Source organism: Balaenoptera musculus, chromosome 6, assembly GCF_009873245.2.
Source record: "Balaenoptera musculus isolate JJ_BM4_2016_0621 chromosome 6, mBalMus1.pri.v3, whole genome shotgun sequence".
Classification (NCBI taxonomy): Eukaryota; Metazoa; Chordata; class Mammalia; order Artiodactyla; family Balaenopteridae; genus Balaenoptera; species Balaenoptera musculus.
In genome coordinates this window covers 114,824,959-114,963,766 of record NC_045790.1, presented here as the reverse complement: position 1 = coordinate 114,963,766, position 138,808 = coordinate 114,824,959, and the positions used below count along the sequence as shown (strand labels likewise).

At 58.2% G+C, this 138,808-nt stretch overlaps 2 protein-coding genes across 8 annotated transcripts; both read left to right on the top strand.

The window, feature by feature from the left end:
* Nucleotides 1-26,089: 26,089 nt before the first annotated feature.
* TMEM250 (transmembrane protein 250) lies at nucleotides 26,090-29,997 on the top strand. 5 transcript variants are annotated; one of them, XR_005020313.1, is made up of 4 exons: nucleotides 26,406-27,432; nucleotides 27,754-28,335; nucleotides 28,988-29,045; nucleotides 29,646-29,997. XR_005020313.1 is itself a non-coding variant. In XM_036855402.1 (2 exons), the coding sequence occupies exon 2, from the start codon at nucleotides 27,836-27,838 to the stop codon at nucleotides 28,253-28,255; it is 420 nt and encodes a 139-aa protein (XP_036711297.1). In that variant the 5' UTR covers nucleotides 26,090-26,393; nucleotides 27,754-27,835; the 3' UTR covers nucleotides 28,256-29,997. The 5 variants fall into 5 exon arrangements, 2 of the variants coding, with proteins under 2 accessions (XP_036711297.1, XP_036711296.1); XR_005020311.1 differs by having other exon boundaries at nucleotides 28,988-29,997; XR_005020312.1 differs by having other exon boundaries at nucleotides 27,754-29,045.
* NACC2 (NACC family member 2) lies at nucleotides 28,275-122,205 on the top strand. Of its 3 annotated transcripts, none has more exons than XM_036855399.1 (6): nucleotides 28,275-28,335; nucleotides 87,693-88,641; nucleotides 113,705-113,869; nucleotides 116,047-116,152; nucleotides 116,449-116,546; nucleotides 118,016-122,205. In XM_036855399.1, the coding sequence occupies exons 2-6, from the start codon at nucleotides 87,756-87,758 to the stop codon at nucleotides 118,519-118,521; spliced, it is 1,761 nt and encodes a 586-aa protein (XP_036711294.1). In that variant the 5' UTR covers nucleotides 28,275-28,335; nucleotides 87,693-87,755; the 3' UTR covers nucleotides 118,522-122,205. The 3 variants fall into 3 exon arrangements, with proteins under 3 accessions (XP_036711294.1, XP_036711295.1, XP_036711293.1); XM_036855400.1 differs by lacking the exon at nucleotides 28,275-28,335 and adding an exon at nucleotides 47,218-47,312; XM_036855398.1 differs by lacking the exon at nucleotides 28,275-28,335 and adding an exon at nucleotides 86,221-86,307.
* The last annotated feature ends 16,603 nt before the right edge of the window (nucleotides 122,206-138,808 follow it).

Genomic DNA, 138,808 nt, shown 5'->3' with positions numbered 1-138,808 from the left:
GGGGGGACCCTTGCACCCCAGGGTCTTGGGGAGATGGGGAAGCCAGGGGTCGATCCATCTGTCACCTTCCTGGGGACTAAATTTCCCTTTCTCCAGAAGGCTGGGAAACCTCTAGTGTTTAGAAAATCAATAATAACTCGAGCTAAACCCCAGGGCCGGACAGGGACGCTGAAGGGAAGTGACACGGGCAAACGCTCATCACCTCCCTAACGACACTGTCTCCGCGGCTCCTCCTGGCACACGGGCGTCCTGTGTGTGGCTCGGCCCCAATCCGTTCGGAGTGCGCACTTGGAAATTAAATTCCCTTTAGCAAAGCGAGCCTGGCTTCAATCAGCCCGAAGCACGTTTTCCCATCCCCAGCCCGCCCCTCCCCACCAGCAGCATCTTTTAAGTATGCAAATGGGGACACCTTGCTAACCGGCCAGCAGATTGATCCTGCTGTTTCATCAGGGAAATGAAATTAAAGTGGAACCAGGAGGCTGCTGGGCCGCCCCACGTGCTCTGCCCTTCAGCTGCTTGGGTATTCGCCTGGACACGGCTCTCTGAGGCCCGCCTGGCCCCTGACCCCTGCCTCCCGCTGTAGAGGGCGAGGGTGGCCCTGACCTTGAGAGCTTCCGGAGAGCGCAGGGGTGCTGGACGCCTGCTGCAGGACTCCCAGCTGGGTCGATCCCACCAGCACCTCTGCCCTGGCATGGGAGGGCAGGTCCCTGAAGTGTCCCCTCCCGTGGCCTGTGCCCCCCCAATCAGATTGACTGGTGAACGTGATAGGAATTCAGGCCCTGGACCCCAGGAAGACCCCACAATGCAGTAGGGGGGCTTCTGGGAGCCTGCAGTTCCCCTCTCTTGGGGTTCAATGCCCACCCCTGAACTTCCTCATTTGCACCCATGCGCCCACGTCATTCCGTGGACGCCCAGGGCTCCTGCCCAAGCCAGGCCTGGAGCTGGATCCTGAAGACACAGAAGAGATGCCGCCCCTCATCCCCACCCCGACCCCCAGCCAGTCAGACTGTGGCTTCCCAAGGAGGACCTCCAGGAGAGGGAGGGGGGTCTTCAGGACCCTCCAGGATGGCTCTGGGGTGGTGGGATTTCAGGCTGGGGAACAGGGGGTGGGGGACTTGTGGCCAAAGCCTCTGCCCAGGGGCACCGCCCCCCAGGGCCCATGGTAGAGACAGGTCGGGACCCAGCGGCCGCTGGTCCCAAGCCAGAGCAGGCCCCGGGGGGCTCACCTGGGTCATGACCTCGTGCCTCCCTGCATGGCCCTCAAGCCAGGATGCAGCTGCGTCCAGAGGCAGGAGGGATATGGGACATGCCTGGGACGAGGGTGGCTTCTAAGTACTTGGTCAACCTTTCCCGAGCCACTCTTGGCGCCCTGTCTCCACTCAGGCCGCCCGGGAACTGGACAGTTCAGGCCCAGACCTACCCCGGGGGCCCACAGCAACAAGTGCTGTCCTGCCAACGTGCACAGGAAATGTGGGTAATTAAATATATCATGATGACGAGGGGCAGAGGGTAGAGGCGGGGTGAGCCTGTGCTAGCTGTGGGGGGTCTGAGCAGGATGACAGGCGACCCACAGCACAGGGCCCAGCGCGGCCAGGCTCTCAGCCCAGCCTCCCTGGGTGCCTCCTGTCCCCACCTCAGGGCCTTTGCACCTGCCACTTCCCTCCCCCGGGGCCTCGTGTGGCCTGTTCCTTCCTGCCACTCAGGAATCAGCTCACAGGCCACTTCCCAGGCGGCTGAAGGGATCAGCTCCCTGGCCGGCTGCCCCTGTCACGACATCCTGGACTTTCCCAGTTACGTGTTTTGCTTGATCTGGCTCTATGAGGCCAGGACTTTGTGGAGAGCCGAGCTGGGCTCCCTGGACTCAGCCCCTAGTAGACGCTGTCCTGGAACCTGCCCGTGTGTCTCCCTGACCCTCCCACCAGCCCCGGGGGCTTGTTTCCCCATTTTACAGGCCACCCCCGTCTAATAAGGGCAGAACTGGACCCAGAGCCCTGCTCGCCAGCCCAGAGGGTGGGCTAAGGCATCTGGCTGCCTGAGGCCCCGTCTCCCCAAAAGGGAACATGCGGGTAGACCAGGAGGGGGGTGCCGGGCGTCCTGGGTCTCATGGGAGCCCCTCTATGTCTCCCACGCCAGGGTGGGGAGCAGGAAAGCGCCCCATCTCTGATTTAGAGCTATAACGTTAATTATGATGCGTGATTCCAACCGTAATTAAACTGATTCATTCCCAACAATCAAAGCTACACTGCATAATATATTTAATTAGCCAGATTTCCTACGCACATTGGCGGGACGGAACTGGCAAGTTCTCGGTGTAATACACTTAATTCTGAAATAAATCATTGTTTGGAGAGACACTCGCACAGCCCACCCCACCCAGGGGACCAGGGGCACTCGGGGAAGGGCTCGGGCATCGCCGGCCCTGGGGCTGGAATGATGGGCAATTCCGAGGGCATATTCGGTCTGGAAGTCCTTCCTGGTGCTGGGGAGGTGAGTGAGAGGGCCAGTCCTGGGGCCGGGGGCAGGGGCTGAGGGGGAGGCTGAGGGATACCCCATGACTCCTCGAGAAATCTCAGGGCTGCCATTTCAGCAGACGTGAGAACCAGAAGGGCCACCTTGGGATGGGGAGGAATAGGTCTCGTGGGGAAGGTCTGAGCCCCATGACCCGGGAGGCCCCGTCCTCGGCAAGAGTCTCCCCACATCTCTGCCCCGCGCCCCCACGGTGGGCTCTGGCCCCAGACCCTGGGGACAAGGGTGCCCCTGCTGCCCTCGGGTACCACCCCTCCGGCACGCCCACCTCCTCTCTGGGTCCCCTGGGCAACGCCTCCACTCCTGTAATCAGACGAACTTCCATGACCTTGGTGTTTCAATGAAAGACGGGCCTTGCCAGGCTCCAGGCACAGCCGGCTGTGAGCCCCCTGCCCCAGGCTCCTCTGGGCCCTGCGTCCCCCGCTGCAGCCCAACCCTGGCTGCCCAGCTCTTGCTAGCACCTCTCCCGAGACCCCCGACCTCGGCCCGCGCACTCTGCCTCCCAAACGTTTCCCCAGGCTGGACCAGGAGCCTGTCCTTTTGGTGCCCACGTCCCCTTTGGAGCTCCGGGAGGACCAGGCCCCCGGCTACCAGAATCCACACAGCAAGAGCCAGGGGCTCAAAGGCGACGTGCCCGGGACCAGACCACCGGCTCCCTCCCTCACGGCGAGTCCCGGGGGCAGGAGCGGCCTGCCTGCTTCCCCCTGGACAGCCCGCCCGCCCCCCCCAGCTCTGGTTACCGTGTGCGTCTCCATCTGCCACCCGCGTGGCCGGGCCTTGTGCATAATTCAGGCGCCTTGGAGAGGCCCCAGCGAACAAGTATTCACGAGGCCCGACGGGCCTGATCGGATGTCGTGACATCGGACACGCGATGAGCAGGACGAATGTCCTTTTGCCCCGTCTGGGCTTTCGTGACAGTGGGCAGGGAGCAGTGTGGGTGGTCTCCCGGGTGTGGGGGGCTCTGTTGGCTGCAGGTGCCCCAGACACAGCCAGGGGCTGGGCTGCTCCAGTGGCCTGTGGGCAGCGGTTCCTCTCCTGCTGGTGGCTTGACTGGGTGACCACACCCCAGCCCTCAGACCTCAATCTCCTCGTCTGTGAAATGGACCCAGGGCAGGCCCTGCCACTCAGGGTTGGAAAGGCATGAGGATGACCACCGGTGAGGGCTGCCCCAAGGCATGGCCAGCCGTGGCCTCTGGAGGCCCAGCAGCCTGGTCAGCTCGAGGCTGGAGTCCTGGAGACCCGGGCTTGAGCCTGGGCGGCTGCTCTGGCCCTGAGGGCACCACTTCCCCTCCCCAGGCCATGCCCTCTCGCTTGATGAAACTGGAGAGGTGGTTCTGGCCTCTCCCGTCTGACTCTAAAATGAGATCTCAGACCTCGGTCTGCAGCACCCAGAATGCGCAGCCATCCCCAAGTGGGCCACAGAGCAGCTCCAAGGGGCCCACTGCTGCAGCCAGCGCATCTCTGTCCTGAGGCTTGTGGGTTTCCCTGGAGGTCCGGGCTTCGGGGCTCTTCATCCCGGCCTTGCCACGGGCCACTGGGTGATGGGATAGCTCACTGCCCCCCTCTCCAGGGAGGAGACCAGGCAGGGGCTGACCCTTAGCAGGCCTTCCTGGCCTGAATCTCAGGTACGGTCACCACAAGTTCTCAGCCTGGACAGAGAGTGGGGGGTGGGGCATGCCTGCTCTGCTGCTGGCTGATTCCAGCAGGACCTCGGCCTGGCCACACACTCTCAGGACACCCAGGCACAGAGGACCCAACCTCCAGGACCACAAAGCTGCCCTAACCTCATCCCCCCCAGACACCTGGCCCCAGGGGAGCGTGGCCAAGCTGAGCAGAGAGAAGGGATCCTCTGTAGTGTGGCCACCGCCAGGGCCTCTGCCCCCTCCTTCTCGGTCCAGGGGTCCCGCTTGGAAAGGTGTTGTGAGGATCAAGACAGGCGAGAGCCCAGGCGGGGAAGGGCTCACCCAGGACCCCAGGAAGCCCTCCCCGGCCTGCCAGTTCCTGGGGCGCTGCCCCTGCCCATCGTGGCCCCCCCACCTCTCTTCTCGCGTGGGCACCTGCAGACCAGGTAACCTGACCCCGCTCTTCTGCTGCTGCTGCTGCTTTTTTAAGAAAAGAGGGCTCCCTGTCCTTAAATAATTGATGAAAGGCATTAACAATTGACCCTGCAGAACATCTGGCAGGTGGAGGGCTTTTCACCCAGGCGGCAGCATCAGGTTCAACTGACTTTGCAGAAGGAGGGGTGCTGGCTGGGTGGGGGGCAGGGCGCTGAGCTGTGCCTACTCCCTGCCCCCGCCTGGCCCCCACGACCAGGGCACCCCCTCTGCAACATGGGGTTTGTGGGGGGCAGGGGTGTCCCTCTGCCAAAGGGGCTGCCGGGTGCCTGGGCTGGGGCAGGCGCTCACGAGTACACACTCTCACACCCCCCAAGCACGTACAGACACACCAGTCACACACACCACACATGTACACAATCCTGCACACACACGTGCAAACATGTCACATGTACACTCATGCACCGTGCACGACACACACATGCGCGCTTGCACGCCTGGCACGCACACTTCCCGTGAGTACGTGGCAGGTTGTGCGTGCACGTGCCTGCTTGCACACATGCGTGCACTTACACTGATGCACACACCACATACATGTGCACAGTCCCTTCTGTGAGGGCGACCTGCCATCTCGGCTGGCTCTGGGGACGGCAGGGACCTCTTCCAGCCCAGGTTGGGAAGTTCCTTCCTTGCCCCACCCTGGAGGTGGGAATGAAGAACGGGCAGTCCTGTCCGGGGCCTGCACCCTGGTTGTAGAAGCAGCAAATGGCAGACCTACTGGGCAGCGTCTTTCCTGCTGAGGCCCGACCACACCGGAGTGGGCGGGAGTCTTAGGACGCAAGCCTGGGTGCGAGGGGCCGGGGGGTGGGGGGTGGGCCGGCGACTGCAGGCTGCTTGCGACGTGATGTGGCGATTGGTGGCAAGGGGCCAGAGAGGCAGCCAGACCCCTGGGGCCTGGCGGGGGGTGGTTTGCTGGCCACTGGTCCCCAGGGAGGGCTTTGCTCTCTCAGACCCATCAGAGTCCAACAGAGGGATGCACAGGGAATCCCTTCACCCTGAATCGGCTGCTCTCGGAACAGAAGGAGCTGGCCCCCCGGGCCCCTTCGCTCATTACACTCAGTTTAATCCTCACAACTCAACAGCATCATCCCATTTTGCAGCTGAGGAAACTGAGGCCTGGGGTGGAGAAGGACTTGCCCAGTGCTGCCCAGCTCCAAACCCAGTGCCCTGATGCCTGAGTCCTCACTCTTACCTCCCGCTGCACCGCCCCCCCCCAGGTCACGTGGGCTCCTGGCAGCCCGGATGGCTGGCTTGGCGGGCAGGGGGCTCCTTGTCCGTGCCCACCTGGACGATGGCACCATCCTCCTCCTGAGCTGGTGTAAAGCCCGCTTGCACTCTGCCTAAAGGCCCAAAGGGCAGGGGGCACCTGTGGGCTGCGGGGCTTGGTGAAGGGGCAGCCAGCTCTGGAACTTTCTGGACTCAGGTACTAGGTCTCGGAGTGATGTCTGTGGAGAGGAAATGGAAGAGCTCCCAAAGCCAGCCATACCCCTTGTTTGGGGATGAGGAGGAGCTGGAGGGCCGGGGGGAGTAGGCTTGCATCCCCAGCCCAGGGGCCCTGGATGGGTGGCCGGGATAAGCAAGCCAACGCCAAGTGAGGGCCTCAGACGGCACCCCTGCCTTCCCTGCCGCCCCTGAGCCCGGCCCCAGCCAGGGGGCACCTGACACTCTGGGCCCTTCAGGACCCGCCCAGCAGCAGCAGCCCCGCCCACCGGCCCCCAGCACCTGGGAAGTGCGCCCCTCCCCGTGTGCTCCGCCTCCCCAGCCCCACCCAAGTCAATGATTTCCTCGTTGCAGAAGCGTCCCCATTCTGTGTCCACGTGGCCCTGCCCCCCACCTCCCTCAAAGCAGAGGCCCCTAGACTGTGGAGCTGGGCGTGGTGTGGGTCCAGAAACTCCCTCCGTGAGCCTGCCCCAGGCGGGACCTGTGACCCGGGGCACCTGGGAACCGCCCGCCATGGAGAAGGGGGATGGGTGGGCTGCAGCAACGCCAAGACCTCGGTGGGGCAGGGCACCCGCCAAAGGCTGGGAAAGAGCCTCCGCTCAGAAATACTCTGCGTCCCCAATGGAAACTGACTTTTTTGTCTGAACTCACCCTCCCCCGCCAGGGCAATCAGCGGATGGGCTGGGGTCGGTGGGCAAAGAGTAGATGAGCCCCTGGCCCTGCACCTGGGAAGGGGTCAGGGGGCTGCCCTGGGGGACGGGGGACAGGGGAGGGGGGAGGGGAGGGGGGGTCCCACCCGGCTCTGCACATCCCCGCCAGCCTCACCAGGCTCAGGGACTCCGATTTCCCAGTAACTGGTCCCAGCTGGTCCAAAACCTTCCCAAGTGATGCTCGTGGGTGGTTGGTATGGGAGCCTGTCCCAAAAAACCCCCCGAGACCTTGACCCAGACCCCTGGTAGGGAGGGACAAGGAGGTGCCTTCCTGGGCCCCAGACTTGGGACAGGCCAGGCTGGGTGACCTCGGTGCAGAGGGGGAGTTCTGCCACTCCCCTTCCCGCAGGGTTGGGGCAGATCCGGGAAGCAGAGGGGAGGCGGAGCCTTCTCCTCTCCTGCCCCTCGTAGGTCCCTGTGGCTGGGCCGCCCACACGTCAACACAGAGGAGGAAGTGAGCGCCCACAAGCCTGGGGCCCTGGGTGGGGGGCCTTGCTCCAGGCCTCCTGGGAGGGGGTGGAGCCGGGACTCCCTGTCCAGGGTCCCCCCCTCAGCTTCCCCTTCCCAAGATGGGCTGGAGACCCTGGGGTCAGAAAGGCAGCCGGGCCACGGGGCGGCCTACAGTCCAGGTAAGGGGAGCAGTGGGAGGGGCCCCATCCCTGGGCCGCAGGACCGTCACTCCCCTCGCCCCCAGCCCATCAGTAAGGGAGGGTGGAACCCTCATGGTGCCTCTGGCTGGGCGTTTCCAGGAGGCCTCCCACCTCTGCACCCACACACAGGGCCAGGGGTGCGGGGCACTGGGGACCAGCCGAGGCAAACACAGGTTCCCACCCTGCTTGCCCCCAAGGGAAACATCACCAGGGCCCCTCTTCCTGGGCCGCCAGCAGCCCCTTCCCCGGACCTGGCCCAGCAGCCTGCCCAAGCAAACCAAACTCAGAAGGAGCCCTCTCCTCCCCGGGGGTTCTGCGACCTGGCCTGGCCTGGCCTGGGCCATCTCTATCCTTGGCCGGCCTCCAAGGTCACCGAGGGTGGATGCCACCTGGGACTCATGGAAACATGAATAACAAGTTTAGATTTTTCCAGTTTTACAACATGGAGACAGGATTTCAAACAGCCGCACCGTGCAGAGAGGTGGGGGTCTGGCTTTATGAGGGAAGCGGGGAGGCCCCAGGCACGCACGCCCCGTCGTCACCCCAGGACTCCCTCCCTGGGGAACCTCTGGCCATGAGCGATGATGCCAGGAGGCCTGGGGGACCGTCCCTTCGACTCATAGAATAGTGATTCCAGCCTTCACTCATTGATCTCCCTGAGTTTTTAAAGCAAATTTTATTTGTTTGGGGTTTCTAGTCATTAAGTTAAAACCAGTAAAACAGAGCAAAATCAATACCTGTAGGACACAGCACAGCCAGTCCGTATTACGATGTAAAACAGGCAGAATAAATTGCAGCCCGGGTTCAGGCTGGGGGAAGGGCCCTGGGCACACGGGTGGATGGTGGGTGTCCTGGAGGACCCTCCCTGACCTAAAGGGGAACTGTGGGCCAGGCGCCCGGGCGGAACCGCAGGCCGCGTGTCCTAGGGCCTCCTGCTGCCCGTCGAACCCTCTGCTCGTTGAAAGTTCTGTAATCCGAACAGCAGATGTGCGTCTGGGGAAGGTGAGTGCGTGACTCAGCCCAGGAAGTGCGCCAAGCTTTGCAGATGGTGCCAACCGCACAAGCCCCCCACGGCCTCGGTACCAGCCAAAGGCCTGGCGGGTACGTGGCCAGCGGAGACCCCGCTGCACGCTGGTCTGACCCACCTTTCACTGGGCACCACACGCCAGGGCGTTATCCACTCGGGCGTCTACCCTCACACCCCTGGGAGGAGGGCACCCGCTGGGCTGAGTGTCTGGGGGCGGGTGCCGGGCACAGCTGCGCCAGGCATTCGACTGGGACCAGGTGAGGGCAGGATTAAGCTGCAGAGAGCGGCAGTGAGAACGCTGACAACACAGTTGCTGCCCTGGAACGTTCCCCGTGCTGCTGGGGTGGCCAGAGCCCAGCAGGGGCTGAGGTCCTCAGGCCCCAGGTGCGGTGGATGGAGGGGCTGCGTCAGGGCGGGACAGGTCCCAGCAGGGAAGAAAGCTGGCTGAGTCCCTCAGTCCAAGAGTTTCCAGAAGCCTCTCATCACCAGGGAGCCACATACGTGCCCCTGCCAATAGGAAGTGGCTGCAAAGCCCACCACCTCTGGCTTCTAAAGCTCAGCCCCTTGCAGGACAGGAGAAGGGAAGGCGGGCAGGCAGCCTGGACCCAACCTCTGTTTATAATCCACACACCATACAGTTCACCAAGCTGGAGCGTACAGTTCAGTGGTTTTTAATATATTCACAGATGTGCGCAGCCATCACCAAGGTCAATTTTCGAACATTTTCATCATCTCGGAAAGAAACCCTGGGAAATCCCGACGGGGGCTCCAACAAGGATGAACCTGGAGGACGCTGTGCTGAGTGAAAAAGCCAGATGTAAAAGGACCAGTCCTACGGTGTCCACTCATGGGAGGGCCTAGAAGAGTCAAACCCACAGAGACAGGAAGTAGATGGGGGCCGGCAGGGGTGGGGGTGGGGGCGGGTCAGGGGCCGGGGGAGTGCGGAAGTGAGTGTCTAGTGGGGACAGAGTTTCAGTTTGGGAAGATGAGAAATATCTGGAAACGGATGTGGTGATGGTGGCACAACAACGTGAATGTGCTTGATGCCCTTGAACTGTGCACTTAAAAGTGGTTAAGATGGTGGATTTTGTGTCATGCGTATTTTGCAACTTAAAAAGTAAAGGAAGGAAAGAAGTCTTGTACCCATTAGTTCTCACCCCAAACCCCCCGTCCCAGCCCCTGGCAATCACTGGTCCACAGTCTGTCTGTTGCACATTTCACATAAATGGGACCCCACACAAGTGGACTTTTGTGTCTGGCTCCTCTCACGCAGCATCGTGTTTCTGAGGTCCATCCGTGTTGTAGGTGTCGGTGCTTCATCCCTTTTTATCACCGAATAATATTCCATCCAGTGGATGGACCGCATTTTGTTTATCCATTCATCAAGTGATGGACATCTGGGTTGTCTCCCCTTTGACCTTTAGGCATAAAGCTGCTTTGGTCACACGTGCACAATCTTCCGCATGGACATGTGTTTGCAGTCCTCTTGGTGTGGACCCAGGAGTGGAATCGCTGGGGCAAACGCTCACTCCAGGTTCAAGTGTTGGAGGGACCACCAGACTATTCCCAACCTCTATTTTTTAAAGGTGGTTTTGGGATTCACCATGATTAGGGAGGAGAAATTTCCCTTTACAGAAGATGTTCTCAGCCCAGGCAGGACCCAGGGGTCAAAGATCGCCATTGCATATCAGGCAGGAGGGTGTCCAGTCCTCCCGAGGCGTTTGGTGATGAAAGATCGTTGTCCCGTGCCCTGCCCTAGACGGTCCAGGCGTTTAATCTCACAGGTGACCTCAGGGTCCACAGCTCCCGTCTTCTCTCTCGGAGGATGAGTAGAGGCTTTTCTGCTACAGGCATCGCCGGTTTTCTTGCCTCCCCTGCTCGCCTAGCCCATCAGGCCCCAGTGCAGCCACCGCCTGGCACTCCGCTCTCTGGCGGGATCGCCGCAGTAGGGGTCTCCGGAGGGCAGGCCCACTCGCCCCTCATACACTGGGAGGAAGCGCGGGGCAGCCCCCTCCCCCCAATCCAGAGCGCCTCCGAATCAGAGCACATGTCATTGTCTGCTGGGACCTCTCGAGGAAACCCCTGTCCATATCCCAGGCTGGGGGCACCAGCAGAGGCCTGAGCCACTGTAGGCACTTGTGCTGCAGGGTTTCCAGAAACCCCGCCGGGCAGCAAGGTCATGGCCCTGCCCACCTTTCCTGTTAGGGAAACTGCCTGGTGGAGGGGGGCCCCCAGCTCCAGGTGGGAATCTTCAACTGACAAAACCTAAGGTATGTGTGGGGGGGTGGGGAAGGGGGTGGGAGGCGAGGCAGTGGGGGGAGGAGCAGTGGGGGGGAGGGGCGGCCACAGGGACCCTGCGGACCGGAGGGTAGGAGCAAACCTCCCACTTCAGGAAGCTTTTCCTTTTGGTCCGTCCAACTCCACCCCCCAGAATTTGGGAGTTCACGGAACAGAGGATTTGGGCACTTGGATTCCACAGAAAATTAAATCAATTACCAAGTCTAATAACGAACCCCAGGTTTTTAATTAAACTGAGCTTAATTAAATGGTGAGCGCAGCTCTGTCGACGCCCTGATCAGGCCCTGGGGGCTCGGAGCATCCGAGGACACCACACGGTGCTGGTGGGAGGGGGATTGATGGGCCACATCCGCAGGGCTCGGGGGTGGGGGTGCGTGTTTCAGGACGGCAGGTGTGACAACGTGACGGCGTCACCCTGCAGAGGGTCAACACCTCCTGGCTCAGCTGGGAAGAACTTGGAGACGCCCAGACATTCGACAGAGGGGACCGAGGCCCCCGAGAGCCAGCAACAGCTTGAGGTCACACAGCAAGCTGGCGCCGGGCCTCCCCACTACTTGGCCTAGGGCACCTGGCAGCCGAGCTCCAGCCCCCTCTTCTTGCGGTGGCCCGGCTCCAGGGGTGTCAGTGTCCTAGGGCAGAGGCAGCAGTGGCGGCCGAGGCAGCTCCCAGCCCGGACTCCATGACCAGGCTGGTCCTCTCTGCCTGCAGAGCCCCGGGCTGGGCCCCCCTCCACCCGCTTACCTCCTCCTGCCCGTACGGGCTCCTCATGCCCTCTTGGCCCTGAGCCCAGGGTCTTAGTGGTCAGTGGAAGCAAAGGCCAGGCCTGGCCAGAGCTGCTGTGCTTCCATAGAAGCCATCTGTGCCGGGGCCTGGGCATTGGGCACCAGCCCCACTGGCCCTCAGACCACCAGCTGCCCAGCCCCACGCAGTGAGCGCCACGGGGGTGACCCTGGGGCCAAGCAGGATGGGGCGGCTGCCCGGGCTGCAGTGGGCCAGGGGAACAGGCCTGGGGGCTTCTCAGGGTTCATGGGGAGGCCTTGCTTCAGAGGCTGCGGAGGGGCCCTCGAGGGCCCCGTGTGGGCAGTAAACGGACCTGCATCCAGTCCCGGCCATCACAAAATTGTGTGCTTGTGACCTCTTGCCTCTTCTGTAAATCAGAGGTGAAACAGTGTGGTGTTTCCTGACGCCGCCAGGCAGATTCAAGGCCATCCGGGGCAGGTAATGAGAAGAAACTAACATCAAATGCAGCCAGTTTGACCAAAAGAGATCCCAGCAGGGCCCCTCCTGGACCCTTCAGCCAGGCTTCCCAAGCCAGCCTGAACTCACCCCATTGGGAACTCATGCTGCTTCTGATGAATTTCTGCCAGCTGTCCCAGGCAGCCCCAGGGCAGGGAGCGGCCCCTCACCCTGGCACCCCCGGCACCCAGCAGTCCGGGGAGATTCCAACTCACTTACGCCTTGCAATCCCAGCTGAAACACCCCAGAGAGAACCCAGCCTCCCTCCCTGATGGCACTGTCCATCCAGCTGTGCAATCCCTTCAGGAGCTGCTGAGGCCACTTGGGTCCTTCTGGCCTCACCCTTCCCCCCTGCAGCTCCCTGCCCCCCTCCCCATCCTCCCCGCACCCCGCCCAGGTGCCCAGAATCTGATGGATGTGTGTCGACGTGACTCTCTGTGCTGGAAACTTCCTACCCCGGGTGTCAAGAACTAAACAGCATAATAATAAAAAAAGAACCTTCACGGCGATTGTCTGATCTAAATTTATTTCATAACATGCAGAATTAATAAGACACCGGCTTTAAGGCAACCATGGCAACCGAATGCAGAAAAGCTTGTCCCGGCAAATAGATGAATTCATAAATAACCCTGAAGTGCTGATATCAACAGTGGCGGGACACTGCTTCAATGCTAATGCAGTACGGCGCCCCTATGACGGTGTCCGGCCAGAGCGGCAAGGCATGGCCCCACCAGGGGTGACTGTCCCCCAACTGTTACCTGGAGCTGGCGTGAGGTGGGTGAGTGTTCTGTGGCTGATCAGATGGGGGGCCTTGCTGAGCTCTGGCTCCTGTGGGGATCCGGTCTGCAGATAAATGAGCCTGGGGGCAGGCGGGGTAGACACAGGTGAGCCAAGCTGTCTCCCTGCAACTCTGACAGCCAGGTGGTGCGGCCTCTGGTCCTTCCCCCCAGGGCAGCAAGCCAATTCATGGAAGAAGGCACTTGTTCATCCATGGAATCATTCACACATTCGACAAAAGAATGTGGGGTACAGCGGTGAGCGAGGTGGGCCGGACAGGCGCGTCTGGGGGAGCCGCTAGACACACGGGCAGACTGCCGACCTCCGAGCTGCCCGCTCAGCCCTGAGTGACACCCCCCTGTAGGCTCTCCCTGTGCCCTTGACTGAGAGCTGGTCAGGTGCCTTGCCTCCCCGTGGCCTACAATTTCGGCTGCCCTGGCTCTTCCATTTAGCGTGTGACAACGAAACAGCTCAGTGTGGCCGTGACTCTGCCCAGGAGCATGAGCGGCCCACGGAGCGGGGGCCACTGCACTGCCCGACTGGCCACGGGAAGGATGCGCTTCCCAGGTGTTTGTCCTCCACGTGGAGTCTGGCGCTGCCATTGGGAGCTGCGTGCTGAGGCCGGCGGTCCGTCCTCCTCCTGGCAGGCCGGTGCTGAGGGTGTGCGTTCCTTCACCCCCAAACCTGAGTCTCCTCATCTGAAGTGCGTGAATACGAAACTGTGGACTTTGGGTGATTACGAGTGTCAACATAGGTTCATCAGTTGTAATAAATGGACTGCTCTGGTGGGGGATGGTAATGGGGGAGCCTGTGCTTGTCGGGGGGGGGGGGCGGGAGAGAGTGGTAAACGGGGAAATCTTTGTACCTTCCTCTCAATTTTGCTGCGAACCTAAAACTGCTCTAAAAAAGTGGTCTATACATACATATTTAAAGTGACACCGTCAGAGGTCATTGCCATTTTTACTTCAGCGTTTTTTCAGCACAACTCCTTATAAGAAGGCTTTCTCACCTTGCCGGGTGGTGTCCCCAGACCTAAAGGAACTGTCCTCCTCAGGCTCGCAGGTCCGAGAGTCCCCCTTGTGCCTGGAAGACTCCTTTGCCCAAGAGATGTTTCTGTCTCAAACCCGAGGAGCTGTCTGGACACGGTGGGCAGGGGCACCGCTGCCTGGGGTGGGGCAGACCCAGGCTGTGCCCTAAACCCCCGGGGAGAAGAGAGCAGGAGCCACTCGACGGGGCTGCGAGACTCCTGTCCGCACCTGCCCAGCAGCCCTGACCACCCACCAGACACTTGGGCCGGGAAATCGGCGGCGGGCTCCTTCGGGGCCCTTGGCATTCTCCGCAGCACTACAGTGGCCCCCCGAGGGCCCAACCAGTGCCCAGCAGCCCCACTCACCTCCTTTAATGGGAGGTCATAATGTCCATCTCCTAGGGGTGCCCCCACCCGGGCAGCAGGAGCCCGGGTGATCGATCATCCCGCTGGACCCATGAGCCCGCCGGGTTTCTTGGGTAGGTGTCTGGTGCCGGCCTTACCCACCCTAGACCTCTGTCCAGAGTCAGGCTTCTTAACCTCTGCACCTTCATTTTCTTACCCATCTCCTCCCCCTGTACGTGCATCTCTCTCTGTCTCTCTCTGTCTCTTCTCTCTACACACAAGCCCAGGCCTGTGTTGCGGGTCATCCCCCATCCGGTGCGTCCCTGCAAGAAAACCTGCAGCCCCTCCACGCCCCACCTGATCAGGACTCATCCTGTTTCAGGAGGCAGGCTGCTGGCGGTGGGGGGCGGGCTTCGGGGGGGTTGCTGCAGAGCGAGTCCCGCCACTGCCTGCCCCACCCACCCCCGCGGAGCAGGAGGACCAGGGTTCCCAGGAGCCGGTGGAAAGGGAGCGGGCGCCCCCTAGCGCCGTTGGAGGAGCCCGGCTCCAGGCCCCTCGCTGAGCCACCCCGCCCGCGGCGGGAGGGAGACGCGCCCCTCGAGGGGGTGGGGTGTGCCGGGTGAGGTCGCTCAGCCGGTCAAGTGGGCGGGTGCGGACCCCGGAATGGGCGGGTCAGGACACAAAGCCCTCCTCTTGGCGCTGTGCACTCTCTCCATACCCCGGTGCTCCCCACCTGCTCTGCTGCGGGGGTCCCATGTACAGGGGGTACAAGTTCCTCCTGGGATCAGCGCTCAGCTCACCCAAAAAAGCCTGGGCTCCCGGCGCGGCTGCACCCTGACCCGCAGCAGCGCACCCCTCATCTTGAGGACTCCCCACAGCCAGGGCCAGGCGGCAACGTGGCCCGTTTCACGCCCAGCTACCCGGGGAAGACACTGGCACGGAGAGCGCGGGCGACCAGCCCGGCCCCGGGATGCGCCAGGGCGCCCCGGGTGCGCGGGGGTGAGCAGGGAGGGGTGCCCCAAGATGAGCCAGGGTGTGCGGAGGTGAGCGGGGGTGCCCCGGGGTGAGCAGGGATGAGCCAGGGTGCCCCGGGCGCGTGGGGGTGAGCAAGGGTGCCCCTGGGTCCCCGCAGTGAGCAGGGGTGCCCGGCGTGCTCCAGTCGCCCAGCGCCTGCGCGGTCTCCGGGAGACCTACGGCCCCGCCCTGGAGAGACCGAGGCCGCGGCCCGAGTGCACGGCTCGGCCCGGGGGTGCCCCCTGCCGGCCGCTGCGCGCACCAGCCGGACCGAGCCCGGGCCGCGGAGCTGGGGCGCCTCTGTACTGGGCGAGTCTTCTGGTGCTGCGGCTCCATCACCCACAGCCTTGCGTGCTGAGATGACTCACTGCGCAGGCGCGGAGGTGCGCACCTGCTCCTTTAAGATGCTCACCTGTCTGTCTGTGCGGACGCCTCGGAAGCGCAGCTTCCTCCTGTCCTTGAGGGCGGGAGGGTGTTTGGCAATATTTTTTCTTCCTCCCGGGGGTTTAAAACAACGGTGGACCTGCGGTTCACGCAGTCTTAGGTGTATGACAGTGGGTCGCTGCCCCGAAGCGAGTTCTGGATACTGTGATTGTTCCCATTCAATGAAGAGAACCTACCCCGGGACCACCAGCCCATAAGGGAAAGGGCCCTCACCACCTGCCCTTACCACTCCTGGGAGCAGACAGGGAGGGCTGCAGGAGGCTGTTCCCTCCAGACCCAGGCCACAGGGCCAGGACCTGCAGGCGGGAAAGGGGAGCCCCGCGGAACAGCCCCTGCAGCAGCAACACACAAGGTGGGTGCAGAAGAGCCGGCTTGGGGTCACCTTCAAGGCAGGCTCCATCCAGCAGCTGAGTCCTGGGCCTGAGACCCGTAGCACTCCCAGAAGCCAGCAGCACAGCTCTCAGGACCCTGGGACACGGGTCAGAGGTGATGGAGGGAGGGGCCTCGGTCTGCCCTAATGTCAGCCCAGCACTGTTGAGAGCTAATGCACACCTGTCCCTGCCCCCAACACACACACACACACAGTGGAGGAAGCTGGGCCGCAGGGGTGGTGAGACCGCAGAGATGCAGCCAGGATGTGGGGGCCCCGAGGACAGTGTGGCCCCAGCGCCCTTGCCTGAGAGGGTCAGTGCTTGGTGAGTGGGGTAGCACTCGTTCTTTCATGGGGGACACTGTCCCTGGGACACAGGAGCCTAGCTGAGGCCTGGGTTATTGCTGGACAGGAGCAGTTTCTGTGTCGGGGGCATACAGATTCCGCTGTCCTTCTCGGAGGGTCAACACACCAGCCCCCAGAATCCCTTTACTGCTCAGGACACCTGCATGCTGGAATGTCGGAGTCCAGGGGCCTTGCGTCTCCACGGAGCGGGGACGCCACGAGGACGCTGGCCAGGTGACTGCCCCCCGGGCTGGGGCTGCTGCCTCTGCCAGCCAGGAAACTGGATGGGGCCGGAGTCCCCCACCCCCGGCCTCCCTCCAGGGGCACGTGCTGACCGGCGCTCTGCCCCTCCCCGGGTTCAGTTTAGTTTATTTCCCTCCACTAAACCCTCAAAGCCCAGAGGGGCCGGAAGGCCCAGGACCCTTGGCCAGGCTGGAGAGCTTCTAGGGGTGCAGAAAGGAGCTCAGAGTCCCAGTGGAGGCAGCTGCAGGAGGACCATTGGAAGCATCTGGAAGGATACAGCGTGTGGCAGGGAGGGGACAGGTCAGTTGAAAAGGCGTGAACACAGCAGGGACGCATGCACGCCTTAGTGGACATCCACACAAGGCCACCAACTCGGCTTGTGTGAGGGCTGAGGCCTGGGTCCCATCAGCTGGCACATCAGGCCCACACCCCCCCCGTCCACACAGGGAGAGCCCCTCTCACCTGCTCCCCCACCCCGAGCCTTCTTGCTCTTCCAGCGCTTTTTATGCAAATTCAAGTATTTAGATTTATTTATTTTATTTATTTTTGGCTGCGTTGGGTCTTCGTTGCTGTGCATGGGCTTTCTCTAGTTGTGGCGAGAGGGGGCTACTCTTTGTAGCAGTGCACGGGCTTCTCATTGCAGTGGCTTCTCTTGTTGCGGAGCACGGGATCTAGGCGCGTGGGCTTCAGTAGTTGTGGCACACGGGCTCAGTAGTTGTGGCTTGCAGGCTCTAGAGCCCAGGCTCAGTAGTTGTGGCACATGGGCTTAGTTTCTCCGCGGCATGTGGGATCTTCCCGGACCAGGGCTCGAACCCGTGTCCCCTGCATTGGCAGGCGGATTCTTAACCACTGAGCCACCAGGGAAGCCCAAGTATTTAGGAATGTATGTTTTTATTGCCCCTGTTTCTTTTTCTTTTTATTGTGGTAAAATATACATAACGCAAAATTTACCATCTTAACCTTTTTTTTTTTTTTTAACCATCTTAACCATTTTTAAGTGCACGGTTCAGTGGCATTAAGTACATTCTCATTGTTGTGCAACCATCCCTACCAGAACTTTCAGTCTCCAGAACTTTCTCATCTTCCCAAACTGAAACTCTGTCCCCATTAAACACTCACTCCCCTCCCCGCCCCCCAGCCCTGGCCCCGCCATCTACTTCCTGTCTGTGGGTTTGACTACTCTAGGGCCTCACATGGTCGGGATCGCACAGTACTCGTCTGTCGTGTTGGCTTATGTCACTGAGCACGATGCTTTCCAGGTTCACTGCCTTTTACTGAAGGAGCTTGGTGCCCCTATGGGCTGACAGTCCAGCAGACAGGCTGTTCTTTGGCCCCGGTGACCCTCAGTGCATTTGCTGGCTAAGACCATCTTGAGCCTGGACACTGTGTTCCAAATAAGTGTCCCCCTTTGCCGTGTTCTGGACCACCAGCCTCTGTGCTTCCATGGAAGCCTGCGGCTCCAGAGCCCCCAGGATGATCAGGTCGCAGCTCTCCTCCTCAGAGGCATGGACACCCTTTGCGGCTTGTTTTGCAAATTACAGGAGGAACAATTCCCGTTGGCAGGAGAGGCTGCCGGTTCTCAGGAGGTTATGTCTGTACCAGCGAGAGCAGGCAAGGGGTGGTGAAGGCAGGACCGTAGGCGGGGAGTTCCCCGCCCCCCAGCCCGGAACCTCGCGCCTCAGTCGTTGTCTGCAGCAGAGAGAGCAGGGGCCCAGCCACGGCAATTGTCAGGGGCCTTAAAAAGTTAGCCAGGGGCTTCCCTGGTGGCGCAGTGGTTGGGAGTCTGCCTGCCAATGCAGGGGACGCGGGTTCGAGCCCTGGTCTGGGGAGATCCCACATGCCGCGGAGCGGCTGGGCCCGTGAGCCACAATTACTGAGCCTGCGCGTCTGGAGCCTGTGCTCCGCAGCAGGAGAGGCCACGATAGTGAGAGGCCTGCGCACCGCGATGAAGAGCGGCCCCCACTTGCCACAACTGGAGAGGGCCCTCACACAGAAACGAAGACCCAACACAGCCATAAATAAATAAATAAATAAAAATTAAAAAAAAAAAAAAAAAAAAAAAAAGTTAGCCAGTGTCAGCGATCCATCCCAAGGGAAGGTGAAAGGTGTGCGCACCCAGGTTTACGTACCAGGGTGCTCATCACAGAATTGTATATGCTCACAAAACACTGACACCAAGGCTCGTGTCCAGCTGGAGAGGAATGTTGAGGTGACAGGACATTGTGCACCGGAACACAGGTGGCCCCAAAGGCCAGATTTATGAAGAGTGTCCACTGACATGGAAAACGTTCCTTATGAAAGGCCAAGTGGGAGAGAGCAGAATGCAAACCCAGGTACCCAACAGAGTCCCGCTTTGACAATTAAATACAATACTAGAGCACTTCGCCGGAGGACTGCAGGCACCAAGGAACACAGCTTGTCCCCCCGCGTCCCAGGGCAGAGCCGGGCTTGTCCCCAAGGGGCCCCACAGGGCGGCTGGGGAAGCAGCGGAGGCAGGGTGTGTGCTGATGGCTTAACAGAGACCAAATCCACCAAAACGTAGGGAGAGGGGTAAAGAGGGTCCCTGGGTGAGATGGGGGTCCCGAGGTGGGGTCCCGAGATCTGGGCAGCAGTCAGGGGCTCAGACTGAAGCACAGAGACCCAGCCGTCCCTGATCAGCTCGACCAGGTGTACATGAGCCTCCCCTCTCCCTCCCTCTGTCTCTCCCTCTCTGTGTGTGTTTTCCTTTTCTCACCTGCTAGAATTACATGAGAAGCAGATTTGGTTCTGGTTGAAATAGACTCGCCAGATTTTACAAAAAGAAACGCGCTCCACAAAGCTTCGGCTCCCTTGTTAAAGCACAAAGCCTCGTGCAGTTCTCCTTGGTGATTTGCTCTGGTCTGGGTGCTCCTGTTGGACAGGGAGGTCTTTGGCAGGTACCAAGGGAAACGGGCACACAGCCTTGGTCAGAAGGGAAGCAAAGTGATGGGGCAACGGGACTGCCTGGGTCCCCACCACAGGGTGCACTCGGCGAGCTCGGCTCCGTGCCCACCTCGGGCCAGGCCTTGAGTGGAGACCACCTCTTCCCCATGCAGGCCCAGGCCCAGGTTCACCCTGGCCTGACTGCCTGTCACACCCCCCCACCCCTGCCCCGCAATATGGACAAAACACAGTTTAAGTCAAAACCCTCATTTAATCAAGAATCAGAGGGAGGAACGGACAGACGCCGAGGGAACCGTTCCCAGTCCATTTCGGTTCCGTTGTTCTGGAAAAGACCAGGAGGGAGCTGGCATCCACACCGATGTGAATGCCAGGGCTTCTAGAGCCAAGCAAAACCAGAGTGGGACTGGTTCCAGATGGTGACTTCCAGGCCCGGCCATCCAGGTGACACGTGTGAAGGCTGCTGCATTCCCAGGGCAGCAGCTGACGGGGATTGAAGCCAAGTGCCCGGTGATGGGCTAGACCTCCACGAGCGGGAGAGGGAAGGGGCTGCCCTGTAGAAACAGGTGGGCCCTGACCTCCCCGTCCTGCTACGGCCCAGCTCTGCCCCTGCTCCCGGGGGCGTGCACACACAGCCATCCATCATTTCCGGGCCTCCAGATTATTCTGGGGCTGATTAAATTAGTGAATGTAATCACAATCTGAAGCAAGTTAATTGAGAGAATTTATTTGGGCCTGACAGTTTTATGCATGTTTGATTAAGTATTATAAGGTTTGTTTTTGATTTTGCATAATTTACCTTTAAATCCTGTACTGGGGGGCCCATCAACCATTAACGACCAAAATAAACCTCTTTTAAGATGCGTCTATTTATGATTTATTTCTGAATGCAATATCTTCCAGATCTTTTTGGTGCTGTTGCCAAACTGACAAATATGTTAAAAGTAACATTTTGAGCCATTGCGTTCACCTTATAAATCTTCGGGAATGTATACAATTCATTAAAAGTTTTGAAAGAAGTACAGGTTAACATTTATATTGCAACAAGTGACATATAAATGCCTATGTTTTTCTTCCGAGCGTGCCATAAAATATATCCGCCCCGCCAGTCTCCTCCGAGGCAGACAAATCGCACACGCTCGGGGGTAATGATAACTCCGCCACAAATCTTCACTCCTGTCAGCACAAAACTGTTCAATCAACAGGATGTGAGTTGTGTCTTTTGTGAAATTAGCACAGGAGAAAATACAACCCGGGCCGGGGAGCGGGGCGGTGGGTGCTGGGAAGGGGCCGAGCCGGTGTGAGCGCTGACCTTGAACACGAGCCGCCCCTGCCCGCTTCGCGGCCTGGGTCTGGGTTTTAGGAGGGCACATCCGTGAGACGGTGGGCCTGCCACCCGGAAGGAGGCCAGGGCCACCAAGGAGACGGGCTGTGTGGTCTCCTCCTTCCCACGGTGAGAGGCTGGGTCCCAGTCCGGGAGCTCGCTCGCTGGCAGCATTTAATGAGCACGCATCCTGCCCCGGCCCCGGCTGAGGGCTCCACTCTCTGAAACCCTCACCAACAGCCACTGGGGATGCGACATCCAGCTCACGGATGGAGGCTGGACACTTAGGGAGGTTACGTAGCTTAGCCCACCCACTGCAGAGCCCGGGGGGAGTGGGGAGGGAGGGTGGACCCACCTCTGAAATCAGTGCAAGTCCAGCTGCCTGGGCCAGCCTCCGGTGTCACCCCCCAGGCCTGTAGCCGGGGATCTATGTGCTGCCCCAGCAACCAGCTCAACCTGCTTTCCCTCCAACGCCCTTTACCCCTGCACTGTGCGCCCAGGGGGCCCGGACTGGAGCCGGGCGAGCTAATGCCCGTGGATGTCACTGGGTGATGCCAGGCTGAGGCTTGTTTCCCTCCAAAGCCTAGGCCCCCAGTTCTAAATGCCTGGCACAGGGCAGGCACTTAATCAACCAACCAACCAACCAACTCAATTAGTACTGGGCCGGCTGTGTGCCAGGCACCAGGGCTACAGCTGGAGCTTCAGCTCCAGAGGGGTGGGATGGGGTGGGGGGCGGGCAGCAGGAGGCCTCCCTGCCAGGCACCACCATGCTGAGAGTGGGGTGCCCACAGCTAGCAAGTGGTGGAGCCAGAGCCCAACCAGGCAGGCTGGGTCTGGAGCTCACGCTCCGGCCACTCTACTGCACTGCCTTCCGTAAACGCTGTCCACTGCTTCTGTGGTGACCTCTGGGGGTCCGACTGGCCCTTGTGACACACTGGCCCAGAATCCACCTTGAGGAGAGGGCATCCTCTCTGGATTCACAGGGCTAAAGGAGGAATCACATCAGGGGTGGGAGATGCTGTGATCTGTTAGCCAGGCACGATGCCCCCCAAAGACAGGCTGGGATTCTGTAACCGAGGACCAGCAAGGAAATAGCCGTTGGTGAGATGACTAGGGATTTTGCCAGAGTGCCAAATCAACTGGTGACGTCTGCAGCGAGTCTGGAGGAGATGGCCCAGTATGCATGCCACATATTAGCCATCCATGAGTGGTGAGGAGTTTGGGAGTCAGGCCTGGCTTGAGCAAAAATCTCTTTCCTCGTCTGTAAAGTGGAGGCAAGACTATTTCCCTTGAAGGTGGTTATAAGGATGTGAAATATGTTAGCTCAGACCATTTGGGCATGTGACAAGACCACCCCAGACCAGGTACCGTAAAGCAGTAACCTCAGGGTCCATGAGGCGGGGATTTGGACAGGGCCCAGACAGGGCTTCCCTGCGCTGTGCCATCTGGGGGCTCAGCTGGGAAGACTCAAAAGTCGGTGGGTGACCCAAAGGGCTGGAGCCAAAATCACCTGGAGGGCCATTCACTCACAGGTCTGACACCTGCCCAGGGACACCCGAAGGCTGGGCTCAGCTGGGCTGCCCATGAAGGGCTGCCCACATACCCCCACGTGGGCCTGCATCTCACAGCGCAGCAGCTGGTGCTTCCCGGCGGCTGAGGATGAAGCTGCACAGCCCCAGAATCACGGGTGTCACTTGGGCCTCAGGATCTGGTCACTAAGGCAGCCCAGAGCCAAGGGGAAGGAATTTGAGTCCGTCTTTTTTTTTTTTTTTTTTTTTTTGGTGGTTTTCAATTTCACTCCCTTGAGCACATAATCATTTTCACACATTTTACATTTTTTTTTACATCCTTTTTAAAATATTTTTTCATTACAGTTTATCATATGATAGTGAACATAGTTCTCAGTGCTATACGGTAGGGCCTTGTTGATTATCCATCCTATATTTAATAGTTTGTATCTGCTAACCCCGAACTCCCACTCCATCCTTCCCCAAGCCCCCTCCCCCTTGGCAACCACCAGTCTGTTCTCTACGTCCCTGAGTCTGTTTCTGTTTCACAGACAGCTTCATTTGTGTCGTATTTCAGATTCCACATATAGGTGATATCATATGGTGTTTGTCTTTTTCTGACTTACTTCACTTAGTATGATAATCTCCAACTGCATCCATGTTGCTGCGAATGGCATTATTTCATTCTTTTTATGGCTGAGTAGTATTCCATTCTATATATGTACCACATCTTCTTTATCCATTCATCTGTCGACGGACATTTAGGTTGTTTCCATGTCTTGGCCATTGTGAATAGTGCTACTATGAACATAGGGGTGTGTGTATCTTTTTGAATCAGAGTTTTGTCTGGGTATATGCCCAGGAGTGGGGTTGCTGGATGACGTGGTAGTCCGTCTCTTGATGGCGAGGTGACTGCAGGGCCGTTTACAAGGACTATGCGGTCACTGAACGCTAATGTGCCTGACTCCGTTGTCGGGACATTTGCGAGGATTAAACCCACTGTCACGGGGCTGGAAGTCACACTGGCCCTGCCCGAGGACTGGACAGTTAAAACATGACTGCGGGGACTTCCCTGGTGGCACAGTGGTTAAGACTCCGCGCTCCCAACGCAGGGGGCCCAAGTTCCATCGCTGGTCAGGGAACTAGATCCCACACGCATGCCGCAACTAAGAGTTCACATGCCACAACTAAGGAGCCAGCAAGCCTCAACTAAGGAGTCCACCTGCCACAACTAACACCCAGCGCAACCAAATAAATAAATGTTTAAAAAAAAAAAATGACCGCAGAGAGGTCAGCCCCTCCCCACACCCAAACCTGCAGGGCGGCCTGATGTCTGGGGTCACTCAGCCTCTACTGTCCGGGCAGCAAGAGCCACTCCTTGTCTGGCCCCTGAAGTGACTGGATCCTCACTCCCTAGCAAGCGCAGGGACAGTGGAGGCTGTGGCTGGCTAAAGCCGTCCCAAACCTGACAGTCTGCACCTTTAGCATTCCCTGTGCGCCCTGTGATAAATGCTTGTTTAAACCGGGGTGAGGGAATTCCCTGGCGGTCCAGTGGTTAAGACTCTGAGCTTCTAATGCAGGGGGTGTGGGTTTGATCCCTGGTCGTGGAACTAAGATCCCAAATGCCATGCGGTGAAGCCAAAAAAAAAAATATATATATATATATTAAACCAGGTTTAAACTAGGTTTCTGCAAAGGCAGAGGGTAGAGCGTTTGTGGGCCATCAGGCCTGCTGTAGGAGGCTACTCAGCTCCACGGTAACTCCAAAGCAGCCACAGACAACCAGGGAGCGGGTGGGATTTGGCCCAGGGTGCCCTGGTTTATGGCCGGGCCTCGAAGCCGCTGACGCTCAGGCGCTTCTCAGGCCCTTCATGAGGTATCACAGCGGCCGGCTCTGCGACACCACACGCACCGTCCCAGCAGGTGGCGCCAGGCCACTGCCCACAGCCTGGACACCCACGGGAAGGCCGGGGACAGGAGGGGAGGGAGGAATGCCTGGGAGGATGGAGGGCACAAAGGAAACCCCCACTGAACCCCAACACCAGGCCGAGGCTGCGAACAAACGGCACACTTTGGCGGGGCTCCCCCGGCCCTGCCACTGAGCTGGCTTTGAGGACAAAGCCTTGTCCTCGTCCTCGGGGCTCCTGACCCGGCGGTGGTCGGGCTGCCGGTGAGGTGGCACCTAGCACTTCTACTGAATGAAGCAACAGAACACAGCAGAGTGCATGGTCAGGAGAAGTACTGTTTGTGAAGCTTCTGGAGTTGTTTAAACATGTGCGTGTGTGGACTAGATCACAATGAAAAGATACATCTGACTGTGTGGGCCATGGTAAGAAAACTGAGCTAGTGGGAGAGGCTGGTCCATAAAGGTAGCTTTCGAGATGTAAGAAAGGCAGGATTGAGAATCCCCCCTGCCAAAGGGGGGCCAGGGAAGGGGTGGCACATAGTTGGAGGTGGCTTCCCAGAGGTGGGGATATTGATCGGGGTCTTAAAGGGTGAGTAGGAGCTCGTTGGGTGGAGGACGGGTAGAGGGACAGAAAAGGCAAGTGTGAAGGGACAAGTCACGGACAGGAGCAATGGGGCCTCCTCACAGAGCCGGGGAGGGGGCCTGTATAGGGCATCTCAAGGGGACAGGGCTGGACCACGGTCTGGGGAAAAAAACAGCATCCTGGGGTAGGGTGCAAAGCAGGGGGGGGGCACTGTGGAAACCCAGCAGCAGAGAAGATGCATTTTAAGAATCACTTCTTAAAATATCCCTCTTCTTTCCCATCCTCTCCTGCTGCCACTTTGCCTGATCTAGAAACTTCTCAAAACTCTCTGGGCCCCTTCCTCCCCTCTCCAGCATGACCCTGCCAGACTCTCCTCACCAGCAAAGCTGCAGCTGAAGGGGTAGGACCACACGCGCCCGCAAGCATCGGACCCCTTCCCACACGACAGGGAGGGGTCGTGGGCGGGTCGGGGTCAGGACCTGCAAGGGGAGGTGACGTGCTTGCAGGTAGGGGCTCCTGCAGGTGGCTCGCCGCCCTGGCGGGTCAGCCGTCTTCTGTAAAGGATGCCCGAGGAGCTGGCCTCTATCAGAGCATCCAGTATCCAAAACAGCGACCCAGACCAGGACCCGCAGGCACTGGGAGACAGAACTAGCCGCTCCCCCGCGTGTGCAACTAGCAGCTTCTCCACAACTGATAGAATTCAGGCAAATGGAACTTGCCGACTAAATCCAAGGAGGGTGAAGAGTTTCCCCTACCCTGACCTCGATCGGATTAAAATGTTTAAACACGTCTACACCGAAATCCTCACTCTCCTGGCAAAGGGCAACCCCAGGGCTCCGTGGGTGTCAGCCAGCCCGCCCTGACTCCCTACATTTGGGGACCTTGGTGTCCGTGGGTGGTCAGCCGGCCAGTCTTCCCTACATTTGGGGACGTGCGTCCGTGGGTGGTGTCACGCAGTCCGCTTCAGACTCGCCGGGCGGCAGACACGCAGGACAGGGACCGATCTCGGTGCCATTGGCAAGCGCTCTCCCGGGGCCGGAAGAACAGCTGCGCCCTTAGGACCCGCGCCTGCGCACTGCCAACCGCCTCGGGCGCAGCGGCGCATGAGCAGAGGAGCTGCCCGGGGACTCCGTGGCTCAGGTTCGCTATCTGCGCCTGTGCAGGACGGGCCGAGACGCCGGCGGCGTAGGCGGGGCGGTGTTGTCGGGTGGCAAAGTCAGGGGCCGCGCGCCGCGCCGCGCGCGCACGCACGCACGCACGCACGCACGCCTAGGGGAAGCGCCGAGTTCCGGGCGCTCGGGGTCGGAACGGAGCTAGGGGGAGGGAGGCGCTCTCCGTGTCGGCTCGGGCGGAGGGGCGTGAGGAGAGTCCTACGGTGGCCGCAGAGGGACGGCGCTACGGCTCCCACGCTAGGCCAAACGCCGCCGGCCACCGGGCGCAGGAGCCCCTGGCCCTTCGGGGCGGCCCCGGGCGGGGACGCGTGAGGGTCCGGGCCGCGCCGTCGGCACCATGCGGCCGCCCTGCTCCCGGAGCCCCGAGGGACAGGGGGCCGCGCGGCTCGGGACGCCGGCGCGGAGAGGGCACCCGGTGAGCGGGCGGGGGTGCCCGGGCGGGGCGGGGGCGGCTCCCGGGGGCGCCACGGGTCAGTCCTGCCTCCGGGATCTGGGGCCCGGCACCCCCGAGAAGCGAGCGCGTGGGTGCCGCGCGGACGCCCCGGCCCCGACCTGGAAGCCCGTGGCGCAGATGCGTTGCCCGCGGCCAGGTGGCGATGGGAGGATGGCGAGCGGCCCGCCGGGGGCCGCGACTCCGCCGCGTGAAGGGAGCACCGACGTCTGAGTGCCATTAGCTGCTGTCAGACCGCGTTCTGACCGAAGCCTGCGGGAAGGGCTGGGCCTGTGGGCAGAGGAGGGTGGACGCGCCCGGCCTCCCCCTCCTCCGCCTCAGGCCAGAGCAGCAAGTGGGCGGCCAGAGAGGGAGCTAGCAGAAATCCCCCTGCAGGCCCTCAGGCTACAAGCCATGTGATGGGACGCAGACGCCCTCGGCAGTGCTTCCCCAGAGCCTGTAACCAACTTTGCTGCTCCGATTTTACACGTCCTGAACTTCCAGTTCTGTGTTTCCAGCCACAATTCAGGCAACCTATAAATGACAATTGACAGGCAAAACTAGAGAACCATTTGCTGTTCCTCCTCTCCTGTGGTGGCCCAAGCCACAGGGCCTGTACCCTGCGATAACACCACTGGCCCTGGGCCGTCATCCTCTCTGCCAGGCACGGGCAGCACTTGCCCGGTAACGCCTGCTAACCACAGCACCCCTGCGAGCCCAGCGCTCGACATCCCCGTTGTGCAGAGTAGGGACGGTCTCGGGGTGAGGACCTGGCCAAGGTCACTCCTGGTGAACGACAGCACGAGGGTTCAGGCCCCGCAGGGGAGCCCAGAGCCGGTGCCGGCTGCCTGGTCCCCAGCACGTGGCCTGTCAAGTTGCTGAAGAGAACGGCTCCCGTCTGCCCTGTGGACACCCTCTCCCTCGTCCTGTCCTGTTGTGGTTGCCACTCGGGGACTTATTCACCCTGGATAAAGCAGCCACAGAAGTGCAGGCAGGCATGGGCATCCCAGATAAAAGCCGGACGGTGAGTCCAGTGCAGGGGACTCGCCGAGCCTGGGGGAGGGGGAGGTTAGCCAGGGTTTCTGTTGGCCCTTCCTCATGGGTTTTGGCATTGACTGCCAGGGGGCCTGCGGCCACTGTCCTGACCCTTCTTCCTGGTGTTCCTGGTGGAATTTTGGTTCCCAGTGATTGGGGGTCCCTTTGGAGTGTCCTCAGTAGCGTTTATGGGAAGAGTAACCCCGGAGGATGTGAGCGGATCCCAAGTCCCAGGCTCGGTCTCCCTGCGGCCCCGGGCTGGCTGGTGTCCCGGCTGACCTGGCTCCTCTCCGTGTCGCTCTCCCTGCAGGCCCTCGCCTCCCCCGGGACTCAGCCTCGGCCTCCCAGGCCTAGGCACCCGCGACGCCTACGCTGACTGCCGCCCGGGCCCGATGCCGGTCCTGCCCATCCCCCGGCGGGTGCGCTCCTTCCAGGGCCCGCACACCACCTGCCTGCACGCCGCCTGCGGCCCGGCGCGCGCCTCCCGCCCGGCCCGCACCAAGTACAACAACTTCGACGTGTACGTCCGGGCGCGCTGGCTGTACGGCTTCATCCGCTTCCTGCTCTACTTCAGCTGCAGCCTCTTCACGGCCGCGCTGTGGGGCGCGCTGGCCGCCCTCTTCTGCCTGCAGTACCTGGGCGTGCGCGTGCTGCTGCGCTTCCAGCTCAAGCTGTCGGCGCTGCTGCTGCTGCTGGGCCGCCGGCGCGCGGACTTCCGCCTCCTCAACGAGCTGCTGGTCTACGGCGTCCACGTGACCACGCTGCTGGTCGGGGGCCTGGGCTGGTGCTTCATGGTCTTCGTGGACATGTGAGGGCGCCGCGGGCTCTTCCGGGGACGGTTTCTGGCGACCCGGCCGTAGATGCACCTACGGCGGGCGCTTTTCTCGACGCGGTAGGTCAGGGCCCTTTCGGCGCCGTGTCAGAGGCATAACCCACCCCCGACCCCTGCGTCTCTGGCTCAGGAAAGGGCTGAGACTTCTGTGAAGGGGACACTGGCGCCCTCTTTCCTGCTGGCCTTTGCTCGGATCCTTTCTGTGTGTGGTTTCGGTGCCGCGTCCCCTGCACCACCTGCTTGCGGTTCCAGCCTGCACTTTCTAAGCTATTCCCGGGGCGGGGCCGGGGGGGGTATGGGTCCAGTCTGTACTTGGAGAGCCTGTGTCCCTGTCCCCTCTCCAGGGCAGTGGTGTCACCAGTGGTGTGGGAGGTCCCCGGGAGGGGTGTGCTACCCAGGTGCACATCTGGAGGGGAGATCCTGGCCGCACAGCCCCCTCCTGTGCGCCCCCGGCCCCTGCCCCAGCCTTAGGGAAGCGTCAGGCTCCACCAGCTGATGCACCACACTGCCATCAAGCTCTTCACTCCGCCCTGGGCCACCGAGTCCTCGCTCAGCCCACGGACTCTCCTCCATTTGTTACCCTGCGAGGCGTGGGTGTCCTGAGTCCCAGGCCGGGCTTCAGTGGCACCTCGGTTTGCTTGGCAGTTCCTAGGTCAGGGGCCAGCCCCGGGGAGTGCCGGGTCCAGGGCACAAGTCTCTTCCTCCCGGGCAGGTCTGTTGAGAATGTCAGCTGGATGTTGTCATCTCTTCAAGTGTGGATTTCTGGGGAGGTAACTCAGTTTTCTTTCTAGCCTTGGGGGACTTTCATTCTCTTCCCCTCAGGGAACGTCCAGGTTCAAGACGTGTCTGTTGGAAGAAACACCTCTTGGAATCAGGGTTGCCCCAGGGCTGGACCTCCGAGTGAGGGGCTCGGCGGCCCCTTTGTCCCTGCCTCGGCGGTTGTTAGAGCAGCTGGGAGTACAAAGCAAAAATGAATGTGGGCCTGGAAAGAACCAGTGGTCCAGGGGGGCTTTCGGTTGCAGAGAGAACATACCAGAGGGCCAGCATTTTGCCCAGACCCCTCACCCTGGCCTCCATCAGTTGGGGACAGGGTAGCCGCAGGCCTTGTGGGCAGGCGAGGGGCACTCTGTCAGCTGGGACAACAGCCAGAGGCGGGACATAGGGCCCCATACTGAGGGTGACAGGGAGGCCGATGCTACTTCACCCCACACCCGCGGGCACGGGCGGTAGTCCCTTCAACCCTGCCTGGCCGGGTCCCCCAGTGGCCAGGGGGAGCTGTGGGGGCAGTTGTGTGCCACTGGAAAAAAAAGCCAAATCAGGTAAAGAAGGCAAAAAACACTTGGCTGTAAACTGTGGTCTTTAATTTGTAGCCAGTTTTTGTCGGACGACTGTCCACTCGAGGTCAGTGGACGGCTCCTTCGAGGGAAGTGGGAGTGAGTCTGTCCCCGTCACCCGGACGGCAGGCGCGGAGCCGACCCACGTGGACCCCCCTCCTCGGCGCTGCAGAGCACGTTTTGCACCAAATCATGCTGTTTCCTAAAAGCTTTGTTTTGTGTTAGTTGACTCACGTTACTCTGAGGTGGGCATGTGTCCACGGGGCTGGGGCAGCAGGGGGGTCACGGTGGTGCGGACAAAACGCTGCTTGGTGTCTTGAGTGCCTGTGAAATTCTTTATGAAATGAGCCACCTGCATTAAACTTATTTTTTTAACACGTTGACAGCATGACCGTTTAAAGCTCAAAAAGTTTATACCTTTTTTAAAGGATATAATCAGCCTAAAATACCACAGATGCCGTTTTTCACGAGTCAAATCCGAACCTTGAAAAGCAGTCATCTGCCATGCTGGAGAAGGAGTGTGGTGGGCTGTAGGGCCGCCCTGCCATGAGTCCAGGGGCCCCACCGCTGGAGCCTGTCCTGGGGATCTGGCTGGGTGGCAGCGGGAATTTGTCAGCGCTGGCTAAGCGGGGGGCCTGGTGAGGTCCAGGAGGGCTGAATTCAACCAATAGGCGAGTGTGTATCGTCCTTATAAGACAGGTGATGCCCTCCCGTGCCAGAATGGCAGTAGGATGGGAAGACACTTATCCACAGGAGAAAAACTGGAAGGAAACCAAAGTTAGGAATTCTTGTTTAACCAAAAAGCAATTGGAAAAACGAGTGACAGGTTATTAGTTAGTATCTCTGTTGTGTAAAGGCTTCCCTGGCTTCTGTGCAGGGGACGCTCACGTTTCTCCCTTGCAAAGACTTCTTCCCACGTGATGATGAGGGTGACGCCCTTCCACGCAGCCAGTGTGGCCAGAAAATGTGGCCCTGGAAGAGGAGCTTCCAGGGGGTCCGTGGCAGAGCGGCCTAGCTTCCATCTCTGGAATTTTGTGGAACTTGACGTTTCAGAAAAAAACAATCCGAGTCCTTTTGGGGTTTAGTTTGTGGTGGAAGGGTTGGTAAAATCCTCACAAAAGCCTTGGCCCCCGAGCAGCAGCAGAGGACCCTTGGGAGGTGCGGTTTGTTGCACGAAGCCTGGCCGAGGCTTGGGTGGGGATGGTGCTTCCGGCCGGGAGGCCACTCTCGGGTGCGCTGGCTTCACTGGGAGCAGGTGGCAGCGGGCAGCACTGTCCCAGATTTGTCCTCTCACCACGCTGGAGCCTCGGGTTTGCCCACCTTCTGCGGCGTCCACAGGCCTCCTGGCCTGGCCTCGCCTTGTTTTGGGCAAGTTGGAGGGTTTTCTCCAGTGGGTCTCCAGACCAGCGCTGTCCAGCAGGACTTGTGTGTGGTGGGGACGCTGTCTGCTGCGGGAGCCACCAGCCCGTCCTCTGGGCTGAACGAACCCGATGTCCCCCTGGGGGGAGAGTCACCATTTTCAAAGAGCACACGCTGAGCCGGCCGCCGCAGGAAGGCAGGGGCCGTGCGGGGTTTGCCGGCAAAGCCTCATTCTGCCCAGACTGTGCCCTAGTTACCAGTTCGGGCACCGTCCAGAGAGGGGTCTCCTGGGACCTCGGGGCACCGCAGCCCGGGGACCCTGGCAGCAGCGCCGCTGCTGGTGGGGAGACGGCACCTGGACCGTGGTGGTGACACTGGGCCTTGATTTTGGGAGTCGGGGAGGGTGGGAGAGGGCGGGCAGGCAGTGTGACCACAGAGAAGGGAGCTGGCCAGGGGAGGGGAGGAACAGTGCCCCAGGGAGAGCTGGGGGTGGGGCGAGGCCTGGGAGAGTTGGAGGGGGCACTGGGAGCCTGGCGGCCTGGGGGGAGGACGGTCAGATCTGGGGGCGGCCATCCCCAGGCAGGAGAGCAGGAGAGCATCTGGAGAGCAGCAGGTGTTCAAGACAGGAGGTCAAGGCCGGGGCAGAAGCCGCCAGCGGTGGGGTGGGGGCGGGGAGGAGGGGAGAGGGGCTTCCCTTGAACAAAGAACAGGGCCGCGTGGTGGCCTCCTTCGCACTGGGTGTTGGGGGCCTCTTGGTGGCCCGCCCATGAGGCCGGCCCTCCCTCTGCTGAGGGACCCCAGCCCGGAGGGTGGGAGGGGCTGCCGGTGGGAGGTGAGCCAACAGTGGGAGGGAGGCAATGGCAAGAAGGGGAATTTCTAGAAACCACATGGTTATCTGAGAAAGTCCAGGTGCTGTCCAGGCCCCGGGCAGGGGTGGACGAGGTACCCTCGAAGATGCCCTCTTTGTCCCTGCGGCTGCTGCTGGCAGCCCCGGGAGGGGATGGTAGTCGGACCCCCGGGTGGCCCCACCTCCCCGACTGCCTGGGAGGACGGCCCAGCGGGAGGGACGCAGCACCCTGCACCGAGGGTGGCCAGGGCAGGCGCAGCCCACCTCTGGACCAGAGCTTGACCCCCAGGGCCGCTGCGGAGGAAGGGCCGTCCACTGGGACTCGCCTGCGGATATTGATGTCCCTGACCTTGAGAGGTCCCTGTCCGCTCTAGCGCCTGATTGGACGAGGGAGGATGGCAGGGCTTGGTGCTGACTCAGCACTTCCTTCCCTCCGCACAGGCCGGTCCTCTCCCTTCTCCCTTTTTGGTGTTGTTTGGAAAAGGCCCTCTTCCGGGAAGGCCCTTCCTCTCATCCCCCGGGAGGCCTGGCTCCTGCAGGGGCCGCTTTCCAGAAAATCCCCGGCAGCCTGACAGCTCCCCAAAGACGGAGGGCGCCCCCCCCCCTCCCCGCACCTCACCAGCATCCTTGCCCTGGAGGGGACAGGGCCACGCGGGAGCAGCTGATTCAGTGCTCGTGGGCCCGCCCCTCCCCCAGCCGCCGCCGGGCAACGTGCCCAGGCAGGCTGGCAGCTGTGTCACACGGGGCCTCAGGCAGGGTTGCTGTGGCTCTCGCTGTGTGGCCTGCACTGTGCCCGGGGGGGGGGGGTGGCAGACTGATGCTGGGAGGGCCTGCACGGGCGGGCGGGCGGTGTGCCAGGCGCCCCCGGAACAGGCACATCCACGGTCCGATGCAGAAGAGGCCCACGGGAGGGTGCTCGGGCACGGCCACCACAGCCAGGAAGTCAGCTCGTCCTCCTAAGAGACGGCGGGTACGCCAACCTGGCCGCGTGCAGGCTCCCAGGAGCCCAGGTCGGGCAGAGTTCCCCACCTCTGGCTGGTCCAACAGTGGTCACCTGCCACCCTGACCCAGGTGACCCGGAGCCCCGGGGCAGACACAGGCTGAAAAGGGCGGGTACTGCCACCCGTGCGGACTGGCCAGCTGACGGCAGCAGCCTGGGCCAGAGGGGGCAGGGCATAAGCCAGGACCCCCAAGGGCCCAGAATGACAGGCGGCCCAGGTGGACACTGGGGCAGGCCCTGAGCCCAAGGCAGGCAGGTGCCAGCTCCGTGGGTCCCGTAAGCAGGTGTGACAGGAGATGGGGGACCTTCCTCAGTATCCCCACTACAGGGAGGGCCATGGAAGTGGGGCGAGCATCCTGGGAAGGGGGGGATGTGCGGGCTGGAGGGCCGTGTGGTCAGAGTGGGTGGGGCCTGGGGCAGCCCCCCCCGCCCCGCCCCCCGCCAGCTTGTCCCTCTGGACACCGCAGTTCACCCCAGCCGCCCGTGGTTGGCTGGTCAGAGAGTGTCTTCAGACAAAAGCCCCGGAGTCCAAAGCAAGCGTCTGAAAGGTCCAGGCCACGTTCCCATCAGCTGCGTGTGACCCTTGTTCATTACCCGAGGGGGCCAGTTCAGTGCTCCGTTTTGCTTCCTTAGAATACCAACGACTAGTCCTGGCTGAAACGCCGCACGGATGTCCGTACGGAACCAATCAGTCCAGGCTAGGTGGCCCTGGGAGGAGGCGTATCCGCGAGCTGAGGGGCCCAGGGGGCTGGGGCAGGGCTGGGTGGGTGCGCACCTGGTGGGTGCGGAAGGAACCGGCCGTCCTGCAGTGGAGGCCACCTCCCCAGGCAGTGAGTGGCCACCTTCCTGCCCTCACCGGGGTCAGGAGCCAGGCACCGGCTGGCCAAGGCCGAGATGGGGAGGCGGACGGTCTGGCCCAGGGCCGGGCACAGCCAGGTGTGCAGGGAGCTCCCACATACAACCTGGGCCCCGCTGGTAGGAAAGTTGCTGCCCACTCTGACCACCGGCTGCCCTTGTGAAGGGATTCACCTGACCAGAGAACGGGTTTCCAGTTCCTTCCGGTGGGTGCCAGCGCCCTCACCCCTCCCCCCACCGTGCCGCCACCTTGGCTGGCGGCGCTGGGCCTCGCTCCGGCCCGGGGCACCCCTGTCCCTTCTGTCCCAAGAGCCCGGGGGCCCTCTGACCCCACCGCTCAGCTCTGGCTCCTCCAGGCCTGGGCTGCTGCCCGGATGCCCACCTGTGGAGTTTGCTTTGCAGAACCAAGGGGGCCTCTGCCACCTGTGGGTGTGGGCAGCCCTTCGATGATAGAAATCTGGCTTTTAAGTGGGAATTCGTCATTTACCACAGCACGGTGACGTAATGGTAACACGAATCATTTGTATGTTTTTCAAACTATACTGCGATGGCCCTGTTTCCCCAGCTCCCTCAGTGCACAAAAGTGCCCCAGTGAACACCATTATCCTCCTAATCCACACCCTGGGCTGACTCAGCCCGCGCTCGATACCCACCCGTGGCCCGGGCAGACGGGTCATCGAGGTGCACTTCAGAGTGGCTGCAGCCCTTTTTGACCCACCACCCCTCCTCTTGCCATGCGGCTGGCCGGTGCGTGCCTGTGTGTGCGTATGTACACGTGTGCATGCCTGTGTGTGTCCTCAGTTTCGAGTCCTACCCTGTTCACCCAGGCTCTGAGCAGGGCAGGTGGACGGGTCCCGGCCCTGCCACCCTCTGCGCCCGGGGCTCCCTCTAGGTGCTCTTGGAGGGCACTGGGGGGCTCGGGCCCCCGGGAATGGGAGGCCCCCGGTGGCCATTATCCGCGTGCTCCTGCCCGGAAGACAGTGGGCTGTACTCAGCTGGGAGCCTAGGGTCCTGGCTCCGTTCGCCTTTCCCGCTTGGGGTCAGCTGGGCACTGTTGTCGGAGCCCGTTCACGTGGGCAAGGGCCCTGTGCCCTGCCCCTAGGGAGGGAGGGGTTGCTTCTCTCCACCACCAGCTCCTCCTGTGAGATGAGGGGAGTCTGGCCTCACAGCCCGGAGTGGACGGGGCTGCTGGACACGGCTCTTCCCAGAGGGGCGGGGAGAGGGGCTCTGCTCTGGGGAGTACAGCCCAAGGCCAGCACTTCCTCCCGGGGCGGGGGCTGCAGAAGAGGGCGCAGCGGGCTCTGATGTCCCCTGCAACCCAGACCGCCCTGTGGCCGAGCTCTCCTGGCTCCCTTCTCCAGGAAGGCGCCGGAAGCCAGGGGTGGGGACTGCAGGCCCTGCTGGGGGGGGGGGTGCAGATTGGATGGCCCTGGTCTTGACCTCAGAGACACGTCCCGAGGGGACAGCCTGTAGAAGGACCTTCCCGAGAAGACCTGGCACTCTGCACACAGTGGTGGAACGCAGGAGCGAGTGAGTGAATGGGGCTGTCCTGTCTCGGCCCTTGCGGGACGGAGTATCGCAGACCCGGTGGCTCGTAAACAGTAAACATCCGTTCTCGCAACTGTGGGGCTGGAAGTCCAAGGTCCTGGGGCGGGCAGAGTCGATGTCTGGTGAGGGCAGCTTCCCGGATCACAGACACCGTCTTCTCTGAGCCCTCACGTGGTGGAAGGGGCGAGAGGCTGTGAGGCCTCTTTTATAAGGTCGCTAATCCCATTCTTGAGGGTGGAACCCTCATGACCTAGTCATCTCCCCAAGGGCCCACCTCCTAATACCTTCACCTGGGGTCTAGGATTTAACATATGAACCTGGGGGACACACACACACTCAGACCATAGGTGCCCCTGCCTCCGCAGGGATCGCACTCAGTGGGCCCTCTACTTTCTCAACGACAGTGTCCAGGGTCACTCAAGGCCTCCATAAGCTGGGTCTCAGGGGCAGGATGTCTCCCTCCAGAAACGCCCACGGGCACGGGTGCTTGCATTTTGCTGAGTTATTCCTGGAAAGGCGGCCTCACTGTTTAGGACCTGGCCCCTGGAAGTCCTTCTGCTTGTCTCACCTGGGTGTCTCTAGCTGCAGCTGCTGAAGCCTTTCCCAAGTCCTGTCTGCATCCTGTCCTTCTCCTCCCCTGGAAGCGTGTGCCCAGCTCTCACCTGCATCCCGTGGAGGCATTGAGTGCCCCCCCAAGCTACCGTGCCCACCCTGGCATGACTCCGCGCCAGACCCTGCTGTCCCTCCTGGGAGGAGGTGAGTCACCGCAGCCGCCTGGCCCTCAGCCTTCTCGGGAGCAGGCAGCAGCAGCTGCTTAACAGCTGCACTAAATGTTAGAGGGAAATTTAGGACAAAAGAGGAAGAAGATTGGAGCGTCCAATTTAAACCGAGGGGAGGCGTCCAGAAACCAAAACGGTGCTGCCCTAATTCACGTGCAGAGAGAGCCACGGGTTTGCAGCCTCTAACAAGAAACCAAAATACTCACCCAGTTTCCTTCTGTGCAAGGGATCCAAACTCGCCTGCCAAGGAGCCTCAGCTGGCCCGGGGCACCGCAGGCCCCTCACTCTGGCCGGTGCACCTGCCCTGCAGGCCAGGTTGAGGCCAGGAGGCGATGGGGAAGGGGCCAGAAGCACCTGCGCAGACAGGTGCCCCACCCCCAGCTGCAGCTCCAGCCCAAGGCCACGCGGGGTCTGGGAGGCGGTGCCTCACCCGAGCAGTCCCGGACTCCTGAACCCCAGCTATGGGTGCGCTCTTGGACAAGGCTCCCAGCTGGAGAAGACGGTCCAGTGGAAGCAGAGGCTGACCCCAGAGAAGGGCTTTTGAGGAGTCGGGGGCCAGGTGAGCAAGCCTTAATCTCCAGAGTAGCCTTCGGCAACTTCCTGCCCCTAAATAAGGACCCCACCCTCAGTGGAACTGCTAGGCCCGGCTGCCGGGGGTTGATCTGTAAGAGAGCAAGAGAGCAGCAGGTGGGCCTCTGGATCCCCCTCCCCAGCAGGGACCCAGCCCTGAGCTGCAGCCTTGACTTCACACCTGCTGGCTTTGTCCCCCCGCTGGGCCCTGACTCAGCCTGCAGGCTGGAGTGGGGTCTGTGTGCTGACAAGAGTCACTGCCAGGAAAACCCAGCATACCGGGTCCCTGCCAGGGGTGTTTAGGAATCCCCGGTTCTCCGAAGCCCATCTGTGCCTCCATCGCAGACCCATGCTGGAGCCACAAGTGGGACCTGAAAGGGGTGGGCATTCCTGCCCGGTCCGAAAAGGGAATTAACAGAAGGAAACGAACGCGCTCTGCCTGGGGTTTGGAAGGGCAGTGGCTTATGTGATAAACGGTACTCAACCCAGCCCTGCTCAGTCCTTCAGCTGTGAGTAAAATGCCCGGGGCTGGAGTCCCTCCCCCTGTAGAGACTAAAGAGGAGGGAGCTTGGTAGGCTGTCAAGGAGAGAGGCACCATCTCCAGGTGTCGGCACCCCTGCAGCCTGCCTGGGGCCAGGCGACCCCCGCCCCAGGAGAAGCCAGTGGCTCGCTCAGGTGGGGGCAGGGGCGAGAGGAGCAGGGCAGGTCCCCATGGACACAGGGCGAGGCGGCCACGCTCTGCGCCCTCAGCCTCCTCGCTTTGTGGCCGCTTTGTGGCCGATACTTAGCCCGGCTCCTCCCTCCTGGCCCTTCCTGTGTTTTGGGTTTTTTTTAATACATTTATTTATTTATTTATTTTTGGCTGCGTTGGGTCTTCGTTGCCGCAAGCGGGCTTTCTCTAGGGCTCTAGGCACGCGGGCTTCAGTAGTTGTGGCACGCGGGCTCAGTAGTTGTGGCTCACGGGCTTAGTTGCTCTGCGGCATGTGGGATCTTCCTGCACCAGGGCTCGAACCCGTGTCCCCTGCATCGGCAGGCGGATTCTTAACCACTGCGCCACCAGGGAAGCCCCCCCTTCCTGTGGTTGTGTAGGCACCTAGTTCCCTGGATCGGCTCTTCCTGCACAGAAGTGCCCATAGGGCTTCGTTCCCTGGACCCTGGCAGATCCACGGCCATAAAGCGGGAGCTCCCTGGTGAGGCTCGGGCTCCAGCGGCGATGGGACCAGGGACAGATGGGGACTTGGCTGTTAGCACAAAGCCCAGGCCTGAGCTAAGGCCATATCTGGTGACCAAAAGACCTACCCCCCCCTCCCCCAGGCTGGACGCCCCACTCCGGCAGCCTGGATCTGAGCTGCCAGGTCCTTGCCCGGAACTTCCCAGGGCAAAAGAAAGATGACACGGTGATGGCAATGGCCAGCAGGGACCGGGGCCGTGATACCGAAGGGCAGGGCTGGATTCGGTCACCCCTGCCATCCCAAGCACCCCGGGTACAGACAGTCAGTACCTCAAAGTGCAGGGACCTCACCTCCATCCATCCTCCAGCCGGCTCGGGGCCACGCTTGTCAGTGACCTGCTGTGGGCTTTGGGCCATGGCTCCCTTCTCTGCCCTGATTCCCTGAGGGTCTGCGTGGGAGGGTCTCACTTGGGTTGGGCTTGGAGAGCAGAGGGCCCTGTGCGTCCCTTCTCTGTGCCGCCCCCCTGAGCAGAGAGTGGGTCCGGCCCCTCCGTGGGACCTGGGAAACAGGCGGGAGGCCTCAGCTCGTCCCTGAGCCAGACGGCAGGTGGGGCAGGCGGAGTGGAGCCGCGCTGGGGTCTCCCTCGGGCTCCCCACTGCCCACCGGGCCTTGGCCAGGCCCCACACCATCCCCAGAGGCCCAGAGCCAGCTTGGGCAGCACCACCCCTCCACGCCCCTCTCCCAGGGTCAGGCCATGCCTATGGTGGGCCCAGGAGCAGACAGAGCTGGAGGGGGCTCAGAGGGTGCCTCGGCCATCACGGGGGCACTGTTGCTGGGCACTCGATTCCCAGAAGTGCAGGGCTCCGTGGGGACCCCCCCACCCCTGGGCGAGGGATGACCCCAGCCCGTGGTGAGGTGTTAGGAGTTCAGTGAAGCCGCCACTTTGGGGGAAGATTCCCAGGGCCAGGGATGGCCACGTGGACTTTATTTGTTACCCAAACCTCATGATCCGCTACGGAGCAGGTGAGGCTGCCCTTGGAGAGGCCCAGGAGGTATCAGGCCCACTTGTAGCCAGGGGCACGGGAATGATGGTCCAGTGGGGTCAGAGGCCAACGGGGTCAACTGGACATGTCACCGCCTCCCCCCGCGGAGGCCCCGATTCACAGGGCCTGGGGCAGCATTCAGCCCCTAAAGTACCACCTTGGGGGGCGGGCCGGGTGAGAGCTGACCCCTGGGCACCTGGGGGTGAGTCCAGCCCCTGCCCTGCAGGGAAGGCTCTGCTGACGGCCGCGCCCTGTGGGCCTTCCCTCAGTCCCTGTGCGGACCCCACCACTCCGGAGAAGGAATGATTTTTAGTCCCATGTGCCTCAGACCCCCAGCACTTGGTTTTCCTCACAGGACCAGACCGGGATCCAAATCCGTGGGGCCAGTGCTCTGGGCCGGCCTCAGGTGGGAGCCCCCGGGGTGTGAGCTGCTGTCTCGTGTGCAGACCACAGACTCTGTGTCTCTGCCTGGGGTCTGAGCTGCCAGAGCATCTCCCCGGCCCAGCCTCCCATCCATCCCCCGTCTACCCTGGGCGCACAGCTGGCAGGGCCCGTGAGTCCCAGGCGAGGGCCCGGGTCCTGCAGCAGGGAGGGCAGGCCAGGCCGGCCCCAGGACGCTCCCCACAGACCCCAGCGTGGACAAGCGCACCTCAGACCCTAACGCGCACACCTGTCACCTGGGGCCCTGCACTCTGTGATTCGTGTATCGGGGCCTGGGGCGGAGGGCAGAGGGGAAGCACAGCGAGTAGGGGACCCAGGACAGCAGCGTGGCTCAGGAAGCCACTAGAAGGTGTTTGGAGGAGGAGGAGGAGGGAGTGTGGCCAGATGCCGTGAGGTCAGGGCAGACCATGTGACCACCGGTGACAGTGGGGCCTCCGTCCCCGAGCCTTTGACCCCCAGCTGAGCCTGGTCTGACTCCCCAGGGCCTTGACACAGGAGCAGCAACTGCCACTTGTCATTTCCACGGGGGTCTTGGTCCCCCAAACTGTTCTCCCCCCTCCCCATCTGAGGAAATGGCCATCATGGGCCCCCTTCCCAGCAACAGTCTGAGCGCTGCACCCCAATCGCTCCCCCTCCAGATCCAGTCGATGCCCCTCAGCCCTCCCTGGACCCCGGGAGAGGCCCCAGCGGGTCCAGCAGAACATTCTCCTTTGCCCAGCAGCCCGGAGACCTCTTCCCCTGCAGGCGGGACAGAACAAGGCAGAGTCCCGGCCCCGCCCCTCGCCGCCGGGCCCCGCCCCCTCGGAGCCTGCTCCTGGTGATACCTGGATCCCTGCTCCCTCGGCCCCGCCCACCTGCCCCCCACCTCCCCCTCAGGTCTGCTCAGCCAGCAGCCTCCTCCTCTCAGTGCCCCGCACGGCCCTTTGTTTTTTTCTTGTGGAAAATACGCACAACATAAAATCCACTGTCTTGACCACTCTTAAGAATACAATTCAGGGGCATCAAGCACATTCACATTGTCGTGTAACCATCCCCACATCCGTCTCCAGTACTTTCTCGGCTTCCCAAACTGACACTCTGTGCCCACTAGACACTCACTCCCCATCCCCCCCCAGCCCCGCCCCGCCATCTACTTTCTGTCTCTGTGGATGTGACTCCTCTAGGGCTTCCTGTGAGTGGATCCTGCAGGATCTGGCCTGCTGTGTTGGGCCCATTTCACTCAGCACAATGTCCTCAAGGTTCATCCATGCCGCAGCCTGTATCAGAACCTCCTCCCCTTTTTAAGGCTGAACAATATTCCATCAAAACTATCATATATACTACATTTTGTTCATCCCTTTGTGGACACCCAGGCTGTCTTCACATTTTGGCTGTTGTGAACAGGTGCACACATCTCTCGTAGACCCTGCTTTCAGTTCTTCGGGGTGCACACCCAGGAGGGGGATTGCCAGATCATACGGTAACTCCATGTTTAATTTTTTGAAGAACGGCCCACGGTTCTCCACGGCAGCGGCACTGCTTAAATTTCTACCCACGTTGCACCCTCGTCTCCCGACGTATCCTCCCCAGCACTGGTTATCTTCTGGGTTTTTTGTTTTTTGTTTTTTTTTCTAGCCATCCTAATGGATGAAGTAGTATCTCACTGTGTGCACGGCACTTTTCAGTCCGTGATATTTTGGGGTTTTCTAGCTGTCTGTCTCCCTGACTAGGACAGCAGCCCCACGGGAGCAGCCCTGGCCCATCACGTTCTCCAGGGTCCCAGGGCTGACACGGAGCAGGACTTCCAGGAGGACCTGATGTCTGGAGACAGGTGTGCTGCCTGCTCGCCCCCCTGCAGCCTCGGGGAGAGCCTCGCCTGCAGCCCACCCAGGCTGCCGGAGCCTCCCTCTGAGCAAGTCCTGTCTCTTCTTCCTGATTAAACCATGTGCTCACAAGCGTAGCAGTTCAGCCATACCTAGGGCCGCAAGGAGGGGGCCCAGAACTGTGAGAGCCAGCTGGGGGGTCGGGATGGCTTCCCCGAGGGCCCAGGTGAATTACCCGGGCCTGAAGGATGAACCAGCCGGAGTTCACTTGCCAGCGCCGGAGAGGAGGTGTCCCAGGCAGGGGAGTTGCAGGTGCAAAGGCCCTGCGGCCGCAGGCACGGGGGAGCAGCCAGCACAGGCAGCCTGGGTCCTGCGAAGACAGTGTGGGTGGGTGGGTGGGGAGAGGACCAAGGCTGCGGAGTGGCCTGGTCACTGGGATCAGTGGGACGTCACTGATCACAGAAGAGACCCAAAGTGGGGTCCCGCCAGCCTTTCTCTCCACTACATCTACCCCCCCTCCCCCCTGCACTTTGTCCTTGGGCATCACCCTAGTCCCCAGCTCCCATGTCTGCAGTACAACGGGACTTTTCCATCGGATGCACAGAAGTTTAAGAACCGCCCCCCCTCATGGGGTCCAGTTGCCACCCACAGGGGAACATGGGCTGGCTGGGGGGCTGGAGCCCTGGGAGTCTGTTCCCAGATTCACTGCAGGACAAACTTGGTCCCAGTTCTGATGTAGGTGGATGCCACCCAATGCAGGCTTTGCAGGGGATGACGGGCACCTGGCAGGCAGAGCCAGGTGCCGCTGGGCACTGCAGCCCACCCCGGGCTTCAGAGTAAGCTCAGCAATGACACTGAAAAGTGCCAACAGTACCCACAGGTGCCCACAGGTGCCCGCGGCCCAGCACGACCCCAGAGGGGAGTGGAGGGACACCTGGGGGGTGGAGGGGTGGCCCTTCCCCAGGGGTCTCACTGCTTCTCCAGAATAACTGCCAGAAAAATAGCAGTGGCAGTGGAGGGGGTGGCCAAGGGACCAGGGGGGTCTCCGGGCAGCCAGGGGTGCTTATCTCCAGGAGGCCAGGCTGCCAGCCGCTTTGTCAGAGGATCTGCGGGGCGGGGGGGGTGGGCCCTTCAGACTCACAAGCCCCAGCCAACACCTCCCCAACGTCCTGCCCCTCGTACTGGAATCTGCACACAACGTGCCCCTGCGGGCAAACGGGACCTCCAGGCTCCGCCAGGAACAAAAGCAGAGACGGTTTCCTCGGGAGGGCAGCTGGGGCCTTCCTCGGAGAGGTGCCCAGCCTGACCGGCCTGTGCTGGGCTTTGGCTGGTGGGTAGCCCGGGCCCTGGGTGGCCGGGGAGGTCCGTGCCCGCTGTCCTGGGCTGTCATCGCCCTGAGAGGCTGTGATGGTGAACAGCCCCATGCTGCCCTCCAAGCCTGGGTGGTCGCCAGCTTGGGGTCCTGGCAGACTTCCTGGGGGGGCTCCTCAGGTAGGCCAAAGGATTGGCATTAAAAGAGGGGGTGGCCTCGATGAACCCCGAGCCAGGGACGGGGTGGGCAGAAACCCAGCTAAACTGGAGGGCCTGAGTTCTGCGGGTCTAGGGGAGGGCGGGGGCCCTGCTCAAAGCCCAACCGCGAGTGGATGGCCTGGTTGGCACGGAGCAGTGTCCTAACAAAGAGGTGCTTTGTGGGCTGCTGGCGTGCGGCCGCTCTTGGGGTGGCCGGGGCCCCTCTCGGAGCCGGAAAGGGAGCCTCACCTCTTTCCTGACAGTCGCCTGGTCTGGGGTGGGGGTCTTCGCTGACTGTGCCTCTGCTGGGAACACAGATGCTCCGATGCTTGCAGGAAAACCCTCCACGAGCCCCTCCCGACGAAGGCCCGGGAAGCCCCCACCTGGGGGCAGCTTCCCAGGAGGGACTGGACCTGAAGTCAGGTATCCCCTCTGCCCCAGACCTGGAGGCTTCCGCTGAGAGCGTAAACGCTGGCCATGCCACCCCAGGCTTTTCCGTGTCCTACTGGCAAAGGTCAAGCCAGGAAGCAGACAAGCCTCCCTTTGCTCTCTGGGCCGCCTGGGCCGAGGGGCTGTCTCGGCTGCTGGCTCTCACGCAGGGCAGCCGACAGGACCCTCGTGGGGAAGCGCTGCTTTCTCGCTCTGCCTGTTTTGATGCTGGAGTCTGTTCCCAGCCCCGCAGCCCTGGCCAAGGGTCTGATCCTGGGGCTCCCCGCCTGCTCCTTCCCTTCCTGCTGACCAGGCACCGTGGACACTCTGAGGACGGGAAAGTGGCACCAAGAACTCAGGCAGGTGGGTGGGGGGGTCCCGGCCCCTCGTCAGTGAGCACACAGCACCCCTCAGGCTCTCACACTCTGCAGATGTCCGTGGGCCTCTTGTCTGTGCGTGGTACCCCCCAGGGCCAGGGCAGTGGACGAGACGGGGAGCCTGTGCCCGAGGGGGAGACGGGGGCTGTGAACGTCAGAGTGGATTAGTACCAGGGTTGGGTCAGGGAGAGCCGACTGGCAATGGCCCAACTGGCTCTTTCATATGGGAGGGTCAGGAAGGCGCACGGTCCAGGGACATCTGGGCAGAGACCCAAAAGAAGTGATAGGGTAAACCTCAAAGACATTGGGGGAAGAAGGTATAGGCAGTGGGAACAGCAGGTGCAAAGGCCCTGGGGCAGAAGGATGCCAGCATGTGGAGGACCCACGCAGAAGCCAGTGGGGCCAGAGCTGGAGAGCGACCAAGCGGGGGTGAGTGTAGGATGAGGGGCCAGGTCCCGGCCACTCTAAGGACTCGGGCTTGCGTTCTGAGTGAGAAGTGAGATGGGGCCACCGAGGGACCTGAGCGGGGGAAGGTCGTGATCTGACACGTTTAGAAGCATCTCTGTGCTGCCGTGTGGTGACAGACCCAGGCAGGGGCAAGAGAGGGCAGACGGGGAGGCCAGTTATGGGGCTGTTGCAGTGACCTGAGAACGTGGGGGCTGGAGCAGGAAGGTAGCAGCGGGGGCGGTAAGAAGGGGTCGGATTCCTGACACAGCCTTGAGGCAGAGCTGTCAGGACTGGGGTGTGAGAAAAGTGAGAAGGAGAATCTAAGGTTGGCCTGAGCTGCTGAAGGATGGAGCTCCCAGAAGGAAGAGCTGTCATTTGCTGAGGCGGAGGGCGTGTGCGGGGGAGCAGTTTTGGGGCACAGTCAGGGTCTGTTCAGCCGTGTCACACTGAGACATCTATCAGCCACCCAAGTGGACAGGTCAGGGAAGCGCCCGGCTAAGTGAGACTTGGGCTTGGTGTGTCTGATGGGTCTTAATGCGTCTTCGAGATGAGCCTTGGGTGGAGGAAGCAAGCCTCTTCCCAGAACTGGTGAGGCCAACTGGGGCAGACCCGCCCGTTTGCATTCGATTTCAGGGATCCCGGCATCCCTGAAGACCACAGCCCCCGGGGTGGGAGCCCCGTGCTACATGGAGCCCAGGACAAGAGGAGAGTGAGCAGAGTCTGGGTGCATGGCGCAGTGGTCTCAGCTGACTGGTGTGGACACGGGGAGCCCGGAGGAGGAAGGCGTCCCTTCAGGTCCCTCCTCCACGAAGCCCGGCTCCATCCAGCCGCTGCTCCAACAGGCCTCCCCTGAGCACTCAGCCACCTGCAGGACTGCCGAAGCAGCACCTGGCCGGCTACCAAACGCTTCCACTGTCCAGGGAAGGACAGACAGGTGACCAGGCCTTGCTCCCAAGTGCACCCAGAGCCCCCGCCCCTGAGACCCTGCTCATCAGTTTGTTTGCAGATTTACCTCTTGTGACTACCCTCTTTCCCCAGCCTGACGCTCTCTGGATAAAAGGGGGAAAATCAAGCTACAGGCCATGAAAGCTCAGGACCAGAGGCCAGGCCAGTCCTCCCTGAGCTGAGAAAACCCTCGCTGGCATCTCAGGGGGGTTGCGGTGCTAATCAGGTCCCTCAAGAGGGGACTGGGGCCGCTGCCAGGCCTGTGTATCAGCCAGCCCAGGCTGATCGTTTATAACGTCTAAGAGTCCTAACGATCAACAGATGGAGGCATGGGGCTTCGCAGGACCACGCCCCACCCTGCCTGCTGGGGGACCCGGAGTGAGGGACCCCCAACCCAGCTGCATTTTCTTCCTAAGCTGCATTTTTCTCATAAGTAAAACAGGAATAGAGAACCAACTTTATAGAACTGTTGTGAAAATTAAGTTAGATAACACGCAGAACATGTAGCACACGCCTGGATTTTAGTAGGTATTCAGCGGTAGCGTTGAAAATGTGCAAGTGTGGTTTACATGCACACACATGCACACTGAAACTGCACCGAAGCCCCTTATCCTTGGGGACGGGTTTCTGGTTATCTGTTGTCTTCTAAAAACTTATCAACGCTTTCCAAACGTCCCTCATGAAAGAAGAAAGAATCTCTTTAATAGTTAGAAAACACAAGTGAGGAAAACAACCCGAATGTGCGAATTTGTGACCAGCCCACCGGGTGAGTAGGTTCCCACCGGGAGTGTGTACAACAGCCAGCACCCCTGCCCCTCTTCACCTCTAGACCCCATCCACACGGTGACCCCAGCCCTGGGCAGGGGAGGACCTTGGCACCTAGTGGAGGGCTTCTTGAGTCCTGACCCCTTGCCTGGAAGCAGCTAGACGTTCTGCTCACAGGTGTTGTTTGCAGAAGCCCCGGTTTCCCAGGGCCCCGAGATCCTAAATAACACTTAGTAGCTAGCTGCAATCCTGGGGCTGCTGAGCTGCCCTAGGCCAAGGCATGGCCTCCCTCCCGGCCCAGGGCCTCAGCTGGTCCCCAAGCTGAGCGGGTGGCAGTTACCTGTCCCTCTCTCCGTGCACCTCTTGGGCTGGGACCACACGCCAATCCACGTGACTGTGCCAGCAACTGGTAGAGGCCCCTCAGAACAGTCAGACTGCCCTGCAGGCTGGGGCATGCGCTGGGCTGGGGGGGGAGGTGGGACCTGGGACAAGCTTAGATCTAAGTGGGGTTCTGGGGGTGTGCCCAGAGAGTCTTCGAGGGTTCATACCCATTGCCCAGAGGGCAAGGCAGGAGTGAGCTGGTGGGGGGAAGCTTTCTGTGCAGAACCTCAAGTTGGGGGTCAGGGGTCAGTCCACGACCAAGGTCAAGGACCTACCACCATGAGACTGGGGACAGAAGTACTTAGACCAGGCTTCTGACCACTGCCCTAGGAGTGACCTTGGCCCACTGTCCTGCAGGGCTTTAGCCCCAGCCTCTGACCCCCAAGGGGCCCAAAATGTGCTCAGCGGGGGTGCAAGTGGGGGTGGGCATCTTGCTCTTCACATCAACCCCGTCCTCCTGGTGACGCTATGCTCCGGACCACTGTCCTGGTGCCACCCCCATTTTCCTGCCAGGACCCTGTAGGGGTGAGGGAGCCAGGAGGTCTCTAGTCTTGGAGGACCATTGCAGCCTGTCCTGACCGCAGGCCTCAGGTTAGGGTGGGGCGACTGAGGGGGACTTCTGTGGGTCCTTTCCGGTTTGTGGCTGATTTTATTTCTGCGCACTTGTTTTAAAACCTCACCTCTGTCCGCAGGAGGGTGACCTCGAGCAAACCGGGAGCCACGGGGGAGTCGGGGGTGGGTGGGTGGGTGGTGGCAGTCACTAACGGCCAGTGCGCCCAGATCACGCCGGGCCTGAAAGCAGACCCCGCAGCGTCTCCGCAGCTCGCAGTTACCGGGATACGCGCAGGAGGCGCCGCGACGCGCGGTTCGCCCAAGGGCGCTCCCACGTCCCCGCTTTCCGGCCTCCGGAGCGTCGGTGCAGCCGAGGCCGCGCACCCGCTCCCGCCGGCGGCCCCACTTGGCCCAGCATCCCGGAGGCTGTCCCGTGCAAGCGCGGCCGCCGCGGTGAGGGGGCGCCCCAGGACCGGGGGCTCCACACCTCGAGAGGGTGTGGGTCGGCACCCCTGCCCTTCCCGCGTGCGACCCCGGCTCAGTGCCCGGCGCAGAGTCGCACGCCAGGAGTTTGCGGAGGCGGCGCACGGAGTGGGCGCGGAGCGGCCGACCCCGCCCCGGACCCCCGGGCCGCGGATGCCCCCCGGCCCCGCCCCTCCCAGGGCGCCCACCTGGCGGCGGGGCGGCGCGCCCCAGGGCGGCGAGTGCGCGCGCGCGGCCGGCGCGCTGTCCCTTTAAACGGCGCGCGGCACCTCCCCCCCGTGCCTCGCCCGCCGTGGTGCGGGCAGGTGCTGGGCGCGGCCGGAGAAAGTCCGTGTGAGCCGGAGCGCCGGGCCGCCGGAGCACTTCCTGCTGCAGGCCGGACCGGGCCGGCGCCCGCAGGTACCCCAACTTCGCGCCGCTCGCGGGTCCCACCGCCGGACTTCCCGCAAACTCCGCGGCGCGCCCGCCCTCGCCTGACGCAGTGCCCAAGTTCGCGCCGCGCGCCGCCCGCGGAGCTGGCTGGGGGCGCCCGGGCCTGGGGAGGCGCTCGCCCGCGCCGGGCCGCGCCCCGCCCCGCCGAGCGGGGACCCGGGCTCCGGGCGTCTCCTCTCCTACCGGGTTTCTCGGGGCGCTCGGGACACTCGGTCTCCGCCGACCGGACGGACGGAGCCCAGCCCTCTGGGTGGGGAACCCGCGCGGGCTCGGCCTGGGGACACGGCCCCGGGGACACGCCTCTCTCTCCCGGGCCGTCCGGGGGAGGGACCTGTTGGGCACCCAGCCATGTGTCCCCTGGCTGTGTGTTCTAGCTGAGCCTGTCCTGTGTGGTGGGGGGCTGGGCGGGGGGAGAGCGCCCTGCGTGGGCTGGCCATCAGGTAGAGCTGGTCTTCTGAGCACGCTGCACGCACACCCCTGTACCCGTCTGGTCTGGTCCGGGTCTCTCTCCAGGTCTCCCCTTCCCATCCCCCCACCTTCCCCTCCGCTTCCCTCTTGAGCGCCAGACTCCTCTTCCCTCGCTCCCCCCAGTTTGCCCTGATGACAAAGGACGAGGTTCTCCTGGTCTCGGCACAGGTGCTTCTCAACACTCCGTGCGGGGTGTCGTCTAAGCCCCCCACAGACCCCAGGAGAGGTATCTTCGAGTGTTGGCTCCATTTTAGAGATGAGAAAACAAGGAGTTAGGTGAAGGATCAAGCCGCGGGCACTGCCGTCCACCTTCCAACAAACCCCCTTCCCCTTCTCCCTGTGGCCCTCTGTGGTGTCCGCCCCTCCCGGGAGGCCGTTGGCATTCTCCCGTGGGACAAGCCACTGTTTGTTGGTACCTTGGCTGGAGCCTGAGTGAAGATGGGAGGGGGCGAGACCCAGGGTGGTTGGCCCCCTGCCGTTTCGGTGAGCTGGCTGGAAGGGGCACAGCAGTAGGACAGGATATCACTCGTCCCCTCTCAGTGGCAGAGATGGGTTCTCGGTGGTCACACCCAGGCGGGGTGGGCGCCGGACGTGGTGTCTCGTACCGCGCTGACTCCGCGCTGGCTTCGTCCGGCCTCTGCTCTGCAGCCGTTCCGAGCCTCCTGCAGAATCTTGGACCGGGAGAAAAAGCTTGTGCATTTTCTGACACGGGGACACCAGGCCACCCTGGCTGCCCGGAGTGCTCTGGGTTCTCTGTCCTGGATGTGCTGGGACGCTCAGAGAGGCTGTCTTTGGGAGGTGGGCTCGTGGGTGACTTTTTAACAGAACCCTTAAAGCCTCTCTCTGTTTTCCAACTAAAACGTGAGATGCATTATTCATATAAGAGAGACGGTGGTGATGGCAAGTGCTGAGCTGGCATTTACAGCCTAGGTTCCTTGGGCACCTCTGCCTCTAGGGCTCAGCGTGCTTGACTTGCAGCCTGGGCTGGGGTGGGCCTGGGACCCCTCCTGGGACAGAAAGTAAGAAATGTGGCTTTGACCCTTTCAAGGATGTTCCCAGGGCTCCACCCCACGCCCCTTCCTCTGAGGTCTGTGCTCCCAGGAATGCAGAGCCAGGTGTGGGCTGCACTGGACACGGACTCCCTCCAGACCCCGGGCCTCCCGCTGCCATCCACGGCACTCCCCCCCGGGGAAGCAAGTCCTGTCCCTGCAGCCCATGCTCAGTCTGCCCCCTTCCAGGTTACCCTGTCCCGTCTCGCCTGGCTCTGCTCCGGCCTGGTCCCTCCCTGGGTTCTGTTGTCCTGCTGGGGTGTGGGGGGTGAGATGAGATGCCCTGGCTGGGGGCAGGGTGGGGAACGTCTGCTGAGCCGTTTGAGCGGAAACTGCAGCCCAGATCACGGCCCTTCGCTCCTGATTCTCCAGCGTGTTTCTCCCAAGAGCCTGCAGACCCCCGTGTAACAGGCGCACTTGGGGAGCTTGACCCGGGCTGGGTTCTTGAGACGAGACAAGCTGCCTTCCAGCTGAGGATCTATCGTGTTAGCTGGCCTGGGCCTGGCTGCTTCCCGTGGCCGGTGTCCCCGAGCGGTGTCCCGGCCCAAGGAAGCTGGCCTTCAGGCCCGGTCTTTTGAAGGGGAGCAACGTCTTTGGTACAGTTGGAGGGGTGTCTCCCTACACAGGGACGGGGGCCGCCGGTCCCTGGCTGGACCCAGAGCTGTTCCTGGCTGTGGGCAGCCCCACTTCGGGAGCTTGTAAAGTCTGGTTGGGTCTGGGGTCCGACTGGGGGCTGGTGAGGGGCTTCAGGGCCTCTCACTGCCTGCCTGCCTGCAGGGTCTGCAGAGAGCACTGCCCAGCCCGTCCACGTTCTGGACCCTGCCCAGGCCTCTGCGAATGCCTCATTTGCGTCCAGCACGCTTTCCCAGGCGCCCCCTTGGTCCCCCCCGAGGTGCCAGTCTGGCCCTCGGGTACTTCCAGGTGGGGCCGGGATTTAGGATCAGAGACAGCATCTTCACTGGTGTCCTCACCCCAATTCAGAGATAAGAGTGACCCCCTCACACCGTGGCCCTGGGCGAAGCCTGTGTGTCCTCCCCTGCCCTCCACACCCACGTTCCCTCTCTCTTTCCTTGTGTCCCGAGCCACCGAGGTTGTGCCTGGGAGGCTACATCCCGCCCCCCCCCCCCCCCCCCCCCACCATCCTGGGCTCCAGGGACCCAGGCCGCTGGCCGGGGGAAGCAGTCCCCTTAGCGAGACCCGAGGCACCACTGCCGCCCACCCTGCCTCCAGAGCAGCCAGGGATCCTGGCGACCTCTGTTTCTCTTTTAGCAAATCCTTGCTCTCACCAGGCCTGGCTCTCGATGAGATCATTTGCAAAGTATGCTTCCCGGCTGGCCCGGGCTCCCTCATTGTGTCACCTGCAGCTGCTTGCTCACTGGGAGCTGGCCTTCCTCTGCCCTGGCCTCTGGCCTTTGTCATTTAAAGTTCAGGTTTTGGAAGAAGGCGCCCTGTGGGTGAGGGTCTCAGCAGGTGGGGCAGGCACAGAGGTGTTTGGGATGTGAACTTGGGAGCCGGGCTCCCTGGCGGCCGCCTTTGTGGTTGGCATCCTCAGAGTGGGGCAGCCCCCATGAGGACACGGACAGTGGGGGACACTCACCCCTGCCCCGGCCTGGGAGCGTGTCTGAGCAGGAGGAACGGAGCTGGGATCTGATGCGACGCTGGGCTCCCTGGGGCCTGCCCCACCCCCAGCTTCCGCTGGCTGGACCTGCGTCCAGGCAAGGAGGCACTTAGGAGCAGGACCTCTGAGGTCTCTCTCAGGTCACATCCAGCTCAAGGCTTTGTGACCTTGGGTGGGTAACTTACCCCCTCTGAGCCCCACCCTGGCCTGTGTGTTACTGCTGAGACACCGAAGGTGAGCAGGCCCAGCCTGGGGGCCCTGTGGAGATGCCCCCTGCCTGGAAGTGGACCAGAGCCAGTGAGGGGTTCATGCCCCTTTAAGGGGAGGCTGCTTCTCCGTCTCCAGGGCGGATGGAGGCTTACTTTTCTCTGAGGTGTTGGTCTCTGGTCCCAGGGAAAGGAGAGGCTGGCTCTGGGTCTCTCTGAAGGAATCTTACCCCACCCCCTTGGCCCTGGGCCCTGGCATCCAGGAGGGCACATGGCCATGGATGGGCCGGGAGCTCCTGGGCCCCGCCCCGTGTCTGCCCGTGTGCCTGGGAAGCAGCAGGGCCGGGGGCGGGGACCGCAGGGGCCTGAAAGTGCCCATATATAGTCACTGGGGTGAGCAGTGAGCCCGGCCGGCCGTGGGGCTGTGTCCCAGGCCCAGGGCTGGCTGGCCCCCAGGCCCAGCATCAGGCCCAGCCCCCAGGTCCTCGAGGGCGGGCTGGCCCTGGGTGAGGGGCGTGCTGAGGGGAGCTGGATTTGGGGCGAAGCATCAGATATAGCAGCAGGCACAGGTTTGGTGCTCCGGGAGTGTTTGTTGATTGAAAATAAAAATCTCCTGGGCACTTGGTAGTCTGGGCCAAGTGTATTTCTTGAGACACCATTTTTGAAAGTTGGAGGCCGTAACATGTGGCTTGCCCTGTCGGCCAGAGCCACCGAGGGCCCCTCACTGTGGGCTGGGGGCGGGATGCCTGCTCGTCTTCACCCACAGCCCTTGCCCCACAGAATGCCCCCTTCATTACGGTGACACCCCTAGATGTCCCCTCCCCATCCCCACAGATGGCTGGCATTTTCCGGAAGAGGGCCTCCCTCCCTCCGCCTCCTGCACACTGCCTGGAGTCCAGCTAGTGGTGAAGGGGCAGGGCCTGCCCGCGCTGCTGGTGGTCTTTGCGGGAAGTCTGCTCCCTGTGCCCCCGGCTTGTCCTGGGTTGTCCTGAGTCCCGCGGGTGGAGGGGGGGGGCCTCCCCACCCTAGCCCTGGGCATCTGCCTGTCTTCCTAACTCGCCCGTCCCAGTCTCTGCGCCAAGAAAGGAGAAGCAGCCGCCTCTGCTACATTCCGACTTTTGTGCTGTTAAAAATCACAGTGTTAACATAGTTTTGCTCCTTTAGTTTAGTTTCCTTTGCACTGCTAAGCGCCTTTGTTAAATTTTGTATATTGATACTTTTTGTTGGGCCATATAAAGCCATTAGGGTGAGAGAAGATTAAAAAGATACATTACAATTAAAATGTTAATGAAATCTGCATCATACAACTTTTGAAACCCTTTAGGCATTAATCTTGCCTGTGTCATGTCCATTAACTTTGGCTATTCTTATTCCACACTGACCCCTGCTGAGAGATTTGTGCTATAATTGGATTTTTTTTTTTTTTAATAAAAAAGAAAAGAAAGCTTTTAAGAAAATAGAGATTGAGTGGTGGCCCCGGCTCCTGCATGAAGAGAAAAGGAGAGAAGGGGCTCCCCTTGGGGGCGGCCGTGGGCCCCCTGCCTCCTCCAGGTCCTGGCGTCGGTCCTCTCTGCATCCCTGTGGGTGACCGGCCGCCCCGTCCACGCAGGCCCTGCCCCTGCTGCTCCCCCAGGGGGACCGAGTGTGGCCGTGTGCTCAGACCTGTGTCCACACCAGGACCGGCTCACCCGTGGCGGGAGGGTGTGCCGTGGCCGCAGTCGGGCTGTGGGTGTGCAGGGGTCAGGGATGAGCTCGCCTTCCTGGGCTGGGTCCCCGAGTCCAGGTGCTGGGTGAGGGGCTGCAATGGGCAAGTTCTGGAAGCGCCGATGGTTTTGGTTTTGAGTTCTCAGGATCCCGCGTCCGCCACACGACACGCGCCTGGAAGTCTGGTGGCGTGGGCACTGGAGTCTCCAGCACGAGGCAGGGGCTGGGGGCTGTGGGGATGGGGAGCGCCCCCCCTGGCCTACCCCCAGGGGAGTTGGGACCCCCGACGAGAGCATGCCCTAGGTGCTCGGTTAAATTCTCTGCACGGACTCACCCTTGACCGTGGCCGGAGGCCGTGGTGGTTCAGATCTGGGCAGTGCCCCTGCTGGGACGCACCCCTGGCCCGGGTGAGGCCCGGGCAGTGTGGGGCACGGGGCTGGCCCGGGCAGCCCGGGTCTCGCCAGCCCCCGTGCTGCAGTGACAGCCGTGGCGCTGGGAATCTGGTCGGGTGGTTGGCAGGGAGCTGCAACAGATTTCATGTCTGTGTGTTTTTGCAACACCTTTCTATACAGGGAAACATAATTTAAAATATGATTACTTAGTGTTGTAACAGCCGCCTCAGCGCTCCAGCTATGCCGAGATCATTATCAGAGGCTGATATTAACTTGCAAAGAATATTATGCAAATTGCCCGCTGGCTTCTCCGGGAAACCTTCTGCCGGGATGGGGGTGTGTGTGGGGTGTGGGGCACGGGCGGGTCCCTCCGGGGCGACACCCCTGCATCGCTGGCCCATCACCCGTCGTCGGTTCCTGGCCGTGTCTCAGGACACTGGGCCGAGTCTGTCCCCTTTCTCCACACCAGCCCTCGCCCCTTGTCTGCGTTGGGAGGAGGTGGGGGGGGGACACGGGGAGCGGTGGGGCAGGATGGACCTAGTGGAGGCTTCGGGGCAGGGTAGGGGCTGGAGACTCACGTCCCCCAGGCTCGCCACCGGGCCCTGTGCTGTTTGTTGAGTGAGTGTTGCCGCTGTGTCGGGCCCTGGCAGACGCGTGGGAAAGCGGTGGTGGGATTGGCGTGTGGCCCTGACTGCCCACTCAGACCTGCCCCCTCCTCGAGTCTGAAGGTGGCTCCCTCCCTTAGCAAGGGTGGTGCATCCCCCCCTATTTTGTGAACGCTGCTCTGCGGGTTCCCCGTGGGGTCCCTCAGCTCCAGGAGGGCAGCGATGTTTGTTTGCCGGTGGAGAGGACAGGCTGGAAGGGGCGTGAGCCTTGCGGTCACCCTGGGGTGTAACGGGGGTGGGGGTGAGATCAGTTTCCTGGGGTTGGGTAACAAATGACCGTAAACCTGGGGGCTTAAAGCAACAGAAATTTACTCTCTCACAGTCTAGAGGCCAGAGGTCCAGAATCAACGTGTGGGCAGGGCTGGTTCCGTCTGGAGGCCGTAGGGGAGAATCCTGGCCTCTTCCAGCATCTGGCGGTGCTGGCAATCCTTGACGTTCTTTGGCCTGTAGACGCATCACTGCCATCTCAAGATCTTAACTAATTACATCTGCGAAGACCCTGTTTGCAAATAAGGTCACATTCTGAGGTTCCAGATGGACATGAATTTTGGGGGGACCCTAGTCAACCCGGTGTGGCCAGGTGGGCGCAGAAACCCTTTAGTGCCTGGAGGGGAGGGGCAGTCTCAGAAGTAGGGGCGGCCTTGCTGGCCGTCTGGGTCCGCCCTGTGCTTGCCCAGGAGGGTGGGCAGCCAGACGCATGGGCAGTAGCCACGGCCCCGACAAGCACCTGGACCGCGGGCATGAAGGGCCAGCGCAGGCTGGGAAGTCTGGAAGGACCTTTGGCTCAGGAGCTAAGCCGGGGTCGAGGGCGGGAAATGGGGCCACTGACGGAGGAGGATTTTCCTGAGACAAGAGTGTCTGTGGTTACATAAGTTTGGGGACAGGAGGCAGAATTTGTGTTAATTGTCATAACCCAGTTTAGCGGCCCATCCTTGTCCCGGGAAGCAGCCTGGAAAGGAGAGGGAGGTGGGTCTCAGTGGAGTCCTTGGGGCTGGACCCCAAACTGCAGCGCAGACGCGGGCCACCGCGGCCCTCCAGGTCCTTCCTCCCTGTGTCTCTTCCTTCCCGCAGAAGAAAAACAAGGTCATGAAGTGAGAGGAAATGGCCAAGAAATGGAGGCAAAGAGAAAGTAAGAGCAGAGATGCCTCGGGAGGAGGTGGGTGCCCAGGATGGGTCTGGAGGGGCCACGGCGTCCAGGCGGTGAGGCGGGGCACCCAGGCGTTGTGCCTCTAGACCTCGGGCGCCCTGCCATTCCTGGACCGTGACCTCAGGCAGCTGTGGCGGGCCTGAGAGGGGGCACGTTGGCAGGGGGCTCATGGCATGGGCCTCAGGGTCTCTCCTGGGGGAGGAGCAGGGTCCTCGGGTCCCCCTCACTCCTCTTCCCGCCCGGCTCTGCCAGCCCAGGGGCCCCAGCTTGGTCCCAGTGCAGGTGACCGCCCGGCCGGGCGAGGGCCTGAGGGCCTGGGAGGCTCTCGTGCAGTTTTGCGCTGGGCCTTTCTTCACGTTCCCAGTAACCCAGGAGAAGTGGGAAGTCCCCCCACCAGGCCTCCTTGGGAGTTGGCCCCCAGCTCTGCTTGGGGAGCTCCTCTGTCCCTCCCCCACCCCACCCCACCAGCTGCCTGGCATGGGGCTTCTCTCCTGGGAGGACAGGCGACATGATTTGCTGCTCAAGCTCAGAAGGAGGGTCCCCGCCACGTTCAGAGACTCGTTTCTGGGGGTTTTCAGGACGTCTGGCCAGGACTTGGGGTGGACCCCCGGGGGACGGGCGTTCCCCAGGACCAGGCACCCCTTCTCCGGGGTTGGGGCACGGTGACTTGGCTTCCTCCAGCCTCCTGGCCCCGCTGTCACTGTCACAGGTCTTGAGTGTGGTGGAGGAGCCCCTACCCTGTGCCCAGCGCTGGCAGCTGGGGCCGCTAGTTCTGATGCCTGAGGAAAGGGTTAAAAGATGCACAGTGTTAAACTTACAGAGAAACTGCGCATACTCAACACAGAACTTCTTCCAGATGGTTTGAGAGTAGTGGCCCCTTATTGCTGGGTGACCCACTGAAACAAGGGCTGCCCACTGCCCGCCTCACCGCAGCTCCAGCGGTCACTGAACGGCCCCAATGGCGCCCATGCCTGGGCCCTTTACAGCCAGAGGGTCACTGTGGAGGTCCTGTCCCAGGCACCTGTCAGATCTGCTTTTAAAATTTTAATTAAAAAAAATTCCAGTTACTTACACGTAAAACCTACCATCTTAACCACTTTCAAGCACACAGTTCAGGGGTATTGAGTCCATTCACATTGTTGTGCAGCCGTCACCACATCCGTCTCCAGGACTCTTTCATCTTCCCAAACTGACACTCTGTCCCCATTAAACACTCACTCCCCTCCCCCCCGCCAGCCCCAGGCCCCGCCGTCCACTTTGTGTCTCTGTGGGTTTGACTCCTCTAGGGCCTCACATGGGTGGCATCACACAGAATTTGTCCTCTGCGTCTGGCTTTTGGTCAGCATGATGTCTGTGAGGCTCGTCCCTGCTGTGGCCTGTGTCAGGATTTCCTTCCTTTTTAAGGCTGAGTTTAGTCCGCTGTGTGGACGGACCCCGTTGGGTTTATCCTTCCTCCGTCTGAGGACACGTGGCTGTTTCCGCGGTTGGCTGTTGTGAATGGCGCTGTGTGAACACGGATGTGCTCGTGTCTGTCCAAGTCTTGTTGTGTCTGTTAGGCTTTTTCAGCCTGCAAGATCTGAGGTCTTTTCCTTGGCTCTTGTGACCTTGCCCCCAGAGCCCAGCCCAGTTTTGCAGAATGCCCCCGGTCTGGGCACGTCTCGGACAGCGGTGCTGCGGTCGTGCCACTGTCCTGCTGGCTGGAGGTGGCCCGTGGTAGATTTTGTCCAGTCACTTGGGGGAATTTGTCTGGTGTGTGTGTTTCTAAAGCAACCCCAGCATGGGGGTCACGGCCAGGGGTGTGTGGGGGAGCAGGGCAGGATACGGGGTGTGCGGCGGGGGTGAGTAGTGGGCCGCACAGGACCCTGTGTGCGGGGAGGCGTTGGGTCTTTGGCCCTGGAACGGGAGGCTCTTGAGTGGTGAGGGGTGTCGGGTCTCATCAGCACCGGCTGCTCCCAGAAAGGCGGGTGCCGTCCTGGCTGTCAGTGGCCACGTCCCTCCAGTGTCCCCCGTGGAGAAGCTCTGAACTGGGCTCTGGGCTGCTGCTGTCACAGCCCCTGGCCCCCGGCCCACTCTTCCTCTGGGCTGTGGGGCTCTGCGAGGATGAAGTAGGAGGTGTACCCAAGCCTGGCCCCCTCCTGCCCACGAGGAGCCCTGGGGAGAAGCGGGGTCGGGGAGAAGCGGCTTCCCTAGCACCATTTCCCGTGTCTCCTCCATCTCCCGACCTGGGGCTGCACCGGGGCCATCCTGGTACTTGGCAGATGTTGTCTGAGTCTGAGCAGATCTGTCCGAAACCAGCAGGTCCCCGTCCCCTCAGATCCCGGGTCAAGGTCAGCGTCAGCGGGGTGGGGGTTGTGAGTTTCCTAGGACTGCTGAGACACAGCCCTGCCTACTGGGCCGTCTGAACCAGCAGAGGTGTACGCTCCCCCGTTCCGAGGCCAGAAGCCCCCCCATCAAGGCATCGCAGGGCCGAGCTCCCTCCCGCCTCTCCCAGCCCCTGGCCACACGGCTTCTCCTGTGTCCAGATTTCCCTCTTCTCAGGACACCAGTCGTTGGCTTCAGGGCCCACCCTAAATCCTCTAAGACCTCATCTTAACTAATTGCTCCTGCAGAGACCTTGGTTTACTTATGGTCACATTCTGAGGTTCCAGGCGGACATGAATTTGGGGAACCCTATTCACCCCAGCAGAGGGGTGAAGGCCGAGGTGTCTCCCTGCCCCTGTTCCCTTTTCTTCGTGGTTGCTCTCCCTCCCCAGTCTTGGAAGGAACTGCCGTACTGTCCCCGTGTCTCCTGATCTCAGGCTGGGCCCCCCGCCCTCTGACCTCCCGTCCAGCTCCTCTGTTTGGCCTCTGGCTCCGCTCTCTTGGGGATGGCTGGAGTGCCGGCCCCATCTCTGCAGCTCAGAGGGTTGTGAGGCTTCCAGCCCAGCGCCAGAAAGGCTGTTTGCCCGCACGGAGTTCTCCGTTGGAAACAGGGCGTGGAGGGGGGTTCGGTCTGATGACTTTCATGTCAGCGTGCACGTCTAATGGAGTAGGAGTTAGGAGTAGTAGGAGTGTCGCAGCCTCAAAACACACAGGATCAGCCCTCTCGCTCCGAGGTTTGACAGGGTTGAGGCAGTCGGCGTGAAACCCTGGTCAGAAGTGGTCCGTATGTGAGGGTAAAGTTACCAAGATAAAATCGGCTGCTTCTGGCAAACATGTCTGTTTTTCCTTTCGGGGAGGACAGAAGGAAACACCTGGAGGTTGGGAGTGGCCAGTGGGACCGCCCTGGCTGCAGCCAGCCTCACCTGCACGAGGATGGTGGGACCAGGGCTCTGCGGTGGCCGGCTGGCCGCTGACGGGTGTTGGACGTAGCGGGCCGGGACCCCTCCACCCGCCGGCCTGTCTCTAGGGGTGTGGGCAGGGCCCGGCCTTCCTCCCACCGGGGGCTCCAGGAGTGGGGTTTTGTGCCAGAAGGGGAGGCACTGCCTGGGGGGCAGGTGGGGCCTCCACGCACGGAGGGCCTTGCTCTGCAGCACCCACGAGGCCTCACCTTGGCTCCTTTATGCGTCGCTCGGCGTGACTCCGAGGGCCCTGCCCCATGCTTTTTGGGTGAGGGCACCCCACGGGCACCAGGGAGAAGGCAGGTCTAGCCACGGGCACAAGGCCACAAGGGGGAGGCTTGGGATGGCCCCTCTGGCTGCTCCCTTTTATCAGACCCCCACGGCCCTTTGGGAGAAACCCCTCCACGGCCCCGCCCTCTGCAGGGAATACCAGGCGGTCATGGTCTTGCCTTGGTGGTGAGCTGGCCCAGAGCTGCTGTCAGGCCACGCCCGGGCCGAGTGTCTTTGGAGTGTCTTGTGCCCGCTCATTTCATGGGAGGAAACAAGGGCCCGAGGGGTGAGTCACAGAGCAGAGCGGGGGGTGGTGATAGCTGTGCCCGCTCATGGGTTTCCTGGGGTTCCAGGGTGCTGCCCTGGTGGGCTGTGGTGGGGCAAAGACAGCCGGAGCCCCCGGGCAGCAGCGGCTACCTGGGCCAGGTGCATCCGGGTGGACGGAGCTGGGTCAGGACAGACTGCCCCTGGGTGAGGATGGCCGCACGAGGGACCAGCAGGAAGGGGCAGCGTGTCCTCGTCCTGGGTGGGGTGGGGGTGAGGGGCCGCCCCTCCCCTGGCTCTCGGGTATTCCTGAAGGTTTCAGTTCTTCCTCAGTGTTTCTTAACTGCGCTTTCGTAATAACTATAACTGCACAGAGCCCCCGAGCGGGCTCGTTCCGAGCCCCGGCAGCTGTGATTACATTGCAGCCACTGATTCCCAAGAAACCTCGCGAGGGAATTTGTTATAGCCGCAGTGGACGCGGGTGCCCGGCACCGCCTTCCCGGACGGCTTGTAGCCGGGGGAGCACTTGCCCGGCCTGGGCAGGAGGAGGGGCTGGCGCTGGCCTGTTGCCCTGGCCTCGGCTGGCCTGGGTGGCCAGGGCAGTGATGCTTGCAGGGCGTTGGTTAACAAGGTGGGCCAAGGTAGTCCCTTGGGAGCTGGCCGGCCTGTGTCCACCCGGCCGCCCTTCCCTCTGGGTTTCCAGCGGCCTGGGAGCCTGGTGGGTCCCGAGGTGGCCATCCCAGTTCTGAGTTTCATTTGGTCTCTCTTCCAGGGAACTCTTTCCTGTGTCCCTCGTTGGTTCCAGAACATACGAACACGTGTGAACAGACTGTTTCTTTTCCCCAAAACTATTGGAGACCCTTGACCCCGGGCTGCAGTGTTCCTAGGTCAGCCTCTTCCAGCACCTCCCTTCATCCCCGTGCCTCCTGGAGGGGCTGCTGGCGCCCAGGCCGGCCCCGCTGCCCCCAGGCAGCTGGAGGAGCAGTGCACTGGCTCCTGTCCAGGCTCACATGGAGACGGGGCCTTCCTGGGGCCACGGTCACAGCTGCTTGTGACGGAGAGGGACCAGTGGGACCTCCGGTGCCGGGCGGGACCCGGAAGTGCTGTCGTCATGGTGATGAACAGCACAGGTGTGGTTACTTAGCCTCAAAATCATCTTAACACTAGTGCTGGGAGCTGGTCTGTTTCTCTCACTGCCTTCCAGCCCCCTCGCCCCAAAGTGCACCGTCTGGAAACGTGTGACACCCCAGATGTGGAGGGTGCTTGGCGGGTCCCGGGGGTGCTGGAGGGTCTGTGCCACCCACAGGCCTCCCCGCTCAGGCGTCTGGCTGGCGTCCTCTCCCTGAGCGCTTTCTGCTTTGGGGTATTGGAGGGCACCCCCTCCCGGGTGCCTGGAGAGGAGAGCCCCCACCTGCGCCACCCCCCGAAAAATACGACGAGCAAGGGCACCAGTGTCCTTTGTCAGCTGATTCCGTGCAGTCTGGGCCGGGCCATTTCTGCACCGACCGTGACCTTAACGACACTGTCTAAGACCCCACTCGGTGGGCTGACCCGTGGGCCGCTGTAGAGCCCACAGGGCTGGAGATGGAGGTGAGGTGGGCGGGCCTGGGGGTCCCGCAGGCCACGGGCCGGGTCCTGCTTCCAGGCTGTGCCTTGACGTGGTCACAGGCTGAGGAATCAGGGAGCTGGGCCCTCCCAGGGGTCCTGGGCAGCCCGGGGTCTGCAGACCCTGCTCCACCTGCCCGGCCCCGGCCGTCGGGCCTCTTGCTGGTAGGGAGCGTCCTCTGCCTGGAAGCTGAGGGGCGGCACCCCTGGCTGATGCCACCGGGCTCAGCCTCCGAGGCTCAGGCCCCCGCCACGGCTCGCGTTTGGGGATCCGGCGGGTGGGCCTCCCTCTTGGCACCCTGCCCCCTTGGCCCCCTGACGTTCGGGGTCCCCCTTGCCCAGGACGGGAGGCTCAGACACACGCGTGAGTAGTGTTCAGGTTCTGTGCCCTAAATTAATATAGTGTGCACTTTGTTTTAAAAAGCCATGATTGAAGTCAAATTAACATATTTACCTTCGGTGCTCCCAGGGGAACCGTTAGGGAATCGCAGAGGTGCAACAGCGGCTGCCGCGTGCGGTGACAGTGCCGGCTGCTGGCGAGGGTGGCACCCGGCTCTCCAGGCCTCCCGGGCAGGTGGTCCTCACGAGCGCTCACCCCCAGCCTCCCCTGCAGCTCCCCTGACGCTCACAGGGGCCCTGGGGCCCTCCTCCCCGGATGAGGCAGAGGAAACCAGGCAGGGGACTGTGCTGTGGCCCTGAGGACTCGTGACCCCACTTACCCCACCCACCTTGGTGGCTCTTTCCACTGGGCTTTGCTCAGCCCTTGTGGCCAACGCCCAGGGCCTTCGTCCTCCTCTCTCTGGTGTCTGCTTTTGGCCCAGGAGCATTTTGTCCTGAGTCTTGTCTGTGGATGAAGAGGTCTCATGTCCACTCTCAAGATCCAGGCTCCAGTTCTCAGGCCAGTGAGCGAGTTCCTTCCCCACCCAGAGCCTCAGTTTCCCCATCTGTAAAATGGGGTAATGGTACTTATTCTGAACTTGAATTAAAAGAGGACACAGGACTTGGGAATTTAGGCCATTGAAACCAGCCCTGGGATTATTTAGGGAGCCTCCCCTCCCCCGCCCCACCCCACACACATGTCTGCTCTTCTCAAGGAAACTGGATTCTGAGGTCAAAGGACCTGAGGTTTTCTGGATTCGGGGCTTAGGGGAGTGAGGGTCCTGGGGAGGCCCGGGCTGCCCCGCCGCAGGGTGGGGCACATGCCTGGGCCTTGGGCCTGTGGACACAGTGTCTGTGGGTAGGCGTTGCCCCCTCTGCCCCCAACACTATATTTTTAAAAACTTGTGCGTGGATTTTTTTATATGCAGCACTGAAAATTTTATGATGGAAAAACTATTAATAGAGTGATCGTATTTATCTGATCTTCTCCTTTGAAAAACACACCTTTGTGTAACGAAGTACAAACGAATATTTAAATTCATTGTTCAGTTCTCAAACTGCTTCTGCCTACCTTTTATTACCATGTAAGTGGATATCTTAAGCACACTTGGCCGTGTAGCCTACAGAAAAGGGCATAGATCTCAAGCGCACAGTTTGATGTATTTTTTTTCTTAATTTATTTTTGGCTGCGTTGGGTCTTCGTTGCTGCATGCGGGCTTTCTCCAGTTGCGGCGAGCGGGGGCTACTCTTCGTTGCGGTGCGCGGGCTTCTCATTGCGGTGGCTTCTCTTGTTGCGGAGCATGGGCTCTAGGTCCACGGGCTTCAGTAGTTGTAGCACGTGGGCTCAGTCGTTGTGGCTCGGGGGCTTTAGAGCGCAGGCTCAGTAGTTGTGGCACACAGGCTTATTAGTTGCTCCGCGGCATGTGGGATCTTCCCGGACCAGGGCTCAAACCCGTGTCCCCTGCATTGGCAGGCGGGCTCTTAACCACTGCGCCACCAGGGAAGCCCCAGTTTGATGAATTTTTATGCAGCCAACACACCTGTGTGACGAGGGTGAAGGTGAAGGCCCGGCTCCCAGTCCCCCACGCCCCGAATCCTGAACCTCTAGTGGCTGGAAGAGTTTACTTTTCTTGAACCTCCCGGAGACGAGTGGGCCCAGCTTCTGCTCAGAACTGAGACTTTCAGATGCGTCCCGTGGAAGGAATCTGGAGGGGTCCTGGTGGGAGGTGTTGCCAGGGACTCTTCCACGATTTCAGTATCTAATCTGTTGTGGGCTGTGGGTCCTTTCCGCTTTGGGGGCTATTATGAACACCCTTTGCTAGGAAGGTTACAGGTGCAGATGCTGGGTGAACACCTGGGGGAACGAGGAGGAGGAGGCTCCGGGGCGCAGGTGCATGCAGCTGACCCCCGCCCCCCGCAGACCCTGCCCAGGACAGGTGCGTGACCTGCCTAGAGTCTGTTTGCGTCCCCGGTGACTGGTGCCCTGCCTGCCTTCTTTGGCATTCTTTTTGTGAGCCCCCTCCCCCCTTTCAAGTCTTTGCCTCCCTCCCCCCTTTCTGAGCCTCCCTTTCCTTGACTGACTTGTAGAATTCTTTAAATATTTTGACCACACCGCCTTTGTTTTATAGGCACCACATCCCTGTGGTCTTTTCACTGTTAATGGTGGACTCTTTGAATTCTTGATTTGAATGAAATACAGTTTATCAGCAATTTCCTTTATGATTAGGGCTGTTTGTGTCCTCTTGGGGACCCATCTACCAAAGGTCACATTTCTCTTTTATTCTTGAAGTTTGATTCTTATGCCTTTCACATGTAGTTCTGATGAAGTATAACTTAAAAAAGTTTTTTTTTAATTGTGGTAAAGTATACATGACATAAAATTTACCATCTGAACCATTTTTAAGTGTATAGTTCAGTGTGGCATTAAGTACATTTACATCGTTGTGCAACCATCACCACATCCGTCCGTCTCCAGAATTTTCCCATCTTCTCAAACTGAAACTCTGTCCCCACAAAACTCGCACTCCCCCTCCTCTACTCCAGCCCCTGGCCCCCACTGTCTCCATGAAGCTGACTTCTCTAGGTCCTCCCATGGGTGGAATCCTACAGGATTTGTCTTCTGGTGACCGGCTTATTTCACTGGACATGATGTTCTCCAGGGTCATCCATGTCGTACCCCATGTCAGGATTCCCTTCTTTTTTAAGGCTGAGTAATATTTCATGGTCTGAGCAGGAAAGCTCGATCAAAGAGCATTTGAGGAACTGAGTGTATTTATAGTCACTGAAGAAAGAACGTTGCACTCAGACCGTTCAGTTAGTTACACAATTGCTGAGTGTCCCCCAGGCAAGAGCACCAGCCCCCTTTGGGCAGTGCTCTTTGCTCCTGGGCAGAAATCATCATTTGCATCTCTTCTGGGCACAGCCTTGTTTAAGAGTTAACAGGTCACAGGCTCTGGGACATAATCAATATCAGATAGCAAACCACAGTCCCCTGGAGAATGAAACAGTCCTGGTGGCCTCGTTGGCCGGTCCCTCCTGTGACATGGAAAGGGCACAGTCACTCTTTACCATATTTCCAAGTTTTTGATAACCATTCCGCATCCCTCTGTGATCATAATTTCCAAGTATAGTGTTTAGAAGTGGGTTTTGTGTTCTGATCCATCACACGCCGTGGTAAGAGGGCACCCTGTGGAGGGCAACACCAGAGCTGTCCGGCGCGGGGGGCAGCTGCTAAAGCTGGTCAGTTTCTCTGCATTTCGCAAGGAGGCTCAGGTCCGTTTTCAAGAAGCTCGCTAACCGCAGAGGTGGGTTTTTGCTCTTACTGATCTCCCCCCAGAGCCTGGGAGCCCATGCGTGTTGCCAGCGGTGGCCCCGGGTTCAGGCTCGGCTGCAGGATCGGCTTCTCCAGCTCCATCAGGGAATAAAAGAGACCAGATTCCCATGGAACTGCTGCAGATAGCTACATTGCCATGAAAGGTAAAGGGACTCTGGAAAAGTATTTGTTTCTGAATTCTGAGGCCTTGGGAAGAAAGGCACACAGTGTACAGAACGTTTTGTGTAGTTTGCAGAAGTGAATCTATTGCCTGGAGGGCTCGAGCTGCGTTGGGATGGAAGAGGAGGGTTTCCTTCCCCAATATTCCAAGATCAGCCCCACAGTTAGATCTTTCTCACTGTGGTCAGCATGGACCTTGGTCAGCAGCCCATCACTTCGTGGACCTAAAGACATCTGGAGCCCTGGCCCCCTTCCATGGTCGGGTAAGAGCCGTCTCAGGGCGAGCCCATGCAGGGCGCCTCCTTGGGAGATGCGCAGGTGGGCAAGTATGTCCCTCTTTGTGGACAGCCCCCTTCTGGCCTGCAGCTTCCAGGGGGCAGAAGCCGCCTGTGGGTGACCAGGTGGGATCGGCTCCTTTCACAGGGCAGCCAGCAGTGCCAGCCTGGAGGAGGGGACGTCCTGCAGGAGCATCGAGCGGAACCGTAGCATGAGGGTTTGCTTGCCGTTTCCCAGAGTAAGAGCATAAATGGACAGTGAGGATGGAGACCAGCATGGAGCTCCTGGAAGGGAACACGTGAGGATTCTGTTCCCACGGGCGGCACTGGATGGGCCAAGCTGAGCCCGGGAAGGCTGGCTCTGGATTTGACGCCTCTTCCTGGGCAGTTCTTCCTGTGGAGTTGAGAATTACAGGACATCAAATCCAGCATTCCCCAATTCATCAGCTGAAAACAGTAGTTTATGATTGACTCTGGGAAACTACAGAGAACAGTCAGATGTAAAGTCTGACTTCATTTATTTCAGGGTCTGATTTGGGGAAGATGAAATCGGTATCGTTATCAGAAGAGATGTGGGTATTCGATCAAGTAGAACACTGAATGGTTTCAGCCTGGCTGTCTATTAATCAAAGGGACAACACATTAAAAAAAATAATCTTAGAAATCAGTAACACCTTTCTAAGGAACCTTAACTGCTTGGGGAGAGAAGAACGTTAATTTTTAAAAAAATATCAAGGATGTGACTAGTGCAAAGTACTGAAAGTTACTCTGGGGCAGTCGGATGAGCGGTCAGGGTGGCGGTGAAGCACCCGGGTCTCCTCGTCCTGCGGTGACGCAGATTCTACACACCAGCAGCGGTCACCATTTTCACACAACACCAGGTTCTTGTTTTACAGAATATAATGCTTGGCAGTAAAGGATCCATAAGCACCTTTAAAAAATTGTCTTATGAATAAGCCCATCAAAACCAAGCAAATTTTGCCCAGATTTTAACATTTCGTGGCTTCTTTTCAGACTCGTCATGTCCAGGTATTATAAAGCCAAGGAAATAAAGATTCCTCTCTGTGAACCTCCCACAGTGCTCCCTGTGTCCATCCTAGTTTTTATCTTCTCCACCCCCTTTCACGTGCTGGGGCAACCAGACATTTCACTTTGGGGCAGAATGCCTCTTTTCCCCGCGATAAGGAAACACACCCTTCCGTGTGCTTGGATGTGAGCCGCGCTGCTAGTAGCCCCGTTTTATTAGTTGCGCCTTTTAACTCCCGTAACTAACTTCTCCCTGATCAAGAGGGCTGCAGGTGATAGGAGGGACATGATAGGGACCTGCTTGTCTTACGTAAACGTCTTAGCACATCAGGCAAACCCAGAGCACACCTCTCAGCACCCCCCCAACACACACACGTGCCTCTCACACCTTGTTAAAGTGGCCGGGAACGTGGACATGGAATCTGGTGAACACGCATAAGAAACAGAGTGTGTGTGTTAAAGCTCGGCTTACTGACCAGTGTTTGGATCCTATACTTACAAATTATCCATCTATCTAAACAGTAGTAGTTAATTAAATTTAATAGTAGTATAGGGTGTTAAAGTGAATGAGGATTTTGGGAATTTTAGGTTGATACACCACACAGTTGCTTTTTTTTTTTAACTTTGTATTTTGAGATAATTATAGATTCACGTGCTGCTGTGAATAGTACAGAATGGATGGATAAACAGAAGTGGTCCATCCCTATGATGGAGTATTGTTTGACCATAGAAAGGAGTGAAGTACCCTTGAAATGGGTGAATTTTATAGTGTATGAGTTATATCTTATTACAGCTGGTATTAAGAAAGATAACACTGAGAGACGCAGTGGACCCTTTGCAGGAACCCCCTGGGGCTGCGCTTTTGTAGCCCCCCACCTTCTCCCTCCCGCCCCTTTTACCCTCTGACAGTCATTAACTGCCCGGGTCTCTGTTTCTGTAAGCGGTCCTTCTCCCCTACGCTTGCCAGCATGTGGTGTGTTGCTGTTTTTTCGTTTCAGCCATTCTGATAAGTCTGTAGTGCATCTGTTTGTAGTAATTTGCATTTCCTAGATGGCTAAAGGTGGTGGACATCTTTCATTTGCTAATTTGTCATCTGTGTGTCCTCTTTCATGAGCAGTTTCCATGACTTTAGCCAATTTTCTCTTTTTTTTCAACACGTGTATGTATATCATTTATTTTAAAAACTGGGTTCTGAGCATACATTCGGTTTTACAGTTTGGTGTCTTCACTTAACATACTGCAAATTTTTTTCATGTTATCAATATTCTCCTGTGATTTTTCTTTAATTGAAGTATAGTTGATTTATGATGTTGTGTTAGTTTCTGGTGTACAGCAAAGTGATATATATATATATATAATTTTCCATTATGGCTTATTACAAGATACTATAATAATAGTCTTTTTCATATTCTTTTCCATTATGGCTTATTACAAGATACTATAATAATAGTCTTTTCCATATTCTTTTCCATTATGGTTTATTACAAGATACTGAATATAGTTCCCTGTGCTATATAGTAGAATCTTGTTGTTTATCTATTTTATATATAGTAGTTTGTATCTGCTAATCCCGAACTCCTAATTTATCCCTCCCTACCCACTTTCTCCTTTGGTAACCATAAATTTGTTTTCTATGTCTGTGAGTCTGTTTCTGTTTTGTAAATAAGTTTATTTGTATCACATTTTAGATTCCACATGTAAGTGATATCATACGGTATTTGTCTTTGTCTGACTTACTTCACTTAGTGTGATAATTTCTAGGTCCATCCATGTTGCTGCAAATGAAGAATTATTTCATTCTTTTTTTTGGCTGAGTAGTATTCCATTGTATATATATACCACATCTTCTTTATCCATTCATCTGTCGATGGACATTTAGGTTGCTTCCATGTCTTGGCTATGGTGAATAGTACTGCTATGAACATTGGGTGCATTTATCTTTTTGAATTATAGTTTTGTCTGGATATATGCCCAGGAGTGGGATTGCTGGATCATATGGCAACTCTATTTTTAGTTTTCAAGGAAACTTCCCTACTGTTTTCCACAGTGGTTGCACCAATTTATATTCCCACCAACAGTGTAGGAGCGTTCCCTTCTCTCCACACCCTCTCCAGCATTTATTATTTGTAGACTTTTTAATGATGGCCATTCTGACCAGTGTGAGGTGATACCTCATGGTAGTTTTGATTTGCATTGCTCTCATAATTAGTGATGTTGAGCCTCTTTTCAGGTGCCTGTTGACCATCTGTATATCTTCTTTGGAGAAATGTCTATGTAGGTCTTTGCCTACTTTTTGATTGTTTTTTGTTTGTTTTTTTGTTATTGAGTTATATGAGCTGATTGTGTATTTTGGAAATTAATCCCCTGTAGGTCGCATTGTTTGCACATATTTTCTCCCATTCTGTAGGTCGTCTTTTCATTTTTTTTAATGGTTTCCTTTGCTGTGCAAAAGCTTATAAATTTGATTAGGTCCCATTTGCTTATTTTTCCTTTTTTTGGGAGACTGACCTAAGAAAATATTGCTATGATTTATGTCGGAGAATGTTTTGCCTATGTCCTCTTTTAGGAGTTTTATGGTATCATGTCTTATATTTAAGTCTTCAAGCCATTTTGAGTTTTGTGTGTGTGTGTATGGTGTGAGGGAGTGTTCTAACTTCATTGATTTACATGCAGCTGTCCAGCTTTTCCAATGCCACTTGCTGAAGAGACTGTCTTTTCTCTAATGTATATTCTTGCCTCCTTTGTTGAAGATTAATTGAGTGTAGGTGTATGGGTTTATTTTTGGGCTCTCTATTTTGTTCCATTGATCCATATGTCTGTTTTTTGTGCCAGCACCTTACTGTAGCTTTGTAGTATTGTGTGCAGTCTGGGAGGGTTATACCTCCAGCTTTGTTCTTTTTCCTAAGGATTGCTTTGGCAATTCTGAGTCTTTTATGGTTCCATATAAACTTTAGGATTATTTGTTCTAGTTCTGTGAAAAATGTCATGTTATGGGTAATTTGTTAGGGATTGCATTGAATCTGTGTATTGCTTTGGGTAGTAAGGCCATTTTAACAATATTAATTCTTCCAATCCAAGAGCATGGGATATCTTTCCATTTCTTTGAATCATCTTCAGTTTCCTTTGTCAGTGTTTTATAGTTCTCAGCATATAAACCTTTCAGGTTTATTCTTAAGTATATTATTTTTTTGATGTGATTTTCAAAGGGATTGTTTTTTTACTTTCCCTTTCTGATACTTCATTGTTACTGTAAAGAAATGCAACAGATTTTTGTATGTTAATCTTGTATCCTGCTACCTTGCTGAATTTGTTTATCAGTTCTAGTAGTTTTTGTGTGGAGTCTTTAGGGTTATCTATATATAGTATCATGTAATCTGCATACAGTTTTACCTCTTTCCTTCCAATTTGGATGCCTTTCATTTCTTTTTCTTGTCTGATTGCTGTGGCTAGGACTTCCAATACTATGTTGAATAGAATTGGTAAGAGTGGGCATCCTTGTCTTATTCCAGATTCTTTTTTTTTTTTTTTTAAACATTATTGCATTGGGGGGGTTCCAAGCAGAGGTTTTAAATTTGGATAAAGTAGTCAAGTTTATCAGTTTTTCCTTATGGAAGAATTCTTTGCATAGTCCTAGATCCCCAAAATATTCTCCTATGCTTTCTTCTAGTTTTAACTTATTTTTTTTCCTTAAACTCTTTTAAAATTTATTTATTTATTTATTTATGGCTGTGTTGGGTCTTCGTTTCTGTGCGAGGGCTTTCTCTAGTTGTGGCAAGCGGGGGCCACTCTTCATCGCGGTGCGCAGGGCTCTCACTATCGCGGCCTCTCTTGTTGCGGAGCACAAGCTCCAGATGCGCAGGTTCAGTAGTTGTGGCTCACGGGCCCAGTTGCTCCGTGGCATGTGGGATCTTCCCAGACCAGGGCTCGAACCCGTGTCCCCTGCATTGGCAGGCAGATTCTCAACCACTGAGCCACCAGGGAAGCCCCTAGTTTTAACTTATACATTTAGGTTCTGATCCATTCTGGGTTAATTTTTGTATCAGCATGAGGTTTAGCTTGAGAGTCACTTTTTTTGCCTCTGGATGTGCCGTTGCTCCACCACCACTTGCTGAAAAGGCAATTCTCCACTGATGGCTCTGCATCTTTGTAAAACATCAGTTAGGCATATTTGTGGGTCTGTTTTAGGGTTATCTATTCTGTTCATTAGCCTGTCTGTCTATCCCTATACAGTCTTTTTTTTTTTTTTTTTAATTACCATTTCTTCCTTATTTATTTATTTATGGCTGTGTTGGGTCTTCGTTGCTGTGCACAGGCTTTCTCTAGTTGCGGCAAGTGGGGGCTACTCTTTGTTGCAGTGCATGGGCTTCTCATTGCGGTGGCTTCTCTTGTTGCGGAGCCCAGGCTCTAGGTGCACGGGCTTCAGTAGTTGTGGCTCGCGGGCTCAGTCGTTGTGGCTCGCGGGCTCTAGAGCATAGGCTCAGTAGTTGTGGCACATGGGCTTAGCTGCTCCACGGCATGTGGGATCTTCCCGGACCAGGGCTCGAACCCGTGTCCCCTGCATTGGCAGGCAGATTCTTAACCACTGCCCCACCAGGGAAGTCCCCCCCTACAGTCTTGATTACTGTAACTATATAATAAGTCTTGAAATCAGGTAGACTGATTCTTCCCATGTAATTCTTTTCCAAAATGATCTTAATTATTCTAGTTTTGTTGCCCTTCTGTATAAATTTTAGAATAATCTTGTCTGTGGTTACAAAAAAATCTTGCTGGAATTTTGAAAGGAATTATGTTAAACCTATATATCAATTTGGGGAGAATTGACATCTTTACTTTGTTGAGTCTTTCAATCCATGAACATGGTATGTCTCTCCATTTAGTTAGACCTAGATTTCTTTCAATAGTAATTTGTAGTTTTCAGCATGTAAGTCCTGTACGTGTTTTGTTAGATTTACATGTAGGTATATTTTTTTTGAGTGATTATAGATGGTATTGTATTCTTAATTTTAGTAATTGCTAGTTCATAGAAATACAGTTTATCTTATATCCTGTGACGTTGTCTACGAAGACAACCCTGTCATCTGCAAACGGGGACAGCTTTATTTCTTCTTCCAATCTGTGTGCATTTTCTTGCCTCATTACACTGTGTTGAGTACGAGTGGTGAGCAGACATCCTTGCTGTGTTCCCCATCTTGAGGAGAAAGCATTAACTGTAAGATTTTTGTAGATGCTCTGTATCAAGTTGAGGAAATTCTCTGAGAGTTTTTATCATGGATGGATGTTGAATATTGTCAAATCCTTCTTATGCGTTGAATGATATTTTCATGTGGTTTCACTGATTTTCAGATATTGTACCAGCTTGCATCCCTGGAATAAATCCCACTTGGTCATGGTATATAATTCCTTTTAAATGTTGTTAAAATATGTTTGTTAATATTTTGCTGAGAATTTTTGCATCTATATCATGAAGGGCCCTGGTAGTTTTCTTTCTTTGTATCATCTTTGGTTTTGGTATTGGGATAAATCATAAAATGAATTGGAAAGTGTTGCTTTCTCATCTATTTTCTGGAAAAGATTGTATATATGTGGTGCTAATTCTCCTTTAAATGTTTGGTAGCGTTCTCCAGGGAAACCATCTGGGCTTAGAGATTTCTTTTTTGAGAATTTTGAAATTAAAAATTCAATTTTTAAAATAGTTATAAGACTATTTGAATGCTCTGTTCATTTTGGTAGTCCCCCCCCCCCCGCCTTAGGAATTGGTTCATTTAATTTAGATTGTCAAGTTTATGTGTTAAAGTTGTCCCTATCATTGCCTTATTATTCTTTTGACATCTGCAGGGTCTGTAGTGATACCCCCAATACCTTTCTGATATTGGTAATTAATTTGTCTTTTCTCTCTTTTTTCTTTGTCAGTCTTGCTAGAGGCTTGTCAGTTTGATTGATCTCAGAGAACCAGCTCTTCATTTCATTGATTTTCCCCTGTATTGATTTTCTGTTTTCAGTCTTACTGATTTCTGCTCTTACTATTTTTCTTCCTTCAGCTCATTTGGGTTTATTTTGTTCTTTTTCTGGGTTCTTGAGATGAGAGCTTAGGTTATTGATCTGAAACTTTTCCTTCTTTCTAGTACATGTACTTAGTGCTGTAAATTCTCCTCACAGCTCTTAAGTGGTGTCCCACAAGTTTTGATATATTGTATTTTCATTTTCTTTTAATCCGATTTCCTTGAGACTTCCTCTCTGACACATGGATGAGTTAGAGGAATGTTGCTTGTTTCCAAGTGTTTGGAGATTTCCCTGTTACTTTTCTGTTATTGATTTCCAGTTTGATCCCACTGTGGTTGGAGAACACATTCTGTATGATTTCAGTTCTTTTAAATTTCTTGAAGTTTGTTTCCTGGCCCAGGATCTTGGTGTAGGTTTCATAGGCACTTGAAAAGAATGTGTATTTTGCTATTTTGTGGTGGATGGTTCTGTAAATGTCAATTAGATCCTGTTAGTTGATGTTTAGCTCTCTGTATCTTTGTTGATTAACTTTCTAGTTCTTTCAGTTGTTCAAGAGAGGGTTTTGAAGTCCCCAATTCTCTTTTCTCTTTCTACTGGTTTGTGCTTCATATATTTTACTGTTCTGTTGTCTGGTACATACACAAGATTGCTATGTCTTCTTGGTGATTGACCCCTTGACCATTGTGAAATGTCCCTCTCTGTCTCTGATAATTTTCTTTGCTCTGAGATCTGCTTTATTTGATATTAATATAGAAACCCTTGTTTTCTTTTAAGTTTGCGTGATTTATCTTTTTCTATCCTTTTTTATATTTTAATTTTTCAAAGTTTTATTGAGTATAGTTGATTTAAATCAAGTTAGTTTCAGGTGTACAGCAAAGTGTATAGTTAGTTTCAGGTGTACAGCAAAGTGATTCAGCCATATATGTATGTATATATGTATTTTTTTAACTTGCCTTTATCATATTCGAAGTGAGTTTCTTGTTGACAGCATATAATTGAGTCTTTAAAAAAAAAATCTATTCTGCCAATCTCTGTCTTTTAATTGGTCCATTTAGGCCATTTACATTTAATGGAATTATTGATATGTAAGGGCTTAAATCTGCCATTTTATTTTTTGATTCTGTTTTTTCTTCTTGATTGTTTGTTTCTCTGTTTTTTTCCCCTTGCCTTCCTGTGGGTCACTTGAACATTTTAAAAAATTTTATTTTGATGTATCTGTGTTTTTTGTTTTTTCTTTTAAGAAGGGTACAAGTCCTCCTTTTTAAAAAAAATTTATTTATTTTATTTATTTTTGGCTGCACTGGGTCTTCATTGCAGCATGTGGGCTTCCTCTAGTTGCGGCGAGCAGGGGCTGCTCTTCGTTGTGGTGCGCAGGCTTCTCATTGCTCTGGCTTCTCTTGCTGCGGAGCATGGGCTCTAGACGTGCAGGCTTCAGTAGTTGTGGCTTGTGGGCTGTAGAGCGCAGGCTCAGTAGTTGTGGCACACAGGTTTAGTTCCTCTGCGGCATGTGGGATCTTCCCGGACCAGGGCTCGAACCTGTGTCCCCTGCATTGGCAGGCAGATTCTTAACCACTGCGCCACCAGGGAAGCCCTGTGTCTGTGTTTTTTATTTTGTTATTATTATTTTTAAACATCTTTATTGGAGTATAATTGCTTTACAATAGTGTGTTAGTTTCTGCTTTATATCAAAGTGAGTCAGCTATACATATACATATATTCTCATATCTCCTCTCTCTTGCGTCTCCTTCCCACCCTCCCTATCCCACCCCTCTAGGTGGTCATAAAGCACGAGTGTGTTTTTTAAAAGTAACAGCTCTACTGAGATATAATTCCATACCATATAATTTACCCATACAGTGTACAAGTCAGTAGTTTTTAGTCTATTCAGAGTTGTGTAACCATCACCGCAATCAGTTTTAGAACATTTTCATCACTCTGAAAGAAACCCCCTGTCTTTCGTCAGTCACTCTCATTTCCTCCATCCCTCCCTAACTTCACTATTCCTAGTTTTAGGCAATCACTGGTCTACTTTATGTCTCTATAAACTGTTCTGGACATTTCATATAAATCGAATCATACAACATGTAACCTTTTGTGTCTAGCTTTTTTCAGTTAACATCATATTTTTGAGGTTCACCCATGTTGTAGCATGACAGTACTTCATTCTTTTTCAGGGCTAAACAATATTTCATTGTATGGATAGACCACATTTTGTTTATCCATTCTTCCACTGATGGACATTTGGGTTGTTTCCACTTTTTGGCTATTATGAGTAATGGTGCTATGAGCATTCAGACACAAGTTTTTGCGTGAGTATATGTATTCACTTCTCCTGGGTAGATACCTAGGAGTGGAATTGCTGGGTCATGTAGTAACTCTGTATTTAACCGTTTGAAGAGCTGGCAGACTGTTTTCCAAAAACGGCTACACCATTTTACAATCCCACCAGATCTTCACCTGCATTTTTAATGTGATTTTTATTATAGCCATTCTAGTGAGTGTGAAATGCTATTTCATTGTGGTTTTAATTTGCATTTCCCTAATGGTTAACGATGTTCAGTATCTTTTCATATGCATATTGGACGTTTATGTATTTTCTTTGGAGAAATGTCTCTTTACATGCTTTATCCATTTTAAAATTGGGTTATTTGTCTTACTGTTGAGTTGTCAGAGTTTTTTTTATATATTCTACATACAAGTCTCTGGTCAGAAATATGATTTACAGATATTCCTTCCCATTTTTTGTTTTTTCACTTTCTTTGTGGTATTCTTTGAACCACAAAAGTGTTTAATTTTTGTGAATTCTAATTTATTTATTTATTTTTTTTTCTTGTGCTTTTGGTGTTTAAGAATCTACTGCCTAGTCTAAGGTCACAAAGATTTAGTGTTTTACAGTTTTAGCTCTTAACATTAAGGTCTTTGATTCACTTTAAGTTCTGTGTATGGTGTGAGGTAAGGGTCCAACTTCATTCTTTAACATGTGAATATCCAGTTGTCCCAGCACCATATGTTGAAACACAGTTTTTCCCCCACTGGATGGTCTTGGCACCCTTGTTGGCCGTAGACACATGGATTTATTTCTAGACTCTCAATTCTGTTTCATTGATCTATATGTCTATCCTCATACCAATACCACACTCTCTTGATTACTGTAGCTTTGTAGTAAGTTTTGAAATTGGGAGGTACTAGTGTTCTTTGTTCTTCCTTTTCAGTATTGTTTTGGCTATTCTGGGTCCCTTGCATTTCCATATGAATTTTAGAACTGGCTTGTCAATTTCTACAAAGATGTCAGCTGGGATTTTGATTAGGTTTGCATTTGCTCTGTAGATCAATTTGGGGAGTAGTCCCATCTTAGCAATATTAGATCTAATCCATGAACATGGATACCTTTCTATTTATTTAGATCTTTAGTTTCTTTCAACAAAGTTTTACAGTTTTCAAAGTATAAGTTTTACACTACTTTTGTTAAATTTTTTCTTAGGTATTGTGTGCTTTTTGTTGTCATTATAAATGGAATTTCTTCCTGAATTTCATTTTCAGATTGTTCATCGTAAGTGTATAGAAATACATTTGATTTTTGTCTATTGATCTTATATCCTGCAACCTTGCTGAACTTGTTTCTTAGTTTTAATAGTCTTTTGGTTGATTCCTTAGAACTTTCTTTGTACAAGATCATGTCATCTGTGAATAGAGATAGTTTTTCTTTTCCAACTATATGTCTTTTATTTTATTGTCTTGCCTAATTTCCCTCACTCAAATGTAGAACTTGTACAATGTTGACCTCCTTGCCTTGTCCTTGAGGTTAGTGGGACAGCATCCAGTCTTTCACCATGGGCTATGATGTTACTTGTGGGTTTTCCACACATGTCCTTTATCAGATTGAGGAAGCTCCCCCCATTCCTAGCTGGTTGAGTATTTTTTAGGTGCTGAGTGTTTTTATGTGTTATTTATGTGCTGTGCGTTTTTAGATGACAGATGTTAGAATCGTCTGACAGGTTTTTTTTGTCTTGTTTTGTTTGTATTGTTGTTGTTTTGTGTTGTTTATCTGACAGAGGTTTTCAAGCAACACTGCAGTATTCCAGTATTACATAGTCACAATTAATTTTGATATCAGCTTGTCAGAATTCTTCAATATAGTTGACTTTATAATTTTATAGTTTCCATGATCTTGAGCATCATGTAAAAGAGATGCCAGCTTCTCTGGTTGAAACAGTATATGGAGTTTAGGAAATTCAGATTAACTCCTTTCCTCATGAGAAAACACATCTAGATCTTGAAAATAAATTATGCGCTGGATTTACAAATCAGGGAAAAGACATTGTGTTGTCTTTTTAACCCATTATCAAAGCAGTCTGATTTGCCCAGGATTCCCCTTGATTGCAGGAATTTGGGGTATTACATGGAAGTGCTTTTTGGTCTAGTGGTTTCTCTGAAAAGGGTCCCCTCCCCTTTACATGCTAGCCCATTTAAAATATTAGAAGTTACGTTTATGTTCTGGGAATTCGGAAAATATTAGTTTATAAAACTGCTCGTCTATTAGCCCGCGAGGACACAGCTCTTAAGAGTCTGTAATTCATGGATACCCTTCAGAGGGAGGAAAAAATTCCACCCTCAGTGTGAAGGTAGGGCTTCCTTCGAGTCTAGACACAGGGAACCCTCCGCTTCAGCCATGGGTCAGAAATAAACATGGAAAATGTCTTTTCTCCATGTCTCCGAGAGATGTTTTCCTTTGCAGGGGACATGAGCTATTTCCTTGATTGACAGATAGACAAATAGATGACCGGTGGGGACAGACAGGACCCCGTCATCCTCCCTACAGAGTCTCCCCATGGTCAGAGTCAGCCCCCCCTCGCTGCCGCCCCCTTGGGGTGCTCTGGACAGCGTGGCTGAGACCAGCCTAGCGGTCCCGGTAACCGCTCATCCCTGGTCCTCACCGCAGAAGAGGGGCATGGCCTGAACCACACGTTAGGATACAGGTGGACTGACAGACTTTGCCACCAGCCAGCTCGGACTGCTCCTGCAGGCGAGTCCACCTGCCTACCTGTCAGGTGTAGTTGTTTAAAGGTTGTAAACAGGACCCTCGTACAGATATAGAGAGAGTGCATGTCAGGGCTGTGTCTACGTCGACGTGAAGGAGCCGGCAGGGTGGGCCCCCCGGGGAGGGGGAGGGACGTCCTGGACCTGCCGGGCCCGACCCTAAACTGGCTAATGTCCTGCAGGGCAGAACCCGTAACCTTTGGGGGTGTCTCTTCTATGGAGAGATATCTTTGCATCTTTCCTGGACAAAAAACTGAATGAGTGTGCACGTCACCGGACGGAGCCTGGGCAGAGCACGAGCAGGAGGGTGGTCCTTGTCCTCGGATCATCCCCTGGGCAGCCCCTCTGACGGTGAGGGGTCGAGCAGTCGATAGTTTGCTTAATTTCCAAGTTTTTAATAATCTGTGACCCGTCGCCCACCCACCTGGAACTGATGTTCGCCTGTCCCGTGAGCTTGCCCCCCACCCGGCTGCCTGCCCGTCACGGGGCAGGTAGAGCCTCTCCATCCGGCCTTTCCTGACCTGGTGGCTTCGGGGCCAGGGGCCGGGGTGGTCTTGCTGGAGCAGGTGCTGCAGGGGCTCTGCCCGTCTCTCTGCCCCCAGCCTCTCCTGCAGGCTGGGCTCCCAGGTGGCGCCTCCACGGCCAGGTCCCCGTGAGGACCAGCCTCGTGCTCTGTAGAGCGGGGGAAGCATCTGAGTGAGGCGCGTTCCCAGTACTCAGCGGTGTCGGTCGCAGGGCCCTCGCTGTGGTCCCAGTGGCTGGGGGGACCCGTGACCCACTTCAGTGTGCCTGGCGTATCGGGAGCACCTCCCACCCCACCAGGCAGCAGGAGACCACCCAGCGTCTGGCGGGATATGAGTGTGTGGCTGCGGCTTCCCGCACCTCCAGGGCGGTCAGGGGAGCAGGCCTGGGGCGGAGCTGACCCACCTGGCATTGTTTCCTCTTCCCGAGCCCCCAGGGGAGGGTCTGTTCCATCCTAGAATGTGGTGGGACCAGTGGGCCTTGTCCCAACCTAGTGACAGCTCAGGATGAACCGTGTGACCTCTGGCCAAGGGATCAGGGACATCTCTCTCTCTCTCTTTCTCTTTCTCTCACACACACACACAGATGCACACACGCACCTCCCCATCCCGGGCTCCCCTTCCACCTGTGCACACCCCCCGACACCCACAGTCTCTCAGGGCGCCCGGTGTGTCTGGGGCTGGCGGGCTTCAGGATGCAGAGGGGGAGGTTCTGGTGAAGGCGGCTGGATAGCGGATACCTGGATACCTGGCAGGCGGAACGAGCAGGGGAGGGCTGGGGAGGACGCGCCCGGGGCTCCTGAGGGTCTGCAGGGGCTTGGTGCCCCCCAGACGCGTCTTCGATGCTTTTTACCCAGGAGCGGTCTGGCTGTTTGTGCTCTGTCCTGATCACAGCTTTGAGGCCTTGGCGAGCCTGTGAGCCTACAGGACGGCCCTCGACCTCGGAGGCCGGGAGGCCTGGGCCTGACCCTGGGGGACCACACGTGAGGCCTTTCAACCTCTCACCTCAGCCAACCAGCTTGTCCTGGGGGGCCTGGCCCTTCCCGGGGTGCCCACGGAGCCCCCCCGTTCCCGGGCAAACCCAGTTGGCTGGTCCCCTCCCTGGGCCTCGGTTTCTGGAGATCTGGGTCTCCATGGCCCCCACCTCCTGGCTTGTCTTGGGAACCACATGAAACTCGGGGGGAGGCAGGGAAACGACAGAGCTGTGGCCGTGGCCAGGTGCTGGGAGGGAGGCCCCCGGTCCCCGCCTGGTGCCCCCCAGCCTGCCCCGCAGAAGAGCTGCCTCCACGGGAGGGGGAGAGGGGGATCCTGCCCCCAGCCTGGACCCACCTCTAGGAAAGAGCACGCCACCCAACGTGCTGTCAGTAGCTGCCGGTGATCGGCATTCCCCGGCTGTAAAGTCGGGTGTTTGTATTTATGGTCTTTATTTTTCATATCGGTAACTGCCTTTTATGGCCCTGCTGTCGGCCTCAGCCTGCGCGCTGGACTTCCCTCCTCACCCAGGACGCGTCCGCGTCGCAGGGGTGCTTCGGGGAGATCTGGTTTTGTGGTTGAGATTCTCACGCTGGAGCACGAGAACAATTGTGTGTAGCTTTTATTTGGCCCCCAGGATTCTTCGTGCGTTATCCGTATTTCCTTTAATTTGTGGGATTTCTAGTAAATGGGCTTAAAAATAGGTCTGGGCGTGATGCCAGGCAGATGCGGGCAGCAGGCATCTCTGCGTCTCTCTGTGAAGGCAGAGTGGGGCAACCCCCGTGTCACTCGGGCCTGTGTCTCCTGCGGGTCCCTCTGGGGGCCCCGCCTCTGCACCCCAGGACAGGCAGAGGTGCACCAGCCCAGGGGCCCCGACTCCAGGTTGCGTTTGGGGGGCCCGGGGCCAGGGCTGGGCAGGGTGTGTGCTGAGCGCTGGTGCTCGGGGCTGCCCGGGAACGTGGGGGCCGGGGGTGCTGGGGTCTGTTTGAAGGAAGGGAGACAGACGTGTGCTCTGACGCAGGCCGGGTCACCTGTTGTTGGCTCCGCACCTCCTGGGCAGCAGCTGTGCCCCCAGGTGCCCTCAGTGCCCCAGCTGCACCTCAGCCCCCAGGGACCCTGAGACCTGGTGTCAGTGCCGCCCACCAGGGCCCCGGATGCCCCTCTGGCGCCCACCCGTGGGGACTGGTGCTGTGTTGGGCTCTGAGTTGCCCGGAGCCTTCAGTTCTGTAGCCCCTACGCTGTGTCTCCCCGCAGACAGGGGTACTGGGCCCCGAGGGCAGAGCTGAGGCCCACGTGGGCCTCTCCTGCGCGTGCAGGGCTGGAGCCCCCTCGGGGGTCAGGGGGCCCACTGTCACGTCCAGTCCTGTCCCCACGCCCTTCAGTGGCTTGGTGCTCTGGCTGTGCCTCCTGCCTGCCAAATTCCATCCCCAGAGTGGGGCACTGCCTGGGGCTGGGGGGGCACATCTGCTCTGATTCTCCTCTGCTGTGGACTCAGATCCCTCTGGAGAGCTGATTAAATGTGGATGCAGGGGAGCCCAGGAACTGGACCCCTGGGTGGGGGGGGTGGCTGGGTGTCCCCCAGTGGGGAGGGTAAGGAGGCGTGGTGGTGGGAGCCCCTTGGGAGAAGGTGGGACATGCTGGCCGGCCCCAGGCCCCAGGGGAGGAGCGGCGGGGTCCCTGAGGTGCCGCGGGCGTATCCCCTGCCCCACGCTTGTCTCTTTCTTTAGGGCCGCGGGGGGTGAGGCTGGCTAGGGAGTGGCCTGGGGCACCGCCGCCCAGCGCCAGGCCGGGGGAGGGGGGGGCGGGGGGGGGGCCCTGAGCCAGCGCCCGCCAGCAGCCACCTTGGCGGGAGCGTGGAGGTGGGAGCTGGTGCGCCGTGACCCCGTCTCAGCCTATTTGCCCCCCCCTCACCCCAGCAGCTGATTTAGTATTTCTGTGTCGGTCTGATTTACATTAGATTTTTAAGCATAATTAGAAATGCAGGGGAGCTTTGTGTCTTACCTCGACTATTTATGGCATGATATGCAGATGAGGAGAGCTATGAATATTAAAGATGGGAGTGCGTGCAGAGGCGCTGTCGTTAATGAGTTGGGTGACCGGCCCGGGCCTGGCACGCGCCCCCTCCACCTGCCGCCCGCTACCCCCGTCAGCCCTCGGAGGGGACAGCAAGGTGCTGTAAGGCCGAGGGGGGCGAGTCTGGCTCCAGGGGCCCAGCTGCCCAGCCCGGGCAGCCCCTGCTCTCAGTGCCGGCCCCCGAGTGCCCCCAGCCTGGGTGCGGGGGGGGGAGACCCAGCTTCAGCCTACGAGGGAGGAGTAGGGTGCCGTCTGCAGGCGCGTATCTGGCTTTTTAAGTTACTAAATGATTCCCGAGGGGCACACTCTTCAAGCTTACGGTATTTAAGTTACAAATACGGGTGAGAGAGATTGTTGGCTCTGTTCAGAACACTGCTTAATTCTTCTCAGGCCTTCTGGAACCATCTGGTGGCTAGTCCATGGACTTGGTGGGTGCAGGGTGGGCGGGTGGGCCCATGGGGGCCACTGCCCTCCCTCTGGGCCGGCCGCTGCTGTTTCTTTAGGTTCACGCCCTGTTTGTTCGGCTCCCGACCCCCTCTCCGCACGAAATATCTGAGCGGAGGGTCAGAGGCTGGCGTGTTGGTGGCAGGCAGTCATGCCTGGTAGGCGGTGGCATGTCGGAAGGAGCCCCAGCTGCATTGTCCCCCCCGCACATGGGATGAGCTGGGCCACCCAGACCCCTAGGCTGGACCCTCTTCAGAGCCCACCGCATGGGCCACGTGCTGTGTGACGCAGGGCCCGCTGTCCCATCTGGGAGGACGTCCACCCAGCCCCTGCCCAGCCCCCGCGGTCCTGCGGCCAGTGGGGCTGATAGGGCCTGGCTGTGGGTGCCACACCCAGTGCCCTGGGCCCTCGGGGGGCTGGGGGTGCTGTCTGGAGGGCCGGCAGGGAACTTAGGTGTGTGCTCCGTCTCTCTGAGGACCAGCCCTGCATCTGTGGCTCTCTCCTTGGGGCGGCAGGGGACGGACTGATAAGCACATTTTTGAATTTGCAGATTCTGGCAGGCTGCCCTTCTCTGGTTGAAAAAGAAAAAGCTTCTAGGCAAACATTTGTTAAAACCGGCTTTTATGCCTGGTGCCGGTCCAGGCTGTGGTCTGGGTAGAGGCTGCCCAGGTGCCTGGCTGAACACAGGAGGCCTGTTGCCTCTGCCTGTCAGGCTGGGGCTCAGCGAGCTGCGAGGGGCGGGGTGTACCGGAGGTGTGGCCGCAGCCCGGGGCCCGAGTGGCCCTGAGGTTTCGAAGGCCTGTGCGCCCCCTGCCCTGGGCACAGGGGACTCCAGGACAGCCAGACGCAGAGGCCGAGGTGGAGTTCTCATCTCTGCAGCAGAGTCCTGGAGGCCCGGGGCAAGTCCAGGCCTCAGCGTCCCTCTGTCCAGCAGGGTCAGTCCCCACCCTCTTGATGACCTCGGTTGCCCGGAATCATGGGTGTTGAAAGCAGGCAGCTGGGCAGGGTGGTGACTGGCCAGGAAGCTCATCCTCTGGGTACCTCAGCCTCCTCGTCTGCACCCACCTGGAGGGGGTGGGGCTGGGAGGTGAGCACACAAGTCGGGACCGTGGGGAGGGGCTCCGAGCAGCTGAGACCCTACCCTGGAGCCCTGGTTCCCTGCCCGGGGCCTTCCATTAGCAGCCTGGCCCCCTGACAGCCCAGCCCTGCTTTGTGGTGTATTAAAAGTTTCATGCAAACCTGAGGCTCAAGCAGGCCGGTGCCTCGCCCGGCTTTCAGGGGGCCTGGCACGCCCGAGCCGGGCAGCCTTGCTTCAAACAGCCGCCCGGACCTCCGAAGGGTCAGCCCCCAGGCCGCTTGCCCCTTGCCCCTCGGGGGAGCACAGCTCACAGCCGAGCCAGAGCATCCACGGGGGGCTGCAGGTGGGGGTGCCAGAGAGCCTGGTAACGAGCCTGCGCCGCGATCGGAAAGCAAGGCCGTCGCTCTGATAGCTGCTGTCCGGAGTGACACCCCGCCCCGCCCACGCTCTCCTGAGAGCCTCCGCGGGGCAGCCTGGGCGGTATTCCTGACGCCCCGACGCGCCCACGTGTGTTCATGCCGACTCAGTAACCTGCCCACCTCCCTGCAGGACACGGCCCTGGGGGATGTGGCCGCTGGGGCCTGGCCCCAACTCCGGAGTGCCCTGCCTTTTAGGAGGTGGCCTTGCTGCCCGGCCGGCTTCTCCCGAGGTCCTGAGATGGCAGGGCTTGGCGGCCGGGCAGCGGGGCTGCCACGGGGATGGGCCCCCGGCTGGGGGCTAGGTGCTGGGGGTGAGAGGGGCTCCTTTTTCTGCTGCCAGAATGTTCCCTGGCACACCTGCCCCCTTCTTCCACTGCGGTGGCTGTGTTTAATGGCTGTGCGTTTGCCGAGGTCCAGGCCGCTTATTAGATTGGTAAAATTAAATCCTGCAAAATAATTTAATTTAATTTGTCTCGCCTCCCTTTCCCTCTCTGGTGGTGCTCCTGCAGAAATTAGACGCTGCGTTCCTACGCGGCGCCGTGCCCCTGCCGTAGCAGGCCCTTTAGGATCTGGGGTGGCGGGGGGAGGCTGGGCTCTGACGCCCCCTGGTCCCCTGTGTGCGCGCGTGTCTGCCCCTCTTGGGGCTCATAGCCCCACATCCTTCTCTCGGCCACCTGTGGGTGCGCGGCCCGCCGGGGGCTGGGAGGCATTCTGGTGGACAACCCATAATCCCATCTGTCCCCAGGGGAGGGTCCACAGAGAAGAGACCCCCCCCCTCCACTTGTTCCTGGGGAGGTCTTAGAGTCTGTGTGGAACGGGCCTCCCCTGAGGCTGGCACAGTTGCAGGGGCTGGACTTTGGCTTTGTTATGTCCCAAAGCGGGTTCCATTCTGAAGGGCGTTATGAGGGGGAGGGTTCCGTGGTGCAGTGGCTTTGAGGATGGCCAGGATGAACAAAGATAGGATCTCGGATGTTCCTCCCGGCTCTCCAGGACTTTCTGTGAGTGGACGGCACAGGAGTCTTGCTGTGGCGGGAAACAGAAGAGGTGGTGCTGCTTGGGTAGCAGGGGGTGGGCAAACAGAGGCACAGAAGGGGAAGGAGGTCGTGTAGGGCTGGGCAGGGGAGGCCAGCTCAGGCCCCTGGCCCCTCTCCTCTCCGGCCACTGCCCACGGATTGGCCCTCGGCACGTCCTGCTTTCACAGCCCTGGGTGTGTAAGCCAAGCCTTTATTTTATTCTTTTCTCCTAAAGTTCAGCTTTGTTCTCGCTCCGGCCGAGGCTTCTAAGAAAGCAACCTGAAACCAGCTCGTGCCGGGCTGTCCTGGGCTGGGCTGTGGGGTGGCGGCCTCACCCACACAGGTGGCTTGAGGACACGGCAACAACAGGGCTGGTTGTCCCCATCCCCAGGGCCAGACGGCCCCGTCACCTTCCAGGGGGAGGATGGTCCCCTCTCTGGGTGAATGGTCTGGCCACAGCCCCGGGGGGCAGGCGCGTGAAGCACGGACGGGGCCTAGGCGGGCGCCGGTCTCTAGCCGTGTGCCAGTCTCTAGCCGAGCGCTTTCCTAATAACATCGTCTGCCTCGACCCTGTGGTCACCATCGGAGGGTGAACGTGACCCCCCTCCCAGGCGGGCATCCCAGACGTGGAGTCCTCTGCTGGAGGCCATAGGACCTGCATTTGAGCTGGCTGGCGCCGGGCCTGGCCTGGGGGGTGGTACCCAGCGGAACCCAGGAGCCGCTCTTGGAAGGGTCGGCTCCGCAGACCTCGCTGTGCCCTGCTCTCAGTTCAGAACCTGGCTGCTCCCTGCCCAGCCCTGGGCAGTTGGGACCCTCTGGGGGCCAGTGCACTCTGCGCCTTTGCCGCTTCCGCCCACCCCAGCCAGGCTTGGTCACCCCCTCCCCTCTCACGGCCCGAGAGCCCCCATCTGGCTCAGGAGGCCCCACCTCACTCTCTGGGAGGCTCCCGGTGGTGGGTGAAGGGGCCCTCCCCACTGTGCTGTGTGTCCCTGGGCCGCACAGCTCCTCTCTTGCGGCCCTCCCTGGCTGTGCCCAGCATTGGGTGAAACGCCCATCAGGCATCGGACAGACTTTCCCAGCCTCGGCAAGCTCCCGTGTGGCACCTGGGGGACTTCCCTGCAGAGCTGGCAATGAAGCAGGGGCCTGACGGTGGCAGCTCTTCTCCACCCAGGGAGGGCCTGGGTGTAGCACAGCGGAAGGGAGAGCTCGTGTAGGGCAGTGGAAGGCTGGGTGTCCTGCACCCAGGCCAGGGTTGGCTCCTGCCCTTCCCTACCCATCACGGGCCCCACTGTCCTTGGGCCTCTGAGTGTCCCTCTGTTTCTCCACGTTGGCTCCATGTGTGTGCAGTGTGCCCCCCTTTGTGGCTGGGCAGGGACACGAGGCTGTTCCTGCACCCCCCGCCCCCGCCCCCCAAGGCCCCAGTCGCTCATCTTGGGGCTAGTGGGCTTCTCCGGGGCCCCAGGAAAGGGGGACCACCAGGATGGACCAGCCCAGTCTGGGAGGCCTGGCAAGGCCACCCAGTGGGGGTGAGGGGAGGTGTGCAGACCCGGGCGTCCACGTGGACCCGAGAGTGCAGTGCGTTAAGGGCCCTCGGTCCGTCACCTGGTGGCCGAGGCCAAGCCAGGACGTGAAACCTGGCTGGTGCTGAGATGGTGGCCGCCCCACGTAGGCCTCGAGCAGGAGGAGGCCCAGCCAAGCCCCGCGCTCTCCCCGCACAGCCCCGGGTCCCCAGAGCACCGCGGGGACCGTTTCTGTTCAGGCTGCACGTGCGGGCCTGTACTGCCACCGCCCCTCCAGTTGTCAGCAGCCCCGCGCGGGAGGCACCAAGCCGCCTTTGCTGCTCGCTGGGCGGCTTCCCTGCACCTGGACTTCTTCCCTCTCTCCATTCAGCGGCTTTTTATCTGGCCTCGGAAGCTGAGCCCACGGTGTGTGAATGGGGAGGCGCCAGATGGCTCTTTCTTTCTCTCCGGATGCCTCGGAAGGCACGGTGGGAGGGGTGCTGCCTGTCGCCCCCCCCCCCCCCCCGCCTTGCCCCAACATCACCTGGTGGTGGCGATGCTGGGCGCTGCAGGAGACAGACCTCCCCTGGCCCTCTCCACTCTCAGCCCTGGCCCTCTCCACTCTCAGCCCTGCCCCTCTCCACTCTCAGCCCTGCCCCTCTCCACTCTCCTCAACCCTGCCCCTTCTTGCAGGCTGCCACAGTTGGTGGCAAGCAGGGAAACTGAGGCTGGGCAGGCCAGTGGTTTGCCCCAGGGCCCACGCGGTCCAGCAGGTGGGGGCTTGAGCCTGGAACAAGGTGCCATCCTCTGCAGCAAAACAGGCAGTGCACACAGCACGGCCGCCCCTGCCCAGGAGAGGCTCAGTAGACGGCGGACACTGTGGGCCCCGCACCGCTGGCCCGGCCACGCGGGTAACCTGGGGGCAGTGCCTTTGCTGCCACCTCTCTAGGGCAGGTCCTTCGGGGGCTCCTGGCTGATGGCCACCACGGGCTTGGCCCCCGGTTGTAATCACAAAGTTGTACTCCTTTAAGAGAGCTGCCCCGGCTGGGGAGTTGGGGGACAGGGTGAATACCTGGGGTTTTGGGGCCAGACTAGCTGGGCCTGCTGCTGTGGGACCCCAAGAACGGGGGAAGGCGGGCACTGGGGCCTGCAGGGCGCTGGGGGAAGGGGGGCTGGGTCTCTTCCTCCCTGGCCCCTTGCTCTCACCTCTTTCTGCCTCATTTTCTCATCTCCCTTCTTTTCCTCCCCTGCTCACCCAGCTTCTGCCCTGTCTGCCCCGACCCCCTGGCCTCCCTGCCCCCCTCGCCGGCCCCCACCCGACACCCCGCCGCCTGCCCTGCAGGAGTTGGGCTGCTCTGCCAGCCCCGCAGACTGTTTGGCATAGTTTAAATGCTTTGACACTCGGGCTGTACTGGATGGCAGGGTGGCAGTTTACTGGGTAATTCATATGCAAAACTGCACTATAAATTTCCAGGCTGTCTCAGTTGCCGTGGCACCACGAAGCGTCTCTCCCCGTACAGTACAGTATTTCTGCCATCTTTGTTTGCATTGCAGTGAGTCATCAAAAGTCTGTCTTGTACCAACACCCGGAGCCCTGCATTCCTCTGGCACCAACACTCCACTGTTTTTAAAGCCGGGGCTGGGAGCTGGCATTTACTTCGGCTCCCAAATCAAAGGCGGCTATTCATTCCCGAGAGCTGCCTGAATGTCCGTCTGCATCCGGCCTCTTCATTTAGATGCTGTGCGCTGCCCCGGAGAGCCGGGCTGGGTGCAGCTGAGCCGAGGCCCAGCCCAGCCGAGACTCTCTGTCCCCCTCCTCCCCCCATCCTCCTCCTCCCCCTCCTCCTCCTCCTCCTCCTCCTCCCCCTCCCCCCGCAGCTCCTCTCGCCCTCCCCACCCCAAGGGCTCCCGCTCCGTTTGCTGCATTCCCGGAGCAGCTGGCGGCTGCGGGCGGCCGGCGTGCGGGCGAGCCTGCCCCTGCCAGGCTGAGCGGGCAGTGCCGGGGCCACGGCGGCAGCGGCCAAAGGTAGGTCTCCCCTGCCGCCGGTGCCACCCGCCAGGCCGGCAACTTCTCCGCAGCGGGGGCACTGCGGGCCCTCCCCCCGAGCGGCCGCCCACCTGCTCAACTCCTGTCGGCGGCCGGGCCGGCGCTCCGCCCTCCTTCCGCCGGCCGCCCGGCGCCTCTGTGGCCGCCCGCACTTTCCTCCCGCGGGACCGAGCGGCCCTTTGTACGGGCGCCGACTGCGCAGAGTTGGGCCGGCGCCTTCTCCGGCCCGTCCGTCCCGGCCCCGCTTCTCTGAGTCGGACACCAGATCCACAGCCCGGGAGCCCCATCCCCAGACCCTGCGGGCTGGCGGCATCCGACAACAGCCAATCCCTTGCTCGGCTCTCCCCTGTCTCCCCACGACCCCTTTCGTCACCTGGGCTGGGAGCGAGCCAGCAGGGATCGGCTGGCGTCGGGAGCTGGGGGGCCGGGAGGGCGCGCAGGTGGGGCTGCGACAGGCTCCCAACTCCTGGGCTGGCAGCCGGGTCCCCGAGGCAGCTCGGGCTGGGGGAGCCGGGCGCGGCTCGGAGCCCCTCTGGCCCGAGGTCTCCTTTGCCTGGAGGGCAAGCAGAGGTGGTGGAGAGGCTGAGTTCTCCCAGCTTCCGCTCACTTCCCTGGGCAACCGCTCCTGCCCGCCTCTCCCGAGGGCCGAAGGGGCGGCTTCTCAGCCGGCGGGGCAGAATGCCCCCCCTGGCGGGCCCTCCGCACGGCTGCTCTAGGGAAAAGGGGAAAAGCAAACCGAAACCAAAGCCTCCGAGAAACCGCCCCCCACGAGACCCCCGCCACACACACCGCGGTGCCCTGCCCCTCGCTCTGGGTTCGGGCCCCTCCCAGGGGACAGGCGGCAAGGGGCTCCTTTGCTGCTAACTTTTTCCTGGGAGAAGAGTTGTGCGGACGCGGGCCTGCCGCCTTCGCCCCTCCAGTGCTGTGGGTGGACCGCCCGTCCCGTCCTCCCATCCTCTCGTCCTCCCGTCCTCCCGTCTGTCCGCCGCCTGCAGGCCTGTTCTCATCTTCTGCCAGGACAGGGTGTCTCCTGGACCCGAGGGCTTACGCGCTCTGCTGGGTGGCCTCTGGGAGCATCCCAGGGTGGCGTGGGGGCCAGCCACCCCCACCCCGGCTATGGAAACCCAGCTGGGGCTTCTAGCATCCTGGGCGGCACTGACGGCCCTGCCAGGGTCCCACCGTCGGCCGGGTCTGCGGCGAGACCTTGTCTGGCTCGTTGCGGCTGGAGGGTCTGGGGGTGCCCTGGAGGGGGGCCCGGACACTGGGGCAGAGCGGGGTGGTGCGGGGCTTGGCCCTGCCGGTGGGCCGCCGGACGTCCAGGAGCCTGACCCTGACCGCGGCGCCCTGCGCCCTCTCTCCCTCAGATGTGCCCCGCTCGGCCGCTCCCGCACTGAGAGTCTGAGGCCCACCCGCCGCCCCCGCCCGCCATGTCGCAGATGCTGCACATCGAGATCCCCAACTTCGGGAACACCGTGCTCGGCTGCCTCAACGAGCAGCGTCTGCTGGGCCTCTACTGCGATGTGTCCATTGTGGTCAAGGGCCAGGCCTTCAAGGCCCATCGGGCCGTCCTGGCCGCCAGCAGCCTCTACTTCCGCGACCTGTTCAGCGGCAACAGCAAGAGCGCCTTCGAGCTGCCGGGCACGGTGCCGCCCGCCTGCTTCCAGCAGATCCTGTCCTTCTGCTACACGGGCAGGCTGACCATGGCGGCCAGCGAGCAGCTCGTGGTCATGTACACGGCCGGCTTCCTGCAGATCCAGCACATCGTGGAGCGCGGCACGGACCTCATGTTCAAGGTGAGCTCACCCCACTGCGACTCGCAGACCGCTATGATCGAGGACGCCAGCTCCGAGCCCCAGAGCCCCTGCAACCAGCTGCAGCCGGTCACCGCCGCGCCGCCCTACGTCGTGTCCCCCTCCGTGCCCATCCCGCTGCTGACCCGCGTCAAGCACGAAGCCATGGAGCTGCCGCTGGCCGCAGGCCCAGGCCTGGCCCCCAAGCGCCCGCTGGAGACGGGGCCCCGGGACGGCGCGACGGTGGCGACGGGCCCCGCGGTGGCGGCAGGCACGGCCCCTCTCAAGCTGCCCCGGGTCTCCTACTACGGGGTGCCCAGCCTGGCCACCCTCATCCCCAGCATTCAGCAGGCGCAGTACTCCCAGGGGGAGCGGACCAGCCCGGGAGCCAGCAGCCTGCCCACCACCGACAGCCCCACCTCCTACCACAACGAGGAGGACGAAGAGGACGACGAGGCCTACGACACCATGGTGGAGGAGCAGTACGGCCAGATGTACATCAAGGCCACGGGCAGCTATGCAGGTAACGCGTGCTGGGGGCCTGTCCCCACGCCACCACTGCGGCCGCCTGCCTGCGGGCACGGGCGGACCTCCGGGCACCTCCTGTGTGGGCACCGAGGCTAACCTGGCCTTACCCCGTGGCACTCACAGCCTGGCAGGAAGACGGGCACGTCCGGGGGCCAGGGCACCCCGGGGGCACAGCTCGGGGTGGCCACTGTGCTGCAGGTGTACAGGGACAGTCCCCAGCCCAGACCGGGCGAGCTGGCAGGAGCTGACACCTGAGGCAGGAGCAGGACCCAGGTCCGTCTCGCAGGGCCTTAGCTAAGGACTTTAAACTCGATCCTGGGTGAGATGAGAGGCCACGGGAAAGTTCAACCACAGCGTAGCGTGTGGGACGGAGCCCTGGCTTTCACCGGACCGATGAAGAGACTGAGGGCCTCAGTGGACCAGGGACCTGCCTGAGGGCTCACAGGGCAGTGTGTGACCCAGACTGGTCACTCACCTGCTTGAGGCCTCAGTGTCCCTGTCACTGAGGTGCCTGCCCCAGCAGGCCCATCTTCGCTACCTTTGACCTCAGCCCTTTCCCCACCCATGTGCTTTTGCCTTCCCTCTGACTCAGGGAGGCCAGAGAGTCCCTTGGGCCCCTCCCAGTCGCGGCCGTCTCCCTGGGGCCAGCACCAAGCGGCAGGCCAGAGAGTGCCTCTTGAGCTGAACGTGTTGCCCCTCAACTTATTTTGGGGGGGGACTCCTGCATTTGGGATCTATAAACCCAACACGCACTGATTTGCGATGCCTGGTGTTGCCTGTAAACTGCATCACAGTCGCCAGAGATGGTTCAGGATTTGCTGCGTGAAGGGTCCCGTAGTTGAGGCCCCAGGTCAGGTGTCCCCTTGCCTTCTGTGTTCCCCGAAAACTGGCTGTGTGCCTGGGCCCGCTGCCTGTCCTGATTTGCATGCGGGGCCCGTGTCCAGTAACTGGCCCGGATGCATGCTGCCAGTGGGAAGTGGCATCCCAGAGCTGGGGCCCCAGGGGGCAGTTTGGGGACTCTTTCCGCCCCTGAGACCCACCACGTCCTTGCGCCCTGATGGGGCCGACGCTGCCCCTCCTCTCCCTCCCCCTTCCGCTCCTCCCCCTCCAGGCGGGCACTGGTCCATCAGTCCTGGGGGGCGGGAGCAGAGGATGCCTGGTGCACTGGCCAGCTCGGGCCGTTGGGACAGCCGGTCCCCGTGTGGCACTGGACGGCTGGGTTTCGGTCTCTGGTCTGGCCAGCGTGGGCCCTTCTCAGCGTCCCTCTCAGAGCTGTGGGCGAGGCACTGCCCTGGGCAGCTCCCCCCAGGGGCTCTGGGCCTTGGTTTTCCCAGAACTCATGACTTTATCTGAATGCGTGTTGTCATGTTTGTATGAATCGTGCAGGATACTAGCACACAGACCACCTCCGTCTGGACTGGGTATTTTCCGCTTAGTGGTAGGGGGTGGGGCTTGGTGTTCCTGACACCGAGAAACCGCAAGCTCTGGTGTGGGTCAGGCCTGGACGGGACCCCGGGAACCACCCGTGTGCAGTTTCCTCTGCCCGACCCCGCCATCTCCCTGACAGCCCCCAGGGGGTCGAAAGATCGGCTGGCACCCAGACTGGGCCAGAGGGAGCTGGGGTGGCTCCCAAGCCCCTTCCCCAGGGAAACAGGCTACACGGGCTCAGGGCCAACCCCGCAGCCCCTGAGGACCGCCCCCCCCCCGCCCCCCCAGTGCCAGCAGCTGGACGGGGCTCAGCGGAGGGGTCAGGACAGAATCTGCTGAGGGCCCAGGGGTGGGGCTGCCCACCGGTGGTCCCTGGCGGTGCAGTGCCGAACCAGGAGAGGACCCTAGTTCAGGTGTCGCCCCAGGGTCCTCCCTGTATGGCCCCCTTCCCGCCAGCGTGGCCTCGGGCCTTGGTGTGTCCGGGACGGTGAGAGACAGCACAGGTGCTGGGATTGCTGGGTGTGGGTGCAGGGCGGCAGCCCGTCTGAGGGCACCTGCCCCTCTGGCTGCATGAGCCTGGACCCTCTCCTCACCCGGACAGTTGTGGCCCACCTGCGCCCTTGGATTTTCCAAGGAGCCAAGGGAGGTGGCCGTGGACAGCCCGGGGTGCGGCTTGGGAGACGGAGCTGCCCCACTGCCTTGACTGGGACTGGGTCTTCTCACCAGCCCCTCCCGCACTGAGACCAGCTGCTGCGTCCTACTGGGGCCGGGCACGGCTCGGCCAAGGCCTGTGAGCCCCGCACCCCACATCCCTGGCAGCTCTGGAGGTGGGACGGGGTGGAGGGAAGCTGCGAGACTGGGGCCGGTGGCCTGGGAGCCTGTCTCCAACAGGACTCGGGAGGCTCCGGTCTGGGTTTTCTCCTCCCTGAGCCCGTAAGTGGGGCAGGGAGGGGGTGTGTGATTTCTTGGTTAAAATCTAGGTTATCGGCAGTGACGTTGCTGGCATCACTGGGCACCGGGCGCGCTGGGAAGAGGGTCGGGGGGAGGGTCCGTGGGGGCCGGGCAGGCAGAGAGGGGCCTGTCCCCGAGGGCTGGCTACTCCTTGGGCGCTGGCTTCCCGTACCCCAGGCTCCCTCTGCGTTGGCCTGGTCTGGCCAGGGGGCATCCTCACACCCCCCACGGGCAGCCGAACAGCCAGGTGCCCCGTGCCGGGGCCTGGACGAGGATTGGGCAGGGCTCTCGAGCTGGTGGAATCTGGAATGTTCTAAGGTGAACTGGCGCAGGAGGGTTCTCAGGAGTCCCTTCTCCTTTCGGTTTCCCCACCTGCCAAGGGAGGGGGTGGCCTGAGTGACCTTCAGGGGTCTTCTCTCCAGCACGCCGTGTGCAGGAAAGCGAAGGAGGCAGAGCCCTGCACTGGAGACCCCGTCCCCACCCTCATCCCTGGGAAGACCTGTTAACAGCTCCCACGTGATGGGCTTCTTGTTGTGGAAATCGAGGAATTGAATATTACAGATGAGTGGATGGACTCTTGATCCCTCCCCCCAGCAGCCCCCGCGTGGTTTCCTGTTTCCGTCCTGTGTGTTCCTCCATTCTGTCCAAGTCCTGTGTCATCGTCCGTTAGTGGAGATGCCGTGGTTGATTTATACACTTCCCTGTTGGAGGATATTGGGTGGTTTCTAATTGGTTAGGTTAGGAGAGGTGCCACTGGGAAGGCCCTAACCATGATGGGGCCGGTCAGACTCACCCCACATCGCAGTGGGCTCAGCCCCCCACCCCGGGGCCCAGGGCAGCTCCTGCTGCAGCTCCGCAGGGCCCAGAGCCGGTGGGCATCTTTCTGCACGTCAGCCTCTAGCCGGGAGTGGAGCAGGAGCGAGGGGCCACCCCGTCAAGGCAGTGCGGGTCTGGGGGGGCTGGTGTTGGTTCCGGGGGTGGGCAGGGCACAGAGGGCACTCCGCCGTGAGGGGTCCGCTTCCATGGTCTCTACTTGTTCACGCTCTTTGGGCACATCTGTACCCACAGGCTGCGAGCGGTGGTGGCCAGGAAGGGCGTAGTCCCTGCCCTTACCTGCTGTGGACACAGACTGGACCCTGACGCGGTGTTTCATCGTGGCGGGGGGCCACCGTCAGGGCAGGCTGCCCCTCGGCCCGGGAGTGAGGCTGAGGGGTGCGGGGATGAGCCGACAGAGGGCATGGAGGGGGAGGTTCCCATGCCAACCTGGGCCCCCTCCCCTGCTCTCTGCGGTTCTGACCACCTTCTGGCCTCCAGGCCCGCCCCCTCACTGGGCAGATGTTGAATCCTGCAGGCGGATGTGTTCCCTATGGGCTTCTGAGCCACAGGCCCGCCTAGGTGTTCACGCACCAGCCCCGAGCTTCCACCTTCACGCTTTCCCGGGAGGGGACCGCCGCGGGGTGCCCTGCCGGTGTGGCCGGTGAGCTGGTGGCCCTGTGTGGCCCTGCTCTCCCTTCCCCTCCGGGTCTGCCCGCTGTCCCCACGCCTGGACGCGGGACGGACCCTGGTGGTGCGCGGGAGGGGGTCCTGGCACGCGGCAGCACGTCTGTTCCCGGGTTCCGCCGCTCTGAGCAGGGGCCGCAGAATGGCTCCTGCACGCGGGAGGATAGAGCCCTGCCCCGGGCCAGGCCTTCCCAGCATGGCCTGTGAGGTCAGCGCGGCTGCTGGCCCATCTTAGCCTGCAGCGTTCCCCCCCCGCACGGCAGGGCGTCCCTCCAGCAGAGCCTCTGGGAAGCCTGGATGGCGGCTGCTCCCACCCACAGCTCAGAGCTCACGAGCTGTCGCTTGGGGGTCCCACAGAGAGGGAGCAGTCAGCGTGGGTTCTGCAAGCCCCACTCCCTGCCACCCACGCTGCCTCCTGCCCTGGCCCAGGAGCGTCCGCACCGTTAGAGCCCAGCACGACCCCTGGCCTGGCTACAGTGGCACCCAGGTGGGGGCGGCCTGCCAGGCTCGGGGGGTTCCCGCTCTTCTAAGGCAGCATCCTGGAAGCTCAGACCAGGCGAAGGAGGTGCCAGCGCCAGCGTGTCTGTCCCACTGTATACCCCGGAGGCTGCCCTGAGGGCTGGCCGGGCACCCCAGGCGCCATCTGGGGCTCATCCCTGAGGGCCTCCAGGAGTGGCCCCCCTGGCTCCCTGGCCTCAGCTTCCATGCAATGTCACGTTAAACCCTCACGCCCCCAAGCACCCTGAGATTTCTTCTTAAACCAGTTTTATTGACGTGTAACTTACATACCTCGGTGACACGGGTATGAAACTACCCCTTTGAGATCTGGGTGTGGTGCCATTAGCACAGTCAGATGGAGAACGTGTCTGTCACCCTGGGGGCCCTTGCGCCCCTTTGCTGGCATCCCCTCCCCCACCCCCAGCCGTGGGCAGCCTCGGATCTGCTTTCTGTCCTCTGGATACTTTTGTCCACCACGTAAACAGAGTCAGGCTGTCTGCACTCTGGTCCGGCTGTCTCGTCAGCAGAATGAGTTTGAGACGTGCCTGTGCTGGGTGGGCAGGCCTGCCTTTTTCTCCCCCTCTTTTTTATTTATTAAAGCGTTTACACACAATAAAAAGGGCCAGTTTCAAGTGTACAGGTGATGAGTTTGGCCATTGTAATCAGTCAAGTACCACGGTCAAGATACACAACAATTTACTTCCCTCAGATGTTTCCCCGCGTCCTCCCCACCCCATCACACCACCGCAGCCCCCATTGCTTTCCATCACTATCATTTTTCCTTAAGTGGGATCACACAGAACGGAGTCTTTTATTTTTGACTTTTTTCATTTACTGTATCTTGAGATCGATTCATCCCTGTGGTTCTGAGTGTGGGTCCTTGGTCCTCATGGTTGATGGTATTCTCCCATGCCGTGGACATGCCACCAGTGGCAGTCATGTGTGGCCATTATCATCGTGCTGCTGTGAACATCCACGTACATGTGGGACTGCTTTTTTGTTCATCTACTGAAATTATTATGTGGGTTTTCTCCTTAATTTTACTGATGTGGTGTATTGCATCAGTTAATTTTTAATGTTGAACCACCCTTGAACTCCTGGGATAAATCCCACTTGGTCATTATGTTTTATTGTTTTATATATTGCTGGATTCAATTTGCTAATGTTTTCTTAGGGAATTTTGCATCTACGTTCATGAAGGTTAATTATCCTTGGTTTGCCTGTAGTATCTTTGTCTGGTTTTGTAGGAGGATATGCTAACCTTATGTCTCTTCTCCTTAATTTTCTGAAAGAGTTTGTATAAGTTTGATGTTATTTCTTTCTTAAGCATTTGATAGAATTCATTCACCAGTGAAGCCACTTGGGCCTGCAGTTCTGTTGTTGTTTTTGTTCCTTATGGGAAGGTATTCAATTATACATTCTGTTAGTTTAGATGTAGAACTGTTCAGCTTTCTCTCACATCTTGCTCGAGCCGTGGTAATTTATGTCTTTCAAGGAATTTATCCATTTCTGATCTATGCAGGTATTAATATAGCCGTGCCAGCTCTCTTATGTTTACTATTTACCTGGTGTTGGCTGTTTTCATCCTTTTACTGTTAACCTACCTGTGTCTTAAAGCTCAATTCTTATAGGTAGCACATGATTGAGATCTGCTTTTTTATCCAGTCTGACCACCTTTTATTGGGAATCTTTTGACCATTTACGTTTAGTGTAATTTTCAAGGGGGTTAGGTTCAGGTCTGTCATCTCACTATTAGTTTTTTATTAGTCATGTTTTCTTTTTTTACTCTTTTCCACCACTTTCTGATTGAATTTTTCCAGAGTTTCTCTTTAGCTCTGCTGTTGGCCTAGTGGTTAGACATCCCCCCCACACCCCCGCCATGCTTCGGTCATCTGGAGCTGACTCATGAATCTTTGACTTATCCCATCAACCTTCTCAGGTGTATCACCCCCTCCTGTGGAACTCAGACTTTCAAAACAGTGTGTTTTCATTTCCCCTCTCCGGTCCTTAGTGAAATTGTTGTCATGTATTTTACTTCTTCATAGGCTGTGAGCCTTATGATGATGTTATTGTTTTTACTTGAAACAGACAGTTGTCTTTTTTCCACTTTTAGTCACTTTTAAAATTTAAATAGAGTAGAATTTACTGTTTGGGGCAAATTGTTCTCTGAGTTTAAACAAATGTATATAGTCATGTGATCACTTCCATAATCAAGATACAGAGCAGTTACCTCCCACATTTTATCATCCCCCTGCGTCCCCTTTGTAGTCTTTTCTTCCTCTCCCCCAACTCCTGCGACCACTGGTCTGTTTTCTGTCTCATCAATGGAATCACACAGTGTGTGGCCTTTTGAGTCAATGCATTTGAGGTTCATTCATGTTGTGTGAGTTTGTGGTTCTTTTGTTTTTTTTTTTTTTTTGGACTGCTGAATAGTATTCCCACAATGGGTTTATCTAGTTGCCAGTCAAAGCACCTTTGGTTTATTTCTAGTTTTTAGTGGTAATGGATTGAGCTGCTACAAACATGGCATCTAGGTTTTTGTGCACCCTTGAATTGTCAGTTCTATTTGGTAAATTGGCCTTGGAATGAGGTAGTGGGTCATACGGTAAGTGCATATTTAACTTTATAAGAAATTGCCCAAACTCTTGTCTAAAATAGTTCTGTCACTTTACATCACCACCAGCAAAGCAGGAGAGTTCCTGTCATTGCATGATCTTGTCAGCACTTGGTTTTGTCTTTTTTTTAAAAGCCATTCTCATGGTCTATAGTGGTATCACACTGCAGTGTTAATTTGTATTTCTCTAATGTCTAATGATGTGGAACACCCTTTGTGTATTTATTTGCCATCTGTATACCTGCTCTGGTCAAGTGCCTCTTCGAGTCTTTTGCCCTCTTTTTATTGGGTGGTTTGAATATTGAGTATTGTTGATATTGTGTATTCCTTATACATTCTAGGTGTGAAAGTCCTGTGTTGGATATGTGACCCGTAAACATTTTCTACTAGACTGCAATTTGTCTTTTCTTTCTCTTAGTAGTGTCTTTCATAGACATTTAAAAATTTTGATGAAGTTTATTTTTTAAATTTTTAAATTTTACTTTTGGCTGCGTCGGGTCTTAGTTGTGGCACACGGGCTCTTCTTTGCAGCAAGCGGGATTCTCTCTAGTTGCGGCGTGTGGGCTCAGTAGTTGTGGTGCGTGGGCTTTGTTGCCCCACGGCATGTGGGATCTTAGTTCCCTGACCAGGGATTGAACCCACGTCCCCGCATTGGAAGGCGGATTCTTTTTTTTTTTTTTAAAGAATTTCACTTTTATTTATTTATTTATTTTTGGCTGTGTTGGGTCTTCGTTTCTGTGCGAGGGCTTTCTCCAGTTGTGGCAAGCGGGGACCACTCTTCATCGTGGTGCGCGGGCCTCTCACTGTCGCGGCCTCTCTTGTTGCGGAGCACAGGCTCCAGACGCGCAGGCTCAGCAGCTGTGGCTCATGGGCCTAGTTGCTCCGCGGCATGTGGGATCTTCCCAGACCAGGGCACGAACCCATGTCCCCTGAATTGGCAGGCAGACTCTCAACCACTGTGCCACCAGGGGAGCCTCTGTAAGGCGGATTCTTAACCACTGGACCGCCAGGGAAGTCCCCTGATGAAGTTTAAATGGTCAGTAATTTCTCTTACAGATGATGCTTTTGGTGTTGTATTTGATTCTTTACATAACAAGATTATAAGAATTTTTTCCCCTATGTTTTCTTCTAGATGTTTTATGGCTTTGGGTTTTACATTTAGTCTGTGGCCCATTTTGAGTTAATTTTTGTATAAGGTGCGAGACATGGATCGAGGTTCTGATTTTTTTTCCATGTGGATGTCTAATTTTTTTTAAGAAATTTAAAATATGAAAAAAAACCTATTATGTTTACCCACATATTTACCTTGTCCAGTTCTTCATACTTCGTATAGATTAGAGTTTCCGTCTGGTGTTATTTTCCTTCTGCTTGGAGAATTTCCTTCAACCTAGTGATGGACTAGTAGTGAATTCTGAAAAATTACAAAGAGGTCTTTATATCACCTTTTAAAAAAATCTGCCTTATTGAAGTATAATTTATGTATAATAAAATTAGTCAGTTTTCATTGTACAGTTGTCACCTTCATTCTTGAAGGGTATTTTTGCTGGATGTAGAATTCTAGGCTGACTGTTACTTTCGGCTTTCAGTAGACGTTCTCTTGTCTTCTGAAATGCATTTTTTTCCCTCAGGAAATCATAATCATTCTTCTCTGAGTTTCTCTGTATGAGTTGTGTCTTTTCTTTTCAGGCTGCTTTTATTTCCGCTTATATTTTGTTGAGCTTTTTGGACATGTGCTTTTATACCATTATTCCTTCAAATATCTTGTGCCCCTCCCCCCACAACTCCAATTAAACATGTTTTTGTCCCTGACATCCCAAGGCTCTGGTTATTTATTAGTTTTTAGCCTTTTTTTCTGTTTAGGCTTTAGATGGAGTAGTTTCCATTGCTGTTTCTTCATGGTCGCTGATCTTTTCTGCAGTTCCGTTTTGCTCTTATTTGTATGTTCCATTTCTGCCCTCATCGAGTTCCTGCTTTTACATTTTTTAAAAAGTTCTGATTGTATTTTATAGCTGGTTTTAAAGCCTTTGCCTGCTAATGCTGTCCACTTTGTTATTTCTTGGTCTGTTTCTACCTACTGATTTTTCTCCTCCTTTGGATCACCTTTTCGTGGTTCTTCACGTGTCTATTAATTTTGTAACAGGTGCTGGACATCGTGGATGTTGAGCACTAGCTGTCTTGTCCTGAGTCTCTCATAGTGGAGTTAAGTGGAATTTCCATAATGAGTAATGATTTTGAGCACTTTTCCATACTCTTGGCAGCTTGTCTGTCTTCCTTTGTGAAGTGCCCATTTAAATCTTCTTTCCCACACTTTTGTAGGGTGAGTTGTCTGTCCTTTTCTCACAACTTTTCGTGAGCTTCTAAGTACTCTGAATAGACCTCTTCTGTCAGACAAGTGTCGTAAATATCTTTTCCCACTCTGCAACTTGTCATCTTCTTAATATAATTTTGATGTAGTAAGTTTATTAACTTTTTTCTCTTTATCAATAGCTATTCTTATATCTTGTTTAAAGAAATCTTCCTTTACCTCCAGATCAGTGTAATGTTCTTCTGTGTACCTTAAAGTTGTCTTTTTGATTTGAAATCATTTAAAGTTTGCAGAAATGTTTCAAGATAAGCACAAAGAACTCCCGTATACCTTTCCCTCAGACTCACTAGCTGGTAGGAATTTGCCACATTTTGCTTTGTCATTCTTTTTCTCTTTTTATGTATAGGTTGTTTTTTCTTTTTTTTTTTCCTCTGAACCATTTGAAGACAAGTTGCAGATGTTATGCTCTTTTACCCCAAAATACTGAGCATTGCTTACAAACAGGACATTCTCTTGCATAAACACAGTACAGTGTTCAAAACTCAGGAAATTCAGGGTTTTTTTGTTTTGTTTTGTTTTGTTTATTTATTTATTTTGGCTGTGCTGGGTCTTTAGCTGCGGCACGTGGGATCTTCGTTGCGGCATGCGTGCAGGATCTAGCTCCCTGACCAGGGATCGCACCCGGGCCCCCTGCATTGGGAGCGCAGAGTCTTACCCACTGGACCACCAGGGAAGTCCCCAGGAAATTCAGTTTTGACCCAGCACTACTATATAATCAACGATGCTTAAATTTCCGTGCTTAAATTTCTCCAGTTGTCTCAGTATTGTCCTTTGTGGTCATGTTGGGTTTTTCTGATCCAGTATTCAATTCAGAATCACACATTGCGGGCTTCCCTGGTGGTGCAGTGGTTGAGAATCTGCCTGCCAATGCAGGGGACATGGGTTCGAGCCCTGGTCTGGGAAGATCCCACATGCCGCGGAGCAACTCGGCCCGTGAGCCACAATTACTGAGCCTGCGTGTCTGGAGCCTGTGCTCCGCAACAAGAGAGGCCGCGACAGTGAGAGGCCCGCGCACCGCGATGAAGAGTGGCCCCCGCTTGCCGCAACTGGAGAAAGCCCTCGCACAGAAACGAAGACCCAACACAGCCGTAAATAAATAAATAAATGAATGAATGAATGAATCACACATTGCATTTCTGGTTATTCTCTTTAGTCCTTTTATTCTGGAATAGATTCTCAGCTTTTATCCTTCATGAGACTTTCCTTTTGAAAGACCATGGGCTGGCTGTTGTGCAGAAGGTCCCTCTGTTTGGGTTTGCTGGGTGTCGTCTCACGATTGGGTGCCTGGTGTGCGTCTCTGCTGGAATTCCACAGGAACAATGCTGTGTCCTTCTCCAGCCACGACCCTGGTCTGGCTCAGTGTTGGTGATGGCCCCTTAGGTCATTTGGTCAAGGTGATCTCTGCCAGGTAGAGTCACTGTGAGAAGAGAAGGTGTGTCATTAACCTTTCACCCAACCCTTTTAGTGTTTATTGATGATTCTTGCCTGGATTGATCACTACTCTGATGGTTGCAAAGTGGTGATCAAAACTCCATAACTCCTACATTTATTGGTTGGTGGTCTTTTGTACGGAAGAGCTTCTCCAGACCCCCTACTTATTTATTTTATTCCTTCACTTGTTGTTGTTGTTTATTTGGTGTTAGTATAAAGTTGCTTTTTTTCTTTAAGCATTTTCATGTTGCCTTTTTCAGCAAAATATCCCAGGCTCATCTTGTGCTTTCTGTTTCCCAGCCCTGGAGTCAGCTTTTTTCCCTCTGAGTGGGGAATGGTATTTAGGAACCAAGATCTGGGTGCTACGTTTGCTTATTGCTACTAGGGTGCTGTTTTTATACCCTTTTAGTAGTCAGAGCTAGGAATTTATATATTTAAAAATCACGAGTTTGTACTGATATCTCCAAATTTAACTCCATGTCCTAGGCTTCTCCCAGCCTCCTCTCTTCCTTACGTCTGTTTTCCCCTCTAACAGTCAAGATTCAGACTCTCCTGCTTTCTTATTAAGGCTTTTCTCTCTGTAGTAGATCTGGAATTGATTTTTTTTTTTAATGTGGTGTGATATGGGGCTCAAGATTTACTTTTTTTTTTTTTTAAGAGGATTTTTAAAAAATTTATTTATTTATTTATTTATTTTTGGCTGCGTTGGGTCTTTGTTGCTGCGTGCAGGTTTCTTTAGTTGCAGCGAGCAGGGGCTACTCTTTGTCGCGGTGCACGGGCTTCTCATTGCAGTTGCTTCTCTTGTTGCAGAGCACGGGCTCTAGGCACGCAGACTTCAGTAGTGTGGCACGCAGGCTCAGTAGTTGTGGCTCGTGGGCTCTAGAGCACAGGCTCAGTAGTTGTGGTGCACGGACTTAGTTGCTTCGCGGCATGTGGGATCCTCCCGGACCAGGACTCGAACCTGTGTCCCCTGCATTGCCAGGCAGATTCTTAACCACTGTGCCACCAGGGAAGTCCCATAAGTCTCTTTGCTTTTTCTTTTCCTTTTTTAATTTATTTATATTTATTTTTTGCTGCGTTGGGTCTTCATTGCTGCACGCCGGCTTTCCCTAGTTGCGGCGAGCGGGGCCTACTCTTCGTTGCAGTGTGTGGGCTTCTCATTGTGGTGGCTTCTCTTGTTGCGGAGCATGGGCTCTAGGTGCGCGGGCTTCAGTAGTTGTGGCTCGAGGGCTTAGTTGCTTCGTGCATGTGGGATCTTCCTGGACCAGGGCTCGAACCCGTGTCCCCTGCATTGGCAGGTGGCGGATTCTTTTTTTTTTTTTAAATGAGACCTTTTATTTATTTGTTTGTTTTATTTTTGGCTGCATTGGGTCTTCGTTGCTGTGCGCGGGCTTTCTCTAGTTGCAGTGAGTATGGGCTACTCTTCGTTGCGGTGCAAGGGCTTCTCGTTGCAGTGGCTTCTCTTGTTGCGGAGCACGGGCTCTAGGCGCACGGGCTTCAGTAGTTGTGGCACACGGGCTTCAGTAGTTGTGGGGCACGGGCTTAGTCGCTCCGCGGCATGTGGGATCTTCCCAGACTAGGGCTTGACCCTGTCCCCTGCATTGGCAGGCGGATTCTCAACCACTGCGCCACCAGGGAAGCCCCAGCCTTTTCTTTAAATATTGAAATGGTCATATAGTTTTGCTTTCCTGCTCTGTTGATGTTATAAATTGCTTTTTCGAATATTAAAAAACCTTGTGTTTCTGGAATAAGCTCAACCTAGTTGTGATGTAGTATCCTTTTTACATACCTCTGGATTCAACTGCCTAATTTTTTTGCCCTTTTTGGGGGGGCTCTCTGGAGCTGTGACCACCCCCAGTCAGTGTTCATCTCCTAGAAGGAGGCCTCAGGTGGGTTGCCAGGTGTCCAGCAGTTGCTAAATCGAGGGAGCCACTCCCATCTGGCCAGACCCTGAGCGTGGAGCCCCTGCCTCTGCTGGGGGTGCCCCCCTGCCCCCCACAGAGCTCCAGCCTAAACATTGGGAAGCCTGTTAAATGCATACCCCCCATCCACACAAGGCACACAGTGTGGGCGCCAGTGTAGGTACCCCAAACCCACATCAGAGGAGCGGGAGTTTGGACCCAGCGCCTGGACCACCGGCTGCATGGGACAAGCCCGTGCTTTTCATATTGCCTCATATTTTCTCTAGGATTTTTGCCACTATGTGGACCAGAGAGGGTGCCCTCTAATTTTCCTTAAAGGTAATCTCTCCCTTTTTTGCTAGCAAGGTTATCTGGCCTCATAAAATGATTCGAGAATTATCACCCCTCCCCCCTTTTAAAAATGACCTGGAAGAGTTTGTATAACATTAGTCCATTTCTTAAGTATTTGAAGTAATGCCCAGATGAAGCCACTGAGGCCTGGAGTTTTTTGCAGGATGGTATTTATTAGATTCATGTCTTCATTAGGTCCAAATTCAAATTTCTTTTTCTTCTTGTGTCAGTGTTGGCAAGTTGTGTTTCTCTTCAAGTTTATAGGTTTCATCTAATTTTTAGATTTATTGGCGTGAATCTACTACTTATATCCTCTTAAAATCTTCCTAACGTTTATCGAAGAAAGTGGCAAACTGTGACATGGGGCACATCTGCCCCATGGCCTGTTTTGGTAGAGCCCACAAACTAAGGATGCTGTTTATATTTTTAAAGAGATGTTTAAAAGGAAAAAAAAGCAAAAACGAAGGATATTCAACAGAACCCAGCCTAAAAGATTGACCCTCTGGCCCTTTACAGTAAAAGTTTGCCAACCCCTGTTCTGTAGAATCTGCCGTGTCATGTTAATACAATATTAACAATTAATATTGTTAATTTGTGTCTTTTTGCCTCTGCCTCATTATCCTTCATTCAGTCTTGCTAGAGAGTTTCCAACATACTAGTCTTTTCAAAGAACCAACTTTTGGATTTTTCCCTCTTATGTATACAGTTGACCTTGGGACTGCATGGGACCACTTATACACGGATTTTTTATAATAAATACAGTAGCTGTAAATAAATATACATTTCTCTTTCACATTTTCTTTTCCTTTTTGATGTCTAGTGCTGGTAACACATATAATACCTACAGTGTTCTGTATCATATAAGACAATATCGATGCAGGTACTAAGAGACAGATGATTCATCTTGTAAACAGATGATGTAAGCTTACGATATTCAGTGAATACAGTCTAGTACTGTAAATGTATTTTCTCTTCCTTATGATTTTCTTAACAACATCTTCTTTTCTCTAGCTGACTAAGAATACAGTAGAAATACATGTAACATACAAAATGTGTGTGAACTGACTGCATATGTAAGGTTTCTGGTCAACAGTAAGCTATTAGTAGTTAAGTTTTGGGGGGGAGACAGAAGTTATATGCAGCTTTCCGACTGCTCAGGGGTTTGGTGCACCAACCCTCTCATTGTCTAAGGGTCAACTGTACTTATATATATATATATATTTTTAATTTCAATTTATTTCTACTTCCTCTGAGTTAATCAGCTATTCTTTTCCTAGATTTTTTTTTTTTAAGTTATACAATTTTTATTTATTTATTTATTTATTTATGGCTGTGTTGGGTCTTCGTTTCTGTGCGAGGGCCCTCTCCAGTTGCGGCAAGTGGGGGCCACTCTTCATCGCGGTGCGCGGGCCTCTCACTATCGCGGCCTCTCTTGTTGCGGAGCACAGGCTCCAGACGCGCAGGCTCAGCAATTGTGGCTCACGGGCCTAGTTGCTCCGCGGCATGCGGGATCCTCCCAGACCAGGGCTCGAACCCGTGTCCCCTGCATTGGCAGGCAGATTCTCAACCACTGCGCCACCAGGGAAGCCCTCCTAGTTTTTTGTTTTTTTTTTTTTTTTTTTTTTTTATAAATTTATTTATTTATTTATAGCTGTGTTGGGTCTTCGCCTCTGCGCAAGGGCTTCCTCTAGTTGCGGCGAGCAGGGGCCACTCTTCATCGCGGTGCGCGGGCCTCTCACTGTCGCGGCCTCTCTTGTTGCGGAGCACAAGCTCCAGACGCGCAGGCTCAGTAGTTGTGGCTCACGGGCCTAGTTGCTCCGCGGCATGTGGAATCTTCCCAGACCAGGGCTCGAACCCGTGTCCCCTGCATTGGCAGGCAGATTCTCAACCACTGCGCCACCAGGGAAGCCCTCCTAGTTTTTTGATCGATTGATTTCTCAGCCTTTTAAAATATATGCACTTTAGGGCTGTCCATTTCCTGGTCAGCACGGCTTAATTCTACCCAACACATTTTGATACGTCGTATTTCCATTATCATTCAATTAAAAATATTTCCCAGTGCTTTTGTGACTTTTCTTTTCTTGACCCTTGGGTTATGTAGTGGTGTGTTGCTTACATTTTCAAACATGTTTTGGATTTTCCGGTCATCTATTTGTTGTAATTTCTGAATTAAATTTCCTGTGGTCACAAAATATATTCAGACCACTTCATTCATTGCTCTGACGTCTGTTGAGACTCTGTGCCCCAGCAAATGTTCCATATGCACTAGACAAAAACTATGTTGCACCAATAATTAAATCAAATCTTGCATACTCTTTCAGATTTGTTTTTATCTTCTTATGTTGGCTCAAGAGATGGGGTGTTCAAATCTCCAAGTAGGCTTATAGATTTGCCATTTCTCCTTTTAGTTCTGCCGGTTATTATGAAGTTTTGATTTGGGTGCCTATCAGTTGCAGGCTTGTTTCATCTTCCTGGTGAACTGGTCCTCTTATCATCGTGAAACATCCTGTAGCACCAGGAAAGCTTCTTGCTTTGCAGTCTGCGTGGTCTTACATCAGCAGAGCTGCCCTGGTATCCTTCTCTTTGATGTTCACCTGGTGCACCTTTTCCGCCATCTTTCGCTTTCAAACTTTCTTTTGTTTGAGATTGTCCTTTTGTTTAAGATTGTCTCTTGGGTTTTGTTTTTTTAATCCGGACTTAACAGTTTTTCACTGGAGTGTTTAGTCCACTTACATTTCATGTAATTACTGGTATCTTTGGGTTTCATCTACCATCTTAACTATTTTCCCTTTGTCGCCTCTGATCTTCTGTTGTTTCTCCATTTTTTTCCCCTTCTTTCAGGTTAATCAAGCATTTTGCTCTATTTGCTTTTCCATGCCTGTTGTAAGTTTGTCTACTGGTCTCTTAAGGGTTGGAGGTTTCAACATTCATCCTGACTCACAACCTTCCTTCAAGGAGCCTCACAAAGGCCTCCATCACTTTAGCCTCTTTGTGCCCCCTGTCGCACTGGTTGGGGTTGTTTGCATGTTTTGAGCTGCACCAGCCCTTTTGTTGTTGTCATTTTAAATAGTTGTGTTTATACTTACCTGCACATTTATTTTTTCCACGTATTCCTGCTTTACCCTCGCCCTCTTTTTTGGGGGGCATCACACCGCGAAGCTTACAGGATCTTAGTTCCCCAACCAGGGATTGAACCCGCGCCCTCGGCACTGAAAGCGCTGAGTCCTAACCATTGGACCACCAGGGAATTCCCTACCCTCGCCCTCTTATCTGGGATCACTTTCTTCATGTGGCTTCATGTCTTTAATCAGTTTGGAGTTCTGGGTCATTATAGCTTCCCACATGCACCCGCCCTCCTTCCCGGGCTCCCGTGACACGCGTGGTGTGCATTCACCGCGTCCTGGGAATTCCAGGTGACTTTTATTCTGTTTTATGACTTTCCTATTTCTTTTTTCTTCTGCTGCTTTAACCTGGAAGTTTTGGATTGAATTATTTTCCAGTTCACCAATCTTCTCATCTGCTCTGTTTAATTTCCTTTTCAACCAATCATATTTCTAGGATTTGATTGTTTTTATTGATTCTGGTTTTCTGGTGAAATTCTCCATCTTGTACATTTCTTGCACAAATTAAGAGTCGTTATTTGAAAAGCAGTGTCTGCCTGTTTAACCTGTTACAGATCGCCCATGGGTCTGATCTAATGTCTCTTTGTAAATTGTGGGGGTTTTTTTTAATCATTTGGCTCTGCTTTCTTGTATTGCTGGTAATTTTTTATTGAATGCTTCACATTGTGTGAAGACATTTTGGAAGCTCTAAGCAGAGCTGCTCCAGAGAGGGTCCGGGACCTGTTAGAGGTCTGCCTGAGCGGCCGTCGGATTTATCAAGCAGTGATGTGACCTCCTGGAGTAAGTCAGGCTGGGCGCTCCTGGTTGCCCTGCTCCTGGGCCCTGGCTGTTCCCGGGTCTCGGCTGAAAGCCTGGGTGTTCCCCAGAGCACCGCCTGCTCGGCAGGCCCCAAATCTCAGTGTTTGTCCAGCCCATACGTGGGACGCCACATTCTTTTTTGAATTTATTTATTTTATTTTTGGCTGCGTTGGGTCTTCGTTGCTGCGCGTGGGCTTTCTCTAGTTGCGGCGAGCGGGAGGTACTCTTCGTTGTGGCACGCTGGCTTCTCATTGCGGTGGCTTCCCTTGTTGCAGAGCATGGGCTCTAGGCGCATGGGCTTCAGTAGTTGTGGCACACGGGCTCAGTAGTTGTGGCTCACGGGCTCTAGAGCGCAGGCTCAGTAGTTGTGGCTCGTGGGCTCAGTAGTTGTGGCACGTGGGCTCAGTAGTTGTGGCACACAGGCTTCAGTAGTTGTGGCACACAGGCTCTAGAGCGCAGGCTCAGTAGTTGTGGCTTGCAGGCTCAGTAGTTGTGGCGCACAGGCTTAGTTGCTCTGCGGCATGTCGGATCTTCCCGGACCAGGGCTCGATCCCCTGTCCCCTGCATTGGCAGGTGGTTTCTTAACCACTGTGCCACCAGGGAAGTCCCCGTAAGTTTGTTTTCTATGTCTGTTGAGTCTGTTTCTGTTTTGTAAATAAGTTCATTTGTATCAGTTTTTAAGTTCCCACATATAAGTGGTATCTCATGATACCACTTTCTCTGTCTGATTTACTTCACTTAGTACGACAGTCTCTACTGGGCAACTTTTTTGAATGCAGCTTTTAGAGTTGTTCTTGCTGAGGGGCTCAGTCCACTATTGGCTACTGCCTCCTACTCACAGTGGGCGTCTCCGGGGTATTTTACAAGTTCAGTGCATTTATTTTTGTGTAGCTAACGTGTGCTTGTTATCTTAAAGAATGTAGAACGATCATACAGTGAAAAGCCGTTCTCCCGCGTGGCCCCTCTGCCTCCCACTCTGGTTCCCAGAAGCATCCACAGTTGGCCTGGCATCCACGGGTGGGCAGGGAGGCTGCCAGCTTCTCAAGGTCGGCACTGGGCAGGAGGATGGAGAACAGAAACGGGACAGGGTCAGATTGGCGATAGAAGAGCTGCCGGCATCACTGTGGTGGGTGTGAGGGGACCAGGCAGGGGACCAGTGGGGTCTCCTAGGGCCAGATTTGGGCGCAGGAGACAAAAAAACCCAGAGCCCTGGGCCTGGGGAGGGGCAGCACCAGGTTTCATTGGGACGGGCTGAGTGGGAGGGGGAGCTGCCCAGAGGGAGTTTCAAGTGTACCGAGCTGTGGCCCGGGGGGCCGGTCACCAGGTCTGGTGGCCGCGGTGCAGGCTTGCACTGGCCGCAAAGCCCTGCTGGAGCACCGTCCAAGGTCTGGTCTCTCGGCCCTGCGTCTTCCCCAGCAGCTATGCCTGTAACTTCCTGAGCACGGGGCCTGGAGACCCGCTGTGTCCCTTTGTGTCCTGGCAGCTGGGGTTTACACACAGGTCCTCCCGACTCTTGGCCTCGTGTTTCTGTTTCCACCTTTATTTTTCTTTCTTACTGGCTTTCCCTGCCAGACTTTTGCTATTTTTTACCCCACACGCCAAATTGCATTGGCTCTTGGATGCATTTCGTGCCCCCGTTTTAGATCCAAGAAATGGGATGCATCTTACAGCCGGTGGTGTATCACAGTTACGTTGCTGTCACGTAAAAGACAGAATGATGCCCGTGGTGACCCCCCCAGCCGCCTGGGCCCAAGTGCACCTGCAGGAGCCGCCTCCTGCCCTGCTCCTGGGATGCTGATACAGGTGTGCCCAATGCAGATGCCCTTCACGGGTGTGGCCCTTTCAGAACTGCCAGTCTGGTTGGCACTGAGCTGGCAGCTGCAGAGATGGGCTAGATCGCCCACCCGTGGTGCGTTTGTCATGAGTGGAGGCCACCCGGAGCTGAGCGGAAGGGGGCTGGGGAGGGCTGGGCGGCCGCCTGGGCACGGAGTGGTGTGGCCTGAGTGTCCACCACCCAGAACAGCTCCGTCAACCAACCCCCAGGGCCCCAAGACTCCACCGTGCTGCTCCGACAGTCACCCCCCAACCCCATCCCCTGGCAGCCACTGATCTCTGTCCCATGGTTCTGTCTTTGGAGTGTGTCCGACCCATGGACCTGCCCAGGAGATAACCCTGGACACTGGCCCCTCTGCTGGGCGCAGGGAACCTGGGATCCATCCAAGTTGTGCATCAGTAATTTGTTCCTTCTTGCGGCCCTGTGGTGACTGTCGTGTGGACGGCTTCCTGGCTGTCCCTTCCCCTGACGCAAGACATTGGGTGTTTCCAGTTTGGGGCATCTGTGAGCAGAGCGGGTGTGGACATTTCTGTACAGGGTTCGTTGTGTCCAGCCCTCATTTCTTTCTTCTCCTGGGTAAATACCTAAAAGTGGAATTGCCGGCTCAGCTATGCATACGGTTAACTTTATAACAAACTGCCGCATGGTTTCCAGTGTCCTCACTGCCGGGACGAGCATTCCAGTGGCTCCGTGTCCTTGCCGGCCTGTGCTGTGCTCAGGTCCCGCTGAGCCGTCCTAACCGCGAGCAGTGGTGTCTCAGCACGGCTTTAATTTCCATTTTTCTAAGGGCTCAGGATGTTGAACATCTTTTCATCTGCTTATTTGCCATCTATGTGTTCTCTGGCGAAGTGTCTGTTCAGATCTTTTGCCCATTTTTTTTTTTTTTTAAGCATCTTTATTGGAGTATAATTGCTTTACAATGGTGTGTTAGTTTCTGCTTGCCCATTTTTAAAATTGGGTTTTTCGTTTTCCTTCTGTTGAGGTTTGAGAAGCCTCCCTGGAGGCACGTGGTTTGCAGATCTTTCCTTGGTCGGTGGTAGCTGGCTTGTCTTCTCCTCTTTCATAGACAAGAGTTCTTCATTTTGATGAAGTTTAGTTTCTCATTTAATTTCTTTTAGGGATTGCGCTTTTGGAGTCACGTCTAGGCTTTTAGCTGAACCCAAGATCACAGATTTTCTGGTGAAAGTTTTGTAGTTTTGTGTTTTACGTTTAGGTCTGCGACCCACTTTTGTTCATCTTTGCATAAGCTGTGAGGTTCGGCTCATGGGTTTGTGCCTGTGTGTGACCTGTGACTTGGCACCGTTTGTTGGGAGACTGTCACTTCCTTCTTTGGGTATGTGTGCATCTTTATCACAGATCGGCCAAGCATACTTGTGTGGGTCTGTCTCTGGACCGTGCACTGTGTGTCTGGCAGGCCTGGTCACTATGCTTTGTGGGGAGCCAGTGTTGGGTGGTGTGGTGCAGCATTTTTCTTTCCATTTGGTTTTCAGTTGTATTTTTCTATATAATTAAGAACTAGGGGTTCGGTTTCTTATGCTGCCATCTGAACAAACGGCATACACTTTTGTGGAGTGGGGATCACCCTTATTGTCCTCTGTCCACCCCACCCAACCTCAGCAAAGCTACACTGCGGCTGGACCAGGGCGGCTCGGGCACCTGCCGGTGGTCACCCACATTGCCGGGGCTCCCGGGGGCGGGGGCTGCTTATGCTGTCTCTGATGGTGATTCCCTAGGACACACTATGGATTTGGGGACGGGAACAGGGGCCCTTTGGGCCTTCCTGGACATGACAGCATCCTGTGGTCGGGCATCTTGGTGTGTGTTGCCCAAGGAGAGGGTCCAGCAATTTCTTCAGATTCCCAGTCTTTGACCCTCAGGAGGTTAAGGAAGTTCAGGACTGAGGTCAACGTGACCCTCCCGGTTTCCCTCCTTCCATTCATTCTTTTTTTTTTTTTTTTTTGGCTGCGTTGGGTCTTGGTTGCTGTGCGCGGGCTTTCTCTAGTTGCAGCAAGCGGGGGCTACTCTTTGTTGCGGTGCGTGGGCTTCTCCTTGCGGTGGCTTCTCTTGTTGCGGAGCACGGGCTCTAGGCGCACGGGCTTCAGTAGTTGTGGCACGTGGGCTCAGCACTTGTGGCTCACGGGCTTAGTTGCTCCGCGGCATGTGGGATCTTCCCGGACCAGGGCTTGAACCCGTGTCCCCCTGCGTTGGCAGGTGGATTCTTAACCACTGTGCCACCCGGGAAGTCCCCCGTTCATTCTTTTAAAAAAAAATTTTTTTTATGGTGGTAGAGTGTAGCTAATATAAGATTTACTGTTAAGACCACTTATGAGTGCACAGAATCAGGTACATGCACATTGTGCCACCATCACCACCATCACCTCCAGAACTTTCTCATCTTCCCAAACTGTCCCCACTCGACACTTGCTCCCCTCCCCCCGCCCCAGCCCCAGGCCCCAGGCCCCAGGCCCCACCGTCCACTTCCTGCCTCCATGGGTTTGACTCCTTTAGGGACCTCACACGAGCGGGTCCTGCAGGCTGTGTCCGTCCGTGTCGGGCTCACCTCCCTTGCGTGATGTCTCCCCTGTTTGGGTTCAGGCAGGTGTCATGGTGGGGGCAGCAGGACCCTGAAGGCACAGCCTGGACCCCTCCTCCTCTCCAGCTAGAGACCCTGCAGGGCCCACCATGCACCCTGTGAACACACTGGTGTTTTCTTTGGCTCCTGTGGTCTGAGGGAAGCTTCTGCCTGCCTCTATCCCTGCTGCCCGTTTGCCCAGATTAGCTGCTGTTCCAGATCGTTCCATCGGGACCTTTACGACCGTGACTCACCTTCCCTACACACAGAGCGATTGCTCACCCCCCGAAACAAACAGCTAATTGCTTTCACGCGCTTCTCTTCAAATTTCACGGGGCCTAAATATTTGGAGCCCACGATCCTAGAAACCAACATTGTAAAGGGTTATAACCGGGGCCGTTGATGATACAGGCGGCCGCCCCGGTCCTGGGGCAGCAGGAGGCCGCCGGGTCCCCCGGTGCTCAGGGAGACCTGGGTGTGATCCGAGGGATCTCTGCAGGCTGCTACACCCCTGCCCACAGCCCACCGAGGGGTCTCCCATCACCCTTGCCGTCAGGCACTGGAGTGACCCCGCCAGAGGCCGCCAAGGAGACTGGAGGGGCCCCGTCACTATGTCCTGGTGCACAGACTCTCCTGGGTTTCCAGAACCTCTTGTAACTCGACACCCCTCCCTAGAAGGAGGGCGCTGGAAGCTCGGGCCGTGGTGGGTAATTTGGGGATGGGGAGGGACGGGGGCACATGAAGCAATTCGGAACACCTTTCCAGATGAGCCGCCACTCTGTTGAGGGTATTTTTAGCCTGCGCAGTATCCGGCACATGGCAAAGCAGAAATAGAAGTGGCTCTTTTGGTTCTTCTGGATCTGACAGCCTCTGGCTCTTGGGGAGCCGTGCTGGGGCTGGGGGGGGTGGTGGGCGTGCGGAGCGCAGACAACTTCTGCTGTTTGGAGAAACATTGTGGCCGAGGAGTTGTAGATGGGGATTATTTCTGCTGGTGAGCGCTCTTTATGTAAATGCCACGGCGCCAGCGTTGGCGCCCTGCTCCCGAGTCTGCGAGTGTAATCACAGCAGGCTTGGCGGGGGGGGGGGGGGGGGGGGGGGGGGGAGGGGGGAGGGGGGCGGGGCGGGCCGGGTAATTATGTTTTAAAATATCATCCGGGTTGTTTTTCCTGTGCTCCCTGAGCCCCTGGGTAATTCTGGGTTTGGAAGATTCTGGCGGCTCTCTGCTGATCTGCCCCCAGCCCCTGCCAGTGTTCCCCAAACATGCCAGGTGGGAGATGCTGCCCGACCCCCCCGAGCATCCACCCTTCTGACTTCTGCCCTGAGCTGTGCTGCAGCCTCGCCCAGGGCTTGGCTGATTCAGGAAAACTCCCTCCTTTGACCTGGAACTGTCCGCCGCCAGGCCGAAGGCACCGCGTGCCACCCTCGTCCTGTGCGTGCTGGCAGGTGCCTCCCTAGGAACGGCTGAGCCTTGTGGGGACGGGGAGGGGTGGCCTGGGGGTCCCCTGGTGGGGACTGGGGCTGACTCCGGAGCGGGTGATTCCAGACCCTGGCGGGGTGGGCTAGAGCAACAGGTGGGTCCCCAACCCATCCTCGGGGCTGGAACTGACCATCCTGCCTTCTCCCACGGGACTCGCCCTGTGGTTTGGGGGGTGCTGGCCCTTCAGGGACTGGGCAGCTCTGACCTTTCCCCCACAAGAGCTTGGTGCAGAGATAACTAGGGGCTAATTCATGCTCACACTGTGCCAGGTCTGGGGCTTGGGCACCCTTCTTTGCCAACCTCCCCCTCCTGAAGGGCTTCCAGGTCCTTCTCCCAATCCCCGCCTGGCCTCCCCCAGACTTAGGTGCCTCTGCTGAATTTCCCTGTGACCCCAAGAGAGTGTCACAGTGCAGAGGGGATGGGACACCGGCCAGCCCAAGGGGCTGCCTCTGACCATCTTGGAGTGGCCTCGAGACCTCCCCAACAGGCTCTGCCACTGAGCCCCTGCCCTGAGCCTGCTGGAGGAGAGCTTCCAGCCCAGCCTTGCCCTCTGGGTGTCTGAGCCCTGGGAGGTTTTACAAACTGCGCTCTCCACCCCCAGTGGTCACTGAGGCTGCTAATGAGAGCCGTCGTCCTCAGCAAGGAAAACCCAACCCCGAGTGGCCATCAGAGCGGCCCGGAGCCTTTCCAACCTGCAGACCCTGCCTGGGTGCCCGCGTGATGGGTGGGCGACGGGGGGACGGGCCCTGGGGCCTTCACCTGCAGGCCTTGCTGCTCAGCCAGGTGTGTGGCGTGGGCCCGCCCTGGAGCAGCTGTGATTTCTCAGCAACGACAGCTGCCGGGAGCAGGTGGCCTTCCCAGGAGTGACCCAGGATCGCCATGTGCTGGGGACACAGAGGAGGGAGGCCGTGCCCCTGCCCTGTGTCTGGCCGGGATGGATTGAGTGTGGGCCGCAGGGTGAGGAGTGCTGGACGGATGGCCGTGTGTGAGCCTGAACGGGGAGGCTGGCCTGCGGTGGAGCCCGGCCGGGTACCGGCCTCCAGCTGACCCTGCAGCGGGAGCTGGGCATGTGGTGCTGCCCGGGCTGCTGGCGCCGGGCAGGAAAATGAGGAGGGGGCGGGGGGCAGGCGCGGGGCAGGAAGTGGGGGCCTGCTTATAGGGTCTTGGGGCGCCAAGCCTGGTGAGGTGGGGTCCTGCCCACCATGGGGGCCTCCACGTGGCCGCTGCCCTCACCCAGCCTGGCTGCCTGCTGAACCCTCTGGGCTGGGCGCTCCCTGCGAGCAGGGGACAGGCCCTTGGCCTCCCAGCACCTGGGGAGGCACCTGGGTGTGCTGGGTGCCCAGCAAGTGCCCGATAGACTAGCCTCCCACCATGAGCCCGAGAGGGAACCCCCAGCCCAGCCTTGAGCCCCTCCAGAGGGCCCGTGGGTAGGTGGGTGGTTAGGAGGCCAGGGGGCGGGGATGGGGCCGAGACGGTCCTCTGCTTGGTGTCCTGTGAGTGGTGCTTGCGCTCAGGGTGTGATACGGGCACGTCAGAGGGGGCCTCCCCCACTCCCCACCCCCGCCGCCCCATCATAGCTGCAGGTGCTGGCGCGCCTGGGGGTCCCTGATGACCCCCAGTAGTGGTTTGTCAGGAACATTCCCAGATGGCCCGGAGGCCTGGAGCCGGCGTGGAGACAGGGTTGGCGCTGCCCAGCTGTGCCACCGCCTGGCTTTACTGTTGGCGAATATTGATGGAGCTGCTCTTGGCCAGGAATAATACATGGTGCAGCCTCTGGGGGCGGGGTGCCCACGCGCAGGGGGCTGCGTCCCCCCCACCTGTAGAACGGGGCTGCTGTGAGGAGACAGGCTGGGGAGCGGTTGACAGTACAGGTCTGTTCCCCTCCCCCGCTCTGCCCTTCCTCTGCCCGGTCCCCTTCGCGGGCCGCTCCCTCCCTGCCCCCACCCCCAGCCCTGAGCCCTCATTCCTGCTCACCCTGCAGGCCTCAGCCTGCTGGACACCCCCCCGGGAGCCTCCCGGGCCCCCAGCGACTTGCTCCCAGGCCGGCTGGGAGCCCCTCGCCTGCCTTCTCTGCTCTCTGGTTCACTCGGGTCCTCCCGGCAGGGGCAGCACCTGGTGGGCGGGGAGGGCGGGCATGCAGCAGGCCTGGCCCGGGCCTGGGTGGGCAGGAGGGGAGATCTGCTGTGTCCCTGACCGGGTGGCCTCTGGGCCCACAGTGCAAGAGAAGCCGGAGCCCGTGCCGCTGGAAAGCCGTTCCTGCGTCCTCATCCGCCGCGACCTGGTGGCCCTGCCCGCCAGCCTCATCAGCCAGATCGGGTACCGCTGCCACCCCAAGCTCTACTCCGAGGGGGACCCCGGCGAGAAGCTGGAGCTGGTGGCAGGTGAGGCCTCCCCCCACCCTGTCTGTTGTGTGCAGCTGCCCCGCCTGTGTTTTTTCTTCGGAGCTATGAACAACGGACTCATCACCAGTCAGTCAAAAAAAAAAAAAAAAAGAGCATCTTAAATTTCCTCTAATTTCCTTTCAGAAGAAAGTGTCATTAAGAGGAGTTATTCAATTGAATTAATTTAGCATTTTAATTGAATCCCCTGGGCTGGTCGTGCTTCTGATTGGCAGGGGCTGCAGCCATGATTGTGTTTTAATTTAGGTCGCGGATAAAACCAAGTCCCGTACAGTTTACTAGCGCCCCCCCCACCCCCAGCTCCCCAAGTGTCCAGTTGCCTCGTTCGAGGGGTAATGACCAGAGCTTCCAGACGGCAGCTCCCAGGCAGCAATGGACTTGTTTCTTCTGTAAAAACAAACAATACAATGGGGTCCAAAGCCCCTTAGGGCTCGTGCCTGTCGGAAATATTTATCTTCTCAGTGTTGGGATTCGTTCAGCCTCACAGCTCCTTGTAGATTTTTTTTGTCCGAGCTGTGAGGCTTGTGGGATCTTAGTTCCCTGACCAGGGATTGAACCCGGGGCCTCGGCAGTGAGAGCGCAGAGTCCTAACCGCTGGACCACCAGGGAAGTCCCTCCTTGTAGATTTTTAAGGCTGTCCGGCGGGAAGATGAGAATTGATGGGGCCTTCCCTCTTCCTCCGTGAGCTGCTGGGCCATCACTCCTGACCAGCACCCCGCCTGCCGCTCCCGGGCAACATCATGGGGTTCCTTCTGCCTGAGCCATCCCCACTTCTGGAACCACGCCTCAGCAGGCGGTCTCGCCTTTCAGCCGACAGGCGGGCAGCTGGGCGGTGTCGGCTGGTCTGGGTGGGCCTGGGTGGGGTGGGGACGCCCCCGGCCATGCCCCGAGTCCCCCGCCCCTGCGGGCTGGCGCCGTTCCAAGCAGCATCCAGCTCCTCTGTTCGGGGAGCGCCGGCATCAGGCTCCTCAGGGCCCTGGGGATGGGCGTGGTCCCCAGGGAGGCCTGTCTATCAGTCCGGGGTTGGGAAGGGTACAGGCCGGCTGCCTTCCCTGGCCAGGCCCCACCTGGCCCCAAGCCTCCTGCTAAGCCCCCCCCTTTACAGATCTCCCCACAGCGAGTGGGCTGTCCGGCCCGTGTGGCACAGGGTGACCTGCCCTGCTGTTGGGTTTGAGGCTCTGCAGACCTTGGGTGGGTTGAGGCCCCGCGGGACCCTTGGCGTGTCGTGGCCGGAGACGCCCGATGGTGGTCTCCATCCAGAATCAGCCCTGTGCTTCTTAACCGGGGCCTGTGGGCTTCTCTGGAGACCTGGCTCGTGGGGGACAAAACGTTAAGCCGGGGAAGGCCCCCCAAAGCCGGAGTGGCAGCTTTCACAGGGGGTCCTCGCGTCCCTGCCCTGCCCCGCCGCCGCCCAGAAGGGAACACTGCCTTGTTCATGTTTTCCGATGAGGAGATTCAGTACGTGCCCTGTAGAAAGTCAGATCATAGGCAAAGGCCCAGATGAGGCCCTGCAGGCTCCCGAGTGGGGCCGGCATGTCCTTGCCCTTCAGTGTTCTTCACGCCGGCTGACTCTTGCGGAAGCGCCTCTCTCCACGGGCAGCGTCCAGGGGAAACGGAGGCTCCTGTCGTCCCTGTCCTTGGTTGGCCTGAGCCCTGGTGGGGGCCCGGCCTGGCCAGACTGCGGGGCTCACTGGTCCTGTCTCTGCCCCGGGCTGGCTCTTCCCTCCCGGCACCGGGAGAGGTCCGTGCTGGGCAGGGGGAGCTGCAGCCCGACCACCATGACTCCAGCTCCCGTCACTGCCCGCGGCTCTTTGGTGTTCAGGGAGAACTGAGGCAAGATGACTGTTTCCCAAACCCAAACGCAGGTCATCAGCTCCAGGCAATCCCCTCGAGGCTGGGAGGGCAGTTTGGGGACAGCCCTTTGAAGCGTGTGACCAAGGCTGCCTGCTTCTGGTGACAGGGCCCCAGTGCAGCGAGGAAGGCCTGGAGCGTTGGTCCCCAGCCCCTCGGGGTCCCAGGCCTGGAGGGGTGCTGCCCCATACCCTCCCCCACCGACCCCCTCACCCGTGGTCCGCCCGTCCTGGCCCCAGCAGCGCCTGGGCTGCCCGTGGCCCTGGGTCTGGGGTTGAGGGCCTCCCTTTTGTGTCTGGGGGCCGCAGGCTCTGGCGTCTACATCACGCGCGGGCAGCTGATGAACTGCCACCTCTGCGCAGGGGTGAAGCACAAGGTTCTGCTGCGGCGCCTCCTCGCCACCTTCTTCGACAGGTAGGTCCCCCGCGGGCCCTGCGGTCTCTAGAATCTTCTCTAGACAAGGCCGTGCGTCCAGGGTCCCCCACCTTCCCGACCTCACAGGTGTCAGCCCGAGGCCATCGGCCAGACCTGGGTCTGGGGAGGGCTTGTGGACCCCCCACAAAGTGAAGAACCGCACCGGCTCCACGTCACTGTTGGTGGGGGGGCTCCTTTCCCTAAGGGGCGGCGGGGCATGCAGGCAGGGACCCCGTTCCCGTGCGTCCCCTCCAGCCGGCAGCCTCACGCTGCCCCCCTTACTGTCCCCCCGCCAGGAACACGCTGGCCAACAGCTGTGGCACGGGCATCCGCTCGTCCACCAGTGACCCGAGCCGCAAGCCGCTGGACAGCCGCGTCCTGAACGCTGTGAAACGTAAGAGGAGGACTGGGGTCTCGGGGGTGGGGAGGCGTCTCAAGGAGCTCCAGGAGCCCCCAGGCCCTTGGATGTCAGCCTGGGAAAGGTGGCTTCTCCCCAGGAGCAAGCCGGGCCGCAGGGTCGAGGGGGAGAAAAGAGCAGCTCGCGGGGGCCCGATCTCGAGGTGTTAACATTCTTGGTAGGTTTCCAAGCGTGATGAATTCAGCTGCGAAACTATTTTAATATGTGAAATAGATCTAATTTTCCTTTTGGAACAAAACCGCTTATTTACATTTTGGGGTTATTTTGAGCCTTTGCCATCTGCTTGGCCCGCTTCTGCCTCCCGCTGCTGGGCCCGTGGGGGCGGAGTGTGGTCCATCTCAGTGGCAGACCGCCGCCCCCGTCCCCCCCGCACCCCCCAGACGAGGAGGAAGCCACCGGTGCCCGGCACGAGCCAGTGCAGCCAAGAGCACGTCCTCCTGTAGCTGTCGGCACGCGAAACACTGTCTTAGTTTTCTTGCTTAAAAAATCTCTCTTGTGAGGCTAATTCTGTTTTAGAGCAAAGAGGGGCCTTTGCAGCCAGTAATCGCATCCCAAAGCATGGGTGGGGTGCCGGCAGGGGCTCTGGGAAGATGCCGAGAGGGGGTGCAGCTGGTGCTGCCCCAGAGCAGGGCTCACAGTGGAGGGGGCTCACCCTGGGGGACCCGCCTCTGGGTTCCGTGCTGTTCGGAGAGCTGGATCTTGTGTCTCCTGGAGGAGAAGCGGGGAGAGGACGTATTGTTATTACTGCTGCTGCTGATGCCACTGCTGGGCTGGGGTCTCCGGGCCGGGGACTGGGCTGAAGACAGGTGTCAGCCGGCCCCCGGCCTCACTCCTTGCCAGCCCTTTGATCGGGCCCAGAGAGACCCGAGCCTCACAGCTGAGTGGGTGCCCAGGCCCTGCCCCGATTCCCACTCCACCAGGGCAGGGATTCTATCAGGCTTGTCTGACCAAGGATGCAAGGTGGGTGGGACAGAGTGGGGAAGCGAGGCCCAGAGATGGGGGCCCACCCAAGGCCACACTGCCAGGCAGTGGTCAGGAGGAGCCAGAGCCCCCTGGGCCCTCTGTGCTCCTGCTAGAGCCGCAGGCTGGGGTCCTGTTTGCTCTGACTGCCCCTCCCCTGAAGGTTCCCCCAGGCTGTCCCAGAGGAGCAGGGCGGGGCCTCCAGCAGGGAGAAGGGTGACCGCTGGTCTTCAGGCTGACCCAGGAGAGGCCTCGGTGGCCCTGTGGTCTCCCGTGCCAGAGGGGAGCAAGGTGGAGGAGACCCTGGAGGTCCCTGGCCTGCCCCACTGGCCCCGCGGTGGCCTCTCCAGCCCAGAGCGCTCTGCCCCCTGGCTTGTCCAGGGCATCTCAGTCCCACGGCCCCTCAGGAGGCGGAGGGCCGGCATCGTGGGACTCCTGCGGGTGGGTGGCCGCTCACGCCACCTCCCGGCGCCCTGTCCTTGCAGTGTACTGTCAGAACTTCGCCCCCAGCTTCAAGGAGAGCGAGATGAACGTGATCGCCGCGGACATGTGCACCAACGCCCGCCGCGTCCGCAAGCGCTGGCTGCCCAAGATCAAGTCCATGCTGCCCGAGGGCGTGGAGATGTACCGCACGGTCATGGGCTCCTCGGCCGCCAGCGCGCCCCTGGAACCCGAGTTCCCGCCCGCCGCCGCGCAGGTGTTTGAGCAGCGCATCTACGCCGAGCGGCGGGGCGATGCCGCCAGCATTGTGGCCCTGAGAACTGACGCCGTGAATGTCGACCTGGGCGCCTCCACCAACCCCACCTTCGAGGCCGGCTCGGAGGCCGACGGCGCCGGCCCGGTCGTCCAGGAGGTGGCCACGGCTGAGCCGCTGCCCGCCGAGGGCCAGAGCCCCCCGCAGCCCTTCGAGCAGGGCAGCGCCAGCAGCAGCCGGCCCGCGACGCCGGCCGCAGGGAGGAGACCGGAGGGCCCGTACGCGGGGACCTTGTAGGAGCCCGAGGCCGGACCGGGCGCCGAGGCGGGTACTGAAGCTGCTTGCATGCGTTACTAATACAGACAAATGTGATCAAGCCACTTACCTACTGAACTGCTACTGTTGCCTGAAAAAAATGTGATTTTTATTCTGCTTGTATTTAAAATTCATGAAGGAAACAAATGCATTCGTTATACTGTAAACGATTAGGCTCCTGGTGACCTAGTTGCGAGGAAGGTCCCGGGGCTCCTTTTTGATATTCGAGAGGTTAGTCTCCACGTTGTAGCTTTCCCTCCCCCTGTGCGGGGAGGGGGCGAGAGGCCGCCAGACCCTGGTGCCCGGCCTCCTGCCCCCACGGCTCCCTCTGCCTGGGGCGAAGCCAGGGGCCTGTGGGGCGGGAGCATGTGTCTCGGGACCCTCGTTCCTTTCCCATGGGGACCCCCCCACTCCTCCGGGACCACGGACCAGGGCTGGGCCCCCAGGGGCCAAACTCCTTGTTCTCCCTTCTTCCTGAGACTCGGGGCTCAGGCCCGCCGGGTCCGCCGTGCGTGTGGGGTGTGGGTGTGTGTGCGGAGCATGTGTGAGCGTATGCGGGGGCGGTGGTGACGGCACAGTGGTGGGCCGTGCTGGTCACTGTGGGTGGTGGAAGCGATCTTGGCTGCGTCTGCTCTCCTGCCCCGCGCCCGTGGGGTCTCCCCGACCCCTGAGGCTCCACGGACCCTCGGTCCACCTGGGACCCAGGGCCTGGGCCGCCGGCCCCAGCACCTGCTGGCTCCAGCCCGGCCACCCGCCCACCATCCTGTGAGGTGGGGCCCCTGCCCCGGGGCAGCCCACGCAGTCTGCAGCCACGTTGGGTTTATGTTTGTTTGTTTATTTGTTTTCGTCTTAATTCAGATCTATTTCATGTATGGTTTGGAAACTTTCAGACCCAAAAGAGCAAAAAAATTAGGATTGGGGTCCCTGCCCCCACCCACTACGGCTTGGGGGTGGGTCCACCTGGATACCGTGTCCCCCAGCCCCCCGGCCAGGTCCCACTCACCTCCTGTGGAAGTGCAGCCAGGGTGTGTTCCGGAGGAAGGGAGCCGGGGGCCGGGCTGGGGCTGGAGCCAGGCCCCTCGGTGCTGGGCTCCCCCGTACGCGCTCCGAGCCCTGGGGTATGCGCGCCTCTGACGTTGTGGGTGGGTGGTGGGCACAGGCCTGAGCTGGGGCGGTTTGCAGGTGCACGGGTTCTGGAATGCGTGGCGGGGGCGTGGAAGTGTTGGTTTGAGGCTGGAAAGCTCACTGTGAAGTTTAATTGCTGTTTGCGGGGAGGGGCGCAGGCTTGTCCGAAGTGCTCGTGTCCGGACGTCCAGGGGCTGCCTTCCCTCGAGTCCCAGACAGCCCCCAGGCCTGGCCAGAGGCACACCCCACCCCTAGACTTGAGCGGGCCTGCTGCTTCCCCCCCTCTCGTCCCCCTGTCAAGCAGGTGTGGCTCAACCCCCCTGACCCGCAAAATTGAGCTGTCCTAGTGGGTCCCAGCGGGGGGCAGCCTGGGGGGCAGGGCAGGGGGCTTAGGCACTCTCCCACCCGGGCTCCTAGTCCTGCTGACTGCGGCCCTCCCTTGTGGAGGGCCCTTGGGGGAGACCTTGGGCGGGGATGCCTTCCAGCCAGGCCAGACAGGTGCCTGCCCTCCAGAGAGCGCTGGTGGCCCCGGGCTGGCGTCGGGGGACCCTGGGTGGGCACGTGGCGCAGGGAGGGCCGAGCCCTGTGGTCCCGGCCCCGAGGGGCTGCAGCTCCTTTCTGCTGGGGCTTTGGACCAACCACCTGGCCCAGAGGCGGGCCTCCTCTGTCTCAGGCCCAGGTGGGGTTGGAGCTGGCAGGGCACCCCCCAGGCCCACAGCCCACCAGGGGCCAGGACCAAGTCCTCCTGGAGTTGGGAGGAGGCCACACCCCCTAAACTGTCAGGAGGCTGCGGGGCGGGGCGTGGTGGGTGAGGCAGACCCCACCGTCCCCTCTCCCGATGAGGTCCCTTCATCTGTCCCTGCCCCACGTTTGCACTTTCATTCCACCATCCTGGGGACCTTCGGGGGCTGGCTGCCCGTCCTGGCTGTTGACAGAAGGGCTCGCTCTTCCCCTCTCCTCCACTCCAAGGTGGGCACGGCCCTCACCCGAGGCCAGGACAAGGAGGGGTGCCGCTGGTCCAGCGGGGGAGGCGGGGGCCTCCCAGAGATGGCCTCTCCGCCGCTCAGGCTAGCACAATGTCCCGTGATCTCTGTCCTTTAATTGTTTATAATCGCCGTCTGTTTTGTTGTTCTGGGTAAGGAAGGCAAGAGCTACAGGTGAAACTTTAATAATAATCAAATGTGAATGGGTTCTGAGCTCTCCCTGCGCCCCGGGCGGGCCAGGCCGAGCGTTTTGCACTAATGTGTCCCGTGGTGGACGTGGGTCGAGAGCGTTGCAGACGGGCGTGGCTGATGATTGTATCTGCCAGGGCGCTCCCTCTGCGTCCTGAATGTTCCTCGGGGTGGGCGGCGGCGGGCCTGGGCTCGGAGGGGCCTTCCAGAGTGCCTTAGCATCTTTTGATCATTTTTCCCAAGGAAAACCAATTAAGAGAAACGGACCCTCCCCCTCCTCTGTTTACAAGACGACTAATTTCTGTCCTGTGAGCGTGATCCTGACTCACCCAGATCCTGTAGACCGAGAGACAAGCCACTCAGTATTTATGAGATGTCTGCACCTTTATCCCTAAGCTTGACTATTAGCAATACGCATATAACTACATAGAGTCTATTATATAGAGCTAAGTCCTATCAGCGCCTTTGGAGGAGAGGAGGACTGGGCCGGTCCCAGCGGCTGTGGTGGGCGGCTGGCCTGGGCTCCAGCGGCCGCCCGCCCTCTCCTGCCCTCCCCAGCGGCCGGGACGTGCCAGGGAAGCAGCTGGGACGAGTGCAAAGGTCCAGGAGAAGGGACCGGGAGATGCGACATACTGTGAGCTCGGTGGGGCCGCCCGCCTGGCCGGCGGCCTCGGTACTTGAATCCCATCTTGCTTTCTGCACTGTGTCTGGTCTCGCCCAGAGTCCTCTGTGGTTGCTTAACCTTGCATTTGATTTGATCGGCTTTCCTTGCCCCTGAATGTGGACGAGAGGCGAGGGGAGAGGTCTCTGAGGTGCAGCCCTTGGCCCCTGCCCGCTGCCCCGGAGCCGGGCCTGTTTCTCCTCCGTGAAAATGCATTCCTCGGCGGCCTTAGAGGAAGGAGGAAGGCAGGGAGAGGCTCGGCCTGGGAGGGGTCTGCTGTGTGCGCCCGGCCCTGACCTGTCCCCCTTTGACGGCCGGAACCCTCCAGCACTGGCCCCGTGCGTGCCACCCTAGCCGTTGACGGCTTAGATGCCCCTCCAGTGGGTTTATCTTTATGGAAATATCTTGCTGCAAGTAGAAAAAGGCCTGTGGCCCATTAACCAACTGAAAACTCAGAGAAAACCTCTGTTTGCCTCTGCCAGCAGTAAATCCTAAACACAGAATTGAGAGTTCAGAGCCGTCTTGAGCTTTAACTACTGTTTCCAAATGTTGCTGCTGCATAAATTTGTCATTATGTCATCCAGCCAGCTCCGGGCATGTCACCCGCCGGTGGCCGGAGACCATGGGGGGCTCGGTACAAGGTGTTTCTAACGTAGCAAGGGCTTCTGGGTTTTGTTTGTTTGTTTGTTTTGTTTATTTGAGAAAAACGGAAAGGAAAATGATGCAGCATCTAAAGCATTCAGATTGGACAACCTGCTTGAATTCTGATCAGTGCTTCATTGTTAGCGTTTTGCACATGATTGTAATTTTTATGTCAAAAGAAGCCAAAACTTGCAATACTATTTTTAGCAGACAAAAAAATAAAAGAACTAAATATAAAATGTATAAATATTTTTGACTTGAACATTTGGATGGCACTGGGTGCAAATAGACCATTCATCCTTTGGACGGAATGTTTGGGAAAAAAAGAGACTTTTAAAAAGGAGACGGTTGCTGTGAAGAGTCCGTGGAGGGGTTATGTAGTACTGTAACTCACGACTGTTAAAAATAAATCAGTAAATTGTCCTGTGCTGTATAAAGGAGGCCTGTTTCACAGTAACACTGAGTTCCATTTCAGCCGCAGAAGAGGCTGGCTTTTTTTTTTTTTTTTTTCTTTTTCTTTCTTTTCTTTTTTTTTTTTTTGTTTTTTGGAGAAGAAGGAGGAAACCTCTGTTTGCTCCTCCTGCACCTCCCTCTCTTCCGTGCTGCTAGTTGGCAGAGTCTAGACTGTTGCTTTTTCGCCACGGCCGACACCGTATCATAACTCAGAAGACACATCGTCCGCCAGCGACCAGGAAACCGAGGGCTTGCAGTATGCTCAGAGCCGTTTCAGGAGGTGAAATCCGTTACAAACAAACAAAAGGATGTGATCGTTCATTGTAAAGCGCTTTGTAAAATTCACATTTACAGAATAATAAAGTCAGTTCAAACCCAGGTTGCCTGCATCTTGCTCGCCCAGTGGCGTTGGGCGGGGGGCGACACTGAGAAGCCAGGGAGGGGGTGGGCTGTTGGGAGCAGGGTTACCCTCGGGACCCAGGAGCCCTGGGCGGGGGAAAGGCCATCCCCAGGCTCGCCCACACCTGACCCACTTACCTCCCCCTCCCCCCAGTATCTTACAAGGGAAGGGGGCTGGTGGGTAGGATGTCCTTCAGGTCCAGTGCCTGGGGGAGGGCCCTGAGCTCCGGGTGAACTGGCGAGGCTCTCCTTTTCTTTTTCTTGTCTGCAAACTGGGGCCTCCACCTCACCTGGCTCACCTGCCTGCCACTCCAGGTGTGCGGCTGCCTCCCTCCCCTTCCCTCCCCTGCTCCTGGGCTAGGTCTGCCCCCAGGTGGATGGAGGGGGAATTGCACATGGGCGGAGCAGGTCACCTGGCTCGACTGGGGGGCCCCGGGGCCAGGCCAGGCCACTCCATCCCCTGACCATCTCTGGAACCGTCCCTCCAGGCCAGCCCAGGGCTGGGGTTCTCTGATTCAAGCCTGGCAGCTCTCTCCCCACCTGCGCTCCTCTGCTGTACCCACAGGACCTTTCTGGGCTGCCCTGGGCCCCGGTGGGCGAGGCCTTGCATCAATGTGCCCCACAGACACGGGTCAGGTCTCGGGCCCTCACGCGCGATTCCGACGCTCGGACACCTGGGTGGGGGGCTCCTCATCTCTGTCCTGCGAGGTCTTGTCCAGAAGGCTCACCTCTGACCTGCTTCTAAAAGCACCCCCGGCCTCTCCCGCTTTCTCAGGCTTTGTAGCAGCTGCTCTGCCCAAGCTAGGGATGGATTTATTTGCTCACTGGTTTATCTTGCCTCCCCTAGGGGCAGGGGTCTGTAGGTCTGCTTCGTGTGACTTTCCCAGAAGGGGGTCCCCTGGAGCCGTGGCCAGCATGGAGCAGACAGAGTCTAAAGTGGGTGGGCGTGGTTTCCAGATGGGCCCCTGCGGCAGTGGGTCTGCTGGTTTGGGGTCGCCCTGAGCCGCCCCCTCCTTCAGGGGCCACATCACACACAGGGGCCAGCCTGGGGAGAGCCAGGCGCGCCCGCCGACCCCAGTGCCGAGCCCCGATGGGTGAGCGCTTCAGGTCCTGTTTTCAGAGCTGTGCCCTGATGCCCGGAGCCCAGCTCACCCGCCAGCTCGGCACCTCGAAGCTGTTAGATCGGTGGATTCCAGGTCACCCACCTGGGCTGGTGGAGACACCCAATCTTGGGGCCACAGGCTGCACCCCTGGAAGGCCCCCAAACGCCATCATAAGCCTCCAAATGCCCCCACTCAGGCGGGCCCCGAGCCCCCGGCGGCGGGAAGACCTGGGGCCCGGGGTGGGGGTGGGGAGGTGGGTATCGTGAGGAAGGGCTCCGCTCTGAACCCAGGAGTCCTGCCGGGTTCTTCTGGCTCCAGGCGCCCAGCCCAGCCCAGCCCCTTTCCCCGTGCGAGCCTCCCGGTGTCCTAGGAGGAGGGGATTCGGGCACCTGCCAGCCTGGCTCTGATCCCTCCAGCCTCCGTTCTTCAGCCGGCCTCCCTGCCCTTGTAGCCTCCACAGAAACTGGCTGAGGCATCAGAACCTTTGCATCCCACTCCTTTGTCCTGCTCTGGGAAGGGGTGCGGAGTCAGCAGGACCCGGAGGCTCTGCCGGGAGCCCTTTGTCCTCGGGAACAAAGGGTCAGAGCCCGGTGGGGGTGGGGTCCTGAGCCCGCGGGGGAGGGGCGCCCCCGTCCACGCCCTGAGAGTCTGAGCCAGAGGCCGGGTGAGGGCCTGGCCAGCGCAGGGGTGACCACCGTCATGCCCACGCCTGACCCTGATGGACAAACTGAGTGGTGTGTCCTTCACGACCCCCTGGATGGGGAGACTGAGGCACCCCATGCCATGCTGGCAGCAGCCCAGCTTGGAGGGCATCCTGGCCTGTTGCCGGCGAGGCTTGGGAGGTCAGTTATGGTTCTGGGTTATGTCCAGCCCATCAGGAGGCCAGCCAAGAGGGTCTACTCGGAAGTAGACACAGACGTTTGTCAAGGCACCGCTGGGGGGTCTTCACCTGTCAAGGGAAGGAGGCGGGAGCAGGTTAGGGCCCTGCGTCAGGAAGGGTGGGCGGGCAGGGCAGGAGGGATGGCGCCTGCCTCTCTGTGCTGCCCCGGGGCGCCCAGCTCTGAGACCTTTCGGCCACCTGGGCCCCCCACACACAGGTCCGGGCACACGGGAGGTGGGAGAGAAGCAGAAGGTGGATTCGGTGACTGACGTTGTGTCAACAGGACTCCTGCTGTGACAGAGTGCGGGGTTCAGACCACGAGGTCATCTCCCCTCTCGAGCCCGGCTGCTTGGGCTTCCCTGGGGTGTCTGTGGCCAGTGGCCAGGCCTGGAGCTGGGAGGGGGCCTGAGGGGTCTGTCCTGGGGTGGTGCTGGGGGTCCCGTCGGGACGCAAAGCCCACCCCGCCCTCGGGAAGCGGGCCTCGCTGAGCAGAGAAGCAGCCGAGGGGAAGCTGGTCCCAGCCTCCTGGGACCGTAATTTACTAACAGCTCCAGACAGACAAGTGGGGCTGGGAGATGGATGGAGCATTGCCTCGCGGGGAGGGGCGCGGAGGCCCCAGTTTCCAGGAAAGGCAGCCTGATTCTCCAGGGAGGGCGGTCAGGGGTAGGGAGGGGAGAGGCCTTGACCAGGCCGGGGCAGAGCCCACCTGCCCTGGGCTCCGGGCCTCAGTTTCCCCTCCTGCCTGAGGGCGGGGCTGGCCCAGGTGTGTGGCTCTGTCCTGGTTCCATCAGGTAAGGACAGAGTGGCCCTGGGGAGGAGCCAGCCAGGTTTGCCCCGTGGCCTCCCCGCGGTTGGGCTGGTTCCTGGTAGCACAGGGCCCCTTGCGCAGGGCAGCTAGGGCGCCACACCAGCAGGCAGCTCTCCTGGCCCAGGAAGTTCCAGGGCGCCCCGCACCGGTACCCCAGACAGGCCCCGGCTGCTGGTAAGCCATCCCCTCTCTGGCCCTCACTCCGCTCAGGCCCTTGGCCTCCCTCCCCTGGGGCAGGGACAGAGACAGAGGTCATGGCGCCCAGCCGGGGGGCTGCACTCGGGAAGGGGGAAGGGGAAGTCACTCCTAACGGCAGGTGTTCAAAGCTGTCCCCCGGGCAGGATTTCCTAGGCAGTCCCCCTGGGGACAGCCCCTGAGGCAGGAGTGGGGAACTTGACCTCCAGAGGACCTGCGGTCTGGGTCTCCGGTCTGGGTCTCCTTCCTGAGCTGTCTCCGACCAGCATGCCTCGGGCCCTCACGGGGGTGGAGGGAGCTTGACCCCGGCTGACCTCTGCCCGCCCACCGCCCGTACAGGGCCTCATTGGAGTCCCACCACAGTCCTGTGAGGTGATCCAACTATAGCCCCATTTTTCAGATGGGGAAACTGAGGCTCAGAGAAGTTTATGAAGTCACCTGGACATAGCTGGAAGGGGGAAAAGCCAGTGTTTGAACCAGGCCCCTGCCTGGGTTGACCTCACTGACCATGCCCTGGCAGCACCCCCTGGCTGAGGGGAGGAAGCTTCCCCAGGCTGGCAGGTTGGATGGGCTCAGCCGGGACCAGCAGAGGGTGGTCCGGCTCCTCCCACCACCAGGTGCCACCTGTCCATCCGCCTCTCCAGTCAGACCACGGCGTGCACGGCCTGAGCCTCGGCCCCACCACAAGGGGGGTCCTCGGCCCTCCCTCTGAGGTGACTAAGGCTCTTGAGAAAGAGGAGTGCCACGGGGACAGGAGCCGGCTCGCGGCCCGGCCCACTCGGGACACCTGTGGGGGTGAGGGCCCAGAGCTGAAGTCCCCTGCCCTGGGCACCCGCCCACCTGGGCTGGTGGAGCAGGGGAGGGGCAGGTCCCCAGCAGTGGTCCCAGACTTTTGCTGCAGGCCACACATCCTTGCCCGCTCCTCTAGGCTGGGCTCCCGGGAGCCCCCAGTGCGGGCGGGGGGTGGTGCACCCCTCTCACCAACACCAGGGCTCGACGGGGGGTTTCAACTTTCGCCAGATCGGTTAGGCTGCAAACCACACTCTGCTCGCTCTAAAACTCTCGGGTGTCGGCCCCGTTCACGTCTGCTGGCCACCGACCGACCCCCGACTTTGGTGAGGTGTCTCCCACCCCTCTGCCCATTTTCTGAAGGGGGGGTCACCTTGTCCTTGTGCATCCGAGGAGCCCTCGTGTAAAGGCCTGCTGGCCCACCCCCAGCCAGCTGTGTTCTCTTGGGGGCGGGGGGCGGGTGATGGCCAAACAGAGGCTCTGAACTTTTATATCCACTCGCCTTGGGGTCCTCCCCCACCCAGGACGGCAGAAACGTGCCGGGCGGCTTCCTCCCAGACTCAGATTCCGGCCATCCCAGTCTGCTGAGCTGGGGGCCCTTCAGGTGGGAGGGAGGACCAGGCACCCCAAGGCCCATCCTCTGGGGAAGGGTCTCCGCACTGGGCTGCTGACTACGGCAGCAGGATTTACTGCAGGGCTGGGGCCCCACCGCCTTACTTACGTGGCTGCACTAGAGCTGGTTCCGTAGACCCGGAGCTGCCTGCCGGAGGTGAGTGGAGGGCCTGCTCCAGACCCGTCTTAGTGTCACCACAGGCTGATCCCCCGGTGGGGGCTTTGCAGGGACCTCGGGAGGCATGAGCCCTCTCCTCCTGCAGGACAGGCCCGACGAGACCACAGGGTCAGGGCCGAGGGCCAGGGAGGGCGTCTGGACCTTGACTCAGAGGGACATGGCGCCCCTCTGCCCCAGGGCGTGGGGCAGCTCCGTCTCAGCTGGGACCCTGCGCAGACGCCTGCACCCATATTCTGCTTTCAGTTTCTGGGATCGGAGCTGAAGTCCCGGAAGGGAGCCTGGGGCCTCAGCTGAGGGTCAGCAGGGATGCTTTGAGGGCAACCCTGCATCTGTTACAGAACTCTGGACCCTGAGCACGCCCTCTGGTGGGGGCCCTGAGGGCTGCCACTCAGCCCCCAGGGCCCCCATCAGTTCCATGGGGTCCCCAAATCCACAAGTCACCCCGTCCCTGACAAGGAAACGATCACCTACGCTCACACTCCCCGTTACACCTAGCAGACTGGAGCCTGAGGCCTGCAGAGGGGCGTGGCCATAGCACACAGCTGGCCAGCTGTGTGGGAAGGAGGCCCATGCCCTTGACCCCTGCCCTGCCCCGTGGAAGCCCACAGAGCCCCTGCCGGCCACACCAGGCGTCCAACCCCGAGGTCTGTTAGCAGGCGGGGCGAGCGAAGGGGCTGCCTCAGGGCACCTGTGCCACAAGGCACCCCATCCCTGTGACGAGGGACACGGGATGGGGAGCTGGGCGGGAAGGGTGGCCCTGGGCCAAAACAGACTCTAACCCTCGGGGAGGGGCTCCGGGCCTTGGACTGGCCCACCCAAGTTGGGGGGAAATGAAGCCCGCTGAGGGGCGGGGTGAGGGAGCAGGATGGGGAGGTCGGGGCTGGTAAGGGCCCCTCTGGGCTCAGGGACTGGCTGCGGGGCTCCCGGGAGCTACAGAGGGCCGTGGAGCTCGGCGCTGGGCTCTGCCTCCACCCGGGCCCTGGGCAGTCACTCGCGTCAGGACCTCCACCTGCCCCTCCTGCAGACCCAGAGGCAGTCTGAGCTGGCGCTGACTCGGCGCCCGGCTCTGCAGCCTCCCCAGTGCTGGGCCCCAGAGGTTCCTCCAAGACGGAGTGGCAGAGCCCCTCCGGAGGGGAAGGGAGTCACGAGCAATGGGCAGAGCAGAGCGGGGACTGGCCTCGGCAAGGCGGCTGGCTGAGGGGCGGACACAGTGGATCACTCGGACCCCACCCGACTGGACCCCGCCCGACCGTGCTGAAATTCAGATAGGCCGGGGCGTTGCTGCAGACCCACTCCGAGCGGGAGCACAGAAGTGATTAGGCCTAAAAGCTCAGGCCATTTAGCTTTTACACGATTGGCATCGAGGCCCGCGGTGCCCTCTGCTTTTTGCTGTTTGATTATACATCGGTGCTCAAAATACTGTTCCTGGAATGGAGGGGCCCGGCAGGCCTCCCTGGAATGGAAATCAATTTGATTAGAGAGCAGTCAATTACCGTGAGGACGAGGCTGCCATCCAGCTCGGCAAAGCATGGGGAACTCTCCGAGGAAATGCCCACGGGGCAGGGGGGCTCCAGGAGGGAGGGGGCGGGGTGGGGGCAGGGCTGGCCTCCCCGGGGGCACCCCAGCCCCGCCCAGCACCCCGGGTTGGGAGGGGTGGAGGGGTCCCGAGCTCACTCCCTGCTTGGCCTTGGTCAGCGCTCGGTTTTCTCCTCCGTAAAATGGAATCGTGCTGATGCCGCCTCTCAGGGTTTGGGGGCCTCAAAGGGCCACGCTCACAGGGTGCACATTGGTGCCTGGTGCACGGTGTATGTGCAGTGAATGCTGGCCCGGGGGGTTCTGTGAGGGCAAAGCAGAAATTCAGCTCCCAGCGCACACACGCTCAGAGCCCTGAGGGGTTTCAGCTGGTGATTCTGTACCAAGAATCCAGGGAGAGCCAGCCTCCCGCAGAGGCTGGGTCTGGGCTATTCTGGGGTCCAGGCCCTCTCGGGCCTGTGTCTGGCCTCCACTTACTCCTGCGTCAGACATGAGCTGTGCCTGTGTCGGGGGTGGCCCAGCAGGGGGTGGCCCGGAGCTCCCCGGGTAGGCCTGGCAAGGTGTGGGCGCCCCCAGGACCTGCCCAGGCCTCCACCAGACCTTGCAGTGCCTCTGTGCTGATCTCAAGGTGCCTGATGGAGGGGACAGAAGGGGGACAGGAGATGTGCTCCGTCCACCCCCCCGGCCGGACGTCCTCGTGCAGTGAACAACCTGAAGGCAGGTACACTTCGACCCTGCACTTGGGAGACAGATGGGCCTGTGACAGGGTCCCAGCTCCATCCTCTGGCTGGGGAACTTTTCTAAGTCACTTGTGTGAGGTTTTGTAAAATAGAACAGTTTCTATCTTGCTGGGGTGTCGTGGAAATTAGAAATCACCCCTCCACTCAGTATGTATAGAGCATCTACTCGGTGCACCAAACTCAGTGGCTGGTGCCTGGCAGTTGCCCCCGGACAGGAGCTCCAGTGTTCACGGTTTCGCTGGCCAAGGGGGACGCAGGGTCCACTGGGGGCACCAGCCCGGCACGTTCAAGAACAAGAGGCTAGCGCTCTGCAGGTGCACAGGGACTGTGGCCCCCGCGTCAGGGCCACGTGCGGAGGGCCTTCCACACGGCGGACACCACCCCCTCCTCACTCTTCCTCACACGCCCGAGAGAGAGAGGTGATGGCTTCCCTTTAACAGATGGGAGAATCCAAGGCTGCCAGAGCCTGGCTCCAGTCTCACGGCTGGTGACGCGGAAGAGGTGCAGCCAAAGTGGAAAACAGCCTGGCAGTTCCTCAAAACGCCGAACATAGAATCGCCATGTGACCCAGGAATTCCGCTCCAAGGCTTACACCCCAAACACTTGAAGACAGATGTTTAAACAAAATTGCACACCGTTGTTCACTGCAGCATGTTCACAGTAACCAAAAGTAGAAACAAGCCACCTGTCCATCAACAGATGAAGGATGAACAAAATGTGGTCCCTCCACACGATGGAATAGTATTCAACCATAAAAAAGAACAAAGGGCTGATTCACGCTACCCCGTGGATGAACCTTGAACACATGATGCTGAGTCAAGGAAGCCGGGCACAATATTGTATGATTCCATTTGTATGAAATGCCCAGGATAGGCAAAGCAGATCAGTGGTTGCCAGGCGCCAAGGGAGGGAGGGAAGGATGCGAGTGACTGCTTGATGGGTACAGGGTCTCAATCTGGGGGGAAAAGTTCTGAAACTAGATAGTGGTGTTGATTGAACAACATCATAAGGAATGTACTTAATGCCACTGAATTGTTCAGTTTACTATGGTTAAAAATGGTAATTTTTATGTTTTGTGTATTTTATTTATCACAATTAAAAATAAAAAATCCTCATGGCCAGTGAGTGACGGAGCTGAGATGGGAAACTGAGTCAGGCTGGCCCAGGTATCACCCTCCACCCAACACACCCCGGAGTAGGGGCCCACCTCGCAGGTGGGGCACCTCACGAGTGCAGGTGGGGGTCCTGTCGACCCCAGGGGATGCTGTGACCAGGGGGACAGTGGGTTACTTTGCTTCCCAGGCAGGCAGCCCAGTGGAGGTGGGATGTGCTTCTGCACTAATTGAGCTCGTGTCTGATGAGAAGTCTGCTCTGCCAGAGCTTCAGGGTCAAAACAAAGGGCTGAAGGTGACTGGCCCACGCAGGGGGACACTGTTGTCACGGGAGGAGCCAGGAAGGGGATGTGTGCTGCAGTCCGGGGCTGGCCCAGGGCGCTCTGATCCCAGGAGGAGCTACCTGACCCCCTTCCAGACCAGGGGTGACCGGGACGCAGTTGGGGGGCTTCCAGGGCAACTTCTAGAAACATGAGGGGGCAGGCAGGCCAGCCAGGCAGCAGGGGAAGGGGAGGAGGGACTGCAGAGTCCGCAGTGGGCCCACCCCCGAAGCCCACGTCAACCCGTGGACCTCAGGCCCCCAAACTGAGAGAGGAAGCGGCTCCCATCCCCCCAAGCCCCTCAGCCACCCCGGATGTGAGTGTCTTGTCCCCTTTACGGAGGGGTCTAAGCCACATGGATGTTTGGAGGAGAAGCCAAGACCCGACCCAGGGCTCTGAGTCCAGCGCCCACGGACACCCATAACAAGTCCCAGAGACACCCTGGCACCTGTGAGGGAGGGGCAGAGGGTCTGTGGGCGACCTGGACAGTGGCCGTGGGTCGGGAAAGGCTTCCTGCTGGCAGTGCCCCAGAGCGGCTCCGAAGGAGGTGAGGGCAAAGGCACGGCCTGAACAAAGATGGGGCCCAGATCCAACCGCTCTGGGTCAGTGGCCGAGTGAGCCTCAGCCCTGGAGAGACGGGAGGCTCCTGCGGCCTTGAATGCTGGGCCTGCGACATCCGTCTCTCCCGGCAGACTCCTCAGCTGGCTCCGGGGGCGCCGTGCCACCCGCGGGCCAGCCTGGGCGGGAGGAGGGCCCGCCCCCAGGAGTGGCAGTTGTGCTGTCAATCCCAGCACCTTGGTTCACGTTGCTGCCCTGAGTCGCGTGCTCCCTGCGTTTGTACTGAGAGAGCGGAGCAGACAGTGGGGCAGCAGCACTTTAAATTAAGGATTCCAGAAGCACGTTACATTTAGATTTAATAAGACAGCTATTGTTTGGAAATTAAAGACCCATTGATTATTCTCAGAGTATTGAGGGGCGGCTGTACCACGTCCAATCACTTACCGCGTTAATTGCGGGGAATCTCAGGAGGGCGTGTAGGGACCAGGGGCGGCTTTCCCATCCGGGCACCTCATGGCCCCCACTTTGCATGGGCCTCAGTTCCCGAAGCCCTGTCCCCCTGTCCTCACTCCAGAGCTGAGCACAGCTCCCGTGCTTGAGCCCCACAAGCGGCAGTTGCCACCCTTGGGCGGGCTCCATGGAATCCTCCAGAAGCAGCTCTCACTTAGTTCGTTTTGCAGGAAAGGAGACTGAGGCTCAGAGAGGGAAAGGGACTCGGTTCAGGCCCCTCTGCGTGGCTGGCTGGGACCAGGGGGCGGGGGGCGGGAGGGACACGCAGTGGCCAGGAGGAGATGGCCCTGGGAGGGGACCTGCGGGGGGTTGGCTGGGTGGATACGGAGCTGGTGAGCGAAGCTTTGCTGAGCACAGGCCACTGGGGGGAGAAGGACACCCCCAGCACCTACCTCCCCCGGCTCTCCCTCCCCCTCCCCACTATCCTGCCTCCTCCATGGGAGAGGAAGGGGCAATTCCGGGAGTACTCTCCCACCTCAGCCCCCAGAGCCCCCCACTGCCCCTCAAACGAGGGGCTGGAAGCTGCTAAGTGCCCGATGATCTCTTGTGGCCGCAATAAATCTGGTCACTTCGTCCCTCCTGAGACAGAGGGGAGGGCCCTCCGGTCTCCACACTGGAGGCAACCAGCTCTCTGACCTCCCCCAGGTTAACGCCCCGCGTTGCGTTTCCTGTAACTGGCAGCCACGCTATTAATAATCTATAATAATCTATCAGTTGGCCCTAAAAGCGAACATTTATCACCTGCTTCAGGAGGACAGGAGCGGCCTCTGTGGGTGGCCCGGAGGGGAGGCTGGGGACGCGGGACCTACCTGAGGCCTGCAGCGGGGCCGCCACTGCTGGCCGCCGGACACAAGGAGCGGGGCTTCCGGGGACAGAGTCAGGTCCAGTGTTTCCTCTATGAAAGGGGCTGATTGGCTCGGTGCTTGCCTCTCGCCCTTGGTCCCTCCAAGAAAGGACCGTGGGGTGAAGGAGCCGGAGAGCCAGGAGGGAGGCAGCTGCCCTTGGTGTCTACCAAGCAGGACCCCCGAGCAGGGGCAAGATGTGGGCCGGGGGTCTTCCCTGCAGCAAGGTGGGCGCCCCGAGCGCCTGTCACCCCTGGCTAGGGTAGCCAGATTTATCAAATGAAAATACATAGCCCCTTGTTAAAACTGAATTTCACACTCACAAGAAATAATTGTTTTAGTATAAGTATGTCCTATGCAGTTTTGGGACGTACCTATACTTTATACTTTAAAAGATCATTGTTTATTTGAAATTCAGATGTAACTGGGTATTCTGCATTTTATCTGGCTCCTCCTGGGCAGGAACGCCCGTCTCTGTGCTGCTAGCCCTTCACTCCCTGTGGTCTGGCCTCCCAGCCTCCCCTTCTGTCTTTCTCTCCCTCCTCCTCTGCTCCGCACTCCACCCCCCACCCCACATTGGAGTCCCACACCCTCCGGGGTCCCCCATCCCTCCAACACTGCCAAGGAGGCTAGTGCTCGGACGGGATCCCAGGCAGTCTGCGGGCGGCAGGGCCACTCCACACCCGGGGACACACACACACACACACACACACACACACACGGGCTGGAACACTCAGGGAGACTGAGGCCCCCAGGCACCCCCCAGCGCGGGGTGGGGGGGGCAGTGGGCACCCACCCACCCACCGCGCAGTGCCATGGGGGCCGTGGTGGAGAGTGGTGAAGGCAGATCCTGGGACCCAGAGGGTCTGCTCTAATTCCTTCCCAGGGCGGGGTGGTCAGCCCACCCCCGCCAGGGAGCCCACCTGGGGGAACGCCATCACAGGGATCCAAGGCCCCCAGATCTCTCCCAGGTGCCCACGGTGATGCCCGGCCCCGCAGCCCAGGCTGGCCCCGCCCTCGGTCTCTGCCTGCTGGGGATCTGCCGTGGGCACTGCTCCCTTCTTCTGTTTAACCAGCGAGCTTTCAGCTGGGAAACTGTCGTCCGCAGTCTGCAAACAGCCCTTCCCGCCCCCCCCGTGCCGCCTGCCAAGCGCCGCCAGCCGCCAGCTTGGCTCACAGTCGGCTCACGCAAGCTGCCCGGCCTGGCACCGGGCTCCCTGGGGGGCTGGCTGGGGAGGGCTGTCCCCACTGCACTCGGGGCCCTGCAGCCTCACGACGGAGCTCCAGCCCCCCGTGTCCCCCCAGGGGCCTCTTCAGTCCCTAAGGCCCCACAGGCCCAGGAGGAATCCGGGACCACCCCCCTCGCTGGGAGACAGCGTAGGAGGAATTCCAGAACTACAGGGAGACGGTAAATCTGGGGAGCGCCGAGGAGCAGGTGTCACCGAGACTTGGGGACAGGCTGCCTCTTGAGGTCAGCCCTGCGCCAGGGCCCCAGTCCCTCCAGCAGCCCTGGTCTGCTCTCGGGTCCCCTCCACTGGCCCCTGGTGGCCAATCAGGGTCACAAGCACCTGGGGTTCTCTTGGGTGTCCCTTTCCCTGTGCAGACACTGATACCAGGACCCACTTTGGCCAGAGGAAGGGGTGCAGTCCCGGGACCCTTCTCATCGGGTGCCCAGGCCGACCACGCCTGTGCTGAAGGGGCTTTCCCCATCCTTTTGGGAACGGTGCGGCCTCCGTGCCCGAGTTGGACCCAGGCGCTTGCTGGCAGGGCAGCCTCTGGGGGCCCAGAGCCCGGGCCCCACTGGCTCCCCTGGTGCCCAGACCACACCTGGTCCTGCAGACCCCGTCTCCCCAGACCCTCTGCTGGCAGGAGCTTTGGGGCCCCACTGGAGCCCCCCAGCCTCCGAGCTGCTCCCAGGCCCCCAGGAGCCCCGCGGCAGCTCTCAGGCTCAGTCTTCAGAAATGAGTTGCACAATTTAAAATTAATAATCGTGCTGTCTCGTGGCCTCATAATTAAGTGTCTGTTCATCCCGATTATTGTCAGAGAGTGATTTGTTGCTCTCTGGGCAATAAAAATCAACCTGCTTTAGGCAGGAGCCTGGGGCAGCCGGTACCCCCACCCCCAGCTGCAGCCAGGAGCCCAGAGGAGGGGCCGGTGCCCACCTCTCTGGCTGGGGGACCCTCGGCCTTGGCTCCGAGGTGACATTTGGGGGCAGGGGGTGGGGAACTGCAGGGGCTCAGGGTTCAACGAGAGAGTGTGGGTGGCTCCAGGTGTGCCCCCGATTGTGCACACGCGTGGGAACAGGTCATATTAAGACGGAAAGGCAGGGACTTCCCTGGCGGTCCAGTGGTTAGGACTCCACGCTTCCACTGCAGGGGGCACGGGTTCAATCCCTGGTCCGGGAGCTAAGATCCTACATGCCGCGCGGTGCAAAAAATAATTTTAAAAATCTAAAAAAAAAAAAAAAGAAGACAGAAGGGTGGCTTTTGGGGCTGGGGAAGGTGCTGCAGGTGGGGTGCAGATGGGGGTCTTGGGCCTGTTAGTCTTGGCTCTTCCATCAGGAGCCCCACTTGGGCCTCAGTTTCTCCACCATCAGAAATGGGGTGACGATCTCCACCCTATCCCGTCTCCTGGGTGGGAGGGACAGAGGGGGTTCTGCCCAACGGTGGGAGGAGCCAGCGATGTGCCCCGCCCCCACACAGTGGACCTTGTAGCACCTCCAGCCACTGGCCGGGCACGCGGGGCCAGGGCCACCTCGCCTGCCCCTGCAGTCCCTCCCTGAGTGTGTCTGGGCGCCCGCCTCCTGGGGCCCCTGGTTTGCGAGCCAGGTCACCGGGGAGCCACCCCGCAGGGTCCACTGAGGCCCACGCCTCCTGTGTGTCCAGCACAAGACGATTGCAGAGCCCCCCGCTCCCAACCAGCAGAGGATGTGCCCATTAGTTTTTGCAGGTGTCGGTGAGGACAGCGCGGCCCAGAGGAGCTGGACATGGTGCTCAGGTCCTGGGGGGTGGGGACAGGTGGACCCTGCCTGGGCGCCAAGGCCAGGGGACAGGGCTGCTCGTCCCGTGACCTAGGGGTCATGCCTCAACGTCCTCATGGACTCCAAGGGGCCCCGGAAAGGAGGAGGACCCCTGGGGGCTGACATTAGTCAGTCTGCCCCTGACGCTCTCGCCCAGGCCGAGGCCGGCAGGGGTCTGAGCCCACGGCCCGTCCCACACCCGCAGATCCAGCCCCAGGCCCAGGGCTTGGCTGTTTTCCTTTGAGCATTTAAAAAATTAGGCCAAAACGCACATACAGAGATTTTTGCGAGGGAGGGGAAAGTGTGAAATAATGAGCTAGCAAAAGAAATTTGGTCCAACATCATCTTCTAACAAGAATTGACTTTTGGGGCTTCCCTGGTGGCGCGGTGGTTGAGAGTCTGCCTGCTAATGCAGGGGACACGGGTTCGAGCCCTGGTCTGGGAAGATCCCACATGCCACGGAGCAGCTGGGCCCGTGAGCCACAACTGCTGAGCCTGCGCGTCTGGAGCCTGTGCTCCGAAACAAGAGAGGCCGTGATAATGAGAGGCCCGTGCACCGCGATGAGGAGTGGCCCCCACTTGCCGCAACTGGAGAAAGCCCTCGCACAGAAACGAAGACCCAAAACAGCCAAAAATAAATAAATAAATAAATAAAGTAGCTATAAAATTAAAAAAAAAAAAAAAAAAAAAAAAAAAGAATTGACTTTAAAGTGATGGTTATTAGCCATATTTCCTTTCAGGAGCAGTTAAAGATGCCTGGGAAGGTGAGGCAATTAATTTTTAAGTTTATGCTGAACATTATAGCACAGCGAGCCGTTAACCAGGTGGAGGCATTAACCTTCCTGTACTTGGCAAACAGCCGCGGACACTCTCCAGACGGGCCCAGCACCAGACCCCGCCCGGCGCCTGGCCTGGCCTGCGGGTCCCCGAGCCCCGGGAGGCAGAGGACGGCGTTGGGTGGGCTGCCCAGACCTTCCTGTCACTGCATGTCTGGCAGCTCGATAGACACAGGCGAGTGTCCAGTGGGATGCAGGGCTCAGTCTGGGGAGGGGTCAGAAGTCAGGTCGGAGGTCAGAGGCGGGCTGGCGGGCCCCTGCCAGGGCCCTGTCGCCGACCTGTTGACCGGGAGCCGCAGCGCCCTGGCCGCTGGGACACCGTCCGGCTCCAGGCCCCCGGACTTGCACAGCTAACATCCTGGCGCGGGAGGGAGGGGGGAGCACTTGGAATGCCTCGTCCCATCACCCCGCCTTCCCAGTGCTGTGCTGGGCTCAAGGTCACGGGGCAGGGCCAGCACTCCCGCCTGTCTCTGGGCCTCAGTGCCCCCCCTCCACCTGGGGGTCCTCTCCCACCTTTACCTGCTGCTGGCATCGGCCAGGGCAGGGACGCTACTCCAACTACAGCTCAGGGGGCCCTGGGGGCCAAGGTGGGGGCCGCATGGGACTTTCCGTAGCCTCGCCCCCCTCGAGGTACACCCGGTGCTCCCTCCGCAGGCTCTGTGCCCGGCTTTCCCTCGGAGGGGGCCGGGGTGGCGGGAAAAGGGGTGTGGGTGAGCGTCTCGTGGCCACACGAGTGATGGTATCTGAGAGCCTGACGCCTGAGCAGGAGACGGCCTTGAGTTGAGGATGAGGCACAGCTTAACCAAGAGGGCAGCCCGGGGCTCGTGGTCCGGGCTGGGGGACAGGCCTGCTCCTGGCCGGGCTTCTTGGCCTTTGGACAAGTTCTCTGGGCCTAGGTGGGAGGGATGCCCACCACCCGAGGTGAGCGCCGCAATCACCCTCACGCAGTTCTTATCTGGCATCGTCGGGTTGGGGGGGCCAGCATTAGGGGTTAGTGCATTTCCTGAAACTTGGCCCCTTTAAATACTAGACCCTGTGAAACTGTTTTTGTTGGAAGCCCTTCTAAAAGCCACCTCCTGGTGCCCTGCCTGCGCAGGAGGGCCTGTTGAGCACCGTGGACAGGTCACCATGGGGCAGGCCCAAGTTCCAGCTCCTCAGTCCCTCCATCTGTGTCCTGTAGCCCCCTCTGTTCCTCAGCCATGGGTGGGCGCCCAAGCCAGAGACCTAACTCAGCCTGAGAAAGTCTCTCGGGTGTGGGCCGGCCCTTCGCCTCACATCTCTGGCACTTCCCGTCTGGAGCCCTGAGGCAAGCTCCCCCGTCCAGGCCCTGCTTCCCGAAGCAGCACCCAGGCCCCTCCTCCCCACTAGGGTGGGTTCGGGTGAGGCGGTGCACACCCAGGACCTGCTTCGGCCCCTCCTCCCTCCCAGGGCGGGTGGTACGGGTGGAGAGGGGGTCCCGGGGGCCCCCAGGATTTGCCACGGGCTTCTCCCAACGAGACTCAGATGGATCTGAGGTGAGCCTACAAAGTCTCATGCCTATAACTTTAAATTAAAAAAGCCATGTGCTGTTTATGGGTTCTCCCAGCAGCTCAGCGAGGCAGCCCCATAAAGATCATATTATAGTACAAGCCATTATGCGCCGAGTTGACTATATATACTTTTCTAAATGGTTCGGCAAACAGCAGCCTACTTATGGGCAGGGAAGGAGAACTGGTTCATTTGGGGTAACAAATGATCCTTGATTTGATTTTAAATGCAATGACAGCCAAATTTATTTCTTAT

Coding starts and splice junctions, on each gene's coding strand:
- TMEM250 (XM_036855402.1), top strand. CDS start 27,836: ATGCCGGTCCTGCCCATCCCCCGGCGGGTGCGCTCCTTCCAGGGCCCG.
- NACC2 (XM_036855399.1), top strand. CDS start 87,756: ATGTCGCAGATGCTGCACATCGAGATCCCCAACTTCGGGAACACCGTG. Junction 88,642..113,704: donor GGCCACGGGCAGCTATGCAG/GTAACGCGTGCT, acceptor CTGGGCCCACAG/TGCAAGAGAAGCCGGAGCCC. Junction 113,870..116,046: donor GAAGCTGGAGCTGGTGGCAG/GTGAGGCCTCCC, acceptor TGGGGGCCGCAG/GCTCTGGCGTCTACATCACG.